The sequence below is a fragment of the Mytilus edulis genome, chromosome 6 (genome assembly GCF_963676685.1).
Source record: "Mytilus edulis chromosome 6, xbMytEdul2.2, whole genome shotgun sequence".
Lineage (NCBI taxonomy): Eukaryota > Metazoa > Mollusca > Bivalvia > Mytilida > Mytilidae > Mytilus > Mytilus edulis.
Genome location: NC_092349.1, coordinates 76,537,685 through 76,681,863, shown reverse-complemented (window position 1 = coordinate 76,681,863; position 144,179 = coordinate 76,537,685). Strand labels below are relative to the sequence as shown.

Genomic DNA, 144,179 nt, shown 5'->3' with positions numbered 1-144,179 from the left:
TTGCTGTTTTAAAAAATAGGGGTCCATGCACTTGTTTTCAAATTAAATCAGTTTGAATGATAAAAATCAGTCGAAAAATGCATCTTTTCCCGATATGCCAGAGTCTGACGTCGCGAAAATAACATTTTACGTTAGCAACGTCATTACATTCCCTGTAACTGTATCGTATGCCCTTAAAAGTAAGATATGAGGGGGGATAGGAGGGGTCCTGATCCCAAAATCCCGGGCTTAAAAACACTAAATCCCGAGGTCCCGAAATTAATTAAAGTAAATCCCGGCTTCCCGAAATCCGAAAAAAAGAATTCCCGGATCCCGAAAGGGTCAATCCCGAAATCCCGAGCTTAAAGACAGCCGATCCCGGAGTCCCGATAAAGGTCCTATCCCCCCTCAGATATGAATTCAAATGAGAGAAAAATAAATTTTGAAAAAGGGGGAGGGCTAGAAAAAAAATACCTTGTCCCTAAGAACTTATCATGAATTAATAATGCCAATATTCATGCCTAGATTATATTATGATAGAGTTTGACCGATATTCGTTTCTTTTCTTATAGTCTATAAAATCATTGACCTATAACATACATTCGTTTCGTTTTCTTGATTCTGCAATTTACTATGACTTTGTCTACAAATATGGCTGCCTCCAGTCGAAATGGAATAGAAATTTTGAAGATATGAGATGTTCTATTTCCAAATTGTTCAAAGCTATATTGAAGTTAACTGACCATGTTTGAATAGTTTATTAAAATGCCCTTATTTAGAAGGAAAACAGGTACTGTCATATTAAGAAAGCCATGAACATTTGAAATAAGATATGTCCTGTTGGAGGCGTTTCCTGAAGAAAAAAAAGTATTGTTGATAGACTATATTGCTTGTCCTTTATGTAGCTCAAGATATAGTTTATCTTTGAATATTGCACATATGACTTTAAATTAGATTTCATTTAAAAAAACATGTCGTGTAACTTTCACTTTTAATTGTCAATCTAATATGAGGCAGCAGGCATTACCTGTGAAAGGGGACGAAGTCAGTATTATTTTTTTTTTATTCAAACATATTTTAACTTAAATATCTTTTAAAAAAGAAACAGAAATACCGTAACGTTTCCGATTTTGGTTCTGTTAGGGATTTTAGTTGTGACGTCATATTCAATGTAAACAAAGAAATGCTATCATTAATCGAATCCAGGTCCGTTCACGCCCATTCACGTTTGCATCCTTTCACACTCGCGCCCTTTCACTTTCACGCCCTACACAAATTTTATTGTTTTTGTGTTTTATAACTTTATAACCAAGTTTTGGAAAGTGTATTCCTATTAGTATATTTGTTGTCATTGTCTCAAAGTAAAGTGAGACAACATGTTTTTTGTGTTGAATAAATCTTAATCATGTTTTGGATAGTGTATTGTTAAAATATTTTGAATCATTGTTTCTAAATAAAGTGAGATTCTGACGACCAGGATTTTTGGGTGGAATAAATCTTAAATATTAATCAATTTTGGTTAGTGTAATGCTATTATTTTTTATTTAATTGTTTCAGATCAAAGTGGCCAATCTGTTAAAAAACAATTATCTTTTGTGTTTTTCATTTAAGATTTTCAAGGTTTTACTCGTACGAAGCTAAATACAAATGAAATACATGCAGTATTTACATCAAGGCAATTGAAAACAACAATCATGATTTTCTTATTATTTAACTGGAACTTGATTTTTAATTGGGTGGGAACGGACCTTGGTTGCGAACGTGCGAGGTGCGAAAGTGTATTGGGCGCGAATGGACCTGATACCTCATTAGACCTGTAAAGTTTTTTCATATCAAAGAATTATTATTAAAAATTAAATTGGTATTGTGTTCCTTCCTATATTTTACTAGACTGATAAATATATATTTTACTCAAAGTCTCATGACTACGATACCGGAAAAAGGAAGTAGATTTCTGAGCAAATGCAGGGATTTAAAAAAGTCTGAATAGTGAAAAAGTTAACGGTTTTGAGTTCATTATATTAGTAGAATGAAAATTTTGGGAAATTTTCCCCAATTTTTTTTTTTTATTGATTTTTCTCCTGTTATAGTGAAGTTTGTCCCCATACTATACATTTTGTGCTCTAAGTTTAGTTCAACTGCTGATGGTCTTTGCGAAACATAATGGGGTAGAAGCAGCAAAATCCCAGCACCTCAGTCCTTTTGGTATTTTTGACAATTTACAGACTTTAATAATCCATGGTCACCAAAAATCAAAAAATATAATATGGATCTAAAAGCTTCAATTCTGCAGCTACATTTTGTACCATGGCTACTTGGCTAGAAGCACATCTGAGCGCAGTCAATAAACATATCAAACAGTTTTGGTATTTAGCTGAATTTTGTCTCTAAATAACCTCAGATCTACTCCTAATAACCTTCTGACATCAAGCAACAATCACTTTTCAATTGTTACATCAAATGTTTTGAATTGTGATGTCAAAGTTTACAGGAACCTGTGTGATTTTACGTAATGGCACGAAAATTTGCATACAAGTGTAAATATGTCTATATAGTAATGTAAAACTAAATGCAACATAAGGCGTTTCTAATCACAATTAATGTGGGGACCAATTGAAGAAAAATATTACACAGTAATGAGTTTAATCTTCTGTATTTTATTTTAAAGAGATACAGCAATGATTAGAGGCTGGCATAATTAAACTTATGAACACATTTGTCCTAAAGTTTTGGTGTCTACTGCAGGGGGTAGTCTGTGAATAAAAGATTTAATAACATAAGATAAAAAAAAATTATAAAAAAAAACGGGCCTGAGAAGGGCATATAAAAATTATAAAAATGTGACTTTAAAAAACAATATAATTCAAATTGTTTCATTCTAAAAAGCATTTGGGTGACATGAAATGTTCTTTATTACATTGACAACATCTAACTTTAAAAGTGATTTGATAGAATTGATATATATTTTATAGGTCAGTCAAGGTCAATGATACTTGTTCGAGTCGTTTTTGTACAGGTAAAATAGAGGTCAACACACAAGCAAAAGGTGTTTACAGACTACCAGTTGGAAAAGCTTTTGATGAGATCGAGTTCAGAAAATTATGTTTTCATTTTAATTATTGGGATTGTTTTGCAAAGGAAAAAATTACATAACAAGGCTATCATCATGATCATGGCTATATATATTTGAAAAGTTAGTTTCAATTTTTTTTTTTTTTCATATGCCTTCGCAATTTTGGAAATAAATAAAACATTTCAAAAATTTCTGAATTAACAAAAGTAACACATAAAAGTAGTGTAAGTTTATATTGCTATACAGACAACATGAACATGTGTTCAATTTTTGATTTTGTTTATTTTAGATAAAAGTAAACTCCCTCCAGAAATTAAACAGTCTGGCAGTTTAAAGAGGACTCCATCAAACAGAAGTAAAGACTTGTCTAATGGAACAGTTTGTAAGTTAATCTTTAGAGTAACATTATCAGTAACAGTTTAAAGGGGACTCCATCAAACCGAAGTAAAGACTTGTCTAATGGAACAGTTTGTAAGTTAATCTTTAGAGTAACATTATCAGTAACAGTTTAAAGAGGACTCCATCAAACAGAAGTAAAGACTTGTCTAATGGAACAGTTTGTAAGTTAATCTTTAGAGTAACATTATCAGTAACAGTTTAAAGAGGACTCCATCAAACAGAAGTAAAGACTTGTCTAATGGAACTGTTTGTAAGTTAATCTGCATTCTTTTGAATTAGTCACTAAACAAACTATACTGTGGATTCAGTATGCATGGTATAAAGTCATCAATTTTAAGATTTAGGCAGTCTTTTCTTCTGTGAATTTTTAAAAGTTATCAAATATTTTTCTTGACTGAATCTTCATATTATACATGTTATATATGTCATATGTTATATGGAAATAAATATTTAGAGTTAAAAATTTTGATTCAAATGAAAAATACTTATACAATGTACAATATGATTTACCACAAAAATAATACTTTACAACATATCATGAAAATTTGAAAATGTCTTCTTTAAAATTTTGCATGTTGTCTTACTATCAAACCCCCTGAAAAATGTTAAAACATAAATTAATTTAATTTAATTAAGAAATTAAGAAAGTAAATACTTCAAATATTTCTTTCAATCTACATAGGCATTTGACAGGACGTCAAGCAAGCAACAATAAATTAATTTTCAATTTTCAATCTAATTGACCATTTCAGAATTTAACATTGCATTATGGGTTTTGTATATTCAAAAGTGTGCACCAGAACGTCATAAACAATGCAAATTAAACCAATGATAGGAAGTTTTTTTTCAATTTTTAGGGAACCAAAAATAAAACTACCCATCATGCCCATAGTTCTTTATATTCTAAAAATGCCAATTGTTTTCATATAATATTGTATATTTTTGTAGCACCTGGCAAGATTCTTCCAGATGATGAACTGTCCAAAGATGAAAGTAAGTATTACAGTTATGTGGATAAAAATTAGTTGCAATAGATGATAGATATAAGAAGATGCAAGTCACAATTTGTAAAAGTAAACCCTTATAAATTATTATAGGCCAAAGTACAGTCTTCAACACAGAGCCTTGGCTCACACTTAACAGCAAGCTATAAAGGGCCCCATAAATGACAAGTGTAAAACCATTCAAAAGGGAAAATCAACTGTCTAATCTATATAAAAAACAAGGAAACCAGAAACACTAATCAACATAGGACAACTACTGAACATCAGGTTCCTCACTTAGGACAGGTGAAAACAATTGCAGCGGGTTTAAACATTTTTATAGGTACTAACCTTCACCCTTACCTGACACAATAGTGTAACATCACAACATAGAATAACACACTATAAAATATCAATATAAATGGTTTAACTCAATCGAAAGACATATTAACACAAGTGAACATACACTGAACAAATAGATTTGATCTATGACACAATATATATGTAACTGGAGCATGATTATAGCTATTATCCTGATTTAGAGTAATTTCTCGCAATTTGATTGGCTTATATTGTCCTTATAAATTTCAGTACAATTTTTTTATTACGTCAATACGAATTATCTCCCTTATTTATTACGTCATTTGGACTTATCTCCCTTATACCATTGACCTAATAAAAAATTAAAAAAAAAAGATTTGCTTTATAGTTCTAATATATTAAATTTTTAACAGGTTTAGATTAAATATCTTAAATATATTTGGTTGATTATTGTACAAATATTGAATTTGAATATAATAATATGTAATATAACAAAATCAGGATAAATTCGTTACACAAGTGTTCAATCGTCCTAATACGGAATTTATCAGGTAATAAAATTCATATCGGGTTTGGATTCGCCTCACCCGATATGAATTTTATTGACCCGATAAATTCTCGTATTAGGACAATTGCACACTGTGTAACTAATAATATGTGGGGCATGTGTTATGTAATGGACAACCATCGATCAATGCAATAATATTTTTGTAACCATTTATTTTTTAAAACCAACTTAAAAGGACTTTTTTTTGGGACTACTGCAACACTGATACTTTTGAACACAACTCCACTGAGACAACTTAATAAAAATCATCATGTGTTGGAGACCGTATTATACTGTCATTTTAGTGGGACAATTTTACTGGAGTACTCAGACTTTGACCATTTTTGGACTATTTTGTGAATGTGACTGAATATTTTGCAATAATGTACAAATGATGTACAATTGACCGTTTTGGTCCATCATTATGAATTCACCATTTTATGACTATTTTTATACTGTTGTACTACAATTACACCATGTTCTGCATATTGAATGTCAAGAATAAATACTGCTATAAAAGCTCTCTATTCACTATATAAATGTATTCTAAGTTCCTGTTTTACAATTCTATACTGTACAGATAATTTTACTCCTCATAATCATTTACACTGGACTGGGAAACTTTTTACTTTGTTGCAGCAATCTTGTTAATATTGATTTGCATGATTTTACAGATTTTGAGTCCTTACACAAAAAATCATCACAACTGTGTAAAACACTTCAAGAAATTCTCCACGACAAAAATTCCTTGGGACACTTCATACAGTTTCTTGAGGACAGAAAAGCCAGCAAGTTTCTTAGATTTTGGTTAGATGCTCAGAGTTTTCAGGCTTCAACTTGGAGTCGTATAAGAAGCCTTGCTTTCAAAAAGAAGCGACAAAGTTCAAGCGAAAAAGAAAAATGTGATTCAGTGTGCAATCAAGAAGAATCTACACAAAAAAGTCAGCATTCTGGTCTGTCTAATGACCAACAAATAGATGAATATTCTGAATGTGATATAACAAACTCTAGACTTATTCAAAGTGATGCTGATAACATATCTGTGATAAAACCTAGTGCCAAAGATTTAAAAGGGGAAGTAACTGAAAATATTTCACCTTCAGGAGAGTCATTAACAAACTCTGAAGGGGAGGTAATTCAGAATGTGCCACCTTCTTGCCAGACTTTAATTAAATCAAAACCTATAACTGATAGTGCTTGTGAAGATAATAAAAAATGTCCAGAATCTCCTAGTTCTGATGTTTTTGAACCAATTATCAAAGACTCTGCAATAAAAAGTTATTCTACCAAATATTCCAGTCCGAATTTGACAGACAAATTAAAAAAGAGTAAGTTTGTTGCATTTATATGAGACCATGGCTCACTGGACCCTTGTTACAAAATGTTTTAATTTTATTATGTGTTTTCAGGCCTTTTATTCAACTTTGAATAGTTACCTAACAACATGAACAATAATAAAAATCACACTATATTCTCATGATATTACATCAATTGATGACACATATGTATTGTACACATAATTTTTACACACATATTTGCATGTTGACAGTCTTAAAACATGTAAAAAAGTTTGATATGTGCAAAAGTACAGAAATATGGTAGGTACAATGTTTACTCTATTTTCATGATTTTGTAGAATTCATTTTAAAGTTTACTACTACAGTAGTTGACATCATCCCAAATATGCATGAAATATTTGCCACTGGAAGTAACATGAGTAAAGCAAGTAACAATCAATACATATTTACATATGCTATGTAGGCATTGTATTTTTTTTTTTATCATTATTCCTTTTTGTTTGATGGTGATGGATAGACTGTTTTAATAATCATGATAATCATCATGAATAATCATCATGAATAATCATCATGAATAATCATGATAATTATCATGAATAATCATCATAATCATCATGATCACAATAATGGAAAACACTTGTTTGACATTTATAAAGCAAAAAAAGTTGTTTGAAGCATATGGATCACAAAAGATATGATTCAATGTAACACACTGAATCAATATTTATGTTTATTATGCAAATTAAAAGATATACAATAAGTAAATAGAATATGTTTCAATTTTCATTTCAGGTATAGAAAATGATGCAGTTCAAATTTTTTCCAAATATTTATCTAAAGATGCCACAGATCCTATAGGAGTTGATGATGTTCTTAGGCAGGAATGTATTAGTAAGTTACAATATAGATCCTATAGGAGTTGATGATGTACTTAGACAGGAATGTATTAGTAAGTTACAGAATAGATAGGAAAATTGTAATTAATATAACTTAACAATGACCAAAGCATTTTAAACATATTTGAACAATACTAGCAGAAAGTGTTTCATACAAATAGTGTGTGCAAGATCAATGCTTTAACGACCCTATAAAATTACAAAAAAAAAAGATTCAATTCTTATAATAACATTTTATGCTATAACCATGAAATAACAAGTTAAAGCACATTTTTTTTTTTTTTTTTTTTGTGTGAGCATTTTTACGACGTTGTTGTGAGAAGCACATGCTGTCATGAATATTGAATTTTACTGAAAAGTACAGTCTGATTTTGGAGTGTCCTACTATTGCATTCAGCTAATCAAAAATAAAAAGTTTTATGATACAAAAACATGTAATGTAATTTGTATATCATGTACAATGATGTATAGAGAGACATACAAATGGCCAGAAGTAAAATTAAACTGTGCAATAACCGGGGCTTTACCTATTTTATGAGAGGTAATTGAATTTTATAATGTAATTGATCTGCTTCTCTTTCAATTGCAATGATATTTATAGATTATCGTTGATCATCTCAACGAGATTGATATTCTCGCTTGAGCCGGGACGGCAAAAGCGAGAAAGGCAATCGAGTTGAGATGATTAATGATAATCTGTTTATTGCTATTTTACCTATGACGACAATGTCAATTTCATGTCAATTTCGTTAGTAACTCCACATGCCTGCTTAGTTTCTACGATAATTTTCCATCTCACGTGAGTAGCTTGATATGAAAATTATCACAAAAACAGATTAAAGGAAATTTGCACAAAAGAGCGATAATAAATTTGAATTCCAAAGCTCCTCTGTATACTGCAGATTCATTTATTTGCATGAGTAACAATTTATGTGGATTGAGGAAAACTTACAAATATATCAAATATATATATATCATTAAACATTTATGGTTCACCAGAGTGTACCAACATGACCAACTACAGACACTAAATCCATGAAAATTTGTCCCCAGAAATAATAAGGAATCCATGGCCACAGTAATATATTAACTATATTTTGTAGGTAAGATTTGTCGAGAAGATGGAGAGGTTGATCCTGATTGTTTTGTTGATTGTCAAGAATTTTCTGTTTCCAAAATAGAATCTGAGTAAGTTATGTATGGAGAAGGAGGTTTAGGCTTAATGAATTTAGAATTGACTATCTTTGGATGCAAATAAATAAACAAGATTTTAAATGTATGTGCTTGCATAAAAAATCTCTTTAAAGATGGGCGAAAGATACCAGAGGGACAGTCAAACTCATAAATAAAAAATAAACTGACAATGCCATGCCAAAAAAAACCAGACTCATAATACAACATAGAATAAAGACTTAAGAAACATGAACCCCACCAACAACTGGAGGTGATCCCAGGTGCTCTGGTAAGCAGATCCACTATTCTAAAGTGAAGACATTTATATGATTTTTTTCATATATTTTGGAGTGATACATTTTTGAGATGAGTTTATCTTATCAGCTTCATAAAATTTACTTTAAATTTGATTGATATAATTTGAAAGAAATATAATCAATTCTTTAGTTAAAACATTATGCACTATTGAAAAATTGTAAGTGAAGTATTCTTTTCTTTCATCTGCTAAAGTCTTAGAATTTTATGTTGTTTAGTATTTAAAAGAGATTATGTACATGGAAGATACATTGAGATACAAGATTTTTTATATTACATTCTCATTTAAATCATAAGCAGAAACCAAAGTTTGTATACCGGTATATAACATGTACAAATGTATAACAAACCTCTAAATTGATGAGACCAAATTTAACAAGAATATATCTAAAATGTCTTTAGCTCACCTAACCCATAGGACCAAGTGAGCTTTTCTCATCACTCAAGCTTTGCCACAATCAACAATGGGGTATTTAGTTTTGGGCAAATACTAAAGAAGAATTAAAAAAGAGAAACTTTTAAGAGAAAAAACATTAGCAATACAAGGTCAACAAAAATGAGACTTTTATCATGCATTCTATTCTAGTCTACAATGTTGAAGAGTGTCCATTCTATGTTGAAAATCATGAAGACCCAGGTGAGCAACACTGGCTCTCTAGAGTCCCTAGTTATTTTTATCTTTTCATTATATTTTCATGATGTTTTTCCTGCATTGCAGACATTTTCCTAGCTACAATGGTAGTGAGTTTCACTTGAGGTACCAGATTGATTTGGTAACCAGTGGTCATATATACCTGTCTGATTTCCTATACTATGATCCTGCTTTCTTCTACTTCATGGAGGTAAGTACCAGATTAACCTGGTTACTAGTTGTCCTATAGGTGAAATACCACCAAATCATAGTATGTAACATGCGGTTGCATATGAAAATAGGTTAAATTTTTTTTTACCTTGAATATGACAGTGGTAGGAAATAATCTAAAGCTTGTACGCTGGTAAAAAAGAGTTGAAAATTTGATTGGTTAACTTCCAGTGATGGCTATTTTCTTATATTGCAGTGAAATGTTATGTGAATTTTTCTCTACAATACTGGACAGGATAAAACTTTACTCGTGCCAAGTATTCTTTATTTGAAACACAGATAAATTATGAACAATTTTTTGAATTGTTCTAGTTTAAATCATGCAAGCTTAGCTGTCTCCTAAAACAATTTCCACTTGCTATACGTTATTAGTGTTATTTGATCATGCAAAATTAAGCTTGAATAAATGTTTAAGATTGATTGATAGGTTGCTTCTTTCTTTATATTCATTGTTTAGATACATGTATGTTATTTACTATAATGTGAATTTTGAGCCATATTGATAAGGATGTTTTTGGGTTATGACTTAGTTTTGCATGAAATTAGTGAAGTGACAGAAACGAATAAAGTAAAGTATAAGAAATCTAAAAATAGTATATTATAATCATATATTTGTTGTTGTATAGTACATGGAACAAGAAGGAGGAAGTAATATACTACAGTTCTGGATAGCTGTAGAGAACTTTGAGAAACATTTGAGGTCACATGAATCAGGTTATGATGGCATGCAGGCTCAAGCTGATGCTATGGTTCTGTATGATAAGTAAGTTTTAAATAGCTTGCTAGACAAAGTTCTTTGTCAGTTACCAACCTCCCCCCGCGAGTTTGAATGGTCAGATTACATAATTAAAAGTTACAGAGGCTTCAGATCCTTTCCAAATAGCTAAACTCTATAACTATGGGAGAGCAAAAGTATTTATAAGATGTTTATCTGAAAATACTGCAAATTGTTTGATTTTACCATATTTTCCAACAGAAAGAACTGATGTGATTAATGAGGTTATTTAAGCCAACTAAGGGCCAAGGGGTGCACATCATTCATAAAAAGAACAACTCCAGATTTGTCTTTCAGAACATCTTTCTCAACTGAAGGACTGAAATTACACATGGAACAAAAGTTTGTAGTACCTTTATTTTGAATATTACTATTTTAGATGAAAAAATAAAATAACAAAACACCATAAACAGCAATAGGAATGCTTCTATTTGTAAATTTATTGGGGTGTAAAAGCATTGACTGAAGTACATTTGATGCTTCATTCTAAAAATGTTAGCACAGTCAAAGCTTTTACAACCCTATAAAATTACAAAAAGAAGCCGTTTTACTTATAATTACATTTTTTTACCAGGATCATAAAAACACGATTTCTATCAAGGTTTTCTATATTTATCTGTGCACTTTATTGTGAAAGGTGGTGTCATCATGAATGTTGCATTTCGTTTTGAAATGAAGACCATTTTCACATTGACCTGAGATTTCTGTTAGCCAATCAAAATAATGTACTAAAATGAATCATATATGTAATGTAATTATAAATAGGTACCTGACCATAATGACAGACCTGTATCTTTTTCAGATATTTTTCGCTACAAGCGACCCATCCATTAGGTTTTGATGATAAATGTCGATTTGATGTGGAATGTAATATATGTCGAGAAGAGGGGCCTTTACCGGATTGTTTCTCTAAACCAAGAGAGATGGTGTTAAAAACTATAGAAAAGGTAATGGAAAATTTGACAGTTACTGTAAGTCTGTTTCAATTTCAATCCAGAAAAAAACAGTCACTTTGAGTACTTCCTGTTTGTGAAAAGTGTTACAAAAAGAATGGTCATTAGTAATGAGCCATGGGAGGAAAAACTTTAGAAATTAACTTTTTTACAAAGTCAAATAGATTATGATCAAATTTTTGAAACACAACTTAAAAGTCATAAAAATGCTTAGTTTGAAGAGATAACAGAGGATTCATTATTATAATGGATACCAATTTTGGGGATTTCGTGGGTACAGGTGAACCAAAAATTAAAATGTTCAACGAATATTAAATTTCCTATAGGCATGTATATAGACCAGCAAAACAAAGAAATTAAGTATCCACAAACAAGCAAGTTTTCCTGAAAAATATATGAATCCACAGTAAAGCCTCGGTCACACCTTACCGGATAGCTCGAACGGACGCCTAACGGATAGTTTTTTTCAATCCGTTCATGTCTGTTAGATGTCCGTTGTTATCCGTTAGACGTCCGTCCATATCTGTTGCATGTCCATTCAGCATACGTTTTATCCGTCGACGTCCGTTCTGTCCGGTGGAAAATTTTAAGCATTTTCAAAACTTTGAACGTCCGTTAGGCGTCCGTTTTGTACGGTACTCGTCCGTTTTGTTTCCCTTTTGTATCCGTTACGTGTCCATTATACATCTGTTGGAGGTCTGGAAAATAAATTCACCAACGGACTTCTACCGGATGTTTAACGGATAAAACAGATGTTGAACGAATGAGAAACGGACTTTTACCGGACGTATAACGGATAAAACGGATGATGAACGAATCTGAAACGGATAAATGCCGATTAAAAATTTCGCGTCAGAAATGCCAATTATTGGTATGTCAGATTTCTTAAAGTTCATGAATTCTTATTATTCATAATCGACCTTAGAGTAAGGGCGATTCTTCACAATCAAGCAGCTCTTATTTAGGTCAGACACTGACCTTTTGCGGTATTTTGAAAAATAAACCAAAACCAGTTACACCTAAACATTTTGAATATTTATGCAATGTACATGTATTATTATTGTCGCCTTTAATTTTTCGGTATATAATGTTCATCCGTTTTATCCGGTACGCTTCCGTTAGGTGTCCGTTTTATGCGGTACTCGTCTGTTGGATGAACGTTCGACATCTGTTCTGTCCGGTACGTTTCCGTTTCTCATACGTTGCATATCCGGTGTGTGTCCGTTAGGCATCCGTTACGCGTCCGTTTTATTCGGTCAGTACATCAACGGATTCCCAACGGATAACAATATTGTCACCGGACAACTTTTATTTTCATAAGTTAGGCGTCCGTTCGTGCTATCCGGTAAAGTGTGACCGAGGCTTAACATTATTACTTAATAGTTATCAAAGGTATCAGGATTATAATTAAGTAAGCCAGACGCGCGTTTCGTCTTCATAAGACTCATCAGTGACGCTCATAGACATTTACATGTGTATTATACAGCAGTTCATACATCTAAATGACACATAACAAATACGTTTCTAAACCTTACATATAACATGACATATCTTTATATTAACATGATCAGTATAACCTCAAATATTAAGTGATTTGTATCGATGTATGCATGAATATATTTATATGTTTGCAGGTTTACTTTTCTGATTTCCGTCAAAGTGAAATATTTTATAAATTTTTATCTGAATTGGTTGGTACTGTACATTCCACAAGAGAGTTACCAAGGCAACGAAAACGTACTGGTTAGTAGAAAATCTTTTACTTATTTTGATATCTATTATTTTTATGAAAATTATTAATCAAATATTCTTTGTACAATTTGATGAAACAATAATCACACAGATTTATCAACTAATGAACAATCTTAGGAGAAGGATATAATTTTCTAACAACACTGGAGAATGATATATATATACCGGTACACATAAACATTGAGATGTTGGTATTTGAACTCATTATACTCCAAGTTAACACTTTTATTGTAGAACCAATGTTGAAAGCTAAGATTGTCTTACCTGACTTACCATAACTAAAGAATGAGTATCCCTCATTAAACTTATTTTATTATGCCCCATTTTATGCCTCATTTATGGGCATTATTTTTTTCTGGTCTGTGCGTCTGTTCCTCTTTCTGTCTGTCCTGCTTCAGGTTAAAGTTTTTGGTCAAGGTAGTTTTTGATGTAGTTGAAGTACCATCAACTTGAACTAAGTACACATGTTCCCTATGATATGATCTTTTAATTTTAAGGCCAAATTAGAGATTTCCCCCCATTTTCAAGGTCCACTGAAACAATCTTCAACAATAAGCAAAAACCATACTGCATAGTGAAATAAAAAAATCAAAATCAACTTCCTGATTTTTATTTAAAAACAATAAACAATAAAAAGAGATATGACAGTCAGAAATTCTCAGAATACCTCCTTATGTACTTATATTCCAGTATATTTTCTAGCATGCAAATATTTCATTAATCTTCAACAAATGAATAATAAAACAAATGAGTTCTTACAGTAGTATTTGAACATTATAGATAGTGATGCTTCACAAGACAGTAGTACACACAGTGGAGAGAGTGTACGGAGTACTAGCACACGTAATACATTACTGGCATCAGGAACTAGTCTACCGCTGGGACGGGCAATGAGAAAGTTTGAAAATGACATGAACAACATTGATCCTGGTCTATTAAATCCAGATTTACTATGGAAACGGGACAATCCTAAGTGAGTTGTTTAATTGTAGATTCCTAAGATACTAATTTTCATGGATCTCAAGGATACACATGGTACAGGGGAACCATGAATCTCAAGGGTACACATAGTACAGTGGAACCATGAATCTCAAGGGTACACATTGTACAGGGGAACCATGAATCTCAAGGGTACACATAGTACAGGGGAACCATGAATCTCAAGGGTACACATTGTACAGGGGAACCATGAATCAATCTCAAGGGTACATATTGTACAGGGGAACCATGAATCTCAAGGGTACACATAGTACAGGGGAACCATGAATCTCAAAGGTACACATGGTACAGGGGAACCTTGAATCTCAAGGGTACACATTGTACAGGGGAACCATGAATCTCAAGGGAACACATGGTACAGGGAAACCATGAATCTCAAGGGGTACACATGGTACAGGGGAACCATGAATCTCAAGGGTACACTTTGTACAGGGGAACCATGAATCTCAAGGGAACACATGGTACAGGGAAACCATGAATCTCAAGGGGTACACATGGTACAGGGGAACCATGAATCTCAAGGGTACACATGTACAGGGAAACCATGTACAGGGAAACCATGAATCTTAATGATAAATGAAATCAGAATTTTTTATAAGAACATATACAGAATATGTCAAAACCATAAATCAAATATCTAAGAAAACCAAGTATTTCTGAATCTACAAAAATTGGTACATGTACCCACAAAAATAAATTAATCCAGAGCACTGTAAACCAACTTATTGTCGTGGATACATTTTTTGGTGTCTAAACCTTTCTAGATGACTTCATGGTTATAATTTTTTTTCAAGATCCAATGATTGGACCCTATGGCCTTTCTTGACCACTCTCTTCTATATTCAACATGTTCAACTCAAATTTTATCTCTCTACTTGTAAATGTCATGAAAATAATTCACTAAGGAAATACACGCTACATTAAAATTTGTAACTGTGTCGGAAAAGAAGATATAACAAATATGTTACATTTAACCTCTGTTTCTTATAATTAGTGTTTGTTTAATCACACACATTTATCTGCTTTTGGTTGACTGAGCTTTCTTAATAAAATTGAGTTTGGGATTGTTGTACTTACAAAAGATAACAGTAAATTACAGAACATCACAACTAATTTGCCGTTTCAGAATCTAATGCATTATGGGTAATATTTTCAAAAACGTTAACAACATATTTCCTATGGTTTAAAACATTCTTAACAATGGAAATTCAACCAATGACTGAATAATATTTGTATTTTGATGTATGAACAATGAGATTACCCATAATCCTTTAGGTTGTGAAAGGCAAATTGGTAGATGATCATATTAAGTATAAAGAGTATACATCAACAATATAGAAAATTTTGTACCCAATAAATGATCAAATTAAAAAATCTTGTTAAGCTTTTAGTTTTATATTTGAAAAGTCAACTATTTTGAAGTGAGGTATGTAATACACAAGGTAAATAGAACATCTATTTATTATTAAGCATTGTAACTCATATCTATTCCATAATTATAAAAAAAGAAGATGTGGTATTATTTCCAATGAGACAAATCTCCACAAGAGACCAAATGACACAGAAATTAACAGCTATAGGTCAACTTATAAATGACCTTTAACAAGGACCAATGAGCAAAACCCATACCACATAGTCAGCTATAAAAGGCCCTGAAATCACAAATGTAAGTTCCATACCAGGAAAGTCGCCTCCCAAAACATCACTTTAATAATAATAATAATGCAAAACAATTCAAACAATAAAAATAACAGCCTAACTTATGTACATAAAGCCATGTTTTATTTATGTTTACAGGATGGTAATGGGGACTGTAGATGGGTTTGGACAGTTTAAATCAGAATTTGATCCTCATCCGGATAAAGATAAAGAAAAACCTAAAGGTAAAACTAACAAATAGAATCTAAATCTTATAAGTATAGATATCAATGGTATTTTTTTTAATTAATATTTCATCAATAATCTCATAAAAGGGCAAAATCTTTCAGTTTGAAAGACCTTTGACGATTTTATTTTGAAGGTAACATTTAATGTCAATGATGCATCTTTCTACTGATTTGAAAAAAAACCATGTCATTTCAGTAGCATAATATAACATGAAAAATTATAACAAAAAAAGAAGAGATAATATCAAAATTTAAGAAAATAGCAATCAAGTATATTTATTTGAAAATATTTATGTTATACCTTTTATATTTGGCACACTCTTACAGAGGTATTCATGGTAATCAATCCAAATATACAAATAAATAATAATTTTTTTACCCTTATCATGGGCGGATCTGAAACAGGTAGAAAATAATATTTTGCTGAAATAGCAAGGCAAATTTTTTTGGGTAGTTTTTTTTGGTTTAAAAAACAAAAATAAATGTGAAATGCACTAATTTAAAGGTATCTGACGGGGGCATGTATATTAGATTTCATAGTTAAAGCGTCAGGGTTGGACATTTTTGATGCCCTATTCTCCCCAATTGTAGTAAATTTTTTGGATGGATCTAAAGCTATGTACCAATTTAATTGACGATGTTTGATGTGGGTTTTGTCAGTTAAAAATGGATGTTGAAAAGTTCTCCCTAGCTAAGCGAGTCATTGAAATAGAGGCCAAAACTAGCATCTAAAGAATGCATTGCGATTGTGTTATTCGCACCACAGATGTATCTGATCATACATTTTAATTTTTTGATTAATGTTTTACTTTATTTACTAAAAAGTGAATCCACAAAAACATTTATTGAGAGTTTTCTAGTGATGACTTCTGTACACATCTTTCGTCAAAGCCATAGACGTGAAGTTCACCATAAGCATCTTCCTCTGATTTCGTCGAGAAAAATCATCAATGATTCTGTCAGTCATGTTCAATGATTTTATGGACATACAAAAGTAATATTGCATTTAAGCGTTAAAAAAAATACGCCCGTTATTTTATACATTTTATGCTAAAGTATTGTTTTCATCCCAGATAGGCCAGAATGTATTTAAGGCAAAAATCTGGGTCAGAAATATTTTCTCTCTAAAATATCTGTGACCCCCTTTGCTGAAAATCAAATGGTCCGTACCAAGGTCCAAAGACTATTTATCTATAAAGAGAGTTCTGACTGAGGATCCCATTTCAGCAACGTTATTATTGGGCTGGGGTGTGTGGGGTTAAATATGTTTTTGTAGGTAAATATTATGGCTATGGAACTCTTTTTATCATGTGAGTGTAATAGAGTATTGCCTTTTGTTGGGTGGAATTGTGAAATAGGAGCCAGCACCTCCTTGCTCCACCCGTTGTCACTTTGAAGGCATCATGATTGTCATCCTCAGCCTAAGCAATATGTTACTGTAATTTGAATTTCAAAATGATTGAGTGACGTTTTTTCAACCCCACAGTAGCGAATCCCATTAACTTTGACATTATCAATAATATATTTCACATAAAATAAATACGTATAAGTAAAGAGTTGTTGCATAAAATATACGGGAATGGCAAATTGATGTAATCTAGTATGAGTAATCATTTTACAGTATTATAAAAAAAAAAAAAGTTAAAGTAAAGGGTACACCCCCCTCTGAATCTGCCACTGCCAATGGTTGCCCTAATACATGTTTGTTCTTCCTTATTCACAAAAAATCTTTATTGGCCCTACATTAAAATATGGAAAACAACGTTAACAAGATTGATAACTGTAGCATCTTTAATTGAAGTTACATGTTAAGCTTTCTTGTTGGTACATGTCAACAGATTTTTACCAAAGGACAGAACTGTTACTACAATGTACAATTTTTTTCTCTTAGAGATGTAAAGGGAAAAAATAAAGAATAGAACATGTCAATTTATGGTATGAGAATAATAAGGCCACACCAATTTAATTTCTTGTTCTACGGATTTTTGGACTCCAAAATTTGGGGCGAGCGAGCGATTTGAAAATTTTAATAAAAAAATATTTAATTTGCAAATTTTTGAGGCGAAGCTTAAAAATTAAAGGCGAGCGATTATAATTTTTTTTTGTAAACATAAAATAATAGGTTTTGACAATATTAAAACTTGATTTATCACTTGTACTTTGACATTTCTTTAATTTCTGAAGTATTTTTTCCCTGTTCACCAAGAAATAATTAAATCTGGTCTATGTATGTGTGACTGACAATGAGACAATTCTCCATCCAAATCATAATCAGTTTGGGGGCAACCCCTTAATGTTATAAATATCCCTTTTACATGTTGTATGAGGGATCAATATAAGTTATAATATATTTGTTAGTACAAAAGGGCTCATATTTTCTCATAGAACTATATATCTATCTGGTATTAAATGGTCAAAACATGTCCAAGAATTTAGTAATATTCCTGGACTTTAACCATGTTAACACATTTACTTTAACAGTTTAATATTATTCAAAATAAGTGGACCCCTCTTTTAGAAAAAATTGTTTAAAATATGATGTAGCTCTCCTCTTTTTGAGTACAAAATACTAAGTGTTCAAAGGTTTTGTATAGAAGAACTAAACAAATCCTTGGTATTTCTATTTTCTTTTTAACATCAGTAAAATTACCCCTTGTCTGAGGGAGGGTTGTTCTCAACCTGATAATAACAAACACAGGTCAAAGTACGGCCTTTTACACAGGGCTTTGATACAGACCAAACAGCAAGCTATAAAGGACCCCAAAATTATTAGCGTACACAATTCGAACAGGAAAACCAACGATCTAATTTATATCCAAACGAGAAAATACCAATGAACAACATCAACAAACGATAACTGCTGAACGACATGCTCCTGAATCAATCAGGACAGGTGCATAAACATGCAGCGGCTATGGATAGTTTTGTTTCGCCAGCATACAATATAATTGCAGTTGAAGGCAAATCCTTCAGAAGTTCTTTGTACTTCATTCTAACAACGAGCATTGTTGATAGGGAATATAGGTAAGGGGTAAAGAAACCAATTTTTTGTTCTTCACGGAAATACCCGCTGTTATAACTTTTTATCGGAGCACTCCAGGTTTCATGCTGAAACAAATATTCTCACAGATATTAACACAGTTTGGTGGGGTGCTTTTATGTTTAAAATCGTTATATATATACAGGTTAGACTGATTAATAAATGTTGATATCTTTTTATAATATTTACAAAAAAAACGGTGCGGGAAATGGACATGATTACAATTCCGGATGCGGGAAGCGGGAATATAAAAAAAATAAAAAAATTCTGTTTTGAAAAAAATAGGTGCGGGCGGGTCCGTCGAACAAGGGATCAAATTGGTGTGGCCTAAGCATTTAATTTCCTATCAATAAATTAACATATGCTTGTCATCAGCCTAGTTACAAATGAATAGATGTGTAATAATTAATGAGCAAATGTTTTTTTTTTCCCCGAATGATATGTTATTTTTTTTAATTTTTATAATTTTAGGCACAGGATTTTTTAGAAAGAGCAAAGAAAAGGAAAAGGTTGGTTTAATTGTTGACTAAAATGAATATTATAACAAACATATAACCTTTTGACTTGCACTTGTAACCATGAAGTAATTTGATTGAATACTGAATTATTTATGGCAACTGTGTTTTTGATATTTTTGTAAATAAAACAAAGAAGGACACTGTCATCATTTGGCAATAAACTATTTTCAAGTTATGTCCTTCACCGTAAATTTTGTGCGCCTTTGTGGCGTCATTTAGCAGATAGAGTAAGTAGATCACCTCAGTCCCTGCTCTTTAAAAGTTCAATGTTACCGTCATATAGCCATATTGTGCTAATGCAGCATAAACACTTATCAATTAATTAATTAAAAGTTCAAAGGATAATAACTTCTAAAATATACCTCATTTGCACATCTTATTATAAACAAATATATATAACTTTTTTTACAGTGTATACTTTTAAAAACTTTTCATTTTTATTCTCTGTTTTATGTCATAACTATTATATTATATTGTGCACAATAAGATAATTGTTTGTTGATTTTGATAGGAAGAAGAGGAGATGGCGATTAAGATAGCTCAGATGATAATAAGTGATGTTACATCGGTCACACAAACTATTGGTGCAATGAAATCACAGTCTTTCAGCGACAAACCAGAGTCATAGCATTATGTTTGTTGTTATATTATATAATTTTGTATTGTTGATTTTGTATTTTGATCAGAGAGCATTTAATCAGATTGAGCATGTTTGATAAATTTTATACACCAGTATATTTTAATACGCAAACTGCATGTTACCATTAAGAAATCATGTGTGACCTTGACATTAAAGGGTAATATCAATATACTGTAAGTGCTTCATTTTCATGGATTGTATATTTTAGGATTTTCAAGGCAAAACTTGTTTGCAAGGTTATGATTTCGCTTTTAGCTGTTCTTTATTTGTGATCTGCCTCATAGATTACAGTAACGTTATTGTGACTTTGACAGAATTGTTTATCACCAATGAATAAAGTTTGCATGTGGTGACTGAAATATTCAAAATTTGGTATAGTTAGTTCTAATTATGAACACAAAATTAATTCAATGAGAGGGGTTGCATTTTAAACATATCTGTTACACAAAATATGTTGCATTATGAACATATCAGGTACAAAAATATGATTTTTATGGACTTGTATTCTTTATTGAGTAGATGTTTTACAGTTATATATGATAGATGGATAATGGTATATTTTCTAGTTGATAATATGTGTGATAATTCAGGTATACTTAGACTGAAGATTTTGAAAATTTTATTAAAGGATTCCTTCACAAATCTGTCATAGAACTGAAGTATTGATGAAATATTTTCCCTAAAGATGATTTTAAACAATTCAACAATACAATTGGAATAGGTCGACAAACATTTAGAAGTTTAATAATAACTAGAGTATGTTAATGCCTGCAATAATTTTTTTTTTTCATGCATGATGATAAAAAAAATACATTTGGTATTTAGAAGAATATAGTGGAACTTGCCTAATCTGACACACTGGGGGACTAGAAAAAAATGTAAGATTAAGCAAGGTGTCCAAATACTCAGGATTTCTGCAAGGGTAGGCCTATTTTGGGACCATGAAAATGTGTCGTTTAAAGCAGGATGTTGGAATACTCAGGTGTCAGATTAGGCATGTAACACTGTAATTCTGGAGTAAAAAGACATATTTAAGACACAAAATTGTACATTTTTAAGTGATGTACAATAACTCAGGCTTGCATCTACTAATATGATTAAACTGCTCACACAAACTTGCATATCTTCATTGTATGGTTTCTTTTGTATATGAATCATTGATGGTCTTGGTTTTTGCAGGTCACTAGATGCTGACAAATTGTCATCTCCAGTTGTTTTATTACAACAGAAATTAAATCTTTCTTCAGAATCAGTTTGAAACAATCAATAAATGATTATTTTTACAAGGAATATTTAAAAATACCTATTGAATGAACTCCACAGGGATTTATACAATCTTAAAAAATCAATGGACAGTTTATGTGGTAGAGAGGTTTTGTATTTGAAATCATACCACATTTTATTTCTAGAGGGGTAACCACCAAATGATTGTGGGGAAACTATTCACTTTCTTTGCATTTTGATTAATACTCATGTCATGTTTTACATAAAAGTGTTGAATTTGATGTTAGAAAAAGCTGTCACTCTCCTTACTGAAGATTTTTTCAGTAAATATTCTTTAATAATTTATATTAACTTATTTAATGCTTTTTCCTCTTATCTATACAATTATCTGTAACTGTAGTTTATATACATGCTGCTTCTCTATTCTCAATTTGCCCAAAAATAAAAAGGAATAGAAGAAAGGGGGGTTCATGCCCTAAGCCACTTTATATTGCTTCATTGTAACTTTATTTTTTTTGTATTTCCTTGCATCCACTGTCATGAAAGTTAGAGCTGAATTGTGTTATTTCCATTATAACTCAGACTGCAGTATAATTGTGTAATTTTTTAGTTTTATAAAAATGAATAATTACCACTTGAACCACTGTTTTCATTTACTAGGAAGAAATTGTTCCGAGTATTCCTTATTTTGATTGGCTAATTTGTTACCTGGATACAAGGCGCTTTTATATATTTCCTTGTTTCGGTATTCGCATTTCATTTGAAATTTATCGTTGAAATTGTATCCTGTGATATATAAAGTATACACAGTATATTGTAAAAATGCTTGAAATTTGCTTTGATTCTGGCGTTATCACATGACTCTGTATCGGGTATTAACGATATCATTGATGATATGAATATGATATGAATATTGGTTATAGATTATTGTAAATACAGAAGTTATTGCCTGCATTTATCATTTGGATTTTGTCATTTTGGGCTAAAATGCGATTTTATTTTTTGCCATATTCAGAAATATTCTGTTTGTTCTTATAAATAAAATATCAAAATGTGAGTTTTTATTATTGCGATAATAATCCTGTCACATTTTTTGCAATAATAAAAACATTGCAATAATTTCTGAATTTACACTATTGGTTATAGATTATAAGTATAACATGGCTGAACTGTCTGTTAGTATGACACTAACAAATGAAGGATAAGTAACATATGATAGTTTAAGTAGGTGGAACATTTTGTATGATGTTGAAAGGTTAATATAAGATGAATATGTTTTAATTGAAAATAAATTGTTAGATTTCATGTATTGTTATGAATACAAATAATGTCAAAGCATGATATATCATGTAAAATTTTTATGCTAGAGATTACATTTATATTCATATATGAGAATTGTTGAAAATAAAAGAAATGTATTTGAATTTCTGTGTATCTCGAGAATCTAATGTTTATTTATATGCCTTTGAAACTATACTGCGGACAATATTTTCAAGATCACTTTCATAGGAAATAATGTTTTTATGTTTTCACCTCCAACAAACAGAGAAATACCATTCCAATCAAATTTAAAATTTTCAAGGTATTCTTTGATTGCATATTAACTAACTGTTTATCAAATTTGCATTTTTGCACCACAGAAATAATGAACAAATGAGATTGTGATTCTTTTCATTTTCACCCCTCGTGTTGCTCATGATAGTACAAACCCTCTTATAAGTTTAATTCGGTAGGTCACATTCGTGAAAAGGTAACAGGATTGTAGTTACGACATAAGGAACATAACCGATATCATCTGTGAAACGAATATTCCATAACGGTCAACAAACTCGCGATGGCGTCCATAAAAATTTACGAAGGGATGATTTCAACTTCACCATTTGGAACTCTTGGTTTAATAGCTTCCTTGTGAGCAGCAACCTTCTATCAAGGAAATACAATCCCATGAATATCGTATCAATTGGGAGATATATACTCCGTAGCAGATTTAACAAGAGTTTTTCAAGACAAATATAAGATGTTTGGAAAGCAGATGATGGATTGAAACAAAACTTGATTTTTGTTGTGAACTATTATAATAAATACTTAGTGTAAAGTATAATGGACTTAACAGTTAATCTTGCACACCAAAACTGCGGTTATAGTGATGAATAAATCTGTTTGTTTGATGTGCTTGATGGTATATTAATTTTAGCAGGAAGATGTCCGCACTTTTTCTCTGGAATTTTGTTGGTTGTATATTGATTTTATGTTCTTTCCTACTTAATCAGAGAGTACATTAACATATATAATTTAAAAATAAAAACTATCCACCTGCGACCAAATAACATAGAAGTGAAAAACTATAGGTAATCGTTTGGCCTTCAACAATGAGCATAACCAATACCGCATACTTATGCACTATCATCTTTGGTTCATAGCTTTATTTCCAAGTTAATAAATCATTGTTTACAAAGAATATGTTAAGCGATAGTAATGAAAACACATTAGCTCCTTTATCTAAAAAAATAATTTAGCTCTTGATATTCATATCCATTAAATGGTGACCCCGCTCGATGCAGGTCTATTCGACACCTATTTCAATTGACTTAGATTGTAAGTGTTCCCACCGAATAACTGTGATTTTCTCTTTGTGCACTTCAGCTTCTTCCACTGATATAATCTTACCGTCATAAAATAGCCAATAGTGTTAAAAGTGGCATTAATCAATCCATGATACTAGTATTTTGCCTTGACCTTAATGTTATAAAAGTGGTAAGGTTTAGTCTGTACCTTAACTAACTATGATAATTTGTCATTGCTTTGACCCATTTTTCATGCTTTAGCTTTAATGTTAAGTTCTGTTATTATAAATGATGAGTCAACACTATTTGGTATGTTTGTTTGTCATTAGAGTTGAATGAAAAATTTTGGTTTTGTTTCTTCTTTTCATCATTTGTATACGTCATTTGTCAGTTATTAAACTAGTACGAACATTTATTATAGGAGGTTTTACTCTATATCAAATGAACAAAATGACTACTGTCCCTTTATTGCCCTGCACACTGTAAAACAACAAAAGGGTGATTAATGGAGCAATTTGTCGAACGTTTTTCTAATGTATGTGCAGATTATTTTGGTTAATTTTTAGATTCTATAAAGGCAAACTTTCCATTTTAGATTTCCAGTTTGGTAGAAGAAGTTTGAACAGATTATTATTGGTCTACGATTCACAACTGATCTTGCGACAAAAAATGATAAAAAAATAGTTTACCGATGATTACCAATTTTAGTTGTAAGATTGTTTTGTGAAATGCATGACTGATATGCTATTAAACAGTTGTGTCCTATTCTCAGTTGAAATGATTTGGCGGGCCGAGAATTCGCTTAGCGGTTGGTGTAATAATACATGTAGCAGGGAACATTTATTTTGACGACGCATCCAGTCGTACTCCTTTTTGAGTTAACGCGATTCCCTGGCCCAGGCCAGGTTTTAATCGACTTTTAACATCGGTAAACTACTATCGCCGTCATTTATAGTCAATAACAATAGACCATTGATTTGAGATTAAGATGGCCATGTGTACCTTTAATATATATATATATAAAAAAAACACACCTTTTCTTGAATACTTCACGTTGAAAGATAAAACGATACATTTAGGGCTAAAAAAAATTAATTGAAAACATGAGATGGAAATGTATACCTTATCATCAGTCAATACAACCTGCACAGTTGACTTTTATATATTCTCCAAGTTTCTATATGTTGCATTGATTTGTCTTCACAATCGATTTATGAGATTACCAACTCGGTCACCTAATATTGCCTTAATTAATAGATCAAAATCGACTAAATCACAAATAAGTAACATTGGTCTCTGAAACATAAAATACAGTTGTCTAATATAACGAACATGTAACTATAATATTTATAAAGTCAAATGATAAAATAAAAAAAAGTTTTAAAGCAATCACCTTTAGCTTTTACCTTTTGAGGAAAACAAATCCTATACACAAAACGTTTAGCAATATAACTACGATGGTCGTAGCAGGTGAGACACAAATGAAAGAAGCATACCTGAAAGGCCAAGTTTATATATCATGGTTATACTTCATAGTTAAGTTCTCAAATGAGAAGTGGGAATGGACGTCTGTTATATATTATAACCTGTAAGTGGTAGTCATCAAAGTTTTCCACCTGAGTAAATATAGGTGACGGTAGTTAACTGAAGTTAAAATCTGGAAATTTATCAGGAATAAGCTCCTCAAAGATACCAAACTTCTAATTTTGTACGCCAGATGCGCGTTTGGTAGTCCTGTCATGTAATGTTGTCATATTTATGTTATATTTAACATTGCTATAAAAGCGGGAGGTTTGGCATGCCACAAACCAGGTTCAATCTACCATTTGTTTTCTAAATTTGTCCTGTACCAAGTCAGGAAAAAGGCCATTGTTACATTTTAGTTCGTTTCTGTGTGTGTTACATTTTAATGTTGTGTTTCTGTTGCGTCGTTGTTCTCTTATATTTGATGCGTTTCCCTCAGTTTTAGTATGTAACCCGGATTTGTTTTTTTCTCAATCGATTTATGAGTTTCGAACAGCGGTATACTACTGATGCCTTCATTAATTGGCCTCTTAAAGACTTAACAGAGACGCCTTAATAAAAAAGGGTTTTGAAGTCTAAATAAAGTTCAAAGTTTAGAACATTGACAAAAAGCACGTATTAAGGTGACACACACAATTACACGAACTCCAAATAAAACAAATCAGTTCAAATATTATTTGATATACATTTTATCATTTTATACATCAGCAAGTGTTTTACTTGACATTTCACAATATCTAGGAAAACGGAGAATGTAATTATTTAGTGATTACGTTTTATTCAAATAGTCCTATATAATTTATGAGAAATTCAACTCGGATATAAATTATTTTAACTAAAGGTATAGTTCATAGATATGGTTTTAGAGTTATAGATGGTTAAACATGTTTATTTGTATTAATAACCGATGTGTATACAAAGTAACTATTGATGTTTAAAAGTCTATATTAAATCTAATTAGATAATGCAGTTCATCGTAAAATTTAATCGGCGTAAAATAGTTACTGTTCAAAATACATGTATGCTGACTATGTTTACTCAAGAAATTGAGAAAGTTTTATAAACAAGTTGTCTTTGTTCTAATCAATTTTACGTTTTTGAGATAAACAAAAGCAATCAAAATACTAGACACTAATTAGTAATACAACGATGATCATTTAAATAGCTTAAAATTCGCATATTTATATCAAATCTATTAAAATTGAAAAAAGGCCCGGTTTAACGTTTATAGTATTCGATATTCGTTCCTTCCGACTCTATCGGTTAATCGTTGACAACAGTACAAAATAAGAATGGTCATAACCAAACACAAGAAAGTTATGTATGCAATTCCCAGTTTTGTCTTGCCTTGACGGAGTCAAAAAGCAATAATAGGTATGCTCTTTCCGGCGATGGCATCAGCGGCGGCGTCAACGATGTATTAGTGTGTGACTAGGTCTAGTTTATGGCGAACCAAAAGTGGAAGTAAATGATATTTTGTATGCAGATGTATTAGCATGGGTACATTTCATTTCCATGGAGATTATTTAGCCTTGCCCCCTTAGTCGTGGTTTATTTACTTTTTTAATTTTGCTTAGTTTACATATATTAATTTGTGATTAGGTCAGTCAAAGGGGAACCATTAGTGATATGCCATTGTTAATCAGTTGTATACGCATTACCACATATTATTTCCATGCATAATATTTGACCCTACCCTCTCAGTCATGGTTTATTGACTTTGGAACTGTCTCTTAGTTTACATGGAGCAGTTTGTGTGATTATATCAGGTTAAGATGAACTGTTAATGTTAAGTCAATTCTATTTGGTATGCAAATTTATTGCATTTGTAAGTATCATTTTCATGGAGATTTTATAGCCCCTACCCCGCAGCATGGTTCATTGCATAAAAGAGGGACGAAAGATACCAGAGGGACAGTTAAACTCATAAATCGAAAATAAACTGACAACGTCTGGCTAAAAATGAAAGAAGACAAACAGACAAACAATAGAACACATGCCACAAGATAGAATGCTAAGGAATAAGCAACACGAACCCCACCAAAACTAGGGATGATCTCAGATCTCTGGTGCTCCAGAAGGGTAAGCAGATCCTGCTCCACATGTGGCACCCATCGTGTTGCTTCTGTTATTACAAATCTGGTTAATAGTCTAATTCGGTAGGTCACATTCATGAAAGGGAAGGGGATTGTAGTTACGACGTTACGAACATATCCGATATCATTTGTGAAACGGTTATTCCATAACGGTCAACCAACTCCTGATGGCGTCCGTAAAATTTACGAAGAGATGATTTCAACTTCACCATTTGGAACTCTTAGTTTAATAGCTTCCTTGTAAGCAGCATCCCTCGATCAAGAAAATCATGAGAGGAAATGCAAGCACGGGAATATCGTATCAATTGGGAGATATATACCCGTATGCAGGTACTGCTGATATGTTGCTACTTAGAAATGGAGAGTTCACAATTGGAAAGCTGAAATCATTTCTTTTGTCGTAAAGTTTTGTTTTCAACCGACCCTCATTGTGAATTTCTAGATGTAAGTCAAGATACTTACATGTTAAAGTATTGCTATTTTGATGTCAACATTTGCCTTATCAAAATAACAAAAATCTCTGTGAAAGCAGTTTATTATAGAAAAAGCTTTGTGTATTGATATGGTGAAGTCGATCTTTCAATTGAACATGCAGAATAGTAATGCAAAGCATAGAAAATCAAAAGTCTTAATGTTGCTGCAAAATTGAAGAGATTGTAATCCGAGATTTAACAGTAGGTCTGTGAACTTTTTAAGAATCCCTGAATCCCTCAAAAACGTGGAGGGATATTTATTGCTCCATAAGATCGAATTATCTATTATTTAAAATAAAATTCGATATATCGGTGGATATCTTCACTAGGTTTAATGCAAATACCTATATAAAAGTCTATAACATAGTGATGTAATTACTAGGCGGAATTAAAAAAATCTAGAATTCAAAATTCATACTATAAGTCAGAAGAGCATTCGTTAAGGATCAAAATAAGGTAAATATATTGATATGTTATGGAGCTCCTTTTCTAGATATTTTTTTAATAGCGAAATAAAAACTGACTCGGACTTTTACCTTATATTTACATTGGTATTATTGATATTTCAAATTGAAAGAAAAGATTTCTCTTGAATCAGCTTGAATTGTATGAGCTCTTAAAGTCTTATATGAAATGAAATATTGGTGTTATGTGGCAAAAGTTTTATCCTGTATCGCAGAGAACAAAAACCTGACACAAACTCCTAAACATGACGTAGAAACATCCTTAAACTAAATATAGCTATCATTTCGTTTTGCTTTAGATAATGGTAACGGTAAGCTTGTTAGTTTTCTTTTTGAGTATTGTTCATCTTAATGGAGGAATAGGATTCCCCACATTCCAACTGGTCTATAACGGAATTAAAGTATCAATACCAGGTATGCTTAATAACTTTTATAATCAGATCTAGGATTTAGGTGTTGGAGTTTTGGAAAGGGATTTAGCAAACATCGACTGAATTCATTATCACTTATTTAAGAAAAATTACATAACAAAATTCACTTTAATACAAGCTGGACAACTGGAACAAATTTATTAAGTGGACTTGCAGAAACCAATTTCTTGCTAAAATACCGTTATCATTTATACCTTTACAGTAATGAAAGTTCCAAAATTGCATTCTGTAAAATAGTACAATCCATTCAAACGTTCGTGTGTGTCATTTGTATCACATTATCTTCAATTTTCCATATTTCTATAAATCCTATGACAATGAGACGAATCCTAAATAGCAATGTTAATATCATATCATCTAATAAAACATGTTTAACGTGTTTTACACTCTGTCGAACATGAATTGAGGAAAAAATATTTGTAAGAATCGTTTAACATAACTGATTTGAATCAGTTAAAGTTGTGCGCCTGATATTTTTGATACAGTATTGCACGTAACACATATTGTGTACTACTGCAAGTTTTATATATTCTTATTATCAATATTTTATTTTATTTATTAATGAAAATATCATTGTCATAATTCCTTTTAACTTGCAGTTCAAGGATATGACAGATGTGCATTACATTTCAATATTAACAAACTGGCATTGAACCTGGAGAAAATACACACAATTTCTTTGGTTATGACAAACCAGGTATAAATAATATATGTATAAAACGTTTTCTCTATGCTACAAATAACACCAAACGGTCAATGATATGACAGATGTACAATACATTTCAATATTAACAAACCGCTAAGTGGCATCGTAAAAGGAGGTAATCAACATGATTTCTTTTGTTATGACGAATCAGGTATAAATGAAATCTAAGATATCCATACCGTTACTGTTAATAATCAATGGACACCAGACTGACATCAGTTAGATTATGTATTCCTTATTTGGTTTCGAATGTCAAATTAACAGCAGATACCTGGCCTGGGTTGCACAAACTTCATCTGAAAAATTTCATTTAAATATACGCTGAAACTATATTAATACTAACATGATAAAGTAATTGGTATTTCTGTTGCACACATGTTTGTTAAAGGTAAGTAACACCTAAAGGGATCTTCAATTTAAAAGTTGTAAAGAGTAAAATTGAGAATGGATATAAGGAATGTGTCAAAGCGACAACAACCCGACCATAGAGCAGACAACAGTAGAAGGTCACCAAATTGAATGGGTCTTCAATGTAGCGAGAATCTCCCGCACCCGGAGGCGTCCTTCAGCTGGCCCTAAACAAATATGCATACTAATTCAGTGATAATGGACGTCATACTAAACTCCGAATTATACACACGAAACTAAAATTAAAAATCATACCAGACTAACAAAGGCCAGAGGCTCCTGACTTTGGACAGGCGCAAAATTGCGGCGGGGTTAAACATGTTTTTTGATATCTCAACCAGGGGTATTTTTAAATATTTGAATATCGATTCAATATGGAAGACGTGCAGCTTTTTGGCAACCTTGCTGATAAAATGATTTATTTTAAGCTCTTACCAGGCCCAAATATTTATTTTCAAGTTTCTCCTCCCCTCCCTACACCCCCGAAAATCAATTGTTCGTCGTTTTAGAGTTAAGGGAGTCTATTAATATTAACAAAAACGAATTTTGGGTTTCATTTGTTTAAACTATAATTTAAACGTGTGAAAACGAAGAAATAGTTCATTCATGCCATGATCTATGGTCACTTTAACATTGATATGCAGAATATGTGTCGATATTTAACACCGAGTGTTAGGGAGGTGTATATAATATGGTCAAATGTTATAGCTTCATATGTTAAAATGAGCATAGAGCATGACACCAAAAAATTATTCAAATTATAATAGGATAAATATTGTATTTCTATAGGTCAAAGCGTTTCTAAAATAACCAATAAGAAAATTTTCATATTACAGTTATAATAATAAAGAATGCAAACCAAGAATTAAAATTTCTGCTTGCCAATTTGTTTGGTTGTTTTCTCAGACATTGTAATTAAGATTGACACCTAAATTCAATGGAGAGGCGGAGTAAGAGTTTGTTTACTATTTAGATTAAAAAAAATATGTAAGCAGGGTAAAAAAAATAACGATAATGTAAACGGTAAGTTTGTGCGCATGTGTAAAACATATTTTGTGCTTATACACATTTACACCACTGTTTTTGGTCGAGCTTTTGTAATAGTCTGTCAGGATTCTGTTATAATATTGTTCATTGTTGTTGTCGTTTGTTCCTGTACACTAAGTACTTGTATCGTATTTGTTTTTCTTTAATTTTTTTTTGTACAGAAATCAGGTCATTAGTTCCATCGTCTGGCTGCATGATATTTGTCATTGCGAGGCCTTTTATTGTTAACTATGCCTTTGCTCAGTATTGAAGGCCGTGACATATAGTTTCTAACTTTCAAAGTCATTTGATCTCTGTTGGAATGTTGTCTCATTCGCAATCATACCACAGCTTCGTATTTTTATATTGTTCAGATGCGGGACGATGATTTCAGATAGACATATGACATGAACTACATGTATTTTTAGAAGATTTAATATCATGAAGCAATATGTTTTGTACTATTGTGTCGAAAAGGTTTCTGTCCCAATGACTTTGTTCCTCACCTGTGTTTTCTCTTGATATAAGAAACAGACAGTGAAATTGTGACGGTCCATTATTCTTACATGTTTTTCACTGTAAAGATATAATAAATGAAACATTTGTATGAAATATAAAGTAATGAACTACAGTACTAGACAAAAAATAGAGGATTACATATTCTAGACTATGATATATTGTTATAGTTGGTGAAGGCTGTTGTTGGTTTTCAACATATTTCAATATCATACAATGATTTGACGTAACTATCATGTCAATTTTGTGATCAAATAACAGATTCATATCTTGATTACAATAACCAGGAACAAATCAAACGCAAATCGTTATTTCAAAATAATAAACACGAGGTTAAACATTACAGAAGGGGATCAAAGTGAAACTATGGTAATTCCTTCCATCAGATTTAAAATCGTCTCTATGCCATTATAACACCAATTGTCGTTCTTTTGTTGCATAACGATAATAAACAGTCCAGAATTATAGATCAATTTTAGGTGATCATTTGGAATACACATTTCCTATTGCCGCCAAAGAAGGAGATATTATACATTACTGGGTATGGGCAGAACAGAAAGAACAAGGAGAAACATTGACAGACCAAACAATTTCCCTTGGTCGTATGCATTTTTCTCATAAAAGACATTTATTTTCTGCATCAAACAATCTTTTAAAGTTAAATGTTAGAAACGACAAACTTAAGGAATAGTAGTATATAAATATATTATAAAGAGTACTATATTTCTACAATTATGGTAATAATGTTTTCAACAACAAAATAAGAATACTAAGACTGCGTTTGTAATAATTATAATGTCCTTTTACGTAATGCATGGAGACGTATGTTATCATTAAACATATCTTCCTTTCTGTTTCATGTGTACAAAGAATGTATTTATTACTAGCTAAAACTATATTGTTTTCTAAAGTCTTACAACTGATCTCCGTATAAGATTAGACAGGAGTGTTTTATTATCAAATAAAGGGACAATAAATTAACAGCAATGTTAGAACCATCAGCAACAACATCAACCTTTCAATCAACGACAACAGAACAGTCAACAACGACAGCTATATCATCAACAACGACCACAAATGCACCATCGATCACAGCAAACAATACACCATTTCAACATAACTCTTACAGCACAAACAGTTAAGTAAATCTTAAATATTATAGTACCGTTTATAAAAATTGAAAGGATTATCAATATACTTATTTTAACACGACAGGTTTGTTTTCCACACAATAAGTGACGGAAATACCGCTTGACCAAATCTTTTGAAATTTCAATACATCGTTTGCATGGTATATAAAAATCAGGTCATGAAATAATTTGAATTTCTAGAATTATGCGTTTTCCCTATCCCATAAATTTGGTATTAAGTACCACTTTTCTACATTATTAAAGTAGGAAAAAGACTTAGAAAATGGAAGGTGCATATTTACATCAAGGTAAAAAAAATAATGAAGTTATTCGTAAAATGTAATCAGCTTATAATTGTCAAAAATATATGCACTACGCTAATTATGTTTACTGAGGATATTGCCCGGAATTGATAGAAATAAAATTAACGGTACCAATTTTTCTGCACCAGATGCGCATTTCGACAATACATGTCTCTTCAGTGATGCTCGTGGCCAAAATATTTGAAATCCAAAGCTTATATAAAAGATGAGGAGCTATAATCCAAAAGGTCCAAAAAGTATAGCCAAATCCGTGAAAGGAATCAGAGCTTTGCATGAGGGAGATACATTCCTTAATTTATAATAATTTCTAATATTTTGTAACAGCAAATTTTAATAACACAAAAAATCTGTATTTTCATGCCAGTACCGAAGTACTGGCTACTGGGCTGGTGATATCCTCGGGGACTAATAGTCCACCAGCAGAGACATCGACCCAGTGGTAGTAATAAAATTAACGGTACCAATTTTCTTGCACCAGATGCGCATTTCGACAATACATGTCTCTTCACATTGATTTTGTGTAAACTAATTTGTAAAATTGCAGTGTTGTCATGGTGGAGAATAGGAATAATACACTTGACAGTTGATCTGTCTAATTTATTAGCAGGACTTTAATTTCAAATAATAATTAAAATTTCAATACACATTTATATATAATCTTTCAGTATTAAAAAAGTTTCGGTTAACCGGTTAGCTATTTTGGTATTCGATATTCGGTCCTTCCGACGGTAAACCGGTTAACCGATTAACCGTTGACAACACTAGTTCTTCTGATCGTTTCAATCAGCGTTAACCGATTTTCAAGATAAAAAATCCGTATAAATATACATCTGGAAGGACAAAAGCGATGTAAATCTAAACAGAGTGATGCACTGGCGAATATACAGTGTAAATATCTCGTGCTCAATATTCATCACCGCTGTTCAATAGTCTTACACGATTAAGGGAACACAAATATATATAGGAAGATGTGGTATGAGTGCCAATGAGACAACTCTACACCCACGTTACAATTTATAAAAAAAAACTATTATGGGTCAAGGTACGGCCTTCAGCACGGAGCCTTGACTCACACTGAACAGCAAGCTATAAAGGGCCCCAAAAAATACTAGTGTAAAACCATTCAGACGACAACCACTGAACATCCGATTCCTGACTTAGGACAGGTGCAAACAATTGCAGCGGGATTGCATGGTTACAAGCTGAAACGGAATGAATGTGAGATAACTGATATGAAAAAAAAAGGAAACGAAAAACAGGTTTGGGGGGAAAGGGGGGGGGGTAGGAATCAAAAGAGAAACTCTTAGCGCATCCACTCAAAGGTTTGAGAAAGACACATGAGTATTCGCTCCAATAAGATATCAATTTGTATGTGGGTGTATTGTATTTTCTTTGGTAGAGGATTCTTATCCTATAGATGATTAACACAAACAAAAAGATTCAATTTCCTCACTCTTAGGTGTCCCTGGTTTTGTATTGTTAACAGAACAATTTCTTGTTTTCAGTTATCTCTCTTTCTTTTTAAAATTTTATATATTTTATATACGCATTATAACATTTTAGGAACAATTTGCACGGATAATGCTGTGGTTAATTGTAAAGATTAACATGTTTGTTTCATAAATCATTTGAGAGGATATTGTTCTTTGACCTGTGGACTCTGCTGTAAGTAAACTATAACAGGAGGTTGGAATAAGAATGAATATGAGCAACACATTCAATTAAACTCGGAAAGACAACTATTGGCATGATAACGATAATGCCAGTTAGTGAAATCAGTGATACCTAGGTTCTATCGGTTTACTTTCAATATAATATAAACATGCTGTTTATTATTTATTCAGATTAAAGATATTAAAAAAAAACCATATCCGAACTGTAAGGTGAACGGATAGTTCTCTATTAAATGACAAAATCAGGAGATCAAACACATCTTACAAATGAAATAAAAGACACACTCCTGAGAAGCATTTTCTTATGAAGAAAAATAGTGGGTTATATAACTAGCGTAACCTCTAACGTGTATGCTTTCAAAAGAGATGATTTCAGCTTTCCAATTGTGAACTTTCAATTTCTATGTAGCAACATTTCAGCAGCGCCTGCATACAGAGTATATATTTCCCAATTAATACCATATTCCCGGGCTTGTATTTCCTATCATGATTTCATTAATAGAGGATTGCTGCTCACAAGGAAGCTATTAAACCAAGATTTTAAATGGTGAAATTGAAATTATGCCTGCGTAAATTTTACGGACGCCATCACTAGTTGATTGACCGTAATGGAATATTCGTTTCAAAGATGATATCGGATATGTTCCTTATGTCGTAACTACAATACCCTTCCCTCTTCACGAATGTGACCTACTGAATTAGGCTATATACCGGATTTGTAATACCATAAGCAACACAACGGGTGCCACATGTAGAGCAGGATGTGCTTACCCTTCCCCCGGAACACATGAGATCATCCCCAGTTTTTGGTGGGGTTCGTGTTGCTTAGTCTTTAGTTTTCTATGTTGTGTCTTCTGTACTATTATTTGTCTGTTTGTCTTTTTATTTTTACCCATGGCGTTGTCAGTTTATTTTCAATCAATAAGTTTGACTGTCCCTCTGGTATCTTTCGTCCCTCTTTTGTATCATAGTCGTAAAAATTGAGCTCTTTAGAGCTGTCAAAACATGAAAAAGCTAAATGCAATACAAATTTATACTGAAATCTTATATGATGCCAATGTTTCGCTTTGTAAACAAAACATGCACATAAAGTTACTGTTTACATTCTCGTTAATCTCATTTTTATCTTGATAAAAATATTTATTTTTGCTGCTTACATCAAATTTTCAAATAAATTATTATTAAAACACTACGTATTTTCCTTGCTATTACTTTTTTAACTTCTTAAATGTGAAAATCTAATGTACATGATTTGTTGGAAGAAACGTGAACAGCCAGCCAATCCTACGGTATTTTCGTACGCTGAGATCTTTGGAAATACCACATTTTTCTTATTAGAATTGCATATTATTACATGGATAGGTTTTTTTATTTTTATTTTTTTTATTTTATTTTATATTGAACACCTTGCGAACGCTCTGTGCAAAATAACGACGCATATTATGTCAATCAATGTTAAAATGAGCAAAGATAATCGCATGAAGTAATTATTTCTTAAGTTTTACACATCGAATTAATAGTTAAAACAAATAAAACCTAAACTCCGCTTTTGTTAATATAAATTGAATACTCCTTTCACTCTTAGATCACGACCATTTTATGTTTGGGAATAGGTCGGGAGGGATGACAGGAGGAGCTTGAAAAAAAATAGTCGGGCCATATAAAAGGTAACAATGAAAAGCCTTGCATAAGACAGGATGAAAAATGAATATTCTACGAAATAAAATTCAGGAACCAACTGTGTACAAACGTGAAAAAAATAATTTCGTGTGGCGAAACCACAGAAAACAACAAGCATGCTCAGCAACAAATGAAAGTGTAAAGACAACCCACAAATTTCTCTTAAGCCCCTGTTCTCACGATCAATTGATCGTACCTCGTCCCTTACGTCGAAAGTAATCTAGCAAAAGGGATATACATGCCTCCAGTTTGTGAGGATAGTACAGCAGTACACTGTGAACAACATACTGTGTGCTCACATTCCATTCTGAAAACATTCCGCCCACTTACCTGTGGTCAATGTGGTAAGGCAATTTCATTCATTAAAACTAGTTTTTCAAAACTTACTTTACTGGTATCTTCTTCTCCAGAACGCTAATGCGTCAAACTAATCATTCAGTAAAATGCTTAGGATACTGCTGTAAAAGTGGTGTTCTGATAAAACGGGAAAATATTTATACTTATATAAACATGTTACATTATCTTCGTATTGTATCCGTTTTTATTCTGTAGCTAGTCACCACTTCGGTTTTATCATGTATATCTATTATATAGTCATTTTATAAAATGTACTGTTCGCAAAAGTATGAATTATTCTAAAAAATCAGGATGTTCTTATTCCAGGCAAAAACCCTAGCCGTATTGGTCACAACTTTTGGCACGTTTGGTCCTCAGTGCTCTATACTTTGTACTTGTTTTGGCTTTCAAACTTTTTTCATCTGAACGTCACTAGTTAGTCTTGTGTGGACGAAACGCACGTCTGGACATTAGATTTTAAACCTGGTACCTTTTGTTAGCTATTATTCGTGTGTTTTTCTGTCCTACATTTTCTCCCATTTATTTGTATTGTAGTCTTGTCATGTATTGTTGTCATTTTAATGTTATATTTAACATTGCCATTTAAGCCATTTTTTTTCTTAAAATGTCCTGTACCAACTCAGGAAAATGACCATTGTTATATTACAGTTCGTTTCTGTGTGTGTTACATTTTAATATTGTATTGCTGTTGTGTCGTCGTAGTTCTCTTATATTTGATGCGTTTCCCTCAGTTTTATTTTGTAACCCGGATTTGTTTTTTTCTCAATCGATTTATGAATTTTGAACAGCGGTATACTACTGTTGCCTTTATTCAAAGTAAAGGGTAATACATACAAGAATTACAGCAAATATAAAAAAAAGTACTGGCCAGTCAATGTTACAAAAAGTTTGTTCTGAAACAGCTCTTAAAACACTGAATAATAAATGGTTAAATCTTGTTCAGTCTTTAATCAATAGTCAAACTTATTCACTACGGTTTATTCTGTACAAAGATTTAGCCATAAGTCAATTTAGAAATGTACAATCTATGTTCAGACAGTTCAGAAGCTGTTATTTACCTGTACATATCACCACCATGCTGACACATTTATTTATACTTGTAAGCAAATATGTGCGCCATTACACGAATGAGACTGTCATCATAGTGAGAGGGTTAGCGCTATAAAACCAGGTTTAATCCACCATTCTTTACATTTGAAAATGCCTGTACCAAGTCAGGAATATGACAGTTCTTGTCCATTCATTTTTGATGTGTTTTGTTATTTGATTTTGCCATGTGATTATGGACTTTCCGATTAGATTTTCCTCTAAGTTCAGTATTTTTGTGATTTTACTTTTTCTTTCACACAAGTTCCCGTAAACTTTGACATCACAAATTAAAAAAAAACGACGTCACAATTAAAAAGTGGTCGTATGTTGACGTCAAAAGGTTATTCGGAGCATATCTAAAGTCATTTGAAGACATAATTCAGCTAAATACCAATTGACTGCAAACGCAATGTTTGAACGTTTTTTGATTTACTGCAGTGAAAAAGTCTGAATATTCGTTACAGTATTGAACAATTTATTGTATAGACTTTTCAGATGATGTTAAGTACAATAACCAATTTGGACTAAAACCATGAACAGTTGAGGGCTGCATACCAAACCAACAGTCATCTTTCGACTCTAACAAACGCAAAAACAAGGAAAGACAACAATGAACAAATACGGTCCATAGAAACAAGTTACAATCTTGTAACCAAACTCATACGCGCTCATTTCCATGTATATCACGCAAATGATGCTATGTATAGAAACTATTGTTAGCGATAAATTAGCAGTTCCCCTACAAATATCCATCATTGTATCTTCAACGTTAAAAAATATTTGCAGTACCTTAGTTTGGTTTGACAGTTTGTGAATCTTTATTTTTACATTATTTAAAGCAACAAAACCCCCATGTACAGACGGAACATTGGTAAACTGTAGTTTTGCAGGAGTTTGTTCTGATTCAGCATTGAAAGAACACTGTCCCCTAACATGTGGTCTTTGTGGTAAGTACATCGACATTTTGAAAAGTGGAAACGATGAACAAAATATACATCGTTTAAAATTTTTAATGATTTAATTTTACTAAAAGGATAACAATTAACATTTTTTTTAAAGATATATATATAAGTTAACTGAGAGCTATTTAAATTTATAAAAGGAACAATTTGAAATAGCATGAGAAGGGGTATTTTTTTTTATTGAATCTTACAATGTATTGCGATAAAAACAAATATTTTCATATGCTTTGTAGGTAAAATAAGGAGAACAAGTTGGATACATATCGGAACAACATGGACACCAAGTTTATCACAGATAATAGGGAGATAGTTTATCGACGGAGACTTGCACAAAATAGAGCAAACAAAAACCTAACAAAAAATTTAAAACATTAATGTAAAAATGAAAGATCAAAGCTTAAAAAAAGTTATTATTTTAAAAACGTCAGTTTTAACTGTCAGAAATTATAAACCTGAACTCAAAATTAAAATGAATTATAATTTTATATCCGGATAGGTAACTATAGTATTAATTAAAGGGTGTTTTTGTAATGGCAGTGTTATATGCCAAGGCATTTTATACTAGTAGAAGATGTCAGTCTGTAATAGCATGAGGCAAAGGCGAAAATATTAAAGATCATAAAGTGATTATCATAAACGTCAATTTTACTAATACAAATTTAGGACCTGAATGCAAACTTAAACGAAATAAAATATATATCCGGATGTATTTACGTTGTGTCATAGATCAAAATTTGTCCTTTGTAAATTCACTTGTTTATGCTCATATGTCTTTTTATTGAATTCAGCCATTTCAATTGATATTTTATATTGTGTCTTTCTACACTGTGATATTACACTATTTTTTTTTAGGTAAGAGTGAAGGTTGGTACATATTAAAATGTTAAAACCTGTTGCATTTGTTTGAACCTGATGGAAATCAGAAACCTGATGTTCAGTGGGATGTCGTTTGTTGATGTGGTTTATAATTGTTTCTCGTTTTTTGTTTTTATATAAATTTGACCGTTGGTTTTCCTGTTTGAATGGTTTTACACCAGTAATTTTTAGGGCCTTTTATAGCTTGCTGTTCGGTGTGAGCTAAAGCTCCGTGTTGAAGACCGTACTTTGACCTATAATGGTTTTCTTGTACAATTTGTGACTTGGATGAACAGTTGTCTCATTGGCACTCATATTACATCTTCTTATATCTATTGTCACGGTAATATTTAGTAATAGGTGTTTTCATAATGGCCCTGTTATATGCCAAGGTCTGTATTGATAGCAAAGAATGTCTGTAATGTCACGAGGCAAGGACAAGGAAAGTGTTCTAGCCGCAGTATAGATACCAATACCTTAAACAAACTTAGGCGTCAACTTAAACGATCATATTAATTCGTTAGATTTTATTACGATTTGTGTTTAAGATGACTAAAGCTTAGAATTCAATATGAATTAAGAAGCTACATCAGTATTTTTAATATTGCAAATGTCCTTTCAACCCATTTTTCACGTTTATTTGGTTTTAACAATTTCACTTGATATGACTTGAGTATCGTTTGACTGTTTATTATGCAATCTTACTTAATTTAAATGTTGAGGATGATGACCCTAGTGGAATTTGGTATTTCATTTTAGATACATTTTGATGATTTATTCCCCAATGTCTACATAGTTTTACATCCGTTGATTTCGAACGTTTAGATTTGAGTGTTCCTGGTGAATTCAAATCCAAACACACATTGATTAGGAACAGTCTGTTTAGAATTTTCCTCGAAGTTCATTATTTTTGTTATTTTACTTTTTTCAGACACTTGACAATGTTCATCATGTATTTGTTGTGAATACCATAGGCGGATCCAGGAGGCTTGGGGGGCCCGGGCCCCCCTTTCGTGGGAAAAATTTGGTTGATTATATATGGAATCACTGAAGCGTGACTGGAGCGGCCCCCGCTTAGGCCAGTCAGCGTCCCCCCTTATGAAAAGTTCTGGATCCGCCACTGCATACAATTTGCTTTGTAACAAATTTGAAACGATCTAATTACGTTGCATTATGGATAGCTAGGAATTAAGCAGTTTTTTCTCCTGTTTTCCTCGGATTCGGTATTTTTGATATTTTTACTTTTTACAACACGACAAAATTCGGAATATTACGGTCCACGACAATTTGACATCAAGTTTATGCATAAATACCCTTTACTTATAGGGCCGAACGTAGTATAAGTCTTGTCGTAGTACATGGTTAACATAACATTATCCAACATGAAGAATCAAAATGTTTTGGCCGGAATTTGATATTGATATTGCACAAAAAAACGAGACAGTGATAGACGTAGAGAAGACCGGAGAGAGAGGAGATATTGGACTAAGAAATGGCTTCTCTAAATAAAAGACCTATCCATGGACAGTATGAGGGCCACATGGCTGACCTTTGTTCGGAAAAAATAAAGTTGCCTTACATTACTTTAGAATTGATGATAAAAACAAGGGATGTGTCAAGGTCACTACAACCAATGAAAGGTGCAGAACATAGTCGAAACCCACCAATTGGACTTCAACACAGCAAAAAATTCCCGCACACATAGGCGTATTTCAGATGAAAAAGGATTACTTGCTAAGCAAAAATGTACGTCACACTTAACTCCGAATCATATGAATGAACATAATCAAAAAGAAAAAAACAAACCATTCATGTTGTAACAAAATGTGAAAATGACAACATCTCTACTAACTAAAAGTGTAAGTATTAGATAAATGATTTTATCAAACAAAACAAAAACATCATTGATTCACTGCCATAAAGAAATGATAAATCACAATCTTGATTATTAATTAGTATTGGCTTACAAAATGTAGCGGTTCGTACTATTAGTTACACACTGTGCAATTGTCCTAATACGAGAATTTATCGGATCAAAAAAATCCTTATTGGGGTGAGGCGAAGCCAACATCGATATGAATTTTATTGACCCTATAAATTCTGTATAACCTGTGTAACGACCTTATCCTGATATTAGTATATTACAAATTTATGTATTCAAATTCAATAATTGGGACAATATCAACCAAATATATTAAGATATTTAATCTAAAACTGTGAAAAATACAAATGAAAAATGTAAGGACTATAATGCAACTAAACAATTTTTGTTTGTATTAGATCAAAGGTGTAAGGTATATAATTCCAAATTTACGAAATAAATTTGTACTGATATTAATAAGAAAATATCAGCCAATCAAATTGCGAGAAATACTCTAAACCAGGATAATATTATTTATACATTCGTACTAACCTTACTTAAATCGCAAACCGCTGGTTATCCGCAGTACATACGCCTCGACTAGTATCGTTGCGTATTAAATAAAGGCAACAGTAGTATACCGCTGTTCAAAACTCATAAATCCATGGACAAAAATTAAAATCGGGGTAACAAACTAAAACCGAGGGAAACGCATTAAATATAAGAGGAGAACAACGACATAACACCGAAACGTAACACACACAGAAACGGACCAAGCATCAGACAAAACACCACGAGAATAACAAATATAACATGAAAACCAAATACATGAATTTGGGATAGACCGTATTAAACCGTGTCATTTCCCTACTATATTGTGTCATACCGATGTGCATTCTTAGTAGATACGTGAAAACCAGCAGACACACTGTTTGGCATCCGTAACGGACTACGGAAACTGCATTTTTTGGATTATCCGTAAGATTCCATCCGCAATGCAACCGTCGATGTGAACCGTGAATGTGAGACCTAGTGATATCCAATGCAGCTCATTTAATACGTCAGACGAGCATTTCATATCCACAACGGGACTTACAAGTGCCACAATGATACAAGATCTAGAGTCAATCAACTTGAGTCATATGTTACCAAACTATTTAGAGATAGTTAAATTGAAAATGGTAAATTAATTATGTATGTAAATAAACTGTCAGTTTCTAAAAAATAATTACAATAGCACGACTTTTTGTAACTGTAACCTTAATAATTTTGATATAATGAATTCTTAAAGATTTTTTAGTTTGGACTTGTTTTGACACATTGTAAATAAAGATCTAAATTTACAAACTAAGCAATGTCTTTACAAAAAAAGAACAAAATCAAAATAGGCGAGATATGACTTCTTGTTCATTAATTTAGACTGTATGTTGCCCTTAAGATGTAATTTCTTTTTATGTATAATATGTGTCGATGACATAGGTTACAAATCGTTTTAGATGAACTACTTAATGTAAAATCCCTTGAAAATTAATCATTCAATAATAATCTCGTGACAACATAATTCAAGTACCGTTTTCTGCACGACTGAAATATTTTACAAGTTGTCGTGGTGTATAGACGAGATAAAACAATTGAAACATGTTTAATAAAACTACGTCAACGAAGAAGTAAGACAAATCAAGGTAAATACAACCATTTTATACATTAAACATATATCCCATTGTTCCCTTTTTTTTGCCCCATTTATGGGCATTATGTTTTCTGATCTGTGCGTCTGTTCGTCCGTCCGTTCGTTTGTCCCACATGTTTCTTATGATATATTTTTTTTAAATTTTAATGCTAAATTAGATATTTACCCCATTTTCACGGTCCACTGAACATAGAAAATGAAAGTGCGGATGGGGCTTCCGTGTACTTAGGACACATTATTGTTTTTAAGTTGATTTAAACTTAATATGTATGTACTGTGGATTTTTTCATTTTCGTGGGTATCAATTTTCGTGGATATAGGAAAACCAGTATTTTCGTGGATATTTGATATCGTGGTTTTTGCTAATTCTGCATACAAAGCATTATTCGTTGAAAATTTTAATTCGTGGTTCACCTAAACCCACGAAAACCACGCAAATTGGTATCCAACAAATCTATACTATTAAACGAGAATACCTCTTTCTGTGTGTCGCTTCTCTTCTTTTTTCAATAAATTAATCATCTAGGCTCTGTGTCCTATAGGTACAATGAATAGTCGCATTCGTCATCCATTCTTATGATTATTCAGTTTGGGTTATTTTGGGAGAAAAACAAAAAAAAAAGGTGTCAGGGTATTGTTTCCGTCATCAGACAGTCTTTTTAAGTCATAGACAAGACTTCCGGTTTTAACTTGCACATTCTTTTCATAAGTACTCGGGAACAGGACAAGTATTTTCGCGTTTATCTGCATGTAAACTATGATTTTACTATTATAATATATATAGAGACTCTCTATATACTATAGCAGTGACCGCCATGGAGAAGAAACTTTGAATTGATATTTAATATCAAATACACTTTATTTATAATATATGTACATGTATGTTCATAGTATACAGAAACGGGAAAATAATTAAATTTAAGAGACTGAAACAAAAAAATAACGGACTTTGGAAAAAAGGGAGAGGGCTAAAGAAATTGTCCTGTCTCCATGTACCTTTGACTTTTGATACTTTTTCTGAAATTCTGCAGACATAAAATCTTTTACAAAAATTCATCCTACAACAATTTACATACTCTCAACCAAGCTCAATGTGACCTACCGAGTTAGACTATTTACCGGGTTTGCAATAACATGAGCAACACGACGAGTGTCACATGTGGAGTAGGATCTGCTTACCTTTCCGAAGCACATGAGATCACCCCCAGTTTTTGGTGGGGTTCGCGTTGCTTAGTCTTTAGTTTTCTATGTTGTGTCTTGCGTACTATTATTTTTCTATTTTTTTTTCTTTTTATTTTGTAGCCATGGCGTTGTCAGTTTATTTTCGATCTATAACTTTGACTGTTCCTATGGTATCTTTCGCCCCTCTTCTCTAAATGCCCGCGATTTCGCAGGTGTGTTCTAGTAATAATTAAAACCACAGTATTATCTTAAAGTCATATGAAACAAAAAGTTGAATATGTTTAATATCCTTGAATTGATAATTTTTACTCTATATATATACATTATCTTAATCTTCATAATTGTTTCGATATTGAATTTTTCCCAGTCGCCGATATTTTCCTGTTTGCAGTGACCACCACCTTTTCCCCATTTACAAACTGAATACCAATGAGTTAAACATATTCTTTGTTTCTAGCGTTAGTAGTTCCAATTACACAAGACCAGTGACTATTAACGTGAACAATATATATATTAAATATGCACGTTTTCGTGGTATACATGTATGCTTTTATTTTTGCTGAGTGTTTTTGCACCTCAGTATTAATTGTTTATAATCAAAGCGAAGAAATTTAAGTTTTAGTGTGAAAAAAATGTTGTCTCATAAAAACAGATGCCAATATTTTCCAATTTTGTTTTTCATAATATTATGAAAAGACATTAAAATTCTGTTTTTTTTTTTCTAAGGATTACAGTGTTACATAAATTAACAACTATATCATTCTACGGTTCTTAGTATTCATTTTGTTAAAAATAAAAAGTAACAACATTTCTTTTTATAACTATTTTTGTACTGGCCTGATAATTGAGCACTTTTTATACTTCAGAATGGATAGTTAGACATCAAAAGAAAGTAATTTAAGTTTACAATTTAAAAAAATGTTGTCACATTAAAAAAAGTTTCCATATTTTACATTTTGTTAGAATATTATACAACGTCATTTAAAAGATAGTAATCTCCTGTAAAACGAGGACGTTTACAATTAACCACAATACAGACACATAATTCTGAGGGAAACTAGTTTGAGAAAAGCAAGGTTTAAATGGGAATAATATATATAAATTATTTTTACCATGTAAACCCCAACGATACTTAATGAAATTTACAAAAGTTAAGTAATTATTTGATATTTTCACATAAAAGTGGTACCAGAATTTTTAATCGAAAGTTCATGATTCAGAGTCAACAGGATATACCTAATCTTTTGGTCAATTCAATTAGATTTTTAAAAAATTCTATGAGACTTTTGTCATAAGGTTATGGAAATTTTTAAATGGTGAAATGTTTTTGAATGGACAGAAATACAGGGTTTATTAATACATGTTCTATTCCGATCAAGTAAAATCCTGTAGAATATGCCCACGTTTCTTTACGGATTATGTACCCTTGTGTTGACTCAATACTAAACATATGGAAAATTTATAGAAAATCCACAGCCTTACCCCTTGTACTCTAGTATTTGCCAATTCGGTGCTTGATAGATAGAGGATTATTGCATACAGTGCTAGCAATGGTTTCCTTCAAACAAGTTTATAAATTAAGGTATTGGTGAAATCAAATATAAATATGGTCCAATTCAAGTACAACTTTTAGGGTGCGCTCGACCTTTGTGGCTCAGCACGAGGTATTTTGGAATTTAAAGATTGTTTAGGACTTTTTGCAAACAATAAAAGCCAGCCAGAAAAACAAGTAAGTAATCGATGTTCTGAATTTTATAATAAAATTTTCTGTTTTAAAATCTGTGGATTTTCTAAAAAATTTTGCCATAAAATCACCTTTTTCTATTAAATGCAATGACACAATGAATAGTAATGTTTTACACGAAGTTTCACCTTAACATATGTACACAATAGTCCACCTCTATTATTATCTTTACTGTTTTGGTACTATTGCAGTTTTAGAATTTCATAATTACATTGCTACAGAAGGCTACATTTGTGTGATGTACATTTTATCAGTCCTTAATCAGTCAATTCAAGACACGATGCAGATCAATGACTTCTAGCTATTTGCACATTGATGTTGGTATAATCAGTATGTATATAACAATATTAAACGCTAAACTAACTATAAGCATGTATTTTAGTATCCTTTTGGTTTTATTTTTATTTTTCTTTAGATGGTGGTAAATGTAAGAGTGCTTGTTTGTTTTTCTATTATCATACATCTAACTGGAGGAATTGGTTTACCAACATTTCAACTAGTCCCAAACGGAATTCTGTTTTCAATAGCAGGTATTGTCATGATTGTTTAGTGACTCATATACTCATATTCAACACGAAGATCTCCCATATTGGGAATGTAAAACTGGGTATATGTCAATCTAAGCCATGCATACATGACACAGATTTCAGATATAACAAGGCTATCCCAAACTTGAACATCTACTTACGATCCCATGTATATATGTCTAAACATTTTTAAATATGAATTAACTGTTCTCAAAACTGTTGAAATACTAAGGCTTTTCTACCTCCGGAATAGATTACCTTTGCTGTATTTGGCAAAACTTTTAGGAATTTTTGGTTCTCAATGCTCTTCAACTTCATACTTTATTTGGCCTTTTAAACATTTTTTGATTCGAGCGTCATTGATGAGCCTTTAGTAGACAAAATACGCGTCTGGCGTAAATATAAATTTTGAATCTTGGTATCTATGATGAGTTTATTGATAGATATTATTTACATCGACATGCCCCACATATGTATAAACATATGGAAACTTATACTATTTCTAGGATTTTAATTGTGAATATCCTTCATGTGTGGTGGTGGAAATCTTGAATTTGACACAAGCAATGCGTCGATAATAGATTCATTATATACTGTAACAAGGTTGAGAAAAAACCACTGCTCTTACATTATTGTCTGAAACGAAGTTCGTCACACGGCGTCAACAATGGTCAAGTTTTCTGCTTGAGTAAGTGTGATATAAATTATTTGTGATAGATCATTGATATTATTGATGTTTAACATAAAGGAGTAGGTTCAGTAAGACCCCTTTTTGGCCCCAAAATATAGCAGTTTTAGATAATTGTGAATATGTAATCGTCAAGATATTTATTGAAATGTAGAATGCTTCTGCTACATAAATATAGGCTGTTTTTGACAATACAATGTACATATATCGAGTACTAGCATCATTAAGTCATGCTAAATTACTGAAATCTTCACAATTTTAGCATTTTAGTAAAATTTTAGACGGTTTCCGTCTTAAATGAAAGTAGCCGCATTCGTGTTCATCCATAATATTGAAATGTAAGTTGTATTTGATGGTAATACATAATATATATAAAGGTTGAGGATGAACACGGATGCGGCCACTTTCTTTTTTGACAAAAAACCATCTGAAAAGTGAAGATTTTTGGCATATTTGATAGATTTGTCATATTTAAGCTTGAATGGGAGCGTTTTTAAGGACTTACTCAGTTAAAATCTTGCACATACACTGAAATGCGGTCAACTTTAGCGTTTGATAGTTCATTGATAACATTCTGGCGTATCATAAACAAACAACTTGTAACGTCTCATTTCATTGGCCGAAAGATTCAAATACAACAGCAATGTAGTCAGTGTGCACGTGAGTTGACACAGGTGACCGACAATGGAATATACTATGTTACTACGAACGTAAAAACACTGATTTGTTTAGTGTTTACAAATCTTTGGTCAAGAGAATTAAATAAATGTTTTGTGAATTTCAAATAGTTGTGTCGAAATATTATACCGCATCAATATAATTATCTTGTACCACATTATGAAAAATATATGGATAAAATAAAATACATATGCCGTTTTTATACGAACCACTTTTAATTTCTTCCAATGTCGTAGTTACTTATAATAAGGATTTCATAATACTGATCCATTACAATAATTAGAATAATTTATGATGGGTTTCAGATTCCTCTTATAGTGGTTTCGTGCTATAAAACGAACATACCGGTAGAACGTTACACTTGCAGTATCTAAGCGTTTGGTCATTCAGAAATTACGTATCATTTACGGAGCAAACTGTCCCCGAAATATAGAAACAAAGCAACAATAATCGTATCATTTGTGCACGTGAATGTAGACGTAGTATATGCAATGTCCTATATAGGACATTGCATATACTATATCATGGTCACCACGAAATTCAAATGAATTCAGTAAAGGCATGTTGGTGTAAAAAGGATTGATTTGTTACATCGGCGAAGATTTTTCTTTTGTATGTGTGGAACTGAAATAATAAATAAATAATTGTAAGAAATATCGTAGACTAGTTTATAAGGAACAATGTAAATGTACTGTTTTCGATTTCAATTGGCTGAAAACTTATCTTTTAATTTCATACCGAAAAAATAGTTGAACTATCCCCAAAGTGACGTGTAGTATGCATGCGTATTTAAAATGAAATACAAAATCCTACATGTAAGATAAACTGAGAATTGAAATATTAAGAAACTATTAATAAGGATGACTGAATGCATGTAGAAGGGACCCACCCGCTTTTTATCAATACATTTAATGAATAAACACGCTTTTAAAAACTTATTGTTTTCTATGTAACTATTTTTTAAAATATTTACAATATATAATTTACGTTCGTTTTTCAACCGAGAATAGCAAAACGGTTAATTATAAAATTCATAAAGTACATCGCTGGAGTTTATATTTGAATATTCCATCCACTGTGCCATGGTTTGCCATCTCCATTTTTCTCAGTCTAAACAAAGTATAGTTGGTTACATGTTCTGAATTTATTTAGAATTCCGGATTTTTTTTCTCAAAACTATGTTTACTGAATCAGAAAAAAAATCACACTTTTCTTTGTCGACTACCTAAAACTTGCGAAAGATATGAAAAGGCAGGATAAGCAACTTGGCAAAAAAAAAAAAAGGCCGGATGACGATTTATGTAAAAAAATTCCGGACAAACTAATAAACTGAAAAAGGCAGGACCAAATAGACCGAAAAATAAAAAAACAGGTCAGAGATTACAACTAAAAAAAGGAACAAAATGTTTCATCCAAGTCCCCCCTCCTATTAAAATAAATGGTAGATCTCTTAATTAAGAACCAAATGAGAACACAGTTGAATAATTAAATGTTTCGATGTGAAACCTGTTACTAATAAGTTTTAAAATTTTACTATTGCACAAGAATTGCTATGGGATAAATCAAGAAAACAATCACGTACGTGAATACGACAACAACCTTGACCGGTTACGTGAATACTGATCAGTCCATTCAACTTATAGTACGCGTGTTCTATTTTCGCAGGTGTGAGGTCGAAGGTTTGAATTGACCAATGAAAACGCTCGTTCCTTTACGAGTTAATCTAATAAAGTTTGTTTGACTGATTACGTCGCACTACCTTTCGCTAAGCTTTGCCGCATATGAGTGTAAACTAATTGAATCAATTGAAATAGACACTTAATTTTTTTTAAAATGTCTAAATTCTTTCGTTAGATTAACTTGCAAATTGAGGCCGAAATCAGCCCTTACCGGACCTACTCCTTTGATTTACTATCGGTTTGATGATTACCAAGAGGCCCTCCTGCTCCCTATGACATGGCCTAGTGGATTTGAATTAATTAGCACATTTCAAAGTTAAGATTGATAGATCTACTTGTGATAGATCAATGATCAGTTGCATTACTCTCAGTACATGTCAGTTGACGACTATTGTTAGGCCCTGCACCCTAGGACATGGTTCAGCGACTTTGAAATAGTAAGCAATTTTCAATGTGTAGTTTTGTGTTTACGTTATATTGATAGGAACTGCATACAATAAACAACGGAATAACTCTAAAGTTACATTACTCTCAGTACATGTCAGTTTGACGACTTTTGTTAGGCCCTGCTCCCTAGGACATGGTTCAGCGACTTATAAGCAATTTTCAATGTTAAGTTTTGTGCTTAATTTATATTGATAGGAACTACTTACAATAAACAACGGTAGTTTCTATAAAGATACATTACTGTCTGAACATCCAAGTTTGTTGACCATTTTTAGGCCCTGCACACTAGACCATGTTCAAGTGAATTAATTAATAAGCGATGCTGTTGTCCAATATATTGTCTATTTCTGAATTTTATGCCGATAGGCGAGACATATCTTTGTGTCAACAGCGTTTTGAAATAGTTCATCGTACGGTATACACCTAAGAGCAAAACTCATACCGTATAGTCAGCTTTAAAAGTGACAAAATGTGAAACAATTCATAAGAGAAAACCAACAGTAATATTTATGCTTTAAATTATGGCAGACAACAACGTGCGACAACAATTGAATGACAAACACTAGACTTGAGACAAACACATAAAGAATTTGAGTGCTATCTACACCATTTGTTTGTTTTTGTTGTGTGTGCATTTATTTTCGTGATGTGGTTTGTTCTATTGGTCAATATTTTTGTTTCAATTACTGGTATATCGGTTCCAAAGACAAATCCAGCAGCAAATTAAAAAAAAGGGAAATATACAGATACCAGTCATAATGTTAGATTGAAAGTGGACATGTCGGATATATGATTCAATTGAGAATTCTTGATTGATAGCGTAACTCTAATTATTGATTTATCAATTTGATATAGATATCATATTTTCAAGTCTATGTGAAATCTCTTCTTTGAATAACTGTATTCCCACAAGATGATATTATGTCAATCAAATAACAAGAATATTTGCATTTGATAATATTGTCATGCTTATCGTCTACATTCAGATCATGGATATCAGAGATTTGCAGTACATTTCAACATCAACAAACCACTACCTGGTATACTCAGAGGAGATTATTCAAGACACTTCAATCAATATGATATCCAACCGGGTATAAGTATAAACTGAAAATATTTAAATCGTTTCATAGATATAGGAAGATGTGGTGTGAGTGCCAATGACATAACTCTCCACCAAAATAACAATTTATAAGAGTAAACCATTACAGGTCAATGTGCGGCCTTCAACACGGAGACTTGGCACTGAACAACAAGCTATAAAGGACCCCAAAATAACTAGTGTAAAACCATTTAATCGGGAAAACCAACGGTCTAATCTATATAAAAATCGAGAAACGAGAAACACGTATAAGTTACATAAACAAACGACAACTACTGTACATCAGTATCATCGGACAGGTGCAAACATTTGCAGCAGGATTAAACGTTTTAATGGTACCAAACCTTCTCCTTTTTTCTGAAACAATAGTATAACATCACAACATAGAAAAGCACATGTAAAATTATTTATGATAAAACTTCGTCCGTCTATTGAATTGTCATCCTATCTTGAAATTAACCTATTATCTTGATCCTTTAATTTCTGACAATCATTAAGCAGTCGATTAAGTTTGCTTTTTTTTAAAATGTATTCTTATTCATTATCTAGTTTCCGACGAATGCCAAGTTATTGTCAGTTATCTGCTGATTTCACTTGTTGTTATCAGTGAATGTCAGAAAAGTAACGACCATTTAATCATTATCCGAACTGTTACGTCTCTTTAATCTATTTGAAACTCACCTAGTAACCAACACTAGTTTGAATCAAGTCACGCAGAAAAAGAAAGTAGTTTTTTTAATATAAAAAATCCCAATGAAAAGCTATAATTTCTCAAATGTGCAGAATTTTTGCATTAAACGAAAGTTAAAGAACCATTGATCACTGTTGACTCCTTGTTGTTTCTTAATTATGAATAATATACATAACGCATGAAATTTGAACAAGGTTTATTTTGCCTATTTCTATTTATGGTGAACAATACGTGGTAGGTCAATGATATTTGGTATGCAGTTGTATAAGCCTATTCACATCCAATTTTCATGGGAAGGATTTGTCCCTGCCCCCTCAGTTATGGTTTATTGACTTTGAAATATTGGCTTAGCTACATGTATTAGTTTGTGCTTAGGTCAGTATATCTTAGTTGTACAACTATTATCTTTACAACAAATTGGCAGCATCTTTTTTTTTATATCTATTGACACTATCTTTATTAAAAATAATCAGGAAATGAAAAAAAAATAAAATGCAAAAGTAGACAAAAGATAATCGATAATGTTATGATTTACGCGCGTCTTTCATTATTCACGATCGAAACGGCGGATCGGTCACGAGAGAGGTTAGTATGTGTTTGTTATATGAGTAGGTCCTTGTGGTCTGTGCTAGGTTTAGATAAACAAGTTTAGAAACATGTTTTTTAACATGTGGTTATTCATAACATTAGGGAGTAAAAATGAAACTATATGAATTCTCTCCATCAAATTTAAAACTATAAGCTATTTTTATGCATATCCCACTTACATTTTGTTATGTTGTTGCAAATTGATTGTAAACACATTGTGCATTTATTGATCCAATTTAGGTCATAATTGGGAATGGACCTTTCCTGTTAAAACAAAACCAGGAGAAAAATATATTATTAACTACTGGTTATGGGGAGTAAAAAACTTCCAGGGAGAAACACTTAGAGGACAAACAATTACCCTGGGTCGTATGTATTGTACTTATTGTTGTTAGTAAAATATGACTCGGTTACCTTAAATATGCACAATAAAAACAAGTTAATACATGCATATCAAATTACAAAGATTAGAAACTGCTAACTTCAGTATTTTGGCCACGAGCATCACTTAAGAGACATGTATTGTCGAAATGCGCCAATGGTGCAGGAAAATTGGTACCGTTAATGTTATTACGCACTATTCGTATCAATAAATCAACAAGGAGACTATATTTCACAATAAAACTTTATTGAAATAATGTTTTCGACAACAAAATGAAAAAAAAACACAATAGGATTGCATTAATTTTGATCATAATGTCAATTTACAATTTGTACGATCACAATATTTTTGTAAATTTTAAACGTATCTCACTTTCTTTTTTTCTCACTTTCTGTATTATGTGCAAATGGAATGTATTTATAACTAGCTACACATGTATTTTTTCTATAATAGTCTTACAATTGATTACCTTATAAAAGTATAATAAACGAAGTGTTTCATTACGAAATAAATGAGTAATACATTCACAGCAATGGTAGGACAGACAAAAACACCGACAACCGTGGAATCAACGACAACTGTACTATCAACGACAACTGTACTATCAACGACAATTGTTCCTTCAACAACAACGGTCTCTTTAACAACAGCGATCCCATCAACAACAACGATCCCATCAACAACAACTATTCCTTCAACAACAACCAATGCACCATTACTTACAGCAAACAGTTCACCTTTTCAACATATCTCTTCCAACACAAACAGTTAAGTAAACTCTCATAGCACTATTTCAATCGATTTTGAGGAGAATTTATAAAGTGTATATTCCATGTCTCGAAGAGTCGATATATCCGGCCGTTCGGCCATTTCTTCGTTCTTTCATTGTCACAATGTAAAACGAACATGTGGTATGAATGCCCATGGGACAACCCTCCAATAGAGACCAAATGACACAGAAGTTAAACAACTGTAGGTCATCGTACGGCCTTCAACAATGACCAAAGCCCATACCGAATTATCAGCTGTAAAAGGCCTGGAAATGACAAATGTAAATCAATTAGAACGAGAAAACTGATTAATGTAAAAAAAAAATGATCGAAAAACAAACATGCAACACAGCAACAATCGACAAATGACGATGAAATGTGTCTTTTGTGTCTGTGTGTCTCAACTCACTAGCGACATGTTTACCGTTCTTTGATATAGTCGGCTGGTCTGCTATTTAATTCATTATTTCATATTCCTCTTTGTGACATTTTAAATACGTTTATGTTCTCATAACGGGTGGGACAAACGGAAATACGTCGTTCACGTTTTCAACACTCTCAATATTGAGTGAATGGTAACTCGACACTCAAAATGAGTATCTTTTAACCAAGAATAATATTTCGGCCTTATGTATTGAACGACTCCTAACATCATATGTTTGTGAATATAGAGAAACGTAAATAACTCATCTACCATAATTTATATTATAAACTAACAGTATATAATTTACGTTTTCCTCGTAGGTCATATTATGTAAACAACTAATGAACATGTGGAATTTCGTTAATTATTTTGCATTTCCCGCCTATATTTGCATTTTATTTAAACACGAATCATATCAATTATAAACTCGAAAGTAGAAAGACTCCAGATTACTGTCCTAACAATTTTATTTTATATAATTAAGTTATCTCTTAGATTATTTATACCGTTTTGAATACATACTTGATATAATGTTTCAGGCACAATCTGCCAGGATAATGATATGGTTAATTGTAAAGATCAACATGTCTGTTATATTCATCATTTGAGAGGATATTGTCCTTTAACATGTGGTATCTGCTGTAAGTAGTTTTTATGACAAATGAAACCGAAACCCCTTTTTTGTTAATATTAATTGAAGACTCCCTACATTTTTAGATGACGACAATTTGATTTTCGGGGGTGTTAGGGGTGGGATGGAAGGAGTAAGTTGAACATAAATATTCGGCCCAGGTTAGAGCTCACAATAAATAGCCTTGCATAAGACAGGATCCAAAAATGAATATTCTACGACATAAATTCAGGAACCATCTGTGTGTAAAAGTGAAGGGAAAAAAATTCGTGTGGCAGACCACAGAAAAAAATACGCATGCTTAGCAACAAATGAAAATGTAAAATCATCCCGCAAATTGATCTTAACCCCCCTCCTTCTGTTCGCAATAATAATTGATCGTCCGTCTCCTTTGTTCCGTAAGACAGAGGCAATCTAGTAAAAGGGTTATATATATGACTTATACTTTCAGCACCCCCAATTTGTGAGGATAGTACAGCAGTACATTATGAATATCATACTGTGTGCTTACATTTCGATCTGAGAACATTTTGCCCACTTACCTGTGGTCTATGTGGTAAGGCAATTTCATTAATTAAGACTTGCTTTTCTAAACTTACTTATCTGGTATATTTTCTATCAATAACGTTTATGCGTCAAACTCATCATTCAGTAAAATGGTTAAGATACTGTTGTAAAAGTTGTGTTCTGATAAAACCGAAACACATGCAGACAACAATTACCCAATAATAGTTATTATCTGATTCCTTATAATTCAAGAAGATTAATTATTTATATTAAAATTGGTTATATCTACATAATGGAAACTTCAAAGGCGGTTAATTAAAATATATATTAACGTTTCGAGGAATAATGTAGCAGACACAATTAATCATAAAGATTTCGACTTCATAAATTACCTATTTGCATTGTATTACAAAGGATTTATTAAGTGTTGACTTTAATAACTTTAATTGTGCAACATTTTAATATAAATATGTAACATTATCTTCGTTTAAAAGTAAAGGATAACACATACAAGAATTACAGCAAACGTTAAAAAAATACTTGCCAGTCAATATTAGAAAAAATTTGATCTGAAACAGCCCAAAGACTGAACATTAAATAGTTAGGCATTGTTTCGTTTTTAATCAATTGTCAGACTTATTTACTACGGTTCATTCTGAACAGTTCAGACAATTTGCTAGAAGTCAATCAAGAAATGTACAATTTATGTTCAGACAGTTCAGTAGCTGTTATTTACCTGTACACATCACCACCATGCTGACACATTTATTTACACTTGTAAGTAAATATGTGCGCCATTACACGTAATCACACAAGTTCCCGTAGCCTTTGACATCACAATTAAAAAAATAATTAACGTCACAATTAAAAAGTGATTGAAAATTAAATGCGTTTCCCTCAGTTTTAGTTTGTTACCCAGATTTGTTTTTTGTCCATCGATTTAGAAGTTTTGAACAGCGGTATACTACTGTTGCCTTTTATGTCAAAAAATCATCAAAATATAGATAAATGACAATTGACTGCAAAAGAAATCATTGAACGTTTTTGAATTTACTGCAGTGAAAAAGTCTGAATATTGGTTAAGGTATTGAACTGACCCAACAATTTACTGTCTAGACTTTTCAGATAATATTAAGAACAATAACCAATTTGGACTAAATTCATGAACAGTTGAGGGCTACAGACCAAAACAATAGTCATCTTTCGACTCCAACAATCTAACAAACGTAAAAACAAGGAAAGACAACAATAAACAAATACAGTCCATATTTTCAAACAGGTTACAAGCCTGTAACCAAACTCAAACGCGCTCATTCCCATGTATATCATGCAAATGAAGCTATATTTAGTAATTATCGTAAGCGATAAATAAGCAGTTCGCCCACAATTATTCATCATTGTATCTTCAACGTTAAAGATATTCGCAGTACTTAAGTCTCGTTTTAATTTGATAGATGCTTGTGTGCTTTTTTGTAAAATTGTTTGTTTTAAGATTGTTACACAGTGACGACTGCTGTACCCATATTTTGACTATTTAATTAATTACGTCTGTTTTGTTCACGCATCGTTGTAAATATAACGGAATTTGATGAGACTGTTGTAAAAGTGTGAGGTTTAGCGCTATAAAACCAGGTTTAATCCACCATTTTCTACATTTGAAAATGCCTATACCAAGTCAGGAATATGACAGTTGTTGTCCATTCGTTTGATGTGTTTTTTCATTTTTTTTTGCAATGTGATTAGGGACTTTCCGATTGAATTTTCTTCGGAGTTCAGTATTTTTGTGATCTTACTTTTGACTGGTTGTGAATCTCCCTTTTACTTTTTTTACATTAGTTGAAGCAACAAAACCACCATGTACAGATGGTACATTGGTAAACTGTAGTTTTGCTGGAGTTTGTTCTGATTCAGCATTGAAAGAACACTGTCCCCTAACCTGTGGTCTTTGTGGTAAGTACAATGATATTTTGTAAAAGTAGAAACAATGAGAAAATTATACATAGTATAACAACTTTTAATTATTCAATTTCTTCAAAAGTATAATCAATTTACCTAATTTTTTAATATAAATAAGTTACCTGGTAGCTCCTCAAATTGAAAAAAGGAACGAGTTGAAACAGTTTGAACAGGGGTATTTTTAATATTTTCTACAAAACGTAGAACTAAAAGGAGGTAGATTCAAAAAGAGGAAGTTCCATAAAAACTGACAAAATCAAAGGAAAAACTGTTTTTACTGAATCTCACAATGTATTAAGATAACAACAAATATTTTTATATGGTTTGTAGGCAAAATAAGTAGGACAACGAGTTGGATACATATCGGAACAACAAAGAAACCAAGACTATCACAGATAGTAGGGAGATAATTCGCTGATGGAGACTTACACAAAATGTAGCGAAAAACCAACAGAAACATTACTGAAAAAATTGTTATAATTATAACAAAAAAATATTACATTGAAAAATTGAAAGATCTTAGTTAAAAAAACTTTACTGTCAGAAATTGAAACCCTGAACTCAAAATTAAAATGAAGTAAAATTTTATATCCGGGAAAGTATTAATTAAAGGGTGTTTTTATAACGTCCCTGCTATATGTCAAGGTCTGTAATGAAAGTAGATAATGTATGTCTGTAATAGCACGAGGCAAAGGCGAAAATATGAAAATCATCAAGTGATTATTAAAAACGTACATTTTACTGTCAAAAGTTTTTGACCGGAACGCAAAATTAAAAGCAAATAAAATTTATATCCGGTTGTATTTGCTTTGTGTCATAGATCAAATTTATTCGTTCAGTGAATATTCACTTGTTTGTGTTAATATGCCTTTTGATTGGGTAAACCTATTTCAATTTACAACTTATAGTGTGTCATTCTGTGTTGTAATGTTACACTATTGTTTCAGGTAGGAGCGAAGGTTGGTACCTATTTAAACGTTTAAACCTGCTGCATTTGTTGGCACCTTTCCTAAGTAAAGAACCTGATGTTCCGTGGTTGTCGTTTGTGGATATGTTTTATAATTTTTTCTTGTTACTCGTTTTTTTTATATGGATTAGACCGTTGTTTTTCCTGTTTGAATGGTATTACACCCGTATTTTTTTAGCGCACGCAATAGTTTGCTGTTCGGTGTGAGACAAGGCTCCTTGTTGAAGACCGTACTTTGACCTATAATGATTTACGTTTACATATTGTGAATTGGATAGAGAGTTGTCTCATTGGCACTCATACCACATCTTCTGATATCTATTGCTACTGTAGTATTACTTAATGGTTGCTTTCATAACGACCCTGTTATATTTATGGTATGTATTGTTAGTATACGATGACAGTATATCATGGCACGAGGCAAAGGCGAAAAGATCACATAGTGATGATTTAAACAGTCGATTTAACTGTCAACAATTTTGAACATGAACTCAAAATTGAATGAAAAAAATGTATATCGGGTTTGATACTATAGTATTAATTAATGGGTGTTTTTATAATGGCCAATCTGTGTATTGATAGCACAGGATTTCTGTCATGGCACGAAGCAAAGGCGAGGAAAGTGCTCTAGCACAAGTATAATCACCGATACCTCACTCATACTTAAGCTTTAACTTCAAACGAACACCTCACCTAGTAAGATTTTATCATCATACGATCTTTGTTTTAAGACGACTAAAGTTTAGAATTCAATATGAATTAAGAAGCTACATAAGTATTTTTAATATTGCAAATGTCGTTTCAACCTATTTGTCATGTTTATTTGGTTTTAACATTTTCACTTGATATGACTTGCGTATCGTTTGTCTGTTTATTATGCAATCATACTAATTTAAATGTTTGAGGGTGATGACCTTGGTGGAATTAGGTATTTCATTTTAGATACCTTTGATGATGTATCTCCCAATTTCTACACAGTTGTTATTCAGGTGATTTCGTATGTTTGGATTTGAGTGTTCCTATTGAATTGCAATACAAACACACATTGTTGTCAATATAATGGAATTTAATGCAATTGTCAAACAAGTGAGAGGTTAAGCTAGCTATAAAACTATGTTTAATCAAACATTTTCTAAAAAAGAAAATGTCTGAAACTAAGTCATGAATATGACAGTTGTTATCCATTCGTTTGATGTGTTTGAACGTTTGATTTTATCATTTGATTAGGGACTTTCCGTTTTGAATTTTCCTCGGAGTTCAGTATTTTAGTGATTTTTACTTTGTTTAACACTATAAAATGCCGAATATTACGATCCACGACAATTTGTCATCAGCCTTCTGTATAAATACCCAATACTTATAGGGCCTAACGTAGTTTAAGTCTTGCCATAGTGCATTGTAAACATAATATTATCAACCATGAAGAATCCACAGGTGATGCTTACGATTAATTGGATGGAATTTGATAATGATATGGCACAAAATACCGGTGCATTGGTTGAGATACTTGATGACAGACATAGAGGTGATTCGATGCAGGGGAGATAATGGACGAGGGTATGGCTTTTCTAAAGACCTATTCATTGCCAGTATGAGACCTTCGTGGTTAAAATTTGTACGAACTATTTAGCTGCTTTATTTAACTTTAGAATTGATAATGAAAATAGGGAATGTGTCAAAGTGATAATTACTTGAACAAAGGGCAGAAAACAACACAATCCTAAATAGAAATGATTAACGGCTTAGAAAATGTGGCGATTCGGACTATTCTGTATCTCTCCGTTTATATTCATGTTATCTGCAATACTTTAAATTCAGAATGTTTTTATGTTTGCGCTACTGAGAAAAATCCTGTTTAAATCAAACAAACAAAAACACAATACGAGTTCAAAGTATTGCGATAATAACCCTGTCGCATTTTTCGCAATAATAAACACATCGTAATAGTTTCGGAATTTATAGTACGTACCCAGCCACGTGCCGTTGCGTAGAATACCGTGAAATGTCCGTGCTTAACCGTGTCACCCCATTAAGCATTCTTGGTAGATACGTCAAAACCAGTAGTCACACAGTTGTGCATTCGTATTCGATCGTTATCGGATTACGGAAACTGCCTTTTTGGGTTCATCTGTGAGATTTTATCCTATCCGTAATGGAACCGTCGATGTGATCCGTGAATGTATGACCTAGAAATATCCGACACAGTTAATTAGATAAGTAAGGCTAGCATTTGATATCACAGCGAGACTTATACACAGTCGTGTAACGGACAGTGTCATGGTTCTGTTGTGTTTTTTGTGTGCTGTCGTAGTTTGTTTTACGTGTTCTTTTTTATTTTGTGGTTGGTATGTCGAAATATAGTATTGTATTGTTTATATGTTTATTTCTCTGTCCTGAATGTTCTTCCTTTATTTGTACTGTATTTCTGTCATGCAATGTTGTCATTTTAGATTTATATTTAACATTGCCATAAAAGCGCGAAGTACGGCTAGCCACAAAAACAGGCTCAACCCACCATTTTGTTGTAAAAAAAACGTCCTGTTCCAATTCAGCATTGTTTAGGAAAAAAGCAGTTGTTATCTTATAGTTCGTCTCTGTGTATTTTGCACTGCCATTTGATTTTGTTGCACTACAGTGTTTCTTTTGTTTCGTTGTTTTCCTCTTATAGTTGATGTGTTTCCCTCGGTATTAGTTTGTAACCAGGATTAGTTTTCCATACATCGATTTATGTCTTTCGAACAATGGTATATATACTACTGTTGCCTTTATTTATAAATGCCACAAGAATACACAATCTAAAGTCAATTTATTTGAGGCGTAGGTTATCAAACTATTTGGATATAGTTATACTGCACATGGTAAATTAATGATGCATGTAAATAAAATACATTTCTTCGAAATATTATTAAATACAATTGCACGACTTCGTAAACTTAATAATTTTGTTATAATGAATTCTTAAATATGTGTTAATTTGGACTTTTGTTTTGACACATCGCAGTTCTAAATTGCAACCTATACAATGTCAATTCAAAAAATTAAACAAAATGAAATGGACGAGGGTGTGATGTTTAGTCTGTTATACTCTATGTCGTCCTTGAGATTTACTTTATCATGATGTATAACATGTGTAGATACAATGGGTTCATAATCGTATTATATTAACTACTTAAGAAAAATCCGTTGAAAAATAACCATTCAATACTTCGTGACAACATATCTTTTTGAATACAATTATATAACCGTTTTCTGTACGACTGAAATATTTTACAAGTTGTCGTGGTATATAGACCAGATAAAACAATCTAAACATGATTTATAAAACTACTTGTAGGAAGAAGTAAAACGAAACAAGGTAAATAATGCCATTTTAAACATTATGTACGTATATCCCCTTGTTCACAATTTTGTTTTGAAATTGATTTATTCTGAATATGTATATATTATCTTAAAGTCACGTGAAACTTTAGAAAAAAGGTTAAATAGTTTTTTTATTCTTTGGCGGAAAAGTTTTACTATAAAAGAAGTGAACGCGAACTTTGTTTGAAAAGAAAATCCTTTATTAATCAAAATCTTCATAAATTTTTCAATATTAAATTATTCCCAGTCGCCGACATTTTCCCGTTTGCAGTGACCAACACTCTTTTCTTATTTATTTAAAAACTTAATACCAAGGGGTTATACATGTTCTACGATGCTAGCGTTAGCAGTCCCTATTACACAAGACCAGTGACTATTGATGTGACCAATATATATTTTAAATATGCACCTTTTCGTGTCTTTCACACCTATTTATTTTTTAATTTACTTGTTTAAACTTCCCTAAACTTCATACATGATTTGACCTATCTGCCGTTTTGCTTCGAGTGCCAAATGTGAGTCTCATACACAAAGGTGCTTCTGGCGTACCAAATAATATAGAATGTCATGTTACAAATCACGAGTGTGTGAAACCACATGGTTAATGTCTTTCCGCTGAATGTTTTGTCCCCAATGACATCACAACCCAAGTCGTCCCTGCTGTATGTGTGACATATGATATCATTAAATTAATATATTGATTTTTTTAAAGTTACTTTTTGAAAATGTAGAATTATTCAAAACACGAAGGTTTTACACTCCCCAGGATTAGATTGCTCATCTATAGTTGGCTCAACGTCATGGATTGTTAAATTCGTAAATGATTTGGTATTTTAACTGTTTTAATTAAAGCAGTTGAGTTTGATGTAGAATTTCAAATAAGATCGTTTCAATATGTGTTTATCAAATAGAAAAACGAGACATAGAAAAATAGAATAAAACGATATTAAACAAAAATTGTCATATATAAAAATCACACTTTAATTTATATATATCGATTTGGAATTTTTTGTATAGTTGATACATTGTATTGCATTTGTATTGAATACGAACTTTTAACTTTCGATAACCAAACAATGAAGTACACGCAACAGTTTAAAAACATTTGATAAAGAAGAAAATGCCTGTACCAAGTCAGGAATACTACAGTTGTTATCCATTCGTTTGATGTGTGTGAGCTTTAGAATTTTGCATTTTTGATTTTGTGTATAGAACTTAAATATATTTTCTTTTTTATGTACCTCACACAGTTCCAATTGCTATTGAAGATCATCAAATTGTATGTTTGAGAGGGTGATATGGTTTGCGTTGCAGTGAACAGCGTATCTTCATTTCTTAACGTTCTGTTGATTATCATGCATAGTCTCGTAAGTCCAGTTATCGTTCTTATGTTGTGTTAATGTATAGAAAATGCTAATAGGTATTATGTTAAATTATTCAAGGTGAATACTGAGACTATAAACAAGAGGGGTCATTGACAAAACTAACACTATAAAGGTTTGTGAGGGCATTCATGTTTATATAGGTTATTACTTTTGTGATCATGTCTTGTTTTATTAGTTTATAAACAGACAAAACATTAAATAATTGAAGTTCATCAGATTTACGAAAGCAAAAAAAATGCTTAAGGTAGATTCATGGTATACCGCCATCTTGGATTGTACAATCACAGTACAAAATCGGTCTAGTTATTTGCCCAAATCAGCAAATTTGGAAACAGATTTGCAATTTAATGGTTAGACTGTTTATTTATATAAAGAAAACTTGCTAATTTATTGTATTATTAAAAATATTTTAACAAATATCAACCTTTTTGGTTTTTAAAATCATTTCTTTTCAAATGAGCCATTTAAGGGGAGATCACTCTTTTAGCACAAAATTTATACTGGGCTAATAGGGAAATTTTTTATTTTTACTTGTGGCAAGAAAACAAGTTCGGTGACACCATGTTTTCTTTTTATTTTCTTAAAACATATTGTAAAACCTATCTTCTCACAATTTTTTTCAAAATTCTATCTCATAGAATTTTTTTTATGCACTGTTATGTGTTTTTTCATGAACAAACTAACCAAATTTAGGCAATTTTCAACAACTCATAGCTTGAAAAATAGCACGGTGACCCATACTTTTTATTATATTTTTGAAAACAGCATAGGAAAATCTTCATTTTGTCAAATTATAAGAAAATTCTGTCTCAAAAAACATTTACTTATGATCTACCTTAATCAATATTATACATTCTGTATTTTTTTAATGAAGATGACCACAGATTGTATGATTGAACCTTAAAAAACATTCGTTTAAAAAGATACCTTCATAAAAAATATGTTTTAAAACAACGATAGTTAGCAACACGACGGGTGCCACATGTGGAGCAGGATATGCTTACCCTTCCAGAGCACCTGAGATCACCCCTAGTTTTTGGTGGGGTTCGTGTTGTTTATTCTTTAGTTTTCTATGTTGTGTCATGTGAACTATTGTTTTTCTGTTTTTCTTTTTCATTTTTAGCCATGGCTTTGTCAGTTTGTTTTAGATTTATCAGTTTGACTGTCCCTTTGGTATCTTTCGTCCCTCTTTTATCACGGTAGGCATAGTGTCCGTCTAGGATCGTGGTTTTTCGAGTGATTTGGTCCATTTTTATGCCCCACCTGCGATAGTAGAGGGGCATTATGTTTTCTGGTCTGTGCGTCCGTGCGTCTGTTCGTCCGTCCGTCGTCCGTCCGTTCGTTCGTTCGTCTGTCCTGCTTCAGGTTAAAGTTTTTGGACGCGGTAGGTTTTTTTTCGAGTGTAGTTCGGGCTTTTTCGAGTGATAAAACATGCGATAAGTTCAATTAACGGATATTTCGTAATTATAACAGTTTTTAACATTATTACCTATCTTATATTGAATACTATATATGTTGTGATCAACAAAGAAGCTTAATTTCCCTGTATTTAATTAAAGAAATCAGTGTTTGTTATTGTTCGGGTTTTTTCGAGAGCAAGTGTAAAATCGTCCGGGTTTTTAGACAAATGGTCCGGTTTTTTTAACAGAAAACACACACACACTTAATCCATCCCATTTTTATTACCATTGAACACAAAATTTGAATAAAATTTCAGATAAAATCAAAAATTTGGAACCCATTGTCTTTCAATGTATTGTCTTAATATGGATGTACCTGTTTTCTGTAAGTCTCTAGTATCAATTATCAGACTCTTATCATATCGATCTTTTTTGTCTGTTAGTAAAACAGTTGAACTCTTGTTTAACAGTTCATTAAGATATTTTTGGAAGTTATCTTCCAAGTCCATTTTACTGTTCAGTAATAGTTATCCCATGAGGTCCAAATACTTATATGGTCCGGAACACTCACATTAGATTGTTTACATCACAGATATATACTTTACATGCAATTTATAAGATGTGAGAAAAAAAATATATACAAATGAACGATACTTGTTGCGTAATAAAATGCAAGTATTGATACACCATGCGCCTTGGAAGTACTTAATTTGAGCCTTTATTTTATAGTTTTTAAACGTAAACATATAACATTATTAGCTATAAGAAATGTGTATAATCATTCGATAAAAAAAGGACACACTCGAAAAAGCCCGGACTGCTCTCGAAAAACCCGGACATAAAAAACTGAATTTAGTCTCAAAATGTCGTTTTCAATGCAATAACAATAGTTTTTGCAAAGTGTCTGTATATCTTAGGATATATAGATTCCATGTATGCATTTCCGTCGACATTTGCATTGGTATGTGTAAGAAAATGGCTGTATTCGGTATTTTGGAATAAAAGCATTTAAAGGCTAATTTTAACTTTTTAAACGAAAATCAATGTCAGAATGATACTATCTTTATATCTAAAATACTAATATATCATTTATAACCTTGTATATCAAACTCAAGCTTCTATATCACGTCTTGTTAGCAAAGAAGTCTGTTTGTTTACATTTTTGATCATATTCACTCGAAAAAAAGTGGTCACACTCGAAAAAGCCCGATCAAATCACTCGAAAAACCACGATCCTAGCCGGACACTATACCTACCGTGTTTATGAACAGTTCATAATTGATAATGAATCGCATTCCTGTATTGGATAAATAAGAAACCTGTGTACTTTTTAACAGTTTTTTTTCTCTAAGAAGGCGTAGCAAACATCCACTCGATCAAGACTTTACTCTTACGTGCTCAAGACACATGGACATTATTGATTCATGGACTGAGGTGATTTAAAACTTTTAAATGAGTTGACACTTAAGAGTCGTTTATATATTAAAAAAATGAAAGCAAATCTTTATAAATTCGATGAGTGTGTTGCTCTTTCTATATTTATATTCATCAGACATATCATAAGAAGACCGTCTGACCGTCAGGTTCAACCCACAATTTTTTTCATAATCTCTTAAAATATCCTGTACCAAGTCAGGAAAATTACTATTGTTATATTATAGTTCGTTTTTGTGTTTTCTGCATAAAGTGTTTCTGTTGTTTCGTTGTTCTCCTCTTTTATGGTGTTTCTCAGTGTAAGTTTGTAGCCTGGATTTGTATCTTTATCAATGGATTTATGAATTTTGAACAGCGGTATACTACTGTTTATTGTATTTAAAGAACACTGTATTATTTGCAGGATCAATAAATCCAGGAAACGTATCGATGGTATGCGTTTATGATTTAGTGGCAAATAAGTTGTCTTACTTCTCACTAGAACCGGTAGATTAAAAAAAAATCACACACATTTCTTATTATGTCCCTTTGATGGTAGAAGTTTCATATGTATTTTTGAAAAGATTCCTACTTAAACATAAACTTAACTTTTTAGATATGTGGAATATACACTCAAGAACACGTAAAGAATATACTTGTAAAAGTTTTGAAGTCAAATTGCACGATGAACCGGGACCACAGTTGTAAGGATAAATATCTCCAGATTTGTTATAATCAGTAAGTTTAATAAGTAGACATCAATTGAACAGTGCATCAAATTTTACACAGTCAAAATTAATTCCGTTAAGACGATCGAATTTAACTACACATTAAACAAAATGTTTTATGATACCGCCATACAATACAATGACTGTAGAAATACATGACCTAATATAGTCTAAGCCAGCTTTCTTGGTGCATTTCTCCTTTACCTCTTTTCCCCTGTCCTTTATGTGGAACAAAAAAACACAACACTTCAAACTGCTGAGAGTCTATAAAACAATATGTCATGTGCAAGCAGTAAGGACTAGCATATATTTTACTTGCTTATCAAGTACTTAATCGGACCTATAAGATAAAATCAAATACAGTGAAGCACAGTTAAGTACTGTCGAGATTATGTCGAGTCTTGTCAAGTAAAATCTGTTCTCGACCTTACTGGTTGATCACAAAATATGGTCTTTTTAAACTCTGAACAGTTTGTAGTGAAAGGAAAACAGAGCGTTAAACGAAAGTTTACATCTAGCTTTCAAATTACCTTCCCACAACAAATGTACAGTTCATAACCCCTTTATTTTTTGTGAGCTATGCACTACAAAGTGTTTTTCTTACAGCATGTCGTTATGTTATAGAAAACAGCCTCCAGATTGTTTATTCCCGCCTGATTTTGACACGGACTACACTTATTTGACAGCCGTAACTGGAAGCAACTTTACGTATTCTAGTCTTGTAGAGGTACTTACTTTTAATGTGTTGTTGTAAACATTAACCAAAACTGTCTTAACTGAGTTTTTAAAACGAAGAAATATCCTTTAGGCAACGTCTTTCAAAGTTATGCAGTTTAAGGTTTTTAAAATCTGGTAAAACATTTAACACTAGTATTTAAGTCATTTTTGTTACGAAAACGGAACTGAATCTCATATTTGATAATTTGGAAATATCTGTACCTGTTCGTCGTTACATGATATATCATATTTTAAAAAAATATATAAGCAGATCATGGAAATTACCTTCAGTAAGAATTCTCAGTTTCGTATACAATTAAGACCAAGTATCTTTTGCTAAAATTTAGTGTCGCAGAAGAGATACACGTGGATTTATAGCATGATATATACTAGTGATCATAACAGGTGCTAGATAATGCAGCAAGGACCTCACATCAAAAGGTTAAGTGAACGATAATTTTTATGTATGACTCAAAAAAGCTAAAGTAAGAAAACATTGAATGATTAAATCATTTGTTTGCTGAGAGCAAATCTTGCTTAAATTATAACATATATTTGTTATTGCCTGTAAAGATATTAATCTGACACAAAGAAGATATAATAAAACTTTTAAAAAACCCAGAGATCTGTTTATATGGAACGAACCTTATTTTAGTTTAAGGGTCCCAAACCTTTCAGGACTATACTTGTAACACTATCCTTTACCCAAAAGATTGCCTTTCCGTATTCCTTGTCCTACTACTAGCATCAACCCTTACAAATACATTTGAATACGTGTTCAATTATTTTTGAACAATATTAAGCATTTACATCCATCTGTTGTGGTTATCAAGTTTGCATTTATATTATATATTATAAAGTATTTTCTGTATAGAGGTGGTGATGTATTGGCATATCCATTGGTTTCCATTTTTGTCAATGTTCTACGTCACATTAGTATTCCTCTCCTGAAATTATCTCTGAGAGAAAAAAAGAAAATCATATTTAATTTTGTAATTTCAAAGAAAGAATATCACAGTGTGTCTCTAAAACTATGTTTTATTATGTAATTATCAGTTAATATTAGCAAATTTAAATAGAGTCCGGCTTAGAATCACTCTCAATATGATAAAATCCAAGCATGAAAAATGTTTTCTTTTCTCCATAATAATAAATTCATGAATGTCTTTTTGTAATCTAGCTTTTATTTATAATATTCAGTCAAGATGCCACTCTGGTAACCCTGAATATGCAGAAAATTATTCATTGTCATAATAATATCTTAACATATGCATTTGTAACATGCTATCAATTTTTATCTGCATGTACATTTAAAGTTGGCATTACTTAAAAATATACACGTGGGAATCACACTGACACCAAGAACTACACGATCTCCACTGAGAACGTCATGTGAAAAGAAAAGGGAAAATACTACTAATGGTTTTAGAGTCGTGACGAGTAGCGAAGACGGCAGTTATCAGTAAGAATTTGTTTTGGTGAATGTTTTATTTTTTATTGTTATTATATTCTTAACTGCAAGGAATGCCGGTGGTTCTCTTTCTGTTCTTCGGTTGCTTCTAACACCAACATAATAAACGTTTCACTACAATATAAATAAGAGTACCAAACATGATGTTAAACATCAGCAATCGATGCATCTTAACTTAACAAATTACTTAGACAATAAATATTGCTTTGTTATTGTGAAGACCGAAGTACATTTTGTATGAACACTCAAGGGCGAATGTTAAAACTTCCAACGCTTTCCTGGTACCTGTGATAACTATTCCAATACATAGCTAAAACAGATAAATTAGTTTTTAAGATTACAATGTAAAGGTATCATCAGTAGTAAAATCAAGCTTCTGTTTTGTTCTTCTATTTTTTAAAACATGATTTTTTTATAGTTATTTTATAGTTATACTGTTGTCATACAGCTTAAGGCCGAGAGCAATGAAAAGTTAGCTTTAACAATAATTAGATTTATTCAAAATTCTTTCCAACTATGACAATGACTTCAACGGTACCAGTTTAACTTAAAACAATGAATTTATGTTTCAGTAGCACTGTGTGAATAATCATCTGTGTTTGCACTTATTTTCTGTCGTGTTAAGGCGGGGTTAATTAACCTTGATAGTTATATAGTAAAAGTCTTTAACAACAATTAAATGAACACCTTAGTCTTAAATGCATAATTGTTTTATTTGTTTGTAAGTGGTTTTGAACTATAGTTGTCAGTTACTGCGAGAACACTCAGATTTGTACTTATTTTTGTTGTTGTTGGAATGTAAAAGTACCATGCTACGTCCACTCTGTTAAGATGCATTTCTGTTTTTTCTTTTTTATTCATCTTCTTGGCGTGGTCAAACTACAGTGCATACATACATTTTTTACAATACATAAGTTAATGACATTATTATACTATTGATATTTTACGAATAAGGCATAGTAAAAAAAGTAAATGATGTGAATACTCAGTATATGATGCGTCTAAAGGATACTTTGGAATACATTAAATATATATGATCATATCAAGAATAAATTCAATTAAATAATTTCAATAAATCCCCCCCCCCCTTTCTGTCGACAAATGACTCGTGTTTGTCTTTAGAAAGATATAAATATTCTAGTATCTCCAGACGTCTTTTCAAAAATAAAAATAAAAAGCTTGCACAGATATTAACAGTCTGTCTAATGCTCTTTACATAATTAATGTAATACTTTGCCTGTAGAATGATTTTAACGAGACATGTTTCAATCGATTTTCGAATTTACATATTCTTTTTTGTAAGGAAGAATACAGTACAAATGAATACTGTTATAGTTTAAATATTTTTATATTTTTCTTATATTGTTCTCTATCTGATTTTCCTCTGGTATCTTTTGTACCTCTTTTTCCATTTATTTTCGAATTGATTCGTTCCATTAATAATCGTGACTACATTCTTTACTGCAATAATTCAAAACTAAGTTATCAGAATTCAATACACCAAAAATGACAGTGTCTTTATTCAAAAATACTTTTACTCCAAAAACTAAATACCACCAATTAGAAAATTCTCTCCAAAATTGTTTTATTTCTGTATATTTAAACAGTTTATGCTCTATAGTTTCTATGTCTTTACAACTGGCTTATTCATTAGTTACGGAAAGTTAAAACTTTTCTAAGAGATAATTATCTGAGACTATTCTGTGTAACAATTTATATTGGAAAGCTTGTAGTTTGCTTTCTATAGTACATTTAAAATCTAGTGAATAAATATTGTTCCACTTTTCGTTACTAATTTTTATATTAACACTTTCTACCCACCTTTGTTGTGAAATAGGAGAAACACTTCCCCAATCGATAAAAAAGTGAATATACATCTTTAGCGAATAATATGCTGATAGGCATTGTTTTATTCGCATGCTCAAAAACGAATCCAAATTAGTTGCTGTTAGGTGACATTTCTCTTTGTGTCTATCTTATGAGTTTAGCCTTTTCCCACTGATTTTTATAGTCCGTTTTTATGTTGTACTGTAACACCACTGTCCCAGGATAGGTAAGGATTGAGATCCCGCTAACATGTTTATCCCGCCATAGTCTATTTGTATGTGCCTAGCCTAAGTCAGTAGCCTGATATTCATTAGTTGCATTTTGGTTCTGTGCTACATATTTGTTTTTCGTTTATTGTTTGGTAAATATATTAGACCGTTAGTTTTCTCGTTTGAATTGTTTTTACATTTGTCATTTCGGGGCCTTTTATAGCTGACTATGCCGTTTGAGCTGAACTCAAAGTTGAAGGCAGTATGGTGACCTACAGTTGTTAATTTCTGTGTAATCTGTTTTCTTGTGTGAAAAATCGTCTCATTAACCATCGTACCACATCTTTTTTTATATTAAATAATTTAGTGCGTCCAAAGCAATTTTCTGAATTCAACCAGGCATTGGATTTAAACAAAAGCAACAAACTATTTAAAAGAATTTATAAAACGTCGTTTTTTTTATATCAGTCAAGACTCCATTGTACACTAGCCACGTGTATCATGTATACAGGTTTCAACAGGAAGACTGGGATTTTATTTATAATTTATATTTGAAAAGCCAAATGAATTACGAAAACAAAAAAAGCGAATGGAAACTAAATATTACACTTAATATTATTATGTAGCAAATAAAGGCAGTGCTTTAACGTAGTGGGCCAAAAAATTAAAAGAGCATTAATGTAGTTCTTCTTGATCTCTGTTAAAACATTTTGGCGTAAACAAAATTAGTACTGCTGTACACTTGACATTGGTCAAGGATTTTAATTCAAATTTCGAAAACAAACAAAGATGTATGTTGAACTTACATTTAATGAAGTTCCAAATATTCATTTACTTTTCTTTGCCTCCAGATTTGAACTGTTAATAGAAGCTATTTGTTATAATCCTAACTGTTTCGGACATAGATGTGAAACTTGTGGTAAGTAAACTAAAATAGCTTTTAAATCAAATGTAGAATTTATTGTACATTAAAGATGTTTTTTTTATACCGTGATTGAAGTACAATGCGATCTTAAAATTTTGAAAGTTTAGCATCCATAAAATCACTGTGTACACAACCAAATGTGGACTATGAAACCTTGTGCAAGAAAATGAAGGCACATTGTCTAACTATACAAATCCTTGACATTGTGGATGATCTATTTTGTCATGATTATTGATTGATTTTTTTTATTATTGGTTGCTTAATGTCTAGTGGCAAATATTCATGCATGTTCAGGACGATGTCATTAATTGAAAAGCGTGATAATGTTATGTATTCATCTTATTATCTAACCATGAAAAAAGTACATGTACAATAAAACACTAATTTATATGAGTCAAGGGTTTTTTGAAATACAATATTTTACGTTGATACTTGTGAGTAGATTTACAAAACATAAAATAACACCTGTGATATAAGAAGAAAGCCTAAATAAACCAATTAAAATAATATTCGATTTGTAAATATGTGCTAAATTAGAAAGTCTATGAAACGTAAATACTATGACACCAATTGCTCGGGCATGCGCATCACTCTTAATTTAATAGTATATACCTTTTCATTAACTAGCCTAGACATATACCACAATAACGCTAACTGCGGTTAGTACATACAAAGTTTGTCTACTATGGCCATTTATCCAAAACAGGTTATCTACACCGAAAACGATTCTCACGTTAATTTCACATGTCCTTAAAATCATTCAAGTAAATTGTATCTTGATCGAACTTATACTTAATATTCAAGAGTAAAATTTTATGTAAATAGTTCATGCTCCTTCTTTCGAAAGACTCATTCTAATGCAACAACGTTTGTAACGTTCAATTTGATTGGATAACGTAAATAATTTTCATGGCATCAATTGACAATTGATGCTATGGAACGTACGCGTAAGCGCAGACGATTTATGACAGATTTTAAGTACATGTTTTAAGTTTGTTTTCTGTGAGTTTCATTAGAATGGACATAACAATATTGTATTTTAAGCTCCGACAGCATCAATTGGTGATTTGATGGGCGCAAATACCCGTTTAATTTCTCCGCTAACGCGTCGCCAGTTAACTATATTTGCGACCATCAAATCACCAATTGATGCCGTCGGAGCTTAAATTGCAATTCAGTTATCTCCTAATTAACTATAATTTACAGAAATGGAAAGTTCACAATTGAGAAGCTAAAATCATGTCTTTTGTCGTAAACCATTATTGCCAATTTCTAAAAGTTAATTATGAGGAATACTTAACTGTGTCTCTTATATCCTTATGTCAGGTTTAAAAGGAAACTTTGAATTATTTAATGTGAGGATATCATCTATACAGCGGAAACGTAATGTGAAAGGAGACTGCTAACTTCTTATTATTCCGTCTTAAAGTTCCTGTTTGAAGTCAGACTCACGTGAAATAAGAAACAAATCAGCAGCCGTAGAAGTAAATTTGATTTTCATGGTATTTCTGATTGTTTGAAAAAAAACCAGTCCCCCAAACTTACAACATGTACATCTGTTAATTAAGAAATACAATATCTAGTTATTGCCATTTCCAGGATTATTTTTATTAGAACAAGATTGAATTGATAACAACATGATTTTAACGAGACATGTTTCAATCGATTTTCGAATTTACATATTCTTTTTTGTAAGGAAGAATACAGTACAAATGAATACTGTTATAGTTTAAATATTTTTATATTTTTCTTATATTGTTCTCTATCTGATTTTCCTCTGGTATCTTTTGTCCCTCTTTTTCCATTTATTATCGAATTGATTCGTTCCATTAATAATCGTGACTACATTCTTTACTGCAGTGAACCCTTACAATAACAGATGCTATATTCTTTAATATCTTTTTTAAAACAATTTAATTAACAGCAACAGTCGGAATAACGCAACCAGTCCAAAGCATTACATTGAATAAACTTCGAACAACAACAACAATAACAACACAGTCATTAAGCTATAGTTCAAAAGAAACCATGAACGGTTTGTTAATCTTTTTTACCTGTTATAATATCACACACCTAAAAAATCGATGTTAGCTATACTATTAATAGAAATCACAAAACAATAGTTTTTGTCAAAATTAAACACAAGCCTGTTACAGGCATATTGCAAAAATAGGTAGCCATTTTGATTATTTTTTTTTTTAAATATTGTCTAAAATATTTCAAAATATTCATTTATCATATTGTTCTAAAATAGAGTAAACACAATAATTATATATGCCTTTTTTGTCAGACACCTATATAGTTAAGAAAGGACAAAAACATGACACTTTTTGGACTGCGAAGGGAGGTACCTTTTCAAAGAATATTTCTTAAAATAGTCTGGAAACCTATTTTCAAATTTTGATATTTTGTTAGGTACAGCCTAATGAACGATATATGGAAAAATTAAGAAAATTCATTAGCTAGATATTTTGGACCATTTAGCCATTTTATAAGGGATCTTACGGTTTGGTCTAGTTATTTTTGTGATTTCATTTTTTTCAGACTATTTATGCTATACATGTGTTAGCTACATTCGGGATTAAATTTCCTAATATGACAATATGATAATATACAAATAATGCAACATACTGAACAATAAAACAGGGAAAAAAACCTACAAGTTGTTAAACAGGAATGACAAAAAATGTTGAAAATAACAAATAAGAATAAATTGAACCTCTATTACATCATAAATGATAAAAGGGTACTTATAAGTTTCTTGATCATAGTTGTTCTTTTCTTATTACTATTTTGTCGGTTAGGCGAATCTTGTAATGACAGTCCATTTGTGAACTGCGACAAACAAACCGTTTGTTTTGTACCAACACTGAAACGACTGTGTCCTCGTACATGTGGATTATGTGGTAAGCACTTATTTCAAATTATCGCTTGAAATTGTTTCAAACATATATTATGTTAATCTGCAACGGTTTTAATGATATGTATACACAACAAATAGATTTTTTCGAATCATTTCTTTCCTACAGTTATATATCTCAAAAATATTCTTAACAGTTCTTATTAATTTGTGTTAGATACATTTAAACGTCTTTGTGAATTTTGTACCATGTTTTCTTTCCTTTGTATTTCTACAAATATTTGCCCCATTATAAGTGCTGTTAAATATGTAATTACATGTTAATTTAACATTCTAGGAAACACATGCAAGGATAATTCGGCAGTAAACTGCAATGATATCAATGTATGTTCCATTGCGCACTTGAGAGGACACTGTCCATTACGTTGTGGCCTTTGTTGTAGGTATTAAAAAAGTAAAGTCATACACAATTTTTTATACATTAATGTCAGATAGTTTTGTTTTTCAAGTATTTATGAATTCATTGCAGGGATAAACTTGTACGCATCAATTTCAACACATAGTAAATAAATGTACATTAAATGGCACAGAACAATATGACTTTACAGAATCAAGGCATCTTATTAATCTCACAAATAAACAAAATGTTTTAACGGTGCCTGATATTTTATAGTTATACCTATGTACGTATAGAAGAGGGACGAAAGATACCAGAGGGACAGTCAAACTCATAAATCGAAAATGAACTGACAGCGCCATGGTAAAAAATGAAAAAAAAGACAAACAGACAAACAATAATACACATGACATAACATAGAAAACTAAAGACTAGCAACACGAACCCCAACACGTACAATGGGTGATCTCATGTGCTCCGGAAGGGTACGCAGATCCTGCTCCACATGTGGCACCCGTCGAATAGAAAATGCACACCAATTGCTATCCTAATTTTTTTTTCAAGCATTTGATTTTTTAACACGTGTTATAAAGTTAACCCTCATGAAAAACGAACTGTTTAATCAATGTTAACAAAAATTTAGGACGATATCATGAGGTGGTTGACGTCATGTAATACCTTTTTTACTGACTGACTACTGTCGAAACCACAATGCTAATGTGACCTACCGAACTGAAATTGTTACCGGGTTAGTACTTGCAAGAGCCGGATCTGGGTATCCTTCCAGAGCATATGAGATCACATGCGATTTGTGGTTTTGGTTGGTGTTTTTTTCAGTCTTGAGTTGTCTATGCTATGTTTTAATGTTTGTCTTTTGTTTTTTTACCATGGCATTGTCATTTAGTTTTCTACTTTTGAATATTACTTTGGTATTTTTCACCTCTCTTTGTACAAGAATTCCCTCAAGCAAATGATGGGTAAAATTATTTTATAGCTAGCTAATTTCCCACGTGAGTGGCAGATGTCTAAATATTGTAATATTGACATAATTGGGTGAGGAACCCAAAAAGACATAATTAGTAATCGCGGGAATAATTGCTGAAAAGTATTAATAGTTATCAAAGGTACCAGGATTATAATTTAACAATCAAATAGTTTTTTTTTACTTGTTTTTTGACTAACGGAAAATATCTTTAATGTAAAACATGGTTCATTATTCAAAACAAATACATGACACACGCGCTATAAAAGCCTGATTCGATCGATTCTAAAAACAAATGTCAAGTGTGATTGGATATGTTTGATTTCAGCGCCACCAGCTTGTGTGGATAGTACGGTTATACATTGTGAAAATCCTGGAGTATGTTCAATTGCCAGTCTGGTACAGTTTTGTCCCCTTACTTGTGGCGGATGTGGTGAGAATCTTTTTAGCACATGACCAATGCTTAAATACTCTCCGTTCCATTCAATTTAGTTACATTTTTGAAATCTATAACAAAATATTTTGATAAAAAATATATTAAATATAGTAGTTCAACATGATTTCTCTTCCTATGAAAAACATCAAAAAAATCGTAACTTATAAACATTAAACGAAAGAACAGAAAAACGATTTGATTTTATTACCCTCTAAACCAACATGATAAAAAAAGGAACTAGGTCGGAAGCAAATGATAAATAAAAAAAAAAACATTGTGGGGATTAGTGTTTATATGTTATATCTACATTTGATTTTAAATAGTACCGCCGACAAAGATGCCATGTAGAGATGGGACATTGGTCAATTGTAAAACTGAAGGAATATGTATGAACTCTGTGCTAAAGGTTCACTGTGATTTTACATGCGGACTGTGTGGTAAGTATTCTATACGCAAGAAATGAAATGTGAATACACCTTCGGCACATCCTATATGTCTTACGGTAGCTTTTATAAAATATTGATGTTGAATTTGCATGATGACTGTCTGATTACATGAAGTGAAATGATCTTCACAGAGATGTTTTCTTTCAATGTGACGTCATCAGGCATGTTCGCTTTTTTCCTGACACAATAGGAAATTTGGTAGAAAGCAAAAAAATCGACACCCTGATCAAATTTTGATCAATGAGAAACTGAGATTAAACCACGCGTTGATTAAAAAAATAATCAATTTGTCAGGAAAGGATAAATCGTGTAAGAAAAAGTGAAAATTATATATATCATTTCACTAAGACTTGTTAGATAACAAAGATAAAGAAACAAAGTTAAAAAAAAACCTTGTCAACTTCTCAGGAACCTGTGTGATATAACAAAAAAAAGCAGATGTGGTATGATTGCCAATTAGACAACCCTCCACAAGAGACTAACATAACACAGAAATTAACAAATTGGTCACCGTGTCCAGTAATGGCATTTTCATTTTTGTTTTGTATGTTTTGATTTCGGTACCTGCGACAAAGTGAACACAAACCGTAAGAAACATACAATTATTAAGTTTAAACCCATTAAGGATTTGAGTTATGCCGCTTTATTTGACGAGTATCACATTAAACAACAAAAATATGACAAAAAATGGAAAATACACGAGTATCTTTGACTCAATCAGCCTATAATATCTTTACAAAACTTAAAAGCACTGATAAACATAAAATAAGATTTCTTCTGAACCCTCAACGGTTACATGTATTTTATTTCGTTTGAAATAGGGTTTTTCCCGTTTGCTATTTGTAGTTAATATTTACAGATGGGAACTAGTATAACTAGTTCGGATACTGGTTTTGTAACAGTATGTACTATTTATAAGTTTGACGTTAGGTGCAGGAGGCACGAGGAAAGTTTTGGCGGTTTTTATGGGTGGGGTTTAAAGGTACTATATAAAGTTTGGGATTTAAATGTATTAGTATCGAAGGTGCTCGCAGTTACGTCGGATTGAAGTTGGTCACATAGGTATATGTGCAGTTGCTGCTATGTTTATTGTACGTACAGGCGTTGGAGGCATTAGCCGGGGGAAAAGAAACGATGCGAAAGAGGAACAATGTTATATGTCATGTGTTTATATAATGTTTCGATTGAAGAAATATGTACAATTCAGTAAAATAAAATATTGTATCGCAAGAGAAAATAAGATGTTACTGCGAGCAACTAATCCTATATCTGTGTTTGTCTTGTTTATAGCCTATTGAATTAGAAATTAAATGCTTTAAATTCGGACGAGCAGGGCGAGGGAGAATTTAAACAAAACGAACTTGTATCCTTAAAAAAAAGTTCGATATTGATTTCTAATATTATGCCTATGTAACAATGAACATGAACATGTATGCATTGTTTAATTTAATTATATCAATATACATCTTCAAAATGAATAAATTACTTTCATTAAAGTTACCAATTTGTCAAACAATTTATGATAAAAACTCGATTTAATATCAATTCTTTAATATTTTAGCTATTTTGTTCAAACTAATTGGGTACATACTTCAATACGAGTATTCTAGAAAGTTGTATATATTGATGTTGACTGTGGTTCAAGGCTCCGTGTTGAAGGCCGTACTTTTACCTATAATGGTTTACTTTTACATATTGTAACTTGGATAGAGAATTTTCTCATTGACACTCATATCACATCTTCTTATATCTATTCAGATTAAATGTAAAGCAACCTTACCTATTTTTCCTGTTAGCACTCGATCGCTAGGTTGATAATTGTCTCCTTTCATAGCTTTTCTGCGAGGTTGATATATATTTGAAGTCATGTCTTTAGTTCTAAATTACTAAATTAAATGATCATATTTTTAACTTCTGTCTTTTATGATTTATAGATAAAACTAGTAGTACAGATACGACTTATATTGGAACAACAAAGAAACTAGGTTTGTCACAGATAATTGGGAGATGAAAGCCTAAAGTTGATGGCAAACGAATGGAAAATCATTGACAAACATTGTATATCTAATGTCATTCAGTAATTTAGCAATATAAGCGATATAAGCGGACAATCAATGTTAAAATACATGTGCTCTACGATTATGAAGATTTAACGTATGTCGTATATCACTCAATACAAACGGTATAACAAAAATACCGAACTGCATTTTAATTTTTATCGTTATTAAGCAAACAAATCATATTACTTTCTTGGCTTGGTATAGTCATTCTCCAAAAAAGATAATTAATGATTTAAAACCACTTGTATGACAGTGGGTTATAGTTCCGTAATATAAACAGAATTATGTGACCAACCAAAAAACATAAAAGGTTAATAGAGACAATAATTTGGATCCAGCAGTTATATATGTGCAGTCATTCACTGACATACAGCACATGACCAAATGACATAAAAATAAAATAAGAAAAACATAAAAAAACTCTTTTATACAAGTTTTGATTTGTAGTTGATAGTAAATAGACTTAGATGCAAACAAAAAAGTACTTTAGTTGATTGTTTTAGTATAGTAACCATTTTCTTGATAAAGTTCAAATAAATAAAAAAACAATACAAGAATAAACAAAATTAAAACAACACTGTTTTCGTGTGCGTCCGCAGTGCACATCCAGACTCACCAGCACCAGAAACCCCAATTGTCAGACACTCGATAGCGGGATGTATAAAAACCGAATCACGTCGATGGGTTTATGACCAAAAGTAAAATCACAAAATACTGAACTCAGAGGAACATTCAATCGTAAAGTCCCTCATCAAATGGCAAAATTAAATGACAAAACACATCAAACAACTGTCATATTCATGACTTGGAACAGGTATTTTCAAATATAGAAAACGGTGGATTGAACCTGGTTTTATAGCGCGTAACCTCTCACTTATATGACATTAGAATCAAATTCCGTTATATTTACAACGATGCGTGAACAAAACAGACATAATAAATAAAAGTCAAAATATGGGGACAGCAGTCATCCCTGTGTTACAATCTCAAAACAAACAACGATTTACAAAAAAAAAACACAAATGACCAACAGCATTACAATAGCAAGCAGCACCTTAAGCATTAACTCAGAACCATGCTTATTTTTATTATTTGCCAAGGAAACACTAAATATTTGTCTATTTGGTATTTGTATATTCTGATGAACTTTTTGTGAAAAGGAAGAGACGTTCTTTCATAAAACCTTGCCTCATTAACCTTTGCCCATACATCGATGACGCGTAGCAGTTTCAAGCACTTGAATATCGAATGAGTTGAGTAATCAATACTTGTACTCCATACGCGTTTCGTTTGTTATAGATCATAATGCTGAGATTATTACTTTCAAGTTGAACTGAATCTCTTGTTGAGGAGGATTTATTAATTGGACATATTTAAAATGTTTAGATTGTTAATGAAAAGAACATAATCAATATATCTGTAGAAAAAAAATAATTATCTTAAGTATTTGATTTTCATTTTTTTCACAATTGTCTTTAGAAACATCGATTCATATGAAAATAAGAAAATGGCGATTAGTAGAGGTGCACAGCTGGTTCAAATAGGAAAACTCTGCTGGAAAATTGAACCTTTAAGTTCAACAAATATGTTGTCGATGATAAAACTCAGCAAACTAATCACTAGTTCTTTGGTGTAACATGTTTTCTTTTTGTGCAAAATATTTCGTAAAAAAAAGCAGAATTATATTCCAAACAATTAAATTTGTATATCATGGTAGATTGTTCGAGAGGAAAGCTTTATGGATTATTTCGTTAACACTAATTAAATTTTCGTGTGTAAAGAGTAGGAAAAATGAAGTTTTAATAGAATGATTTTACAGAATGACCAAGATTAGATTTTTCCCTGAACTTCTTTGGGGTTGGTAATATTTCATATATGGGTAATGCCACTATGCGAGTTCAAAATCTCTCCGTTGTTTTTCTGTTGATATGGACAACCTTTTGGTTAATACAACAGACAATTCCTTGCCAGAACATGCAGATAAGCTGTTAATGTACGTGTTCAATACAAGCAAGTTAAGTCTTCAGATTTGTTTTCAATGGTATATTGAATGACGTCTTAAAAGACTTGTGGTTTTCTAAGATCTCAATTCCTTCAATAAAAAACTTTGAACAATGCGATAACCAACAAGTTATCAATAGTGACCTGTTGAAAACTTTATAGTGAATTTATGCAACCAACTGAAACAGTATAACTTTTCAGTTGGTTTGTTATGAGTAGCTTTCTAATCAGTAAAATAAAAAAAAATACCGAACTCTGGGGAAAGTACCTTATCAAATGAAAAAATTAAAGGCTCAAACACCTCAAACGAATATAAGATCGGTTAATATTTATCTGTTTAAAGTGTCACCATCCATTACAGTAAATATATATATACATAAATTCATAAGAACCTTACATTTAGTAAAAGGATGCCAGCCAAAAACGACTGTCATATTCCTGGCTGGGAACAGGCTTTTTCTTATGTAGAAAATGGATAATGCGTGTCTTTGATATCTTTACATTTTTTGTACTATAGTATCGTTTTTTTTATTTTGGCATAAAAATTCATATGTACATATGTAATTTGTTTTTCTCACGTGCAAACTATTCATGCACGTATGTTTTAACATCTTTTCTCTTCTATAACATTTTTCTACAAGCATTCGGTTTCTTTTTCACCATCCCATGAGATAGCACGACTGTAATATTTTGAAACTGAAGTAAAAGCTTCAAGAAGCCGAATAGTCCATCTTGAAAAATATGAATCATTAAATCCTCATAATTAGTAATATTTGGAACCATCTTTCACACATAACAAACAAAGACGGGAGTTTCCAAAGGACAATCCCAATCTATGAATCGAAGACAAAACGACATTATCATGGACAATTAGAAAAAGGAGGGGAAGTCAATCATTTTAAGTTTACAAACACTACATTTGCAACTAAGTACAGAATTTTAGGCTATATTTTAACCAGGTCTTATCTAGATTCAATTAGGGAATATTTTAATATCATATCCAAGTTATTTTAGGTCTATAAAATCCAAAAACGATGAATTTGACTATTTATATCACATTGTCGTTTTTAAGATCATATTTTTCTGATACGTTTTCTTTTTCAGTTTCTCTCTGTCTACTTTCATTTTGATAAACAACTCGAACATGTAAAATTATCTAACTAAAATCATGTATTAGGTGACGATGTATCAAATTTATTTGGAAAATAGCTCTTACTATTACTTGTAAAATGAAGACATCAGAACTTCACCAATCTTCAAATCAAATAGATCTATTAATTTCTATAGCTATGACGATTTTGGCTCTAGTTGACTTACTTGTAGATATTTTCTAGCTGATCATTTCATCATTTAATATTGCTCTCTATTTTCTATATATTTAAAAATTAAAGCCTGAAAAAGTGTCTCATGAAAATGGACATTTCACTTGCAACTACGCAAAAACGAACAGCCCGATTTCTAAGAAAGTCTGAAGCTGATTGTACTAGCTAATCATGTTTACTCCAATTGTTTCATTAACGATACAAAGAAAACCGGTAGTTTAACATAGCGATTGTTTTTACGTACAGTGTCAGTGTTTGTTCTCGATGAAATATAATAAGTGTTATAGCTTCATAGTATTTATTGTGAACCTCTCTGTACTATTGGTTGCATTCGTAGCTTTTTTGAATTAACCTTCATCAGGAACGCTCAAAACCGAATATGTGAAAGCCAAGGATATATAAGGACCGACAATGTTGATGAGCTATTAACAAAAAAAAGACCCAAAAAAATCTTTCTAAGGTCAACTACTCAAAGGGAGTAGAACCTTAGTTTCTGTATAATTTCAAAAAGTATAAACGGGCAATTTTACATAGTTTGTTATTACAAACATGTTTTAATCATGTTAATACCGAAGTACTGGCTACTGAGCTGACGATAGCAAGTCAAAGCTGTACCTATAGTACTGGCACAATGTCCTTGTTTAAAACCATCTGACGACATGGAGATGTTTATTTGTCATGTTTGTTTACAGATAATCATTGTCCTTGGTTTCTGGATGACGACGGACCTGGTTAGTACCCGAAACTTCCTGTTAAGATAGCTGAGCTATTGGATAAGATTGAACTTTTATGATTAAGCTATATCATGTCATCGTGGGAACCAGGTGACTATACATTTACACATGCGATGTACGTCACTGGTTATACATAACATGAAAGTTTGATGTGATAAATATGCATAACTTACAAATAAAAGACTAAAGATAAATAAAGGCAACAGAAATATACCGGTGTTTAAAAGTCATAAATCGATTGAGGAATAAAAACAAATCCAGATTAAAAAAAAACACGCGTGAAACACATCAACTATAAGCGGAGAACAAATAAACAACAGGAAGTGCAACAAACCAAACGCAAACAAACAAATAAACGTAATATTTGATGACACCTGCCATATTCAGGACATTTTGATACCAGACTAATACTTTTGTACGAAAGTAAAGCGTTTAGTTCATCTTTTTACATAAATAAGGCCGTTAGTTTTCTCATTTGAATTGTTTTACATTGTCTTATTGGGGCCTTTTATAGCTGACTATGCGGTATGGGCTTTGCTCATTGTTGAAGTAGTTATCAAAAGTACCAGGATTATAATTTTATACGCCAGACGCGCGTTTCGTCTACATAAGACTCATCAGTGACGCTCAGATCAAAATAGTTAAAATGCCAAATCAATACAAAGTTGAAGAGCATTGAGGATCCAAAATTCCAAAAAGTTGTGCCAAATACGGCTAAGGTAATCTACTCCTGGGGTAAGAAAATCCTTAGTTTTTCGAAAAATTCAAGGTTTTGTAAACAGAAAATTTATAAAAATGACCATATAAATGATATTCATGTCAACACCGAAGTGCTGACTACTGGGCTGGTGATACCCTCGGGGACAAAACGTCCACCAGCAGTGGCATCGACCCAGTGGTGTAAATAGTTATCAAAAGTACCAGGATTATAATTTTATACGCCAGACGCGCGTTTCGTCTACATAAGACTCATCAGTGACGCTCAGATCAAAATAGTTAAAAAGCCTAATCAATACAAAGTTGAAGAGCATTGAGGATCCAAAATTCCAAAAAGTTGTGCCAAATACGGCTAAGGTAATCTACTCCTGGGGTAAGAAAATCCTTAGTTTTTCGAAAAATTCAAGGTTTTGTAAACAGAAAATTTATAAAAATGACCATATAAATGATATTCATGTCAACACCGAAGTGCTGACTACTGGGCTGGTGATACCCTCGGGGACGAAACGTCCACCAGCAGTGGCATCGACCCAGTGGTGTAAATAGTTATCAAAAGTACCAGGATTATAATTTTATACGCCAGACGCGTACGGTGACCTTTAGTTGTTAATGTCTGTGTCATTTTGGTCTTTTGTGGATAGTTGTCTCATGGTTAATCATACCACATCTTCTTTTTTATAGTGTACACGTGATCAACACAATAGTAAGGACAAACTAATAATCTAGTTTACATGTACCGAAAAGGAAAATCCAAGATAAACTATGTCAAATTTCGGTATCGACAATCATCAAATATACCGGGATGATAATATATAAAACAAAACGAGCGCGACACAAAACACATCCAGGGACACTCCAATCAAAGCAATTGAAAGGAAAAATCAGTTCCGCAGATAAGTTTATTGATTATCGACTGTCATCTTTAAAATTTCATTTCTTCATACAGCTAAAGGATTGGCAACCGATGTGACCAACATCATTTTTTACTATTTATGGTTTACAAGCTGCATGTAAATATATGAACACATAACCTACTTTTTGTTTATTACGGAACCTTGTTTATTATACGTAGATGAACTCCAATGAATCTCGCGTGATATTGTATGGGATAAAACCACAAAATTAAAAAAAAATAAATAATTAGAAATCATTATAAATAACTGTGTCAGTGGTAAACAATATACAAGTACATGAAAAATAAGGTATTGTTACGTGTATATTTTGTCATTTTACTGCAAATTATGTCTGATGAATCACACACATAACATAAAATTGATAGTAAGGAAAGCAGGAACATATCTAAAATATCGTATGACCGAAATTGCTAGTCGACTACTTTCTAGAGTAGTTGTTCTTTAATAACGATTTGTATGATTTTTTTGCATTTTTGCAAATATTTTGAAACTATAATTGAAAGAAAAAAGTAAAATAACAAATAAAACCCACGGAAACTCCGTAATCAAAAAGTAAAATCAAAGCTCTAACACATCAAACGAAACGAATAATCAACTTAAGATATTGTGAATGATCACAACATCAGTTTACATAGCAAACACGGACAGTCGACTACTAGTACCTTTCAGAATTATTGTCTAGTAAAAAGAATGTATTATGAATATGATTATTAAAAAACACACTTTATTTTTTTTTGTAATGACGTTGTGAGTTTATGTCGTATAATGAGTTTTCATGTCCCTTTGTTATTTTTCGCTCCCTTTTTAGATAGATTTTGCATCAATTTTAAGCTAGACTAGAGATATACAAATAGGTTAAGCTGACCGAAATAGTTAACAGACTTCCTATCGGAATTAGTGACCTTAATAAAAAATTTCAAATGCTTGACTATATTGGCTCTTATTTGACAGAATAGTCAAAACATCAAAATGATAAAATAAACTCATCATATTTACCAGGCTCAATATATGGTACGTCAGACGCGCGTCTCGTCTTCTAAACACTCACCAGTTACGCTCGGAACCACAGATATATATCAAGATACAAAATATAGAATGCCATTACCTCATAATAAGAGTTTTAGCCAGTTTATTTTACATGTTCGAGATTTTTTCCAAAACTAATGCAGACAGATGAATTGTGTAAGACGATAAATGGCGAGCAACATACCATCTACACAGTCCATATGATAAAAATTACAAAGAAACCTTTGAATAGTTGTTGACCCTTAGAAGGTTTTATATTAGTCTTTCTAATGCTTTTTGTATAGTTTTTATTAACAATTATCTGCTAACAAACTCTCTCAAGACAAGATTTTGTCCAGCATAGTTTCATTTTATCGAAACTTCATTGTTTCATTTAGTTGGTATCCGTTTGATGTGTTTCAGTCTTTGATTTTGCCTTTTGATTAGGGACTTTCCGTTTTGAAATTTCCTCGGAGTTAAGTATTTTTGTGATTTTAATTTTTATTCCATTATTACATGTATTATGCAAAATGTCAGGTTAACATTCTAAGTTATATTGTAACCTAAAGCTTTTGACATGACCTTTACTAAACATTATTCAAATCAGATTATGAATAAAAAATACCTAAATACTAACATTTTAAATATTTGTGCAAAAAATGTAAAAAAAAAAAGTGAAAAGAAATGGAACAAAAGAATTCAGTACTTAATACTTTAACTGCTTATTTGTTTTTTTACTTATAATGTTTTGCCATGTTATGCATATTTTGGCCTCAAGATAGTTTCCTACCTGACAGTTATACACATTGGTAACAAGATATCGAACTGAAACTCAAAACTCAACAATTCAAATACTGAATTTGAGATTGCGGTTAAAACTTGTGTAGGCTAGATTTATATACTAATTAAAGTTTATGACAAAATTTGATTGGTGTTTATACTAGTGTACTTCTGTTACATCGATATCAATTTCCTATTATTTTGTTTTGTAAATATAAGAAATAATTTGTACAAGAATGAATTAGTTGATTTTAAATGTGGGTAATTTAGAGCTCTGTTGGTTGAATTAAGGGTACAAGAAACCTGTGAGTTTCGGTGCATGCACATTACAATATTGTATATATGCATTGTTATTACCAGTACTGATAGAATATCAAAGGAAACGTGAAATGTATGAGAGAGAAAAAAAAACAAAAAACAGCAGAAAACAGCTCAAGGCCACTAAGGGTCCTCGACGCAGTGAGAAATCCAGCACTTTGAGGTGGGCTTCAAGCTTCATGCTCATATTGCTGAGGTTGAAAGTTTTGATTATGGTTGATACGACTTACACTTTCTGTTTTTCGAAAACAATACTATGTACTGTAACATTAAAGTTTATCCAGCATCCTTTATCGTTATGTGATGTTTGAAATGAAATGATGAATTTACTTTGCACGTATAAGGAAGGTTTGTTAAATGTAGTAATCAATACATGCATGTGATTATGTACGGCTGAAGGGCATTCAGATCTAGACGTTCTTGATACCTAAAACTGTTTATTATCGTGACGTGTCAATAGGTCCCATATAAGATAAGACTTGTAGTACATATATATATAACATACGTACGTATGTACATTTCAGACGGATTTTAAAATAGAGTAAGTACTAGCCTTTACATATCATTTGACCGGACATTATTTTAACATTCAATATTAAAACAACTTAGCTTGCTTATTTCGTTTAACATGTCTCTTTTTCAATGAGTTTCTTTAATATTAAAGCATCTATCCTTCAGAATAAGAAATATTATTCTAAAAAATTCCAAAGATCTACTTCTTAACCTTTGATCACAATCTTTGCAATTTTGCAGCAACATAAAAACTTTTGATTTTTCTACGCTATATATTACTATTCCCCATGCTCAGTTGAAAGATCGACTTCACCATCTCATAAAACAGAGATTTTTCTATAAAAATGGGAATCGTAGATACAAATTTCTTGTTTTGGGTTACAATAATTCATATTTTGTGAAGAATCACACTGAATCTTCCAGAAAATATACTGAAGATGATATTATCAAAATGCTGGACTTTTTGATCGACAATATATTTGTTGAGTTTGGAGGATTTATATTTCAACAGACAATCGGTATTCCAATGGGTACTAATTATGCACCCCTGCTGGCTGATTTGTTTTTGTACTGGTATGAAGCAGAATTCATTCAAAACCTTATAAAAGCACCTTGCGAAATTCTTTAATTTTACTTTCCGATATATTGATGATGTTCTATCATTGAATAACCCATACTTCAGCCAATACTTACATCTCATATATCCCAGTGAACTTGAAATTAAGGCAACTACTGATACTAGAAGGACTGCTTCATACCTTGATCTTTTCCTTAATATTGACGTAGATGGACGACTTCACACGAAAATATATGACAAACGGGACGATTTCAACTTCCCAATTATCAATTTCCCATTTCTCAGCAGTAACATACCATCTGCCCCTTCGTATGGTGTTTACATATCACAATTGATACGTTATTCACGTGCTTGTTTACACTATACGGACTTCATATACAGGAATGTGCTACTTACGCAGAAACTTCTCCAACAAAGTTATGAGGAGGACAGATTAAAATTGACACTCCGTAAATTTTATGGACATCATCACGAATAGGTGGATCCATACGATGTGTGTTTAACCAAACTAGCTAAGGAAATTTTTACCACATGGTAGATTGTGGTTTGTCATTATGTCGTCTAATCTTTTCATTACCAAACGTGACATATTCCCGATTGTGACTGTTTTGCTGAGTGTGAACTCGCATTACTATAAGACGTGTTACGGTACTTGTCTATCCCAAATTCATGTATTTAGTTTAAATGTTTAATGCTATATTTGTAATTCTCATCGGATTTTGTCAAATGTGTTGACGTCTTTTCTATTATATTTATGTGTTATGGAAACAAAAATTAATCACCGCCGTCATTTATTAGATTAATTTTGGTCAACATAAGTTGTACGATAATTTACGTTTGAAGTTGGATTCATAACAAACTGCACATATATATATTATAGTTAATTGCTATTAATAAGTATTGCAATATGCATTGTGTTTAAATGCAATATCAGAATTTTGTTCTATTTTAATCTTTAATCAATCCTAATTCTATCTTACTTTTGAGATATAGTTTTTCATATGTGACGTAATTTTTCTGCTGTTTCAGAAATTTCATATATTCAAATGTGACGTAATTTTTAATGCCTTTTCACCATCGTATGTGATGTCATTTTCATAATTTACTGCGTTGAGGCCTTGACTGTGTCGGGTGTGTCTATTCTGTGTTGGTCATTCATTATGTATTCGTGTTTGTTTTATGTAATAAGTTAATACTTCAGTTTCATTAAGTATATCTGTTATATTCATTTGATAAAATTTACTGTTTGCAATAGCATTTACAAATTGTTCTAAATAATAAGGATGTTCTTATCCCAAGCATAACAACTTAGTCTTATTTGACACAACCTTTTTCAACTTTTGATCTTCAGTGCTGTACAACTTTGTACTTTTTTTCGCTTTCGATCTTTTATATCTGGGCGTCACTGGTGAGTCTTGTGTGGACGAGGCGCGTTTTTGGCGTATTAAATTTTAAACCTGATGCTTTTTGTTATTCATTAATCATGTGTTTCTTTGTTTAATACGTTTTCCTATTTATTTGTATTGTAGTCCTGTAATATTATGTTGTCATTTCTATGTTATATTTAACATTGCCATTAAAGTGCGATGTTGTGCATGCCACAAAACCAGGTTCAACCCACCATTTTTTCCTTTAAAAATGTCCTGTACCAAGTCAGGAATATGGCCATTGTTATATTATAGTTCGTTTCTGTGTGTGTTACAATTTAACGTTGCGTCGTTTGTTTTCTCTTATTTTTGAGTGTAAGTTGACATTGCGATAAGACGTGTCACGGTACTTGTCTATCCCAAATTCATGTATTTGGTTTTGATATTATATTTGTTATTCTCGTGTGATTTTGTCTGATGCTTGGTCCGTTTCTGTGTGTGTTAGTTACATTGTAGTGTTGTGTCGTTGTTCTCTTATATTTATGCGTTTCCCTCAGTTTTAGTTTGTTACCCCGATTTTGTTTTTTTTCTATGGATTTATGAGTTTGAACAGCGGTATACTACTGTTGCCTTTATTTATAAACACTAAGGTTTTTCTATCCACGAGTATAGATTACCTCAGCCGCATTTGAACAACTTTTCGAAATGTTTTTTTAATGCTCTTCAACTTTCATTTGATTTAGCTGTCCAGCTAGTTTTATTTATGCGAAAGATGATGAGTCTTACGAAGTCGTCTTGGCATATTTTTGTGAAATTGTTGGCTATTTTCCATCTTTTTCTTTATGATATGGTTATGTTTTTCATCGAGTACAATGTAACAGGGAATTGACTAATAGTAAAGAAATGTTGACAAAACAGACACAGATTTGAAAGGTTTAGCTTTCTATAAAACTAGGTTCAATTCATCGTTTGGTATACATTCCTTTACCATGTCATTTTCGTATGGTTTGTAAAAAAAGGCAACAGTAGTATACCGGTGTTCAAAAGTTATAAATCGATTGAGATAAAACAAATCTGGATTAAAAAACTAAAACCAAAGGAAACACATCAACTATGTGTGGCATGTGTATAGTATAAAAAGATATACACATAATGTTTTTAATACATTAAACAGAGGTTTAGGTTGAAACAGGATCCATCGGATGCTCCCAATTTAAAGCGAACAGATGGCCAAATCAATAACGATGAAATGTCAATACCATATATTTGATATTTTGTTTGCAAATTATGCTGAAGGCATATATGAGAGGGGTAACAACAAACATAGAGAGTAGAAGAAACAGAAAATCATTGATATAATAAGAGTACAATGTGACAGGGAATTGAATAATAGTAAAAAAAATGTTGACAAAACAGAGAAAGATCTGAAAGGTTTAGCTTTCTTTAAAACTAGGTTCAATTCATCGTTTTGTATAAACATGCCTTTACCATGTCAGAGATATGGCATTTGTAATCCATTTAGATGCGTTTTAAGCGTTGACTTGCCATTTGATTGGAAACTTTCCACTTTGAATTTTCAACGGCGTTTGGAATACTTTGTTATTTTACTTTTTTCCAACAACAACAAAATAACAATAGTCGTTCTAACTCTAATCTGATTCACAATTTTGATATGACCATAGGCAAATATGTGGAAGTTATTGCTCCTTTGCATGCTAGGAGTTAGCAATGCACTTGGTCCTGCACAGTTTACACTATCACCATCCGGTCAGATGAAAGTGAAAATTCCTGGTCAGTATAAATAAATTGTATCAATTATATTTTAACTATGAAACAAGAAATAAACTCGCCATATATACCAGGATCCAAATTGTGTATTGTTGCCAGACGCGCGTTTCGTCTACAAAAGACTCATCAGTAACGCTCGAATAAAAAATAATTAAAAGGCAAAATAAAGTACGAAGTTGAAAAGGTATCATATTCTTATATATGAATACATGGACGTTTGAATAGTTGTATTTGAATTTTGCACTGTACTTTATTATCAAGTTTTTAATTCAAAAGTGTTATATATATAACTAATATGAGGAAACCGAGTCTAATAATCTTGATATTACAAAAAAACCTTAGGAAATAGCATGAACTCATGAGAGAGATTGGTTGCGTCTGAGATATATCGTGAATATATCATTTCTTACATTACATTACCTTAGCTGTTTTGGCAAAACTTTTAGGAATTTTGGTCCTCAGTGCTCTTCAACTTCGTACTTTATTTGGCCTTTTTAACTTTTTTGGATTCGAGCGTCACTGATGAGTCTTTTGTAGACGAAACGCGCGTCTGGCGAAAATACAAAATTTAGTCCTGGTATTTATGATGAGTTTATTTAGTAATTAAATTGTTGAAAATACATTTCTTTACAACTGGTTCCAAGCGTTTAACGAAGTGAATGTTGAGTATTGAATGGTTATTTTAAGTTCCTGGTGTGTAAATGGAACCTTTTCCTTCAAAGTTTTCAATTTAAATAGATATTAATTTTTTCTCGGTAAAGTATTTGTTTTAAAAAATCTAGTTTGGAAATAAATTTAATACATCATTTTCTATATAAGGAACTGCATGAACCTTGGAATTCGGAATTTTTATTAATTAACTTTTTATTCGGTAAAACTGTGTTTGTCTTCGAATTATTAAGGAGGAAAGTACCTTCAGACCACCGTATTGCATTTATATCTGTTCATTAACAGGTGACGCGAGTGTACCTCTAAGATTGTATTTGCTTTATTTTCATTGAAATATTTGAGTACGAAGAAATTTGGCCCTAAACAAGTTTTACCGTTACCATCATGCATTGTTTCATCCATACGACTTGTAGGAGTCGCCGCTCACGAGAGACGTGTTTTTCGAGGTTTGAAATCAAAATACAACAGTTCAGTCGTCGGATTTATATAAGTAATTGTTTATTCTTTATGATCGCTGAGGCTTGGTTCGCATGGACGTTGAGAGAGGAGACCATGTGAACAACTGGTATATCTTATTTATACTACCTGTGTTTTGCTGGCTCCTTTAGAATTTGCTAATTTAGAAGGAAACTTGACTTAAAGGAGTGATCTTTAACAATCATTATTTTGGTACTAGAAATGTGTTTTCTCTGCACATTTATAAAAGAATCGGCTACGAAATGAACTTCGAATGAAGAATAACCATGTTTGTTCCATAAAAAGGTCTTATCCCAGTATTCTATCTTTAAACGGAAACCCAGATTGCTCATCATAAACGTATCCTCGAATTGTACTATTAGAATGATAGGTGATTGCTGAACAATATCAATTGGACTTTTAATACATATTTGCAGATATATTTTTGTTTTTAAAGTCTAATGTTAATAATGATGACTGGAACACAACATAATTATCAAAGTTTTTAAACGATCCTTGCAAGAAGATAGAATTCATAATTTGTTTTCATGTCAATACTTACATTTTTCAGCGGATGGTTTTTCAAAAGTTGCCATACATTACAACGTTAATCATGAATTACCAGGTGTTACTGGGTCAAGATTTGGACAAGATTTAGTCACAGCAAATGGTAAGTAATAACAGGGGGATTATTAGATTAATTATCTCATCCTTAAATAACAACACAATCATTTTACACTAATGATATCGAAAATGTAGTTGTTTATTAAAGGCAACAGCAGTATACCCTGTTCAATATATAGTTATCAAAGTACTAGGAATATAATGTAGTACGCCAGATGCGCGTTTCGTCAACATAAAACTCACCAGTTACGCTCATATCAAAATAGTCATAAAGCCAAACAAGTACAAAGTTACAAAAGTCACAAATCGATTGAGAAAATACAAATCCAGGTTGCAAACGAAAACTGAGGGAAACAAAGGAACAACAGGAACACTAAAGTGCAACAAAAATAAGTACCAACACCGATTCCAGAAGTATTTTATAAGCATAAATGTAACTTTAATATCATCTGCAAAGTTCTATGCAATGATGGTGTGGTACAATAAATGATGTCCGGTCGCTTAACTAAAAATGAAGTTAAACAGATGCAAATCTTTTGTTAGAGAAAAAAATAATATAAATACACGTGAATCTGTGTAGTAAAACCAATAGCATTTCGATAAGCCGTATGAAGCCTAATTTTTTAAAGAGGGTCTTTGCTACTGTAAGATGTTATCTCCTGTTTGTGGAGAAAAACGAAAATGTTCTTACCGCTATGGTTCCTTATGAGTATGCCTAATTTGTTTAAGTTTTATGACATTTATGACTCAAGAAATCTTATCTACATAACTATATTTTCTAGCATTCTTTTTAGTAGTCGTTTCGTTGAATATATATTTTTTAAAGTTATTCCCCTCTACAATTCAAAACTAGCAAATGTTAAATAACTTGATTCATATAACAAGCATGAGAACCTATCTCCTGCATCAACACAATTTTCAAAATTATTTTAATCAAATCATTTTAATGAGAGAACAGTGTTCAGTTGAGTTGTTTGGTAATCCTAAATGTCACTTACCCATATTTCGATCCGTGCCTTATATCTCATCTTATTATAACCTTTTCGTGAACATTCATTTTCATTCCTTCCTAAATCAAAACTAACTAAACCCTAACATACATATAAACAAACAATATCATGAATACAATAAAATGATAACAGATAGTTTCATAAAACTGAGTTAAAAATTCCCTTAAAGAGATATTTCATTAATGTATGTCTGGTATAGATTGAAATGAAAGATGCAACAATATGTACATCATTATAGGTGGTTTCTTTGAATGGCAAAGTACCACTCAGGCTAAAGAAGGAGATAAGATACATTATTGGTTATGGGGAGAGAAGAATGGACAGGGAGTGACACAAACAGATTTAACCGGTGTTATAGTATGTAAGTAAAATAGTTATCTTAATATCCTGCATATCTATAGCATGATCGTGTTTCCCCTTTTATTTATTTTTTTCTTAGTTACATATTTTTCTCTAACCAAAATGACGGTTATGACATTGGAATCATATATGCATTGGAGTAGGTGGAGAAGCACACCTTGCGGTCAATATGAACATTAACCTACGTATAACACTCAAGGTTTTTTGGTAGGATTCGTGTTGCTCAATTTAAAGGTTTTTATGTACTGTTTTGTGGACTTGTTCTTTTCTCGTCGTTTTATTTTTTTGCCTCATTTTTGTCAGTTCGTTTTCGATTCAAGACTTTCGATTGCACCCTGATTATCTTCTGCCTTTATTAACAATCGTGAAAATCCATTTGCTATATATTGTATTCAATTTTAGCTGATCACACAATTACTCAACAACCTACACCAAAACCTACTTCTCCTCAGCCGATTGTTACAAACAAACCAGTTGGAACAGCTTCTCCAACCCAAAGCGGAAGTGGTGCTGTAACAGCTGGATTATCATCAGGAGTGACATCTTCTGTTGGAACATCCGGAAGTATACACAAAGGAAGTCAGAACGGAAGTTCTGGGGGTTCAAGCGGAGGTGGATCTGGTTTCATGGTTGGTGGATCAAGCTATCATGGTCCTAGTAAATGTAAGCATACATATACCATCTAACACAAAACGCAAACCATTATTGTTCATTTGACACTCCTCTTACAGATACTGTTATACATATATCATATTGTATAAACAATATAGAATATTGAAGGCAATGTAACATGTCAAGATTACATACAGGAAGAGTAAATAAAATGTCATCATAAATGTTAATAGTGCAATTTGGAGAGTATCGTAATAAAAGCATATATGGTATTTGACACATATATCTGTATAACGCTTATCCTGAAATAGCTATCAATAACTTTTAACGATCATGGCGCAATAATAAAAGCTAGGAATTATTTTTTGAATCTATAGTATTCAGATTTTATTGATTAAACATGATTATAATCTACATATATTTGGCATTGTTTTTTTTTTAATTTCATGATTTCATAAAAATCTAAAAAAAAAACACGATAAAAAACACAAAGAATTAATTGAAACCAATATTAAATAGTATAAGGGATACTATAATATAGAAATATTTTGTATGGGTTGTCAAGACTATACAAAAAAAACCTAAGAAAGCCGTGGACATATTGAATTTGCAGGTCGTATAAGTAGACATTAGGCATTGAATGTAGTTCTAAACAAAATGATTCTGTTGAACAGAAAGATAATTAAAGGCAACAGTAGTATACTGCTGTTCGAAATGCATAAATTGATGGAGAAAAAAAACCAAATCCGGGTTACAAACTAAAACTGAGGGAAACACATCAAATATAAGAGGAAAACAATGACACAACAGAAACACTAAAATGCATATGTTTTACCTACTTGTATATTTCAGCTAATACAGTTAATTGCCAATCGTATCCATGTTTGATATTTGAGGATGATTTCAACACTTTGGATTTCTCTACATGGGAGCATGAGATCACAGCAGGCGGAGGGGGTGTGAGTTTTTGTTCATCATTTTGTATCTTCTCATTTGACAATTAGCGGACATGTTTGTGCTTTGAAATTCACAAGATGAAATATCAATAATACTTACCTTTTTTGAGTAAAATGTAAAATTACAAAACACTGAACTCCGAGGAAAATTGAGTAAATGACTGTTTCAAAAAAGAAATCTAATTCACGTTGTATGCTTTGTAATGAACGGTTTAATCTTTAACATGATACTTGTTTCCCTTTAATCAAAATAACATATTATTAGTAACTTTTCATTTTGGGTTTATTAATATAATATGTAAGTCACTGATAAACTAAATGTAGCAATGTTATCTCAGTGTAATAAATATCATATGCTGCATATTTAGGTAATTGTATTATCGTCAACGATTTGATTATCTTTAAATGGGCAAAACAAAGACTTTATACAAAAATCAAAACCAGCGACATCAATCGTGTGACATTTTAATTCCTTTCTAATAGGTATCATCATCTTTAAACTGTTTTTTGTATTGTAGAATTGGGAATTTCAGTACTACACAAACAACAGATCCAACAGTTATGTAAAAGATGGGACACTGTTTATCAAACCGGTAATGTCTTAAGTCATAATTTAAAACGTTTTTAATTTGCGGTTTTACATCTTTGACTGATCCTCTAAGAGAAACGACACCTTTAATGTAATGCAGGAAAATTACACGAATAAAGAAAAAACTCAGGACAACTGACCGAGATTGTTACAAACTTACACTTGACTTTAGTAAGCATACATTTGTTTACTGGCAGTTTAACCCGATTTAAATCCATTTAAATAAGAAGTAAAGAATTAGTTTTTAGTAAGCTGCTTCTTTTCCAACAAAACTTGAAACAAAGCCTTATGTATGATAAAGATATATCAAATAGTTAAATAATTTACAATTTCTCTTCAACAGACACTAACATCAGACCATTATGGGGAAAAATTTCTCACCAGTGGTAGCTTGGCACTATGGGGTAAGACAAAGTTTACTTACTGTGTATTCAATGTTTTTTCGTTCAGTACAAATTGTCATTGATTTCATAAATAAACGACAAATTGGATGTTGAACGAAATACAAAAACTTTATAAAATTGTATGAAAACTTTGGCAACACCACGAACTCATAAATCCACGAAAATGCAAGTTTTCCTCAATCTATGAAAATTGATTGGCGGTTAAGGTAGCACAATACAAAGATATTTTTACTTCCAATCACTAACCTTTGAAATGCTGTAACTTTCTTATGAATTCATAGAAAATAATAAAAAGAGGTATTTATAGATAGAAAAAAGATTTATCTTTTAAATGAATGCAATATTTTTATTATGCAATCATAATGTAATCAATTATTATGTAATTAGTGGAAAAATCTGGGTAAGTTCACTTGAATGAATTTAGCTCTATCATCTCTTACACTATACAGAAAATTTTAACGAAATCTTAATCAACACATCATGGGCTTCAAAAGGGTGTCTTAGATTGTCTCTATGGTATTCCATTCTTTCATAAATCTCTAATTAGTGTAAACATCCTAACCAGATAAAAGAAGATAATGTTTAATTAGGTGTAAAATTTGTTCTATACATTCTATCTGAAATCTGAGACACCCTTTTGTAGATAATGGCCATAGGAATAACATATAATAAAATCAACCCTCTAGGGATACCTATGCAGAAGCTAATTTCATTTCAAAGTGGAAATTTGGTGAAAAATATTTTAGACACAGTTAACATTATAATTGGTTACATAATTGTTGCATAATACTAACATTACATTTATTTGAAAGAGTAATCTGTTAGCTATCCAAAACTACCACTTTTATAAATTTTCAAGCATGATTAAGAAAGTTACAGCATTTTAAATCTTGGGAGTTGGAGTTATAAAATCTTTGTATTGTGCTACCTTAAGAAGAGAAATTTGAGTTATTTGTCCATAGAAGAGAATAACTAATTTTTATAATTTAAACATGTGTCTTATATTCAGTTCCTTAAATAGTTAAACGAAATCGGTGAACATTTTTTTTTATAATTTAGTAATATAAAATTTTGCACATGAAATATGCATTTTTTGTTGATAAATTTATGTGTTTTGCACTTTTTTAAAAATCTCAAATATTTCATTTTATACTGCTCACTTTATTTATATTATTCTATAATTTGAGAATTATAGAATAGGAATTAACACAAACTATTACGAATAGATTAATAGCTATAACCGTAGTGTCTTTTAAGATTTGCTACCATCCAAATGCACATTTTAATTACTTATTTATATCAGTCATTGTACGTAGCAATAGATGTTCCTTACATTACTTATCAAATATATTATTCATGCTTTAGGTGGTTCTAACGCCGATATGTGTACAAGCAATATGTTTTGGGGATGTCAAAGAGACGGATCAGCAGACCATCCAATAAACCCAATACAATCTGCCAGATTACGTAGTACCAGGGGTTTCACCATGAAATATGGAAAAGTCGAAGTCGAGGCTAAAATACCTACAGGAGATTGGATATGGCCTGGTATGTTTTTGTATTGAAATAAAATAAAAAAAAAAAAAAAAAAAACAGTCATCTAATCCTACCTCAGAATATTTCAATAAATAAAAAGCTAGATATCCCCAGAAAATAAAATGCATATGCCATTTTTGTTATCTTATCCGAGTAACTGTCATTCTTACTGATAGAATGGCATAGAGAGTTAAAATGAATGTAAACACCATATAAGAATGAATAAGTATTCGTTTATATACTAGTGAGTCAACCCCACAACGATGTGAAAATTCACGAGACCTTAAGAGGAATTTCAAATCATTACATTTTTTTAAAATAAATTTCATTAACAAACTTATAAATAGTGTACAAAATACAATAAAGCGTTGAAGCAAAATAAAAAAATGTTGATTTAAATCATTCTTTATTCAAAATTAATGTATAAAAAATAAGATGTGGTATGATTGCCAATGAGACAACTGTCCACAAGAAACCAAAATGACACATACATCAACAACTATAGGTCACCGTACGGCCTTCAACAATGAGCAAAGCCCATACCGCATAGTCAGCTATAAAAGGCCCCGATAAGACAATATAAAACAATTCAAACGAGAAAACTAACGGCCTTAATGTGTTTGTTGTTAAAAAAAAAACTTGGACCGAGACAAGTGGACAGAAAGAAACGTGGACCGAGAGAAGTGGACCGAAAGAAACCTGAACCGAGAGAAGTGGACCGAAAGAAACATTTTAAAGAAGGTTACAATAGTTCTAATATTGATATAACTTTATCGTAGGTAAAAACTCTGGTAATATTATTATTTTACGAACGCTGTAGTATGATATATACTCTCCTATAAGGTCACATTTAAATTTGCAGCTATTTGGATGTTACCAGTATGGAATGCTTATGGTCAGTGGCCTGCATCTGGAGAAATTGACATTATGGAATCAAGAGGTACAATTTCAATACATGATAAAAATAATAATGTTACAGACATTCTTTCTTTGGTCCTTTTTGAAGATTGATATATATCAAGGTTTCAATTATAACAGTGAAAAATGGAATCTCATTTAGTTTGTTTGTTTGTAAGTTGGTATCAAATATTGTGTATCGTTTTGATGGTATGTGCCTTGTCTTGTCGACTTATTGACGATTGTTTACAGTTATTCCTTATTTTACACTGGAAAATAAGAGATTTGGTGTAAATGTATATGGAGGACAAATAGTGTGACATATAGCGAGAAGCCCTAAATAATTATTCTTTAAATGCTGTCCTTATCTTTTACATTTTAAAAGTTGATTAATGAACTACGGCACTTGTAACTTCACGCAAGATGAAAGCGTTTTGAAGGCATCGAATGAAGCTTTTCTATTTTAAAAAAGAAGATGTGGTATGATTGCCAATGAGACAACTATCCACAAAAGACCAAAATGACACAGACATTAACAAGTATAGGTCACCATACGGCCTTCAACAATGAGCAAAGTTCATACCGCATAGTCAGCTATAAGGCCCCGATAAGACAATGTAAAACAATTCAAACGAGAAAACTAACGGTCTTATTTATGTAACAAAATGAAAGTTATTTGTTATCTTGATATCTTATTAGGTTTTACAAAATAATACATCCTGTTGCGCAGAATATATTTAACATAAGGTTAGTTTGTGTTTTTCACGGTTACCGGTAGAGAAAATGAAAAAATAAAAAACCACACGATTTTGTACTTAAATAAACATATATTTTGATCATAATTTATAACATTTTGTTTGTGCTTTTAGAAAAAGACGTGTCTGAGAGAAGCTGGCTTTCTCACTGTAAATAATTGATAGTTCTGTTTATTTACTTTTAAAATTAGAATATCAATAATCATCAATGTCTATATTCCCAATATAAAAATAGTCGGTACGATAAATTCGTAACACAATGTAATAATGATATAATATTTCGCTCGCCTCCGCCCTTAATGGAAATTAGTGAACCCGTATATATCGTATAACTAGCAATCTATTTGACTTATACTTTTCATTGAAGATTCTCACATATTATGTTTTTAAATGATTACATATAGGCATGACAAACCAGTGTTTCAATCTTTTCCCCCAGGTAACATCAATTACCATGATGATAAGGGCGTAAGCCAGGGTCATGATTCTGTCGGTAGTACACTTCATTTCGGTCCAGGATTTCCATTCGACCCATATGAAAAAGCACATGCTGAAAAGTAAGTAGCATATATTGGGAAGTAATGAACACATGGCCAAAAGCATGTATGCCAGGAACAAAAGATAAGAAAACCAAAAATTATGAAAAAAGAAGGTGTCATTTTAGCAAAATTAAGTAGCACGTGTAAAAAAGGAAAGTAGAAAAAGACAACAAATGACATCGCCCTGGCAAGAAAAAAAAACGACGAAAAGACAAATAACAGTCTACAGAACGCAACGTAGAAAATCATGAATGAGCTAGAGAAACCTCATCACAAACCGAAGGTGATCTAAGGTGCTCCGAAAGGGTGAGAACATCTTACTTCACATGTGGCACCTGTGGTGTTGCTTGTGAAAGTACAAAATCGCTGATAAGACTTATTTGTGGATGTCGCATTTGAAATAAACTCCGTTTTAGTAATCACTTATCTATCTGATATCTAACTAAACTATTCAGGTATATTTTCTTTTTAAGTGCTTACATGGTGATTATCCGTTTCTTTATAAACATTTTGTTTCCTTACATAAACATTTTTACACTAAGCGGATATCAGATGCTGGAAATATTTCCGTAATTTCATGTTGTTTTGTTTGACGTATTGCCAACCTGAAGTGTTTATCATACCCTTTACCTTAACGCACTGCCTGTATTTCATACAAAATATTTTATATTTAGGCACTTGACAACTGGAACCTTTTCAGACAGCTTCCATAAGTTTGCAGTTGAATGGGATGAATCAATGATTAGGTAAAGTACATTAACTTTTGTTTACTAATTGTGATACCAAACTGTTTTGCTTTTTAATCACAAAAAGTTCGTTAAACTTATAAAAATGACAAATATTTGATATTTTCTAACGTAATAGACTGTTGGTAATCTAGATTTCCTAAGCAATTCTATATAAGAACAGCGGCAAGGAATTGCCTAGACAAATTGAAATATATTAATATCACATTTATTACACTTCTGACTTTTTTTCCCAGTTTTATCTTTAGCTACTCGGAGAAATTTAATTTATATTAATTTTAAGAGCTAATTTAGGTACTAGTAAAAGGTAAAAATATATGAACAAAATACACAGACAACGAAAAATCCTTACTTTTTATTTTTAGTTATTTATTTACAATTTTCAGAAATACATTTTGTCTATGAGGGCTGTTTGTTTCATACAAAAGTTACATTGCCATCCGACGCCTAAGTTGTTATGTACCGGTGTTTATAAACAACGGGATATATACTTTTTCTTACCAATTTTCTTTCATTTTCAAATACCCATATTCTTATGTTCATTATTATAAAATTCAGGTTTACAATTGACGGAGAAGAACTTCTGAAAACTGTTCCTCCACAAGGCGGTTTCTGGGAGTTAGGAGAATTTGATAAAAACCAACCAGGAATGACAAACCCATGGCGTGGAGCTTCAAAAATGGCACCGTTTGATCAAGAGGTAAATTTTGTACATTAGCAATAATAATGCTTAGGTTCTTGTACATACTATCATCATGAGTAGTAGATTGGTGTCGTTATCTGTTAACTTATATCAAAATCAAGTACTACTACTTAATAATTTAACACAGTCTGACGAAAGACAGGTATGGGCGTTCAAGATAGTGATAACAATGTCTCATTTCAAACCTCATTTTTCATTTGCAATTTGACATTTCTCACTTCTGATTTCTAAATGAGAAGTGTACAGATTGAACTGAGAAACATTCACTTGGATGTTAGGAATTTTAACTTGTCAAATATAAAAATGAAAACCGTAAAATAGAGAATTATCTAGTTAGAAGGTCAAATCAAAACTGAAAAATAGTCAACTTAAAACTAAAAAAGGTCAAGACGAGAGACTCATCACTTAATTTAATTTGATAGTTTATTTAGTATTAGCTCTATTAATTTATTAGTATGAGCTGTTCTTCATTAATTTATGAATAAATAAACAATTCATCATAGATACCAGGATTACCTCTTCTTAATCATGTTAATTGATAAGTTATTTCATTATAATGTTTACGACAATGTGTGATCAAGTCACAATAACTGTGTATGATTATTTTTCGCATAAAAAAGATCTTTATATAGACAATTGACTAGTTAGCCAGAGTAAGATTTGAAACTAATTATTTAACTTGTCTTTTTCAGTTCTATTTGATTATGAACGTTGCTGTTGGTGGTATTGGTTTTTTCCCAGACACATGGAGTAACACCCCTAGTGCCAAGCCATGGAGTGATAAATCTGAGTTCACAGCCAGAGATTTCTACCGTGCCAAGAATCAATGGTACCCGACATGGAATGCTGACAATAATGATGGGGAAGATGCTGCTCTTAAAGTCAATTATGTCAAAGTTTGGAAGATGAAACCATGAACTTGATTATTTATTTATTAATAAAATGTGTTTTTGTATTCGTGTGTGTTAATTTAAACTAATTATACCATGAAGATTTATCACCGGATGTATATTTGCATGATAATTACGATCAATGCCAAATTTAATGCAGGATCTGCCTATCCTTTCCCCTAAAGTCAACCCCGACTTTGATTGGGTTCTTATTTCTCAGTCTTTCGTTTCCGTGTTGTGTTTTGTGTAATGTTGTTTGCCGTTTGGTTCTAGTTTACTTTCAATCTGCGTTTGAATGTCCATTGAGTATCTTTTGCTTATCTTTTTAGATTAATATTTAAAGATAGATCCGTAAAAAAATAATAAATATTTACAGCATTGTATCACCACATGGATGGCCACTCATCGTTTTCATCAAAAAGAAACATAATACCACCAACAACATTCACAAAACCTTTTTTAAAAAAAAAAGGTTTTACTAATCACCAAATTAAGGATTATCCATCCTACTTTTTTTCCTTCGCTATAAGAGGATGTACCAAATATGCCTCTGGTACAAACAACTCGTATTATAGTAGGGTTAGTAGAGGTAACTTTTTCTTCAATTGCAAGACAAGACAAGCAAATATAAACTTTATTCTTTAAAACAACTGTATACACATTGGTACAAAGAATAAAATAATTATACATAGTATAATTATGCATATACATCCATTGCAATATATAATTGACCATCTTGGAACTTTCTATTGCAATTACAAAAATATTTAAGAGTGAACATCATTTAAAAATTATTCTCATCTGGATTAAAGTATTTTGTAGTTTTACGAATAATTGAAGATTGGGTAAATATTCGGAGGGTTTCTCCTTTAATTGTCATATATTTCATTTTTAATATTATTGAAAATGAAGGGTGCTCCTCGTCCATTACCTTACAAAGTTCTTCATTATTCGTATTTCGATTTTTAGTGTAATCACTTATGACAGTCTTCAAATGGTAAGTAAATGAATGCTTTCTAAAAAGTAAAATCACAAAAATACTGAAATACGAGAAAAATTCATAAAGGAAGGTTCCTAATCAAAAGGCAAAATAAAAAGCTCAAACAAATCAATGTAGTCTCTTAATTTTATATAAATTTTCAATTGAAAATTAAAGAAACAGATTAAATATAAGATGGCTATAATTCTGATATTTTATTTTCATACTAACCTTTTACTTCTTGTTTACGTGCATCTTCCTACAAGACAAGTATTTTAATTATTATCAAAATCTAATACATAATATAATTATCCACCATTTTCTACATTTGAGAATGCCTGTACAAAGTCAGAAATGTGACAGTTGTTGTCAATTCGTTTGAAGTGTTTTATCATTTGATTTGGCCATTTGATTAGTGTCTTTCCGTTTTGAATTTTCCTCGGTTTTTTTGTGATTTTACTTTTTAGCTCACCTTTCCTAAAAGGAAATGTGAGCTTTTCTCATCACTTGGCGTCCGTCGTCGGCGTCTGTCGTCGCGTTAACAATTTTTCAAACATCTTCTCCTCTGAAACTACTGAATGGATTTGGATGAAACTTAGCATGAATTTTTCTTAGATTATCCTGCACAAAGTTTGTGCTTCGATTTTTGATCCGTCAAAAAACATGGCCGCCGTTACTAAAAATAGAACATAGGGGTCAAATGCAGTTTTTGGCTTATATCTCAAAAACTAAAGCATTTAGAGCAAATCTGACATGAAGTAAAAATGTTCATTAGGTCAAGATCTATCAGCCCTGACTTTTTCAGATGAATCAAACAACCCATTGTTGGGTTGCTGCCACTTAATTGGTAATTTTAAGGAAATTTTGCAGTTTTTGGTCATTATGTTGAATATTATTATAGATAAAGATAAACTGTAAACAGCAAAAATGATCAGCAAAGTAAGATCTACAAATAATTTAAATGACCAAAATTGTCAATTGACCCCTTAAGGGGTTATTGTCCTTTAATGACAATTTTTCACAATTTGTTCATCATATTTGCTAACTTTACAAAATCTCTAAAACTTCTCAACCAAATTCAACCAAACTTCATTTGAATGATCAGTAGGGTGTATAAAATAAAGTTTGTGTTTATTTTCTATTTCGTCAAAAAACATGGCCGTCATGGCTAAAAATAGAACACAGGGTAAAATGCAGTTTTTGGCTTATATCTCAAAAACTCCAGCATTTAGAGCAAATAAGACAAGAAGTTAAAGTATTTATTAGGTCAAGGTCTTCCTGTCCTGAAATTTTCAGCCGAATTGGGTAACTGGTTTTTCAGGAATAATGCCCCTGAACTGATGATTTTAAAGAAAATTTGCAGTGTTTGGTTATTATCTTGAATATTATTATAGATACAGATAAACTGTTAATAGCAAAAATGTTAAGCAAAGTAAGATCTACAAATAAGTCAATTTGACCAAAATTGTCAATTGACCCCTTAAGAAGTTATTGCTCTTAAAAGATTTTTTTTCACAATTTGTTCATCATGTTGACTTACATTAAAAAATCTTCTCCTTTGAAACTGCTGTATCAATCTGATTTAAATCTTAGTTTGTTATTTGTTTCTATAATTTTTCATGAGTATATCTTGTTGTTTAAAACTCTTTTTATAACTGCTTATGTACTAAGCACTTTCAACTGCATTTTTGATTCAATTTATATGTTGATGTGTAGAGAATATTGTAAGCAATATATATTGCACTGTTATAAAATCTAACAAAGGACATTTACTATAATGGTTGACTAGTATGCATGAACCATGGACTAATTCAACAGTTGAGTGAGATGTAAAGGCTGACATTGTATATATATATAGACTTTCTGAGATGAGAATGTTTTATAAATGTATCTCCTTAGAAGCATGACACATTCTATCTCCATAAAGGAAATGAATGCATTGTAATTTATTGTGAAATCAACTAGATTTGTATATAAATAAAACATAAAAAGTAAAATAGTGTGATTTTGCTTGGCTTTATTTCTTGGATTTCATTAAAAATGACAGCCACAATAAGAGCAATTTTTGTCTTGCCTGCAACTTCTGCCACAGAAAGCAAGATTCCTTTTATTTAAAGTCATAAATAGTGGTGACACATTCATTCTGTGTTAAATAGTTAATCACAATCCAAATTCAGAGATGTATAAAGCTTGAATGTAGTGTAGTAAATATGCCATAATGAAATGGGGGGTATCCTTAGTGAGATGACTCACAGTTTTATTCAAAACTCTCGTAATGCATAGTACTATCCACACTCATCTGTTTGTATTGAGAATCATCAGATTGACCTAGACTGTATCTTAATCAAGTGTAGGGCGAACTCATGCCCATTTCTTTCCAGAGGTTCCTAGAGGCTTTAAAAGGTATTTTAAGGATAGTACATGGCCTTTGTTACTTTGTTTAATTTACAAAAAACATTAATTTATTAATTTAGTTAATAAGGCATTGTTTACCAGGTGAGCGATTCAGGCTCTTGAGAGCCTCTTGTTTATATAAAGTTTTAATTCAGAAACCAAAAGCAAAGACGTCTTACCTTTTTTAACCACGAGAAGACTGAATTTTAAAAGCTTTCTAAGCAAATTGATTTATTACATCTGAATAGATTAAAAAAAAAAAGTAATAAAAATTGCAATTTACATTTGATTCTTTACTAAAATTAAGAATTTGATTTAATATAAAAATATAGCAAAAAAATCACCGAACGCCGATAAAAATTTAAAACAAAAAGAAAGAAAATAAATGGCTTAACCAAAAACTCAAACACATCAGACGAATGGATAAAAAATGTCATATTCCTGACTTTAATTTGTTCAGGTATTTTCCTGTGACGGAAATTGTGGATGAAACCTGGTTGTATAGCTATCTAAACATACCATGTGTGTGAAAGTCGCATAAAATTTCATTATATTGACAACGATGTGTGAACAAAACAAATAAAACATAATTTGTAAAAATGTCAAAAATAGGGATACAGCAGTCAATATTGTGTTAAAATCTTCATCACTATAAAACTAAACAAATATGTTAACAGAGAAAAGCAAATGACATATAGACAAAGCACAATAGAAAAAAAGACAAGAATACTAATATTAACCATAGTACCATCGTATCATAACAAAATGATAGGATACATAATTACCCACGTCATATAGATGTTCCAGACCATATGAGTATTTGGACCGTACGCGTACGGTCCGGACCGTATACGTATACTCATACGGTCCGACCATACGCGTACGGTCGGACCGTATGAGTATACGCGTACGGTCCAGTATGATCTGACCATACATGTTATTTGATCATATGGGTTAAATTTAAAAACAAGCATTATTTTTAGTTTTACAAATTGTTATTGATAATTTGTTACAATTATATAGATAAAATGAACAAAAAAACAATTGAAATTAGGTATTTGTTTAATTGTATATCTGAATCCTATTTTGGTACTCTCGCCCAAGGTGACACAATTCAAGTAACGTAATATTTTTTGCATTTTCATGTATGCAGTTCATGCATGTTCTTTTGCAATTGCATTTTTTGGTAAAGTTGCTAACTATTCTAAAACAATTGAACTCCCACTTTATGTTTTTCTTCCGATATCTTCAATTTCAGCGTTTATAATACAATTAATGTACTACTGATCGACATGCTTAATACAAGAGACTAGCATATTTAATTAGCGTGAATTAAAAACAATTTAAAATATAAAGTTTTTGTTTCAATTACAATTGAACTTTTTTATATTAATTTGATAGTTAAGTTATGTTGATCTGCTATATGCATTTGTATCTAATAAACTTGACCAACTTTTTAATATTAGTCAGACCGTACGCGTACGGTCCGACCGTATGAGTATTTTGAAAAAGTACGCATACGGTCCAGACCGTACGCGTACGGTCCAAATACTCATACGGTCTGGAACATAAATATTACCAATAAATAGACTAAACAGTAAAAACATGAAAAAGTAATCACAAAAATACAGTGCTCCGAGGGAAATTCAAAACGTAAAGTCCCTATTTACAAATTAATAAACAGAGACAAATAAAGAAACACTGTACGGTTAACAAGACCATCATGTTTAATTTGTAAAGTTGATACGGGTAATATAACAAGATTGTAGTATCTTCCGATGAACTATTTTTATAAAAAAAGGACTAGACTGGACGTTCGTTGACATAACCCCGGTTCATCAACTTTCTGCATAGTCTACAATTTTCAAATTAGAGTTCAGGGAATGGTCATGTAGTGCTTACTTTCGCTTTTCTTCATATATGTTACATCCAGTTTCTATCCAAATGTCATTTGAGGATACAAATTGAGTGACCGCTTTATCTTAAAGCGTGATATTAACCTAACATGTCAACATAACTAAGAAAACCAAGCATTTGATAATCAAGTGATAAATATTTATCAAATAAGTACAATAATATCTACGATAGGAGTTTACTTTGGATGTAACTTTTTACTATTAAGGTACAGTAACAAATCAGTAGAACTTTTTAGTAGTATGGAATGTCAATGCTCATTTTCAACAAAAACAGATTATTTACTAGTTTATGATATGTTTACGACGAGCAAACATGTGATTTAAAATTTCCTTTTTATCGATATTTATTTTAAGAAGTCAAAGAAGTCCCATTTATAAGTGCTTATTTGGATGGAGAGTTGTCTCATTGGCACTCATACCATATCTTCCTATATCTATTAGCTCATAATAATATGCTCTTATATAAACAAGAAGATGTGGTATGATTGACAATAAAACGAATCTCATCAATAGACCAAATGACACAACAGTTAACAACTAAAGTCACCGTATGGCTTTCAACAATGAGTAAACCCAAAATATATATGGCCTCGTTATGAAATGAAAATTTTAAAACAATTCAACTGGGAAAACTAAAGCCGGGTTTATGTACACAATAATGAATCAAAAACAAATATGATATACAGCAACAAACGACAACCACTAAATTACAAGCTCCAGACGTTGGACAACCACATACAGAATGTGGCAGGGTAAAACTAGTTAGATGCCGTCTACCCCCTTCTCCCTTCCATTGGACTCTGATGCAACAGCGTTAAACAAGGACAATGATTGTAATGATTTAAACATTCGTTCGTAATGTATAGATTTCGCTGTTTAAACGTTCAAATCTTATATTATATAGGCAAATCAACATACTATCCTTTTCGCCGCTTTAAATAAGAAGGATATTGCAATTATTTTGTTTTACAAAAAATGCAGTCGTAGAAAAATGCACCGTTACATGTCTATATGTCAACTTTATCTACGACAGTACAACAAACGTTTTACGTAGGCCAAGCCTTACATCAGTGAAGTTTTCTCCTTTGCATTATGTGTTTATTCTTTCATTCTAAAAAAAATGAATGTTTTAATAGCTGTAATATAATATCTTCCAATATGCTTGAAATCAGTTATTCAATAACTAAAAATGAATGTTTTAATAGCTGAAATATAATATCTTCCAATATGCTTGAAATCAGTTATTTAATAACTTGATAAACTTTTTAAAAATTATTCTGTCTTTTAATGATTTTTTAATGAATCAAAGGATTAATTGATTTAATGGTGCTTAAGGTCACTTTCAAAGATATTGTGCTATTTCGTGTAAGTCAGATTTTATAAGTGAAGGAAGCCGGAGTTGTCGGAGAGAACCAGCGACATACGGTAGAACAACTGATCATCCTAGTAAATAAAGATTGAAGTTGAGTGCACCTGGTTCGCACTCACAACATCAGAGTAGTTAACCGGCTAGTGATACAGTAGTATGCAAATTACTTCTTGTATAACTCGGCCACCATCAAAAGATTACATGCAACATGAAAGTTGCAAAATGAATTCATTTTCAGTCAAAAACTAATTGTTCGAACGATTTACAAATTGTCATACAATAATGTGTAGATTTACATGTCGTATTGTAATCGGAAATCCCGAAATACAAAACGTGTTATAATTCGATGAGATAGAAACTCTCATCGACATACATAAATAAAATACAAAAATAAGTAAGCAATGAACGTGGTTGTTAAATTTGATATATGCTTTTGTGTGCTTCTTTGTTAAGGAGGCTCGTCTGTTTAAATCATATTTTTTTTAAATATAGGATTTCGCTTTTTTTTCTACAAATAAACTTTATCCTATACTTAAAATAAAAATAAAATAAAAATATGGGGTCACCGTTCATTTAAGCTAACAATCTGCCGTCGAAAGAAGGATGCATTTTTGTTTAGGTACTTTTTTTCGGTTGAACTAATAGGAGAAAAAAAGATAATATCGAAATAAAAATAATAAAAAAATTACAGAAATCTCTTCAATTTAACTATAGTTTAGTTCAAGTACAGCTAATTTGAAAAAAATAATAAAAATATAGGTCACCGATGAGTTAAAAAAAGATATTTCAATTTTAATGCAAAAAAGGGAGATAATTTGGAGCTCTTTCAATAATATAAACATTTTAAAAGTCATCCGGGGCCAAAAGTAATTGATTTCTTGGTTGATTTTTGTACCATATCGTAAAGTAATAACTAATAGTGTAATAAATAAAATTTGTTATGAAAAACAAAATGTTTAAATTTTTGGTGAATTTTTTTAACCCTCGTGCCTCCTTAAATTTTTGTTCGTTTTTGTTCTGATTGAGATTGTGACACGGTGATGACTGCTGTACCCCTATTTTGACAATTTTATCTATTATATCTGTTTTATTCACGCATCGTTGTCAATATAATGGAATTTGATGCGACTGTCATACAAGTGAGAGGTTTAGCGCTATAAAACCAGGTTCAGTCCACCATTTTCTACATAAGAAAATGCCTGTACAAAGTCAGGAATATGACAGGCTTGTCTATTCGTTTGCTGTGTTTTATCTTTTGATTTTGCCATTTGATAAGGAACTTTCCGTATTAAATTTTCCTTAGAGTTCAGTATTTTGGTGATTTTATTTTGTTCTCAACCTAACAAAGTCGGGAATCAAAATCACCAGACATTCGGCCTATGAATTCAAAAGAACAAGGTAATTAGCAAATAAAATTTGAGCAAAATTATAAACATCAGATGAAATCGGCAACTGTTTATTAGGAATTTGGCTTTAGTCAGGCATAGACATTTATGTTTGTAAAATAGGAATCAAGAAAACTAACATTTTATAAACCTGAATAGCATTTTTTGGATTCACCTGCATCACATAAGGAACGTTGCATTTTAAAATTTGGTAGCCAAGAATGTATGAATAGTTGAACTATTTAGGAACAATATGACAAAAAGGAAAATCTAGCAAATAGCCAAATTACCCTGTCATAAGCCAACTTTGCTCATGGAAATAGAACATAGTTTCTAACTTATTTCTTATTTAACAAAGGATAATTAAAGAAATATAAGTTATAATTCTTGTCAGTATCGACATTTTATTAAAGTCTTCGTTTAATAAAACAAGAACAAGTCTTCTTCAAGCATAAATAATCTGTACCATCTGGAATACAAACAGACGGTTTTGATATTAATCATCAAAACTGACCAAATGTGCTTTCGACCAAAAAAGTCAATTGAGTTGGCAGTTTCTAAGCAATCGAAATCGCATTATCAAAGACGAAAACACAAATAGACAATCAAAAGGCACGAATGTTCTCTTTGTAAAAAATAACAACAAAAACCAAGGTTAAACCATAGAAAGGACAAACGTGGGATTTATCAAAATATATTAAATTCACAACGATGCCTTACGTTACCTGCAAAACTAATATAACTATATGATAAGACCGAGATAAACACTCCCTACTTCTTTAACAGTTTATACATTGACAATTAACATCAATTCCAACATAACGATCTTTTTGGGTGAAGTTAAATATAGTTTTGTCGGGCGAAATGTTAATGGTGACGCAAAAAAACAAAACAATGTAACATAACATGAAAAAAGAGTAAAATTAGTTTTTACCATTTTCCATTATTCCAGGTATGAATTCAATAAAGGATATGTGTGTTATATGTACATCTTTGCAAGTATACAGTCGGCGATAAGTCACATAATATCGTGTCGCAATTGCGACAAGAGAACATATTTTTAACATATTTTATTCTATGATTCTACAGAAAATGTCTGTAAAGTCTTGAATATGACAGATTTTAATCTATTAAAAATAAACATATGTGATTGTGTCATCTTCATATGATATACCAGCACGCGAGTTATTAAGATATATATGTTTTGATCAGATATGTTCCATTCGTTTCGATGGTCCATAATGTCTAGGTTTGGTTTATGTCAATGGATTTCATCTTCTTGAATTTCGCTTGGAGTTCGGTTTTTTGGTTATAATTGTATTTCAAGCATTACAGTCGTAGAACCTTGCATCGTTATAGGTATATAGATCAATTTTATCTACGACAGTACAATCAAGATTATACTACTATTACATATCTTATTACTTTTTCCTTTTTTAGATGGTGGTAACTGTAGGTTCATTAGTTATCTTTTTGAGTATTGTACATATAACTGGAGGACTAGGATCAACTACATTCCAGCTCGTCCCCAACGGAATCAAAGTATCAATACCAGGTATGTTTAACATCTTTTATGTCTAAATTTAGCATTGAAGTTTGCTAAGATTGAGCTTATTGATTTTTTTGGGGTAAGATTTGAATATAACTTTCTTATCACCTTTTAATCAAATCCCCTTCAGTATATGCTGGGCCGTTAGATCAAAGAGATACCAGTTTGTGCCCTTGCAGATACATAATTTTTTTGTAAAACACTATTACCGATTGGCATTTTAAAGTAACAAAAATTCCAAAACTGCATTCCGTAAAATCGTACAAATAAAACAAATAATCGAATCATATGCAAATATCAATATCATGTCGCCTATATAAATAGGGAGCCAATGAGACAACTCTCCATTCGAGTCGCAATCCATACAATATTATCAATTAGAGGTGCAAGTACAGTCTTCAACACAAAAGCATGGACTCACACGGAACTGCAAGCTAGAAAGAGACCAAACATTACTAGTGTTAAATAATTCAAACAGGAAAATAAAGAATGAAAATGTTTTCATGCCTCCGCAACTGAAAGTAGGGGGTTCATATTGTTTTACCCCTGTCTGTCCGTCCGTCCGTCCGTCTCTCAGTCCTTCCGACCGTCCGTCCCATTATGGGCATATAGTTATTCCGCATAACTTCTTCTCCAGTTTGAATCCTAGGAAGTTTTAATTTATCTGGCTATTTATACATATATTGAAGGTGTGCATGTAGTCAGGGTTTTAATTTTTATTTATATTTGCTCTTTCGGGAGATAGTTGAACTATGTCACTTTTGGGGTATAAGCGGTTAAATGTTATAGTTATTTTAAAATAACACTTTGCATTTGCTGGGGCATCAATTGTGTCTCCTAGACACAATGATATCTCAAAAGATCCTGCATTGACTTTTATATTATACAGCGACCTCAGAGTCGACTGTGGGCACATCACTATGTCTAGTTTAACTTAACAGTACAGTACATGAATGATGGGAAATAATTGCTAAGCATCGTTTAAAATAACTGCTATTGTATCAATATAATTCGATAAGTCTGGTATGTGTGGTAAGTTTTGCACTTATCACACACTGTGCACTGTTACAAGTTTTATGAAAACTATTTAACACATTATCAAAATTCTTTATAAGAATATTAATATATTGTAATCTTGTCATATTTTTTTAACTTGCAGTCCAAGGTTACGACAGAAGTGCAATACATTTCAATATCAACAAACCGATAACTGGCATTGAAGCTGGAGAAAATACACACGATTTCTTTGGTTATGACAAATCAGGTAAAAATTGATAAAATATATATGAAACGTTTTCTGTATGCTGTAAAAGAGGGACGAAAGATACCAAAGGGATAGTCAAACTCATAAATCTAAAACAAACTGACAACGCCATGGCTAAAAATAACATCAAAAGGTCAGTCAAGCTAATGTTTATGACCGAACTACTCAAGAAGAAAATCAAATTATAAAACTAATTATCGTATTACTAATAACCGTCATTGCCAGCGATGAGATTACTTAACCATCTTGATATTTCGAATATCAAATAATAATAGTTTCCAGTTCTTTGTTTAAGTTTGTATCTTTTTACAATTGAAAAGTAGAAAATTAATGGTAACTTTTCTTTATCTTTTTTACTTTTTTTTACTTTAAAGTATCTACAAATGAAACATGTTCTGAAAAATCAGGCAATAGTACTGTAAAAGGAAAAAAAAATCTTTTCGATTCAGAATAACATGTTTATTTATTTTAGTGATTAGATTAAAATAAGGTAAACACAATGTATTGCTTATCAACAAACACTGTTCCCTCATTAACATATGGAACAAGTGTAAAACTGAAATTAGTGTCTACTACCAAATTCATAGTCATAAACTTTCCATTTATGACAGTTGTTGTCCATTCGTTTGTTGTGTTTGGGTTTTTGGATTATGGACTTTCAGTTCTGAATTTTCATCGGAGTTCGGTATTTTTGTGATTTTACTCTTTATTGTATTTTCTTCTTCAAATATTTAGGTGATCATTGGGAATATACTTTTCCTGTTGCTGCCAAACAAGGAGATGTTATTAATTACTGGGTATGGGGAGAGAAACATTCACTAGGAGAAACATTAACAGGACAGACTATTACTCTTGGGCGTAAGAATTTTACAAATGTTATATAACATAAATATATGTAGGACTCAAATCTATGGCGGGTTTCAAATATATGGCAGATTCCTAATCCATGGCAAATGTGACGTTACAAACGCCAAACAACTCAAATATATGGCAGATTTATGTTTTCTCCAAATCTATGCCAGATCTGAGGGGAAAATAACATATAACGTCACAATTGAATAACGCCATATTACATCTTCGCCGCCGCTAACGATGGCGAAACCCATTGATTTCATCACCATTCAAGATGAAGGTATTTCACTGATAACAATTTGCGGGTGGTTTAAAGGAAGATGTAACCTATTATCCCAAAGAGGGACAAAATGTGCTGTACCGGACGATGCCCGCGATAAATAAGGGCACCGCTATTTTTAGTACCACATATTTTAGAAAAAGAGAGTTTTAGTAATTACTGTTTACTGTCTTCAGCTGGCACAGTTTATAAAGTAAAAGATAAAATTGTCATTAATTAAAAAAGATGTGTTAACGATATTGCTGAAATAAATATTATTTGAAAATCTAAACTGTTCATTTTTATTTGGTACTTTTTTATTATATTTTTTTGTTTAAAAAGCTGCCTGCTTGTTTGTTAAAGAACTTATTAGTTGGTTTAATGAATGGGTTAAACAGGTACCTTGCACAGATATTTTCTTTTTACAGGGACATCATTTTAATCCTGAAGTCTGTATTAAGGTATATGAATTTATAGTTATCAAAGGTACCAGGATTATAATTTAATATGCCAGACGCGTCACGCGCGTTTCGTCTACATAAGACTCATCAGTGACGCTCAGATCAAAATAGTTTTTAAGCCAAACAAGAACTAAGTTGAAGAGCATTAATGACCCAAAATTTCAAAAAGTTTGGTTAAATACGGCTAAGGTAATCTATTCCTGGGATAATAAAATACTTAGTTTTTTATATAGTATAACGGGATTTTTGTTTTGGTTGAACATTATGAAATGTTTATTTCACAAATGTTTATAGACATGCTCCCATATATTTCCACTTGCTTAAGCCCATCATTAGTCGAAAATGTATTGCATTGTTTTCTATTAACACAAACTTTACCATAGATTTGGAAACAAAATAAATCCGCCATAGATTAGAAAATTACAAAACTTGCCATAGATTAGGTCGTAACAAATCTGCCATAGATTAGGTTGTACAAAATCTGCCATAGATTTGAGATTGCATGACGCCATAGATTAGGAATCTGCCATATATTTGGAACCCACCATAGATTTGAGTCTTGCATATATATTTTATATCAATTACTATAAATAAAAATATATTTGTATATCATTTTGCTATGTGCATTCAAAACTGACAGTATCTTGATTAGCAAGCTGTTGGCTTTTATAAAAATATATAGAATCTAATTATTAAACCAATAAAATTAACGTCAGAGGTAGCTGTTACAGTTAAGTAAGATTAGGATTATATTTCTATCAAAATCATTTAATGGAATAATAACTTCTTATTTAAACTAAGAAGACAATTGAAACCCATCATCATAAAAAGATAAATATCACTATATATTCACAATATAAATGTTCAACAATCTTTTATAGTATTTCACATCTTGTTTAATTTTCCAATAGATTATATTTTAAATTTGACAAAACTATGTTGTTTTCCTAAAACTCTACCGCCTAATGGTGTGTTCAATCATAGATAAATTAAATTTTTACAGCAATGGTTGGAATGTCAACAACTTCAACTGTACCAACAACGATAACCGTACCATCAACAACCATATCATCAACTACACACTTAGCATCAACATCAACTGTAATATCAACCTCATCAAACGCCCCTACCACTAACGCCTTGACAACATCTGCCACGAAGCCCTTCGTTCCTGGTTCCAACATTACAACGATATCAGGAAGTCACAACAGCACAGTTTTAATCGGAGGGACAAACGCATCATACTCTACGCCATCGGTATCATCTAGCAATACAACTATTGTACCAAATTCAAATAGCTCAAATAATAACTCAAGTGGACACAGTGCTTTTGGATATTCTACTCATTCTCCAAATCATATGTCTGGAAATTCTTCAAATTATATGTCTGGAAATTCTTCGAATCATATGTCTGGAAATTCTTCAAATCATATGTCTGGAAATTCTTCAAATCATATGTCTGGAAATTCTTCACATGGAAATATGAAGGGAAGTTCAAATAGTACATCAGTATCAACTTCGAATACAGGTTCAAACAACATGACCTCAAACGTTCAAAATGGAACTGGTACGGCTAACGGATTACATGTTGGAACTATAAACAAGGGGTCTTGTTGTAATAAAGGTATGTCTTACAATAAATGTACATACTAATTATTGAAGTCGTATTCAAACAAATAAAAGAAAACCATGTTGTTACATACAATTGATAGAACAAATGATTTGAAGTTCATTGAACTCAATGTATTATATATTGAAGAATCAACTGTTCCATAGATACTTCCTTCTCATTTATATTTACTAGACGATGCCCGCGAAATTGCGGTACAATGGGGCAAGTGTTGATACAAAGTGATTTTAAATTTCGAGGGCAGTACGTCGACTGAGTATGCGCGAAAGCGTATAAGCCACGGATCGATAACGGCTTCCGAATTGGGTTATTTTCTAAAAAAAATGGCGATTTCTGTGGAAATAAATTGTTTCAAAGACAAATTAAGGAGGTACAAGACACTGCATTTATACGTCATTTCACAAATATTTCCGACTTTGTATGGTTTCAGAGGAGGTGCGGCTCAATAATATCTTGATGATGATGACTTTTTGTTTTGTTTGCTAATTATTTTGGTTTAGTTGTTATTATAGTATACTATTCCGTACTAACATTTAATAAATAATACTTTATGTAGATTACAATTGTCAACAATATCCTTGTCTGATATTTGATGACGAGTTTGATAGTTTGAACCACTGTGTTTGGGAACATGAAATAACAGCTGGTGGTAATAGGGTGAGTACTTACCTCGTCAGTATTTTTTTCTAAATTTGATTTTCTTATCGGTTTGCTCCTAACAGAACTTATTAAATGTGACGACAACCAATAGAAACGACCGCAATGACGTCACAGTTAGATTACGATGGAATCGTTTAAAACTTATGGAGATTAACATAACTGCGTATAAATAATACAAAAAAACAATAAAATGTTGTTTGGTTGCCTATGAGGCAGCAGGGCGTGGATGTAAGCAACTGTAAGTTCGGTATTATGTTAACAAAAGTATAATAAGCTAATAAAAAAGTATAACAAGATGTAAAACAATTCAACCGAGAAAACCAACTGCCTAATAAATGAAGAGACCATTTGCGAATCTCTAGACGACTTATACACGTTTTGTGTCGTATGATTGTTGTCTCAATTATGATATATTTGTCACCGTTACATTTAATTGATAGTTGCTTCCATATTACAACATATTCTGTCAAATTTGACGTATTGTAGGATTCAGAATTTCAATACTACACAAACAACAGGACTAACAGCTATGTCAGGAACGGTATCTTGTATATTAAGCCAGTAAGTTACCAACTAGATATCCCTAAGTTGTTACACATATCTACAAGAAAGACTAAAAAATATTAACGACACGTAAAATTAAATAGCAATCTGTAGAACATCAAAGCAAAGCAACTTGAGAATGAACGTACATGAAATAGACAAATAAAGGACAAACGAATCATCAAAAAGATTAACACCTAAAAAAAGAAATAATCACAATCTGAAACTGAAAAAAAGGTTTGATCAAGGACACTAAAACTAATTCTAGGACCAGGAAACTAAAAATAAGGTAAAAATTACAATCAGAAACTAAAACAAAATGTTTGGTGGAAGAAGTTAAAGATTAACGGGTTGTCAACGTCATAGGAAAGAATTAAAATGTGAGCAGAAAAAGCTAAATATTTAAAGACTGTGTTTGTATAGTAGCTCGCTCTGTTATTTTTGTGTCTTTAGGAGTATGGCTATCCATAGATTGCTATTATATCTATGGGTTATCTTATGCATTTTATAGCTATATCAATATTTTTTCTACCACTACATTAATTGCTTTACAGTCATATTTCTAATTTCATAGTTGAAAATATTTTTTTTATGTTTTAACATCACTTTATTAGGTAGGTGTCGGTAAATCCGTGAATTTAATTTCAGACTTTGACCTCTGACCATTACGGGGAGAGTTTTCTGACATCCGGAACATTGGATCTTTGGGGTAACGTAGTGATATTTGTTGACGTGCATATATTTATATTGCACAATATACTTTTTATATTACTCTTTTGAAAGTTTATACAAAAAGTTAAACTTTTGAATTCAAGAATAACATTTTAAAACATTTGTTTTGCATCTACAAACACAGTACTACAATTTTTTTTTTTATTGTTATTCATTGCAGATGCCTTTGTAATTGATTGAAAGCTCTGTCTATTTTGATTCTTTTTATTATGCCCCACCTACAATAGTAGAGGGGCATTCTGTTTTCTGGTATGTGCCTCTGTGCGTCCGTCCGTCTGTGCGTCCGTCCGTCCGTTCGTCCCACTTCAGGTTAAAGTTTTTGGTTAAGGTAGTTTTTGATGAAGCTGAAGTCCAATCAACTTGAAACTTCATACACATGTTCCTTATGATATGACCTTTCTTATTTTAAAACAAAATTAGACTTTTCACACCACTTTCATGGTCCACTGAACATAGAAATTAAAAGTGTCAGTTTCAGGTTAAAGTTTTTGGTCAAGGTAGTTTTTGATGAAGCTGAAGTCCAATCAACTTGAAACTTAGTACACATGTTCCTTATGATATGATCTTTCTTATTTTTAAACCAAATTAGACTTTGACCCTAGCTTCATGGTCCACTGAACATAGAAATTAAAAGTGTGAGTTTCAGGTTAAAGTTTTAGGTCAAGGTAGTTTTTGATGAAGTTAAAGTCCAATCAACTTGAAACTTAGTACACATGTTCTATTAGTTGATCTTTTTACTTTTAAGGCCAAATTAGATTTTTTACCCAATTTCACGGTCCATTGAACATGGAAAATGATAATGCGAGTGGGGCATCCGTGTACTTTGGACACATTCTTGTTGATTTTATCTATATTTTAGGTGGATTTAATGATGAAGAATGTACCAGTAATGCATATTCCGGATGTAAGAGGACCGGAAGTGTTGCTCATCCAATAAATCCAATTCAGTCGGCTCGTTTACGTAGTAAAAGAGGATTTAGCTTTAAGTATGGGAAAGTTGAAGTCGAGGCCAAAATGCCAAAAGGAGACTGGATATGGCCTGGTAAATATAATGCAAGATTTAATTACTACAGATCATACATTATCATAAGGTGACGTCTTACAAAAAGTCTTTTATTTACATTTTAATCGTAACTTTATGGATATCAAGCATATGGCTCATGGTAAGTTACATGTGAAAAACAATTAATGAAATCAAAAGAATCAGAAATCGGAAAAAACAATATCTAACAATTGACTAATAACCATTCAATGTTCATGTGTTCTCATGCAATATGCAATAAATAAATTGTATTAAATTGATGGTTATAATTAGTATCATTATACATTTTCAAACAGCGATCAAGATGTTGCCGAAGTGGAGTTCCTATGGCAGATGGCCTGCGTCGGGTGAAATGGATATAGTAGAGACAAGAGGTCAGTTGATGTACCTTGTTGAATGTTTTTCACTTTTATAATAGCATTAATGGTACCAATTTTACTGCACCATTTAATACATAAGTAAATGCCTGTACCAAGTCAGGAATATGACAGTTGTTATATATTCGTTTGATGTGTTTAAGCATTCGATTTTGCCAATTGATAACGGTCTTCCTGTATTGAGTTCCGTATCTGTTATCATTACTTTTGGCGACAATAAATTTCAGTTCAGAACTTCTCGGGCAAATTTATCCTCAAACTTATATAAAAGTTGAAAAATTGATAAAAGCAAAAAAGAACCGAGAATAAAGCCAAACCAGGACAGGGAATCACGAGGGAGATACGATACATATCTATGTGTTAAAGATTTACAAATTATAAGTGTTGAAATATTTATAGTATCTGAATTCAAAATTTAAAAACATTGTACACAATATCTGCATTGTCATGCTAGTACCGAAATACTGTTTTTGGGCAGGTGATACCCTTTGGGACTAATAGTCTTGTAGAAGAGATATTGACCCACTGATAGTAATAACATTAACAGTACCAATTTAAACTGCAACTGATTTTTAAAATGTCTAAGTATATCTGAACTATTTTAATATTAAAAAACTGTTTGCGAATAAGGAGGATAAAATACATAGGACTTACATTTGTTTTCATTTTATATAAGTAACTTAATTTCCTCGATGGTGGCATCACCGAATGCAACTAAAAGACAGGTTTTTACGATAAAAAGTCTACTAGAAGTGTTACAGTGGAAACTGATAACGCTTCCAGATCACCATAGCTCTACTCTACTCTTGTTTTGGTGCGATTCCTGACAAACAATCTCCAGTTATCTGTGTTATCTGTGTCATGTTTTGTAGGTTGTTGTATGTCTACTTCTCTTTTTGGTCGTGACCTTGTCTTTTTTGTTTTTATTTTCGGCTGTGACCTTGATTTATTTATGTTTGTCCGTGAACTTGCCTTTTTCTCGTCGAGTTGTGGTTTTTCAGTTCTCATAAGTCACGAATATGACAGTTGTTGTCCATTCGTTTGATGTGTTTCAGCTTTTGATTTTGCCATTTCATTAGAGACTGTCCGTTTGAATTTTCCTCGGAGTTTAGTATTATAGTTTTGTGATTTTACTTTTTTTGTACTTTTTCAAAATGTGTTTTAACGGTAGATTGCAAGCAGTTGATGAAAATAGTGTTACTTAAACTACAATAAACAAGAGAACTTATTATTATTAGTATACCTAAATGTTGATTCCGTTGCTACTCTGCAGTTTTCATATAAGTCTTATTAACAGTTGCACATATACATGTAAACAAATATATTAGTTTTACACAATAATTTAATTTGCAATGCAACATTTCCTTTCGATTCCAGTACTCCCTTTGTTTAATGCATGTATGCTTGAGTGGTGTAGAACATTCGGAATTTTAGTATAAAAAGGAAATTCTACATCTCATTAACAATTAAACAAAAAAAAACAAACAACGAGCCCCTTGTCTTTGTTAGTCTTGTATGGCTTTTAATTTTAGTTTCTTGTGTAATTTCGGAGTTTAGTATGACGTCCATTATCACTGAACTAGTATACATTTTTGGTTAGGGGCCAGCTGAAGCACGCCTCCGGGTGCGGGAGTTTCTCGCTGCATTGAAGACCCATTTGTGGCATTCGGCTGTTGTCCGCTCTTTGGTCGGGTAGTTGTCTCTTTGACACATTCCCTATTTCCATTCTCAATTTTATTAAATTTTTGTTTTTAATTTGAAACAATAATGGGGGAGGTGGCGATGAACAAGAAACTTTATGGAATGTTGAAAAATCGTCTTAAAGCAACATAAAATTAAGAATAGAAATGGGGAATGTGTCAAAGCGACGTTACAACGCGATCAAAAAAACAGAAGACATTTCTTTATCAGTATTTTTGTTTTGATAGTAATAATTTATAAATCGAAAATCTTGACTGTGTGGTTTGAATCTTTATATTGTTTTATTTAAAAGGAAACATGAATTATAAAGATTCAAATGGAGTAACAAAAGCTGTTGATAGCATTCAAAGTTCTCTTCATTTTGGACCTAGTCCACAACATGATAAAACCGCTAAAGCAACAGTTGAGAAGTGAGTGTTTTAGTATTTCTATTACGAATGTTTCTGCTGCAAATTTATTCCAATACTATTATTAAAAAAAAAAGAAAGTTGAAAGATAATCAAAAGGCTGTGACCTAGATGTAAACCATTTGAGGGGAAAGTACTTATCACTTGTTAACACATACCCGAAGATGACGTGTCTAAATGCAATAGCTATTCATAATATAAACATAAGAAGATGAGGTATAATGCAAAAAAAGACAACTTCCCACAAGAGACAAAAAGACACAGACATTAACAACAATAGGTCACCGTACGGCCCTGAACAACCAATATAAAGCAAAAAAAAAACAATAAATGATTAAAATCCAGAAAACTACCAATCACATAGTCATACACACATATGTGACAAGTGGCAAATGATTACAACTGGGGAATACTAGCTTCTAGCTGCCAGGAAGACTGAAATCTGAAAGGATCCAATGTATATCTTTTGATTCATGACAATTGACGATAACCGGCTGCTGTTCGGATGTTAGTTTTCTTGGATATTTCAAGCACAACTATTGTTTCTTGATGGATGGAAGGATGCTGCAAAAGTGTCCTTATTTTTTCACCTTTCTAAACATATCTGTATGTATGTTTTACAGGATATTAACCTCCAGCACTTTTGCAGACAACTTCCATAAATTCTCTATTGAATGGGATGACAAACACATAAGGTATTATCAATAACATTAATCATAAAATTTCGATTTGTAAATAATACTAATAACGACGGCAACCTTTTTATATGAAAACATATATATATATGTCTGTGCAAACGATACATTACCGAGCGTCATTATTCATGCAAGTACAAGACCTAAATTTTAAGATGCTAAAATATCCACTAAATGTAAGAAACACCAGTTACCAAAGAAAAACAACAACAGCGGAGAACTAAAGGTAAATGGTGTTGCAACCGTAATGTCAGTTCAATAAAATTATTTATAAACTGAAAAGTTTTTTAAGTGATATTCTAGATGTGGTGTGTGTGTGTGTGTGTGTGTGTGTTGGTGCATTTACACTTTTACAAGAATGCACATATGTATGTATATTGCGAAGAGACTACACATTATAATGGTGCTAAATAGAAGATTAAAAATTATTTCATACAATTTTGATATATATTTTCTTTTTTAAGTTTTTCTGTTGACGGTGTCGAAATTTTAAAAAGTGAACCAAGTCAAGGTGGTTTTTGGGAAATGGGAGAATTGAACTCAACAGGACTGACAAACCCTTGGCATGCTAATGTTGGAGGATCTACCATGACACCTTTCGATCAGGAGGTATATATGTAATGGCATACTATCATATAAAGTTATGTTCTGTAGAAAATGTTTTTTTGGTGCTTATTGTATTTTTATCATATATCGAGAGAAAAATAACACCTTTGTCTTGAATTCATGCATAATAGTAGTGAAATAGTGACACCTTTGTCTGGCGATATATTTTAAATTGAAATTAAATTATTATTAAAGTAAACATGAGTAGTTTATCAGTATTAAACTGGTTTCAAACTGAATTAAAAAAAAATATTCTATAACTCGTAAAACAAATAATAACAAAGTATAAAGTTAAAAATACGCATCTTTCTATTTTGATGTAGTCACATGTAGTTAATCCGTTAATATTATTTTTTGTAGTTTTACCTCGTTTTGGATGTTGCAGTTGGTGGAACTACTTTTTTTTCAGACCCGTGGATGAATATGCCATATCCCAAACCTTGGCGTGACGCGTCGGATTTCGCTGTTAGAGATTTTTGGCAGGCCAGACATTTGTGGCATCCGACATGGAGTCCACAGATAAACAATGGAGAAAATGCTGCTTTACAAATTAATTATATCAAAGTATGGAAGATGAAATAATAAATAAAAAAAAATTGTCAGTGTTCACATTTACCATGTTTACTATTGACTTTGTTGATTTTTTTGTTATAATTTTTCTGAAGATGACATAAGAAAAACATCAGCAGTGATGTTCATAATTACTTTTAAATAGAGTTTGTACAATTTTTTGTATCATTTTTCTGTATTAAAAGAAGCATTATTTATTCAACGTTTTTTTTATATCATTACATTACTAGATATTTTAGAGTTAATCTTTTAACCGCATTTAAAGATGCAATGCTCAATTCACGTAACATTTGAAATTTTGATCATGTTGTCCACTCATACCCTACATCTGATATAATCTTGATGACATTAATACGAAAGTAAATGCTGGTGAAATTTCTCATTTCAAACTAGTAAGACATTCCTCATTTCCAGTTGACGTTTCTCATGGTTAAAATTGACATCCTCAGTAATTTACTGGTATTTCTCAGCACGAATCATTTGTAAGTTATTATTTCTAAGTTCAAAGTTGACATTTCTCTGTTCGAAGTTGGAACTGACAAATATCACGAGTACAAATGACACGGATGTAAACCACTAAGAAAGACAGAGACGCCACAGATAAGAGATACCTGTTATTCGATGGTTGTCGTTGGTTGAAAACTTTTTGTAAGTTATATTTGCTTTCGTTTCTGACATAAATGAGGCTGTTTGCATGTTGTCATGTTGGTTCTTATATCTTTGCATGTTGTCATGCTGGTTCGTGTTATATCCTTGCATATTGTCATGTTGGTTCGTGTTACATCCTTGCATGTTGTCATGTTGGTTCGTGTTATATCCTTGCATGTTGTCATGTTGGTTCGTGTTATATCCTTGCATGTTGTCATGTTGGTTCGTGTTATATCCTTGCATGTTGTCATGTTGGTTCGTGTTATATATCCTTGCATATTGTCATGTTGGTTCGTGTTATATCCTTGCATGTTGTCATGTTGGTTCGTGTTATATCCTTGCATGTCGTCATGTTGGTTCGTGTTATATCCTTGCATATTGTCATGTTGGTTCGTGTTATATCCTTGCATATTGTCATGTTGGTTCGTCTTATATCCTTACATGTTGTCATGTTGGTTCGTCTTATATCCTTGCATGTTGTCATGTTGGTTCGTGTTATATCCTTGCATATTGTCATGTTGGTTCGTGTTATATCCTTGCATATTGTCATGTTGGTTCGTGTTATATCCTTGCATGTCGTCATTTTGGTTCGTGTTATATCCTTGCATATTGTCATGTTGGTTCGTGTTATATCCTTGCATGTCGTCATTTTGGTTCGTGTTATATCCTTGCATATTTTCATGTTGGTTCGTGTTATATCCTTGCATGTTGTCATGTTGGTTCGTGTTACATCCTTGCATTCGTCATGTTGGTTCGTCTTATATCCTTGCATGTTGTCATGTTGGTTCGTGTTATATCCTTGTATGTCGTCATGTTCGTTCGTGTTATATCCTTGCATGTCGTCATGTTGGTTCGTGTTATATTCTTGCATTTTGTCATGTTGGTTCGTGTTATATCCTTGCATGTTGTCATGTTGGTTCGTGTTACATCCTTGCATGTTGTCATGTTGGTTCGTCTTATATCCTTGCATGTTGTCATGTTGGTTCGTGTTATATCCTTGCATGTTGTCATGTTGGTTCGTCTTATATCCTTGCATGTTGTCATGTTGGTTCGTGTTATATCCTTGTATGTCGTCATGTTCGTTCGTGTTATATCCTTGCATGTCTTCATGTTGGTTTGTGTTATATTCTTGCATGTTGTCATGTTGGTTCGTGTTATATCCTTGCATGTTGTCATGTTGGTTCGTCTTATATCCTTGCATGTTGCCATGTTGATTCGTCTTATATACTTGCGTGTTGTCATGTTGGTTCGTCTTATATTCTTGCATGTTGTTATGTTGGTTCATCTTATATCCTTGCATGTCGTCATGTTCGTTCGTGTTATATCCTTGCATGTTGTCATGTTGGTTCGTGTTATACCCTTGCATGTTGCCATGTTGGTTCGTCTTATATCCTTGCGTGTTGTCATGTTGGTTCGTGTTATATCTGACTATAAGGTATGGGTATATACGTTTTTTGCTGAAGAGTGTAGTGGATGGCATCTTCGTTCTTAATTCTCTGGTGTATAGTTGTTTCGCTGGTTCGCAAACTGCATCTCCATTTTTAATTAATCGCTAATGAGCAAAGTAAATACCGTATAGTTCGGGGGGGGGGGGGATAAGAAATGACTAAATGTGAGATTAAAATTGATGTAATAAAAAAATATGTAGATACATTTAACTTTTAATCAACTCTGTGAACAGTCCAAATATGACATCTTGGTTAATCTTACAATTCTTATTTCGATTAGATGTCATGTTTGAAAATTGAGGAGAAAGATATAGCTATGCTACATTAAAAATTTTAAATCTTTTTATATCAGCATTTTTTAATTTACTGCTGTCTAAATAAACATCAATTGCTTACGCATATTTCTAATAATTATATGCACCTTTATATTTTTACATACCATACATTATAATATTTTTGATTTCACTTTTCAGAACAATATTAATTATGTCATCTATAATAACATAAGTGATGAAATATAAGAGAATTCCATGCCTTGGTAACCTGGTCGAAGGAAAATTTATATGGCTTTACGACTATATGATTTAAATATTAACCGCCTTGAAAAAACTATAAATTCAGACACAGGTAAGCTAATCGAAGGTAAGTTAATCGATGGATATTTAAAAATAACTCTATATATGTTTATATTGACAACGTACGATGTTTGTAAATATTCTAGTATATTGATTTTTCGTACGAACCTTGATATTTGTCAGGTAATAGAGACTTTTTATATATATATTGCATGTTTGATGTATTTTGTGTATTTTACTGTTTGATTCTTCAATTTAATTAACATGATCGTATACAAATTGCATATCATCAATATGTTTTTTGATAATTATCTCCCTTTGATAATTTCAACATAATATTTTGTTCCTCCTTATTTCAACGTACCCTGTTGTTGTCTGAAATTGGTTACAATGCAGTTTAATTTATATTTTACAATTTCATACGTCTTTGAATATTTATTTGTATGTTGTCATAATTAAAAACACGGAGATGTGGAGGTTTCGTAAATTAGACATCACCAACCAAACGACATAAACAACTAAACGGAATCTAAAGGCTAGATATGTTGCACACGAATTTTTTTTTTTTTCTTTCTCAGATCAATCATACAGAGAAGTTTAAATTTGTGTCATTCATTCAGTTTCTGTCGTATATAATTACAGATTAAATATTGTTCATGAAAAACTTGTATATAAACGTACTTTCTTGTCCCAGTCACTTTAAAAAAAATGTGTTTGATCTTTGCAAGTAATTTTTTGTGCAGTCAGTACATTGAATTAGATATAACATTTTTAAGCAAAGAAACAGTTTATTTTTTAGAGAGATTGATAAGATATTGATTCCTGAATGGTCCAAAACAACCAAAATGGCATGTCCCTAGACCGCCTGTTCAACATTCATACTCTCAAATATCGTAAAAAAAATGAAGAAATAAATATTAATTTTACTTAATATAAGTTCTTTAATAATTCAAAAGTATGTTTAGAGCCAACATATTTTAATAAACAGCTTTTAACATAGGATTTTTTTTATTTTAGAAGGTGTGTCCCTAACACAGTGTCCACTACGAAAGGAAGTCAATAAAACTTGCTTATAAACAGTTTTATAAAATCAATGTAATTTTTTGTTTGCAAGAGATATAAACATTAGGGTCTTACAAAAGAAGTGATGCTTTTATAACGGCAATTAAACTGTTGGTAAGAAAAATTGAGCACATCAAATGGACCAGAGTGATACCGTATTTTTGTAAATGTCCACTACGAAACGGGTCAAATCTCCTTCAGTAACTGGTTTTAAAATTATGAAAAAAATATCAGTGTACAGCTTAATAACGCTTTGATGAATACAGTCAGTCTTGTTACTATTGCAATATTGGGGTTGTGAGAAAAAAATAAAGCACTCACACCACATCTTCCTATATCTGAATACGTCCCCTACGAAACGGTCCCCTACGAAACAAGTTTGGGAGAAAAACGTTTCGTAGTGGACACTACCACTACCATGCAGTCTTTTTTTACTCTTTTTTCAATTATATTCGTGCAAAGCAAATAACAAAGGTTAGTTTCATGTAATTTTTATTATGTTTTTATTAACATAGAATAGGGTTGATGTCAACTACGAAACTTTTTGTCCACTACGAAACGGTTTTGTCAACTACGAAACGCATCAAAATGTCCACTACGTAACATGAGTTATCAATAAAAAATGGTTCTCCAATTCAGAAAAAAATGAGATTTTTCTAGTATATAACGTAAACAAACTGGAATGTCTATAGCATGTATAGGAAACATTTAAAATTGCAAAAATATGTGTGTTTAGAAGCAGTTTCGTAGGGGACAAAAGTCCCCTACGAAACAGTACACAAATTATGAAAATAATATCATTTTAAAGAGTATCTAAGATTGCACTTTTTGTTTACAAACAGGTCTATAATAGAGGTATTCAAAATAACTCTTGAAAATAAATTTTAGACTAGTTGATTTTCCATTTTTTTTTTTAGGTCTGAAAGGAACGCTTTTATTGAAAAACGCCCATGTAGCAATCTAATCACAGTAACGTACCCTATTCTTAAGATACATCTCTTTTGTTCATATAAATTTCAAGTCATTAAATTTTTTCTTGACGTGTATTTCACCATTTATTTACTATTGATTCTCAATAAAATTTATAAGAAATATGCAAATATATACTGTAACAAATCCACGGTCGGTAACACAAACATCTATAATATGCAGCAATTTGTATATTTATTTTTTTTCTTTCTCATTTGATCCAGGTGAAGAAATAACAAAATGTCTTCAACTAAATTTCGTCTGGCACAACTGTACAATCCTTGTGATTGTGAAAAGAAGAAAAAACATGAGTTACATTACATAACCTTTGACGAAACATTTACAAGACTACAAGAAGTTACAGATGAAGTCCTTAAATATTTCGACAACAAAGGGGAAGTACTCCAGTTTGTTCTTGGTCACATTCCCGTCAAGTCAAAAGAGGATAGTACCTTTACTTTCACGGACAGAAAAACATGGCAAAAGAAGGAACTGAAAGACCGGAAGAGGTTCTGGGAGGAGAAAGGATATGACCAAATGGTAGTGATTGGCTGTGTGGAAGAAGACCTTATTCGTGACGACGCCATCGATGCCATGAAAGATTCCGAGATCTACGCCATTGCCTTAGCACAAAGATTGCTCATGCATTACATTTATAATAAACCAGAAGAAAGATTGTTCAACGACTCACTCCAGCTTAGCAGAACATCTCTGGAGAAAACAGATGGGACTGTTCTTTATATCGCAATCAAGTTTAAATCTAAACAGAAGTATGTACATTTGAAATCTATACTTAAATTTAGCTGATAAATTACGAGAAATTATTCGACCCTTACACTCTTTAATTTCATGATTTGTAATTATGTGGGGCCTTGGAAATCAATAATGGGGAAATAAAAAAATCAGACTAAAAACAAGATAAGAAATTTCCTAAACAATAATAAAAGAACACGCTTTTGCATTGAATTCCTTTTATATCATACAACACAAACATTTTATGAATTATACGGATACAGATAACTAACATAAAAGTGTATTTTTGTTTCAACTTTTTTTAATATATGAAAATGTGTATGATTGAATTTAACTGAGCAAATCAATCGCTAAAATGAGTGTTTCTATATTGAAAATTAAACATTCTTGATTTGAACTTTTCTATGTTTTATTTATCGTGAACACCAGAAATAGCCAAAAGTTAAGCCCTAGACTAGTTTGTTATCAAATGATATAAAAATACAAATTTAGTCTCAATTATTCAAATTTATTTTTTTTCAGAAAAGAAAAATCAAAGCCACGTCGAAAATGGTAAGTGTTCAAAAGATATATATATTAACATTTTAAAAGATGAAACGGTTTGATATTATTTGAAGGCGCATATATTTTAATTTTTAGAATCCCTGAGTATGCAATATAACAAAAGGTAATTAATCTTAACTTTGAAATAAAAACAAAACACAAAGCCTTAATGATCTGAATTTAGAATGTCTAAATCTGCTTTCTGACCAATTTACGCAAATATGCACGTCGTTATATGAAAATTGTATTCAAAATAAAAAATGCGTCTCTCATGGCATGATATCACCTTGAATACCCATTTGTGTTGTTACTTTTGTTAAATTAATTTTTGTAGCACACACTTTTTCAATAAAAGTTTAAAATTTAGTTAAAATGTTAAAAAGGTAAATTAAAAATTACTTTTAATATTGTATAGTTATTCAAATCAGCTCTCGCCGCGATATAGTCTATTGGCGCTCAGATGTCGTAAAGCAAACACCATGATCAATCTATCAATTAATCGATCTTCAAGAAAAGTCTTGGATACTTATTTTATTCACTACATATGACTATAGTTGTATATAGTAAAATATATATGTACATGTGTTATTGGGTCTTATAAGACATACTTCGTTTCATACTACAACTAGTTGTGTTTATTTCCTGAATATAGTAACAAAGCTATATTTTGTACCATTGGCGGATCCAGGGGGGGGGGGGGGGTGTCCGGGGGTTGGAACCCCCCTTTTTTTGGCCGATCAATGCATTTGAATGGGGAAATATTGTTGGAACCCCTCCCCCTTTGTCCTGGGTTGGGAACCCCCCTTTTTAAAATGGCTGGATCCGCCCCTGTGTACTATGTCAATTTCATCATGGAACACTTCCTGTCCATTAAGGGATGAACATAAGTTTTCCATTTACGTTACGTCAATTTATTAACTTAAGCTGCAGTATAAAGACAATATTAGGTCAATGTCAAAAAAATATAAACTTTTTTGTACTCGGCGCAAAACTTGGGAAGGGGTCGATACAACCTCGCCCTTCCCTAGTTTCTCAGCCTCATACAAAAAAGTTTATATTTTCCTGACATTGACCTAAAATTGTATATGTCATACATTTGAATTGTCTCCTTGTGTAATAGGTCTTATTTTACTTGAAAGGAAATCTAGGAGTTCCAGTAGTAGTAGCAGTAGCAGCAGCAGCAGCAGCAGCAGTAGCAGTTCTGATAAATCAAGCAGCGACTCAAGGTATTAACACGCTTTTCGTTACATTTCAAACTGTCATAGTAATCATGTGTTCAGAATTTTTATATAAAAGAAAAAAACAACGTTTTATTGCCGAAGCAATTGGCTTTTTTTTATCCGGACGATTTATAATTCTATAATTATGTTCGGAAATAATGGCATGCATTGTTAAATGAAATCGGTATAAATACAAAAACAAATTATGTTCAAATGAAAGTATTTTTTTTGTAGTTCTGATGATGAAAGCAATGATTCATCAGATGGATCTAGAGGAAGATCAAGAAAGCCAAGGTATCTGTGAAAACTAAAGTATACTTACAAATATCAAATTTAGAATTCGTCATCTATTAATGAAAAGTTAAGACTTAACTTTGCGATTAACCATTGTTTACGTCAGTCGCAAGTGGTATTCTATGATATGTGGTATTTGTAAACATTTCGACAAAGTGAGAGGTAATCAATTAACTATAAAATGATAAAATTTGTGAATTTTTTACACAGCCATACCCAACTATATCAGTCCTATTCAGGACCGATAACTCTGTCGATAGATATTATCGGGTATGCAATATTGTTAAAACCAGACCAATCGTATTAAACGTCTCTGTTGGAATGTATATAATAAATCTTTTGTTTTACACAATTTAAACTTTAAATCGATTTATTGCCTGAATTTAGCTTTAAATATTGAATTAAAAGATAAATAACAATAAAATCATATTCAATGAAACAAATTCATTTAAATTAAAATTTAATTCAGAATATTTCTTTGAAATAATTATAGAAACATATAAATATTTGAATGCCTTTTAAGCAAAAAATATTTTTTTAAAGAAATTTTCATAATATTCATATTTTCCTAAAGTTTATACTTTAGTTTATAAGTTTATAAACATACTTCTTCTGATTTGACACGGGAAGGAGAAGATATTTATTTGTACATTTATGAAAACTTTTGTATATCACAAAATTTAAACTCTGGTAATACATGTATACACACTGACAGGATGTTTAATGTCAGCTGGTTGCTTTTGGTTTTCACGTCTACCTGACAATATATTATGATGTAACATTATAACCCAAGTTAGATTTCACCTGTTTGGTCAAGGAATGAAATTTTAAAGGTATAGAATATTTATCTATTATAATTGGACATTGTTTTTTTTCTCTTAGGATGAAAACATTTTTGTTTTTGTTTTAAAAGAAATGAATAAATATATTTCTAAAAAAAGATAAAATATACAGAAAACTTGAAAAACACCTTTAAAAAAGAAGAGATTTTTTATATTATAGATATTGTAAAGTATTTTCTGGTAACAGTATATCTCCTGGATGAATATCTGTCAAAATAAATGTTCCTGTGTCACACTTAAAATAAAAAAAATTTATTAAGACATTTTGAAATCAATGATATCGAAATATCACTAAAGGAAAATAACAGAAACATCAGAGATTCTTTATGAAAAATTAGATATAATCTAGGAAAGTCTACTATAGAAATCATTGAATTGATGCAACATTTTCATATGATACATCAGCCGCCATTTTGAAAATCTCGGAAAATTCCCGTTTTCAAATCGATGTTTGACCGAAATTGCCCTGAAATTAAACTGTTTTAAGTAGTATTTCTCCCCAGCTATATGTTTGAATATACTTAATCGATTTGCAAAGTTTGTTTTTTATTTACAGAATTTCTTTATTTGTTGTAAAAGTAGACATGGGTATCGGTAATTTAGCATTGAGTCAACGGAGAAATGATGAGAAAAAGTGCATGTTTTACGATTCCGATTTGACCGAATTTATTCAAAAATTAAACTGTTAGGACCAACATTGATTGATAGAAATATGTTTGAATATCAAGGATTGATTTGCAAAAGTAAGAAAACGGATTAGGTTTAAGAGAAAATTAAACTTTATTGAAGCATATATGCATTCTATATGGGGAAATATAAAACAAAATGGCGGGTAATATACGTCACAAAAGTCACGTGATGTCCAACTTAGTTGGATTTTAAAAATCCGGCCCACCGGAAATACATTTAAAGATAAGGTCGAATAATAATTTTAAGATTTAATGTCAAATTGAACAAGGTGCCAAAGTAACTACCATTATAGAGATTTTACAAGTATTTGGAATATATTTATAGTTTCATAAATATGTGTAAATTAATAGTGAGTATATACACGTTTTTTGTTTGTTATTTAAACAGGAAAGAAAAATCGAACCACCATCGAAAAGGGTGAGTTATTAGCGTTAGTTAAAGGATTCATGCAAACATGCAATACAGGGCAATTTGAATGATTGATAATGCTACCTGCAACAGAACGATAACTTAAGATGGTACCTAACACTACAGGGAGATAACTCTGTAAAATCAGCTAAACGTTTGAATTACGGTGTGCTGTTAAGGGAATATGAAGCTTCTCAATGATCAAAACTAGATTTTGTCAAACTGCTATATAACCAGTGTAATTTTTCTGATAAAACGGGTGGTTCAAAGTTTTTGAAATTTTTATATTTTTGTCAAAGGGTCAAAGTATATACTTTGTCCAAATTTTATGAAAATTAAACGAGCCAAATTAATTTTAGTGAAAGTGTTGGGTACCACCTTAACTTCTAATAGAGGAATTAAGTTCATACGATACAGTTACAGGGAAGTTAATGACGTTGCTAACGTAAATTGTTATTTTCGCGACGTCAAACTATATGACTTATCGGGAAAAGATTCAGTTTTTGACTGATTTTTATCATTCAAACTTATTTGACTTGAAAACGAGTTCATAGACCCCTCTTTTTTAAAATGCCATTTGGTTTGATTACGCGAAAAGATTATGTGTGCTAATTTTCATGAAAACGTAAATAGTGCATTTTTTTTAATTTGATAAATGTACAGCAAAAATGGTGTGTTTTTCTAAGTTCATGAACATTTGATAAATATAACTTATTTCTGTATAAAAAATGTATGATTTTTAGAATACTTATAAAATACAGAAATTACCAATTATTTAACAAAAAACAATCAGTGTTTATCTTTTAAAACAATAAAGTTATGGCTTTCTTTCGAAAGGGAAAATACGGCCACAAATCCGAATTTTGAGCAAATGTATATACAAAATTTCGACCTCATTTTACTTAAAAAGAAGAACATGAAGGTATTTTTTTTATTACATATTTGATTTAATCAGGTAAAAAAAAATTGTATATATGTATTTTTTTTTATCAAAATGTAAATACGGGATCAAAACTGTACCGTACGTATGCCCTTAAGACGTTCATGGAAAATCAAAAGCTTTCTTTGAGATTTATTCTATGGCATGTATTATCAGCCAAGATAAGTAAAATTTTCAGTGTGCTATTGACCTAATACGATATATACGGGGCCAGTAAGATCCATATATTGGTGATACTGATATCGTATATATCGTAATAGGTCAGTCACTATAGCACACTGTGTAACGGATTTATCTTACCGACTATCTTATCATGTGGAATTCAGACTAGTTGCCTATTTTAAATAAAAAGAAACAAACGTGAAATAAAAAAGTTCTGCATTTATTGTCAATCTTTTATCATCAATTTCTTCAGCTGTTGTCCAGGCGAAACGTTTCAGATTTTTCTTTGAAACGTCACGTTTTTATTATAAAACGAAATGTTCTTACTTACCGTGTATTAAAATAAAATACTAAGAAACCCAATATTAAGTAACCAGGGTCTTCATGTGTTGGCTTTTAGCCACTGATCTTCCTAGAAATATATAGGAGGTAAGATAACATACTTTCACGACTTTTCTGCTTCTAAAATAATTGACAACTATATTATTATTTATTGTATATTTTCCAGTTGCAATGATGAAAAAGTTGGTTTATCAGATAGATCAAAGAGCAGATCAAGAAAAACAAGGTAAATTTGAAATCTGCGGTTTACATTTACATACAATGTCGTGGAATACTTCATCTATTATTAATCAAAGTACTGAAGTACTGAACATCGGATGACAGAAAGTTCTTGTGGATGGTGAAAAGCGCTTATCACAGAAAAAAATCACATCTCTATACCTGAAACTGAGATTAATGTACAAAGGTATTTTTTAGACAAGTTCGTGTGTGGATGATGAATAAATGACAGGAAATGCAACCTCACTGTTATAACTAGTACTGTATAGTGTAGTGATACAAATCAGTATACAATTGTTTGTTGTTATATAATATATTAATATTACAGTTACATGTATATATAATCGGTTCATCCATTTGTATATCATTCTTATATATTATTCAAATAATAGTGCTGTGGCAAGAACTGGTTCCCTACTGAAAAATTGAATATTTTGCCATAATCCCTGCATGCAGATATATTTTAAAGTATTCGTGTCATTTCACCTTCATTCGTTTGTGTTACCCTGTAGTCAGTATATTCACGTGTGGTTTTTTTTAATTTTTATTTTAGCAAGAAAGAGAAATCGAAACACCATCGCAAATGGTAAGTTATTAAAGTTAATTACGATATATGTACTTCTGAATGAACAATGACTTTATCCAAAAAGGAACAACATAGCCAATTATATCACATCATACTTAAATGTCATTGGATAATTTAGCTCATACGAATCTTGGTTAGGAAAATGTACAATTCTCTTAGTTTAACTGAGCATAGAATAAGAAGCAAAAATAAAAACAACAAGAAAACTGCCATTAGATTTCAGCTTGTTTTATGTATTATTTAAATATAATTTAATTTTAGATGTTACATGTCTTCTGATTGGCTGACGTTATTTTGTTATCAGCCCATAGACATGTGACCGTGACGTCATCAACGTTTTTTCATGGTTTTCTACGGTTTAAAATGGAATTTAGAATTAAATTATTATAAGAAATGAGTGTAATATTTTTTCTGTCTATTCGAAATAACATAAAAAATGTGGTGCACACTGTTAAATAACCCGCTACGCGCGTTATTCAGTGTGCACCAAATTGTTTATGTTATTTCTTCATAGACAGAAAAAATATTACAGTCATTCCTTAAATATATGAATGATATGTATCTTCGTGTATTTTAACCATGTTAACATAATTTCACGGATTTTCTATTTCTCAATAATTTTACATTTCTAGTTCTGATGATGAAAGCGGTGGTTTATCCGATAGATCAATGAGTAGATCAAGAAAGCCAAGGTAATTATTTGAAACACAATCAGGTACAATGTCAAAACATACTTCTTCTATTGTTCATGGGACTCGGTGGCCAAGTGGTCTGAGTATTTAAACTACTGTTTCACCTGCCTGTAAATAATGAGTTTATGAGTTTGAATCCCGTACGTTAGTAATTCGCTTGAACCCAATCTTAATAAACAAGGATTGTCAGTTTCCTTGCAGAAGGTCTGTAGTTCTCCCCTAGAACTTCGGCTTTTTCCATTAAAAAAGTACGCCACGAAGTAGCCAATAGTGCTGACAATGCATTAAATATAAAAAAGAAGATGTGGTATGATTGCCAATGAGACAATTATCTACAAAAGACAAAAATGACACAGAATTAACAACTATAGGTCACCAGTATATAGTTAATAATTTAATATTCTTCACACAAATAAAACGAAAAATGAGAGAAAAATATTTAAACGATATTTTTAGATTTATCATTGATTTATATCTTTCAGCAATTCTAGTTATTCAATACCTAAGATGATCTAAGATTTAAATTTCGATAGAGTAAGAGACCATATTTAAATAGCATAAATATGCGTTAATCGATAGTGAGTATTATGTATACACGTGTTGTTGTTTTTTTTTCAGCAGGAAAGAGAAATCAAAACACCACCGAAAAGGGTAAGTTATGACCGTTAATTAAAGGATTCAAGTGAACAATACAAGCAGTCCTGAATGAACAATAGTTTTATCTGAAAAGAAACAATTTCAAAACTTTCGATCGGGTAAGACACTCGTGTTATGACTATTTTGGAATTTCCTTTGTGACGTGCATTATCGGTAAAGACGACGTAGGATTTAATAAATAAGCCATAGAAACTATTTTCTGTAAATGTATAGTACTTTTTTTCGAATTTATATGGTATACTTACACCCATGCCAAATGATCGCTGGTTATAGTGGGCGTCTAACGGCCGATCATATTACACCATACTTTTATGTTATTGGATTATTTTGGCTTAAACAAATGCATTGCTTGAGATTTAAAAGGAAAATACAGAATTATTTTAGTCTAACTGAACACAAACTGAAATGATCAGAATGCTGTGAAAAAGTTTTAGCATTTGTGTTTGTACTGTCATACGACTTTTATGTGTTCATTGTATATGTTAGTATGATTACATGGCTTTATTTTATTTTTCCAGTTCTGATGATGAAAGTGGTGATCAATCAGATGGATCTAGAAGTAGAAAGCCAAGGTATAAAATGTGTATTGTAAGAACAGGGAAAATAAAATTCAGAATGGAAATGAGAAATGTGTCAAAGCGACCCGACCATAGAGCAGACAACAGTCAAAGGCCACAAAGGGGTCTTCAATTTTACTATAGCGAGGAACTCCCGCACCCGAAGGCGTCCTTCAGCTGGCCCCTTAACAAATATGTATACTAGTTCAGTGATAATGGACGTATACTAAATTCCGAATTATACACAAGAAACTAAAATTTAAAATCATACAAGACTAACAAAGGCCAGAGGCTCCTGACCTGGGACAGGCGCAAACTTGTATCGGGGTTAAACATGTTTTTTGAGATCTCAACCCTGTTTGATTCGTTATTATATTAGTAAAGATTTGTTAGATTGCTATTTTTAGTAGTAAGATATCAGGCAAAGTCTAAAAGAAAAGCGGAAATTACCAAAGGAATAGGCAAACTCATAACGTGGAAAACAAATTTAAATACCATCAAGAAACAAAAAACGAGCAAGAGACGAACAACAGTCCACAAACACCACCTTCAAAAACTAAAAGATTAACAAAAGAACCCCACCTTAAACTAGGAGGGGTCTCTAATGACTACAAATGAATAGCAGATCCTACCTCATATATTGGCGGATCCATCCATTTTAAAGGGAGGTTCCAACCCAGGACAAAAAGGGGGGTCCAACTATATTTCCCCATTCAAATGCATTGATCGTTCAAAAAGGGGGATTTCAAACCCCACACACACCCTGGATCCGCCACTGCTTACGTATGGCATCGTCGTTTAAACCTGTGGTATGGATATCATATAATTCTTCTAACTTTAAAAAAAAATATATTTTCTTTGTTATATTGATCCATTTATTATTGTCTTATATTACTTTCAGGAAGTATTAGATAAGAGATGTAGACGTCATAGTTGCTTTAAACATGAACTCCGTAGAATAATATATTCCTAAGTGGACTTTATATTCAGACGTACCATGAGTGATTTGACATAAGTTATTCAAACCTATGGACCGTGTACTAGTTGTGTTAAAGAAGTGTTTAATACTGATATCAGTAGTACTCTATCCAATCCTATCCAGGTGAACAACCGGAAGTGTCTCTTTGGAAAACCTGCGTTGTGGTCGTGCTCAGTAATCCAATTCACAAGATCGGACATTTTTGTGTCTGATTTCGTTAATTGTTTAACCACATATTATTTGATTATACAAGTTGAGTGTATATTTTTATTCTAAAATTTGAAATTAAGCTTTATAATTATAAAAAAATCGAAGAAAATGCTTTCATAGAATTTTATAGTCCGTACATTTACAAACACTTTACTGAAATATAACAAATAATACCACAGGAGTTTTATATTTCAATATCCTTTAAATACCAGGCAGCTTAGGGCATTCAAATAAACAAAGGCACTGGACATCTCTGATGTTATATACGTAGATATAAGGATACTATGAATAATGAGAGATGTTGATAACGTCAATGAGACAGCAACCCAACGAAAAAAGTAAACAAAAGTTATCTTCAGGGAAGCAGTCAAGTCGTCAACAACATCAGACTAGCTAGCTTATACATCGTCCCAAATCAATAAAAGTTGGGGAAATTTTAAACAGAAACAAAGACCATTTCAAAGCTTGTACTTATTTGTTGAAATGTTTATAATGCCCCATCTACGATAGTAGAGGGCATTATGATTTCTGGTTTGTGCGTCCGTTTGTTCATCCGTCCTTCCGATCGTCCGTCCGTTCGTACGTTTCTCTGTCCCGCTTCAGGTTAAAGTTTTTGGTCGAGGTAGTTTTTGATGAAGTTGAAGTCCAATCAACCTAAAACTCAGTATACATGTTCCTTATGCTATAATCTTTCTAATTTTAATGCCAAATTAAGAGTTTTGACCCCCAATTTCATGGTCCATTGAACATTTCAAGTTATTTTGCAGTCAAACTTCAGTTTGCGGTAAACAATATACAAGTAGCATTTAATGATTATAAATTGAAAAATCGAAGTTCAATCATATCAAATTTATGAATCTCGTTTTGGTTTTATTGACTGATGTAATACTGTGAGGTTAATGGTAATATGTTCTAAAAAGTTATAATTTTACAGTTCCTGTATGCCATTATTATTATTATTTCATGATCATATTTTCTTTTAAAAATCCCGGACTAGGTTTTGAGAGAAATAAATAAAAACCTGATAATATGATTGTAGAACTCGAAAAAAGGATGTATGCGTTATAGTTAGTTATCAAAACAGTAATGCCATTACACATAAAGTGGACAATATTGACAACTATTAATACTTGCTATAAACATGAGAGGATCGATTTGATCGTATGTAACTAACAAGCAGTCTACACTAGAAAAAAATGGGACTGGTTTGCTTGAAAAAGGGATCCGTTTACTCCAAAAAACACAATACATGTATCAACTGTGGGCATAAATTATTGTATTGAGCTCGAGGTAAAAGAGATATTTGCAAATCATTAAAAATCTCGCATACTATGCATTTTCTGCAGTGACGACCTTTGATAAAAGTTCACAGGACAATAAGGAACGACAACAAAAGTTCCATGTAGGATAAAACAACTTAATTCACATATTTTTTTTTCACTGACCCCAACCCTCTCTTAACTTAATTTCGGGAAAAAAATTATTGACCAATACAGATATATGTAAAATCGATGTCAAATAAACAAAACTTGCAGCACTTTTTACCCCATCCCCAAATATTTGAATTATTTGTTATTTATTATTCATGATACATTGATGAATAGAGATGTGAATAGATATCAATCACTAGGCTTATTATAAATTCCTGATGCATATAATGATGATACAAGTAACTTTGTTACATTCCTCCAATGCTAATAAAAGAAAGTTTTTAAACATTGAAATTTTCTTTAATTTAAAAGCTCGATGTTAATAACAGTATTCTTGAGATATATATATGTACAGTGAATTTGTATAATCAGTGATTATGTAGAATCCCCGAATTTTTCAGGGATTATGTAGAATCACTGGTCAGTTTAGGGATTGTATATACTCACTAAAACTTTCAGGCATTATGTATAATCACTAGAAAACTGTCAGAGATTATACATAATAACTGAAGTGATGAATTAGTTGTATTTATATAGAAATGAATAAATTAAGTTAAATAATTAGTTCTAAAATAGACATATTAAAACGTCATTTTAAACAAAAGTTGTGAAATGTTAAGCACAATATACATGTATAAGAATGTCAGTTTTAGTTTGTTACCCCGATTTTGTTTTTTGTCCATGGATTTATGAGTTTGAACAGCGGTATACTGCTGTTGCCTTTATATATAACAACAATACATTAAAATGTTAGAAACAATATACTTAAATATTTAGCACAATGATTATATTTAAATGTTAAGAACAATATTTCAAAAACAATCATCTATTTTTACAAATTAATTTGAATGACATCGACTATTTGAATCACATGTATGTTTTTACCACAACATCCGCATTTTAACAAATATTGTCCTTCACATATCGAATCAGATTTTACACATCGAAGAACAATAAAGTGTTCAGTACAAACAGCTGAGGTACTAAAACTAGAGGATATCATGTTTTAATGTCTTGTTCACAAAATACAAAGAACCTTATTCACCATTTGTTGAACCACACATAACATGCCCTGTGGATTTACACTTGAGTTTTTTTGTTATATAATCTTAATAAACCATGATGGATTAAAATTGAAATTAAGTAGATTGCATATCAACCAAAAATGTGTCTACGTGAATTAAATTCTTTACAAACAATAGGTCCAACCAAGGATTTGTCTAGAAAGACCATACACATCTTTGGTTCAACACCAAGTCGTCCCAAACCTGACCAAAATAATAGGATACAAATGAGATGCTAATCACAGAAATGTGCATAGTGATAAAAAGTACTTAAAAAAAACTATATATCTAGCTTTTATTACTTTTGCTTTAATCACAAAAACAATGTTCGTCAAATATTTAGACTTGTTTTTATCTATAACCAATAGCTAACATCCTATATTGATGTATAATGATGTGCAATATGTATGATATATAGTAGATGGTAGCCAGAATCTTTACATAATTTAAAGCATGTCTTACTGTCCTTAAACTTTCTAAGAACAAACAAAGTATGATTTTGTCCATATTTAATTTTTATCAAACGAAGGATCTTTGAATTATTGATAATACCTAAAATAATTTCAGGGAATTTATAGAATAATTATTAAAATGTTCAGTGATTATGTAAAATCACTGGTCATTTTCAGGGATTCTATATAACCACTTATGAGTTTAGTGATTCTACATAAATCAGGGATTCTACATAATACAAATTCACTGTATATGGAAATAAAATGTGTGTACGGAAGGTTCCAAGGTAAGTCCAACATGACGTTGTCTGGTTCCTTCATATTAAAGTTTATGTTATTTATACTTAAACATATTTATTCCTGGTATAAAGTTTCTTCACTCTTCTATCGCTATAAAGTTCCCACAGTAATAATATATAAGTATTATCACAACAAAAATCCATGTTCTACATTGTTCTATATGTAACTATACACGTTATTGAGTGGATTCTATTTCTAATTCACAAATTATTGCTCAGATTCCACTTTGTAGATCAACTCGGGAATATTTCCGAAGGTTGGCATTCGGCTTATCATCAGCAACGGATTTTCCAATGAAAGTTCTTCGGGTTTCATGGTTTGCTGAGGTGTTCGACTTGACAACGAAGTGTATCTTTTACGTTTCGACTTCTGTATCATGCCCTTCAGACATGAGAGTGGGTTAGATTGTCCATCTTCATTTTCGGTGACCACGCTCTGAATTTCGTCTGTGAAACCCGCCACTTCTTCGTCAGGCTTTGTCAAAGTCTGTCTTGTCCTAATGAAAGTTTTGGCTAACCAGCGTTTTAAATTTGTCCCCGCCCATTTGGCAATAATTAATATGACCACAGTTAGGACAATAAAGACCCATATTTGAAATGTAGACTCTCTCTTTTGCAAGTCCGGCATCTTATTATCCCCGTTAAGTTTTTGAACCAAGGAATCCATTGAAAGAGTTGCAATTCCTTTTAACGCTTGCAACAGCGGGCGTGATTGATTTTCCGGGATAATAACGTATAAATGTTTCCACATATTAACAAATGTATTATTATAATTTTTCATAAACTTGGCAAATGGTTCATCGATATTTAGTTTAGATTCAATGTGATAGTAGGGTAGTAAAGTAAACTGATCGTTATTAGCTGAGCAACCGACATCGAGAGTTAATAAATCGATAGGCGGTTTCATTATTTTTTCTACGGCCTGACTGTTAGGTCCACGTTAATTAACATACGCAACGGCTTGGCTATAACGATTAGCCACGTTCCCGAAGATAAGTATTCCGCCATTGGAAGTATTGTATTAATTTTAAGCCCAATACACACTTTACCACGATCGCACCACGCTCACCGCGATCTAAAATAAATTCAGATCGTCGTTAGGTCACGGTATGAGCGTCATGAAAATGTAAATTTCCGTTGTTTACACGATGCTACTACGTCCTCATTACGCTCCTACAACGATCCTGTTACGACTATACCACGTTCTAACTGCGCTTATTCTGCGACCTCACTACGCTTATCAAGATCTTTCTACGCTCATCACGTTCTCAGTACGATTATACCACGAGTTATCCGATTGCAGCACGATCTTACCACGCTTCTACTGCGATTATAGCACGTTCTTACCACGAATATACTACGTTCATACCGCGATCTTACTATGTTTTCAGCAATAACGCCAACATCGTGTTCCATATCAATATAGTTCCATTCCTTCTATCTCTGATTAATACGTAGATTCGTAGAAACAATACAGACATGCCACCAAAATCTACTAGAACACGTGGGAGAGGTGGCAGGCCGGGTTTGATGTAGAGGCAGATGGAGCTCTGATAGAAACGAACCCCGATCAAGAGATGTCGGACCGACCAATCGAATCTAAATTACAACCTATTGGTGGTCCATAAAGCTCAAATGACGATATTGTAGTGAACGATAGCAGACAAATGTGTCAATAGATATAGGAATGTGTGGTATGAGTGCCAATGAGACGCCTCTCCATCCAAGTAACAATTTATAAAAGTAAACCATTATAGGCCAAGGTACGGCCTTCAACACGTAACCTTGGCTCACACCGAACAGCAAGCTATAAAGGGCCCCAAAAATTAGGTGTGTAAAACCATTCAAACGGGAAATTCAACGGTCTAATCTATATAAAAACGAGAAGCATGGTTGAGCCGTTAGAGAAGATGGACAAGAAGTCC

General features: G+C 31.8%; 5 protein-coding genes and 2 long non-coding RNA genes across 12 annotated transcripts; all 7 read left to right on the top strand.

Annotated features, from left to right (window-relative positions):
• The first annotated feature begins 596 nt into the window (after nucleotides 1-596).
• On the top strand, nucleotides 597-22,081 carry LOC139528460 (A-kinase anchor protein 10, mitochondrial-like). Its single transcript, XM_071324443.1, has 14 exons — nucleotides 597-769; nucleotides 3,342-3,434; nucleotides 4,400-4,444; nucleotides 5,977-6,630; nucleotides 7,393-7,491; nucleotides 8,600-8,684; nucleotides 9,703-9,826; nucleotides 10,473-10,609; nucleotides 11,424-11,568; nucleotides 13,209-13,317; nucleotides 14,107-14,299; nucleotides 16,123-16,208; nucleotides 19,723-19,760; nucleotides 20,281-22,081. The coding sequence occupies exons 1-14, from the start codon at nucleotides 745-747 to the stop codon at nucleotides 20,395-20,397; spliced, it is 1,950 nt and encodes a 649-aa protein (XP_071180544.1). The 5' UTR covers nucleotides 597-744; the 3' UTR covers nucleotides 20,398-22,081.
• Nucleotides 22,082-51,451: 29,370 nt separating this feature from the next.
• On the top strand, nucleotides 51,452-53,929 carry LOC139526820 (uncharacterized). Its single transcript, XR_011665189.1, has 3 exons — nucleotides 51,452-51,500; nucleotides 53,028-53,156; nucleotides 53,700-53,929. It is a non-coding gene; the product is annotated as an uncharacterized lncRNA (long non-coding RNA).
• Nucleotides 53,930-54,902: 973 nt separating this feature from the next.
• Nucleotides 54,903-57,455, top strand: LOC139526819 (uncharacterized). Its single transcript, XR_011665188.1, has 3 exons — nucleotides 54,903-55,004; nucleotides 55,446-55,550; nucleotides 57,338-57,455. It is a non-coding gene; the product is annotated as an uncharacterized lncRNA (long non-coding RNA).
• A 4,251-nt stretch (nucleotides 57,456-61,706) lies between these two features.
• Nucleotides 61,707-79,083, top strand: LOC139526818 (uncharacterized). The gene is made up of 12 exons (XM_071321969.1): nucleotides 61,707-61,779; nucleotides 63,035-63,151; nucleotides 66,599-66,720; nucleotides 67,317-67,437; nucleotides 68,744-68,889; nucleotides 71,786-71,853; nucleotides 73,784-73,894; nucleotides 74,664-74,765; nucleotides 75,057-75,158; nucleotides 76,427-76,531; nucleotides 76,858-76,971; nucleotides 78,915-79,083. Exons 2-12 carry the CDS (start codon nucleotides 63,083-63,085, stop codon nucleotides 78,989-78,991), a joined length of 1,137 nt encoding a protein of 378 aa, XP_071178070.1. The 5' UTR covers nucleotides 61,707-61,779; nucleotides 63,035-63,082; the 3' UTR covers nucleotides 78,992-79,083.
• Nucleotides 79,084-87,270: 8,187 nt separating this feature from the next.
• Nucleotides 87,271-102,887, top strand: LOC139528437 (beta-1,3-glucan-binding protein-like). 2 transcript variants are annotated; one of them, XM_071324408.1, is made up of 15 exons: nucleotides 87,271-87,372; nucleotides 90,971-91,079; nucleotides 92,773-92,871; nucleotides 94,074-94,196; nucleotides 94,598-94,737; nucleotides 94,771-94,858; nucleotides 95,660-95,766; nucleotides 96,282-96,356; nucleotides 96,696-96,756; nucleotides 98,122-98,304; nucleotides 99,155-99,232; nucleotides 100,384-100,501; nucleotides 101,158-101,229; nucleotides 101,788-101,929; nucleotides 102,625-102,887. In XM_071324408.1, exons 2-15 carry the CDS (start codon nucleotides 90,977-90,979, stop codon nucleotides 102,847-102,849), a joined length of 1,614 nt encoding a protein of 537 aa, XP_071180509.1. In that variant the 5' UTR covers nucleotides 87,271-87,372; nucleotides 90,971-90,976; the 3' UTR covers nucleotides 102,850-102,887. The 2 variants fall into 2 exon arrangements, with proteins under 2 accessions (XP_071180509.1, XP_071180508.1); XM_071324407.1 differs by having other exon boundaries at nucleotides 94,598-94,858.
• A 5,387-nt stretch (nucleotides 102,888-108,274) lies between these two features.
• LOC139528436 (glucan endo-1,3-beta-glucosidase A1-like) lies at nucleotides 108,275-124,410 on the top strand. Its single transcript, XM_071324406.1, has 14 exons — nucleotides 108,275-108,317; nucleotides 112,306-112,420; nucleotides 113,574-113,678; nucleotides 114,414-114,536; nucleotides 116,254-116,874; nucleotides 117,437-117,537; nucleotides 118,027-118,101; nucleotides 118,732-118,792; nucleotides 119,675-119,857; nucleotides 120,154-120,231; nucleotides 122,228-122,345; nucleotides 122,966-123,037; nucleotides 123,502-123,646; nucleotides 124,004-124,410. Exons 2-14 carry the CDS (start codon nucleotides 112,306-112,308, stop codon nucleotides 124,223-124,225), a joined length of 2,019 nt encoding a protein of 672 aa, XP_071180507.1. The 5' UTR covers nucleotides 108,275-108,317; the 3' UTR covers nucleotides 124,226-124,410.
• A 2,537-nt stretch (nucleotides 124,411-126,947) lies between these two features.
• On the top strand, nucleotides 126,948-139,118 carry LOC139528459 (uncharacterized). 5 transcript variants are annotated; one of them, XM_071324438.1, is made up of 12 exons: nucleotides 126,948-127,067; nucleotides 129,140-129,685; nucleotides 130,191-130,220; nucleotides 131,351-131,437; nucleotides 131,666-131,725; nucleotides 133,645-133,674; nucleotides 135,276-135,335; nucleotides 135,882-135,914; nucleotides 136,547-136,606; nucleotides 137,225-137,257; nucleotides 137,782-137,835; nucleotides 138,722-139,118. In XM_071324438.1, the coding sequence occupies exons 2-12, from the start codon at nucleotides 129,156-129,158 to the stop codon at nucleotides 138,729-138,731; spliced, it is 987 nt and encodes a 328-aa protein (XP_071180539.1). In that variant the 5' UTR covers nucleotides 126,948-127,067; nucleotides 129,140-129,155; the 3' UTR covers nucleotides 138,732-139,118. The 5 variants fall into 5 exon arrangements, with proteins under 5 accessions (XP_071180539.1, XP_071180540.1, XP_071180541.1 ...); XM_071324439.1 differs by having other exon boundaries at nucleotides 126,954-127,067; nucleotides 137,228-137,257; XM_071324440.1 differs by lacking the exon at nucleotides 133,645-133,674 and having other exon boundaries at nucleotides 126,970-127,067; nucleotides 138,722-138,865.
• Nucleotides 139,119-144,179: the final 5,061 nt, after the last annotated feature.

Bases quoted from the DNA above. Each gene is read 5' to 3' on its own strand.
- LOC139528460 (XM_071324443.1), top strand. From the start codon at position 745: ATGCCCTTATTTAGAAGGAAAACAG. The intron at 7,492-8,599 runs GTAAGTTACAAT...TATATTTTGTAG, and splicing joins TCTTAGGCAGGAATGTATTA to GTAAGATTTGTCGAGAAGAT. The intron at 9,827-10,472 runs GTAAGTACCAGA...GTTGTTGTATAG, and splicing joins CTTTCTTCTACTTCATGGAG to TACATGGAACAAGAAGGAGG.
- LOC139526818 (XM_071321969.1), top strand. From the start codon at position 63,083: ATGGTTTGCGTTGCAGTGAACAGCGTATCTTCATTTCTTAACGTTCTG. The intron at 66,721-67,316 runs GTAAGTTTAATA...TTTTTCTTACAG, and splicing joins CTCCAGATTTGTTATAATCA to CATGTCGTTATGTTATAGAA. The intron at 74,766-75,056 runs GTAAGCACTTAT...TTAACATTCTAG, and splicing joins TCGTACATGTGGATTATGTG to GAAACACATGCAAGGATAAT.
- LOC139528437 (XM_071324407.1), top strand. From the start codon at position 90,977: ATGTGGAAGTTATTGCTCCTTTGCATGCTAGGAGTTAGCAATGCACTT. The intron at 94,859-95,659 runs GTAAGCATACAT...TGTATATTTCAG, and splicing joins CTATCATGGTCCTAGTAAAT to CTAATACAGTTAATTGCCAA. The intron at 96,757-98,121 runs GTAAGACAAAGT...TTCATGCTTTAG, and splicing joins TGGTAGCTTGGCACTATGGG to GTGGTTCTAACGCCGATATG.
- LOC139528436 (XM_071324406.1), top strand. From the start codon at position 112,306: ATGGTGGTAACTGTAGGTTCATTAGTTATCTTTTTGAGTATTGTACAT. The intron at 112,421-113,573 runs GTATGTTTAACA...TTTAACTTGCAG, and splicing joins AATCAAAGTATCAATACCAG to TCCAAGGTTACGACAGAAGT. The intron at 118,102-118,731 runs GTAAGTTACCAA...ATTTAATTTCAG, and splicing joins GTATCTTGTATATTAAGCCA to ACTTTGACCTCTGACCATTA.
- LOC139528459 (XM_071324438.1), top strand. From the start codon at position 129,156: ATGTCTTCAACTAAATTTCGTCTGGCACAACTGTACAATCCTTGTGAT. The intron at 131,438-131,665 runs GTATTAACACGC...TTTTTTTTGTAG, and splicing joins AAATCAAGCAGCGACTCAAG to TTCTGATGATGAAAGCAATG. The intron at 137,258-137,781 runs GTAAGTTATGAC...TTATTTTTCCAG, and splicing joins TCAAAACACCACCGAAAAGG to TTCTGATGATGAAAGTGGTG.